Source organism: Oryctolagus cuniculus, chromosome 4 (genome assembly GCF_964237555.1).
Source record: "Oryctolagus cuniculus chromosome 4, mOryCun1.1, whole genome shotgun sequence".
Lineage (NCBI taxonomy): Eukaryota > Metazoa > Chordata > Mammalia > Lagomorpha > Leporidae > Oryctolagus > Oryctolagus cuniculus.
This window is the reverse complement of record NC_091435.1, coordinates 22,183,955-22,320,330: the sequence shown is the minus strand read 5'-3', so window position 1 is coordinate 22,320,330 and position 136,376 is coordinate 22,183,955. Positions and strand designations below refer to the sequence as shown.

The 136,376-nt window shown below is 37.6% G+C and overlaps 1 pseudogene; it reads right to left on the bottom strand.

Annotated features, from left to right (window-relative positions):
• Window positions 1-14,995: 14,995 nt before the first annotated feature.
• Window positions 14,996-67,853, bottom strand: LOC127482838 (small ribosomal subunit protein uS10-like; annotated as a pseudogene).
• Window positions 67,854-136,376: the final 68,523 nt, after the last annotated feature.

Genomic DNA, 136,376 nt, shown 5'->3' with positions numbered 1-136,376 from the left:
TATTAATTCTAACAGGATTGTGTGTGTGTCTGTTCGTGTGTGTGCTACTGTGTGTGTTAGGGTTTTCCACATTCAATATCGTGTCATCTGCCAAGAAAGACAATTTTACTTCTTTGTTTCCAATTTGGATTTCTTTTATTTCTTTTTCTTAATTAATTGCTCCGGCTAAGGCTTCTAGCACTGTGTTTATAGAAGTGGAGAAAGTGAGCTTTCTTGTCTTGCTCCTGATCTTAGAGTAAATCTTGTCACATTTTCACCGTTAAGTATTATGTTATCTATGGCCTTTTCATTTAGCCATCTCTATTCCTCCTTTTAAAACCCTCAGGCAATTTTCTTTAATATAAGCTAATTCAGTTTACAGTGGAATATCTGCACTGTAATTTGAAAGCATGTATACTCCCAAAATCTAAATATTGGTATCCTAACCCCCAAAGCCAAAGGGGATAGAACCTTTAGATAATGCTTAGGTCATGAAGTCTCTTCCCTAATGAATGGGATTAGTACCTTTATAAAAGAGAGCTGAGGGAATTCTGCCTCCCCTTTCATCATGTTATAGCAAGAGGCCAGAGTTATGAACCATAAATAGGCCCTCACCACACATCAAATTTGCCTTGACATTTTCAGCCTCCAAAGCTGTGAGAAGTAAGTTTTGGTTGTTTGTAAGCTATTTAGGTCATCCTATTTTGCTTTAGCAATGCAAACTAAGAAAGTTTCCTGGGGTGTACTTTCAGCCTATCATTTAAGATGCCCCTTGGAAATCCCCTACCGGTGTTCCTGGGTTTGAGTCCTGTTCCCTCTTCCAGTTTCAGCTTCCTGTTAATGTTAATGTGTATCCTGGGAAAGGCAGTAGGTGATAGCTCAAGTACTTTTGTACCTGCCAACATGTGGATTACCAGGATTCAATTCTGGGCTCCTCACTTAAGATTAGACTAGCCCTGACTGCAATGGCATTTGGGGAGTGCACTAGAAGATGAGAATTTCTCATTTCTGTCTCTCTCTCTTTCTCTCTGTCTCTCTCTCCTCTCTCTTTCTGTCTCTGTCTCTATATATCTATCTCCATACATAATTAATAAAATTTCAAAAATTAAGCAACTTCTGCAATAATCTTCATAAAACCTACTTTTGTCTCTAACGAGTGTGTGGTGCTGTTTTTCTCTGACAGTGGTATGATTTGGCTTACACTTGGAGTGAAATGCGAAGTTTTGGAAAGGTTTAGATCACAGAGGTAGCATAAGTAGTGTTTCCTGTCTCTGGGTACTGTGAGATAATGGTACAATCAGGAGAATGGAGGGACAATATGAGTGGCCCTGAATTTTCTGAATACCCCTAAGCTTAGTGAATTCTTCCTGGAAGATCTTCCTTGAGATTCATTACCGTGGTTGCAGTTGAATCAGGAACTAAATAGAGACCCAGGAGAAAAGAATGGTGAAATAGATCTATTAATAACTGGAAAACAAATGGCATGGACAAAATATCTGGGAAAAGGCATTAAATATGAAAGCGGTCAATCTCTAGGTAACTGATGATAAGTTTAGGACCTGATTTGCACACTTAAGGAGGACTAATCTTACTCAGAATTGGAATGTGTAATTACCTAATGTGTTCTCAGGGATACTACAAAGACCACATTCCTTAAAAATATTTGGATCTCAATTCCTAAAATTCCAGAGTTGAGTGTTTATGCCTTTGTGTAAAATGTTACTTTTTCTTCAGTCCACTGTTCTAACATCTGGACCCCTGTAGTAGTGCCACGTTTAGCTCACCATCTCTTTACTCTGAAAAAGTTTATAAATACATAGGGGAAGCACTTTCCCTGAAAGATGGGAGTAAAAATACGCTAAAACAGGTAGTAAACACTATTGAAAGATTGGAGAATAAATTAGGCAAGTTCAGTCCTGTTATAATTCACAATTTTTGGAGCTGGTCAGAGGACAGAATAACAAGCAACTACTTGTTAGGAAACTAGAAAATCTCTGTACAAGAAAATATTTAATAAAAATTTTAGGAATATTGCAATTGCTAATATTTACGAAGAATAAGAGTTATGAGCTAGTTATTATTTAAGGTATATATGAATACTTTGAATTGTCCAAGGAAAATGGAATTAAAGGACAACTTGTTGGTATAAAAATTCTAAGCATATGCATAATTATTTTATAATATTAATTTCCAAAAACTTCTTGTTTCGTTCTTTCCACAAACCCTCATGTTTATTGATTACAAACTTTTTTGCACCAATATAGGCTTATCTTTTAATTACGCTTCCATGGACTTTTTGAGGTACCCTCTTATAGTGTCTATATTTATGTATGTGCCTATGTATACATCTTTACACACATAAGTATATTCATTTACACTCTGTCTTTATAACAACCCAATAAGATAGATAAAATTTATAATTTAATAGATGTAAAAAATAAAGAATGGCAAAATTCAATGACTTACCCAAGACTACACAACTAATATATGGTTTAGCAGGATTTAAATACAATCTTATTTCAAAGTCTATGAACTTTAACACTGTTAAAGGTGTCTCACTGGAATGATGTAACATTTTGCTGCCTGAAAGCATTGAAAATTTTCATTTCCTAATGCATTTTTATGCAATCAACTGAACAAAATAATTGGTAAGAATCATGATCACAATAAAATATCTTTCTCTCTTTCTCTCTGTCTTTCTCTCTCTCTTTTTCTCATGTACACACAGACGTACACACAGAAAATCACCATCACCCCATCTATCTCTCAGGCATCAAGGAAAGGAAACATGCAAGATATGAGACAAGAAGCAAATGTATAAAATTGAAGGGTATGTAAAAATAATAACATAACTGCATTAATGGAAGTGGAAATGTGGAAAATATATTTGAAGTTTGACAGATCTAATTTTCAAATCTTTTTCAGGAACTTAATAGTTTTATAACAATAAATATGTCTCTTTATTATCTAGTCTCTTTATCTATAAAATCATAATTGTATGCATCTTAAAATATGATTTGTGATTGAAATAATAAATGTCAAGCAGCTGAACCTTAGTAGATAAGTAACAGTGAACATATGCACCAATGAGAAATAACTACTAAAATCTATTTTTGCCTTATTTAAAATGGAAATAATGCCATGGCATAAATGAGGATTTAAGTTCCCAGGATTAGGCTTTTGACAACAGAATAGAATATCTACTGTGAACTCTCCCCCAAGGAAGCATGTAAAATACATTGAAAGTTACACACTTTCTTATAATGGAGAAAGAGCAAACATCCTTAAATAGAAAATATGCCTGCATGCTCTCAGCACATTTTGAATTATAGTAGACCCCAAGGAAAACAACTCAGATCTGATGAAAGTGCTAAGTATAGGCTTTACAACCATTCTGGGTAAGGTTGTATTTGCCCCTTATACAATGTAAATATAATACTACCACTTATTCATATATTTTGGTTGTTAGAAAACAATCAAGATCTGTGTCTCTAAGAGAAATGGATTTCTTGGCAGTAAGAGTCTGTATTATAAACTCAAAATAAAATAGCCATTTCCCCATGAACCAATCACACATTAGGGAGAAAACTATCCTTCTAAATTATGTAACAAGAATAAAAAAGTGCTTCTAAGAAGCATCTAAAAGCATCACTCAGGATGAAAGCTTTAAAATGACTTGAATTATCTATAGCTTGTATAAACCTGCAGGATAACAAAATATTTGCAAAGTGCTGATCACAAACACATATTGCACACATATCCTCGGTAGGATTTGCGTTGGGATGTGGCAGAGCAAGGCGGAATGCTGCATGCATTTACATCTGCCATATTTCCTGTAGAAAAGAAAGAGCCATATGGCACTTACAGCAAAATACTGGTCCTTGCAGACCACCATTTGCATTTGTAACTCCTTTATAATTTAAGATAAGCAAAGATGGTCTATGTTTATGGTAAGTACCAATGTCTTCCTGAATAAATTTCTTCAGATTATGTTTCTTAAGAAAAGAAGCAGTAGACATTTTGTTATTTTACTGTTACTGTTTTTTTTTTTTTTTAAAGAAATAGAAGCAGGCTTTTGGTGCAGTGGTTAAGATGCTGCTTGGGCAGAGGGGATTTGCTTTGTGGAGCCATGGTTTAGGCTGCCTGCAAGGCCTGCATCCCACATGGGTTTGAGTTCAAGTACTGGTTCTTCCACTTCTTAGCCAGCTCCCTGCTAACGTACCTGGGAAAGCAGCAGTGGATGGCCCAGTTTGTGGGACCCTGCCACACACATGTGAGAACTCAATGAATCTCCTGGCTCCTGGCTTAACCTAGCCATGACCATTTGAGGAGTGCACAAGTGGATAGAAGATCCATTCTCTCTCTCTCTCTCTCTCTCTTTCCTCTGTAACTTTTTAAAAAAAATGAATACATAAATATTTTAAGAAAAGGAAAAGAAATCCTCCTTGGGAGCTGACATCCCATATTAGAATGCCTAAGCTGAGTCTCTGCCCTGCTCTGTGCTGATTAAAGTTGCCTGTTATTGCACACCTTGGGAGGCGGCACATGATGGCTAAAGTCCTTGGGTGCCTGCCACCTGATATTGCTGTCTAGACTTCTGGCCCAATTCTGGGGACTTTATTAGGGGGTTGGAAAATCCCTCCCCTACCTTTCTGATAAATTTCTAAAATTTGTTACATGCTTTTATTTAAAAAAAGATGAAAGATACAAGATATGAGACAAGAAACAAATGTATAAAATTGAAGGGTATATTACTTTAGAAAAACATTGATTTATAGAATGACATCATGGAGTGAAAAATCATTGACTAAACTGAAATTGTTGGCATTTAAAATTATTTACTATTTCTTACCTATTACACTGACAAAATTTCCAAAGTTTGATAACATACACGGTTGAGGAGGCTATAGGGGAAGTTTTTATCACACATTTGCTTGTGGAAATGAGAAATAATTCAGTTCCCACTGTCCAAATTTGGTGATACCAACGCAAATTGCGTGTGTTTTCCCTTTCTTCCTGCCATCTCACTTCTTCAAAATTACTTTCAAAAACAAGAGAATAAATGCAAAAAAATATTCCTTGAGACACTTGTTGTTCTTAGCAGAAAATCCTGAAACAACTCAAATACCGATAAACATGGAACTAGTTGCGAAATTACGGCACACAGTTTGAGCACTATATGGCTAAAAGCAGAATAGAAATAAGTTTCATTATGGAAAATTCATTTCACTGAACATTTATAATTTCTCAATTATTACTATGAATATTAGGATTTTCTCTCAATTTGTGCAAGGATGAAAGCTCATTTTTCATTGATTTAATGGACCAATGTTTTATTGATTTGGCAAATAAGACTATAAAACATAGTGATTCACGAATTTGTAAGTTAAACTCCATTAACACAGAAGGAATACATACATAATGTACGTTAGATACCATTTTGAAGAGATTAAATTTCAGTAAAATTGGCTTATTTTAATAATGATAAGGTAAATGCATGGAAGTAAGCATGAAATTACAAATATTTGAGTTCAAGATTTGTTCAAAATGTTCTTGATGTTAGTTTACCTCAGTAAGAAGATAAATGCAGCCAATAATGATATTTTTTGAAATTACATTTTTTCAATTTTTTATTTTTATTAATATAAAAAGAGCAGATTTAATGTATTTTGTAGAAACAGTTCTAATAAGATAGCCATATTTCCCTCCCTCAATCTCCCCTTTATTTCTTTTTTGCTTATTTTTGCAATAATATATTTTCAATTTACTTTATAATCACAAGTTTATTGCATCAATAACAATAATGTTCGGCAAATAAAATGTAGACAACTATTCCGATGGCTAGGAACAATAATAGGCAAGGGTTATAAACAACAATCAAATCTTAAGATGTCAGTTTCATTCTCAGATATTGTTTCTTTTTGTGTTTTATATTAACTACCACATATCTGAAAACATATGATATTATTCTTTATGGGACTGGCTTCTTTTATTAAGCATAATGGTCTCCAGTTGGCAGAGGCTTAACCTTCTAAACCACAAGAACCACCCCATAAATAATTATGGGACAGTAGGGTGGAAAGTATCACTATATACCTAAATCTGTATATATGACAATTGTATGACCTTAATATGATTTTTAAATGAAAAAGCAATGGCTCCAGTCAATTGATCATTATGCAGATATTCCGGCTTTGTTTGATCACTTTTGCAATGATCACCTAGGAAATCCAGGGCTTCAGTCAGATTGTGACAGCTGATTTGTACCCTGGGAATATGTTCTATCCACTACAATATGTGAGGCCTGTGAGTGAGCAGACAAGAAGGCAATTTTAGCAAACTTTTACTTAAAGAAGAAAGAGGTAGGAACTACTGTCTAGCACAAAGCATGCTAGCCAAGTTCAATGAAGAAAAACAATGAGAGAAGTACACCTGATGGACCAGGTAGGTATCTCAGCAGAGAGAGCACAGTCTGCATTCAGAATGCTGTTTTTGTGGACATCACTATAGGTTCCCCATTTCCTCTGCCCTCCTCCCTATTCTGGGGAAGTGTGGGTGGGAGATTTCTTAGTGTGGAATTGCCCAGAATTCTCCCAAGTCTTTATCAGCACGGTGTTACCAGACCTAATAGCCTTTTTGTGTGGGTCAGGGGGATTTTCTTGAGCTTCCCTCAGAGAGAGGACCAAAACCATTTTGACAGGCTTATAAAGCACAAGGAATTACTTTTTTTATTTTTTTTTTATTTTTTTTTTATTTTTTTTTTTATTTTTTTTTGACAGGCAGAGTGGACAGTGAGAGAGAGAGACAGAGAGAAAGGTCTTCCTTTGCCGTTGGTTCACCCTCCAATGGCCGCCGCGGCCGGCGCGCTGCGGCCGGCGCACCGCGCTGATCCGATGGCAGGAGCCAGGAGCCAGGTGCTTTTCCTGGTCTCCCATGGGGTGCAGGGCCCAAGCACCTGGGCCATCCTCCACTGCACTCCCGGGCCACAGCAGAGAGCTGGCCTGGAAGAGGGGCAACCGGGACAGAATCCGGCGCCCCGACCGGGACTAGAACCCGGTGTGCCGGCGCCGCTAGGCGGAGGATTAGCCTATTGAGCCGCGGCGCCGGCCCACAAGGAATTACTTTAGGAGTAATTGCTGGTCTGCTTTCAGGGCTTGTTTCCTTCCTCCATTGTCGCTCCCCCTCTTCGTGGAGGAACGACACAGGACCCTGCGCTGTTCTTTCGTCCGCTCGGCCCTCCCCGGGTTTGCTGCTGGTTCTTCCCGGGTTGGCTACTATCCCTTCCACCTCCGTGGAAGGGCGGTTCCCCCTGGCCGCTTTCCCCACTTCCGCAGGGGAGAGGCACACCGCCGGCCGGGTCTCTCGGGGGCTGCACGGGTGTTCCTTCAGCTAGATGTTCCCCTTAGATGTTCCTGGTGCACGCCGTCTCTCTCCTCCTTTATAGTCCTCCTCCGCCAATCCCAACTCGGCTGCCCACACGCCGAGTACGCTGCTCTCCTCCAATCAGGAGCAAGTCCTACAGTTTATTGGTTGAACTGGAGGCAGCTGTGCGGAAGCTGTTTACTTCTCTCCCAGCGCCATATTGTGGGAGAGCAGATGCATAGAATAAGTCTTAATTCCAGTAACTCAGTCCAGTCCGGGCTGCTCCCCACACTCCATTGCATATAAATTTATTTTTCTCCCAATTTTCTTTGCCTCCTCTTCCACACATAGGCTAATATCTTCCTACCTACCCTACTGATATAGGCTACTTGATAATGGATCTTACCATCATTTGAGTGGATACCTCTTTAATACATGGGTCTGTCATTCCAGGTCATCTCTTTCAGTAGATTCCTGAAAATATTATGGAAACATAATATTCAGCAGACTAGCTATATTACAGGTGAGGTAGTATTTAAATTCTTATTTTAGGTCCTTGCCTTTTACTTGGAGAAGCATTCCAGGTATAGGTACAAATGTGGTGTACAAAATGATAAAGTTTATTTAAAAGAAGAGGAAAACACACACACACACACACACACACACACACACGAATTATTCAGGAACAGAGTGGGCTGGGAAGGGAAAATAAAGGGGAAGGGAAATAGAGAGATAATGCCTCAGCCTCTTGCCATGTCCTCATATGCTGGAAGAGAGCAAGCCAAGCTCTCTCAGTTAACAGCTAATTCTGAGGATGTAAGGTAAGTAGATACATGGTACCTGCTCCAGGTCCCAGGTTAAGGGAGATGCATCATGGAAAAGGAGTTATGTGACTGACAGGTAGTTGGATAGGATTACACAGGGTGGAGAAGGTGTAGCTTCCAGATACTGGCCCTAATCTAGCCATTAATGTGAAGAATGCCAATCCATCTCATCTTCTATGTCTTTTCTGCTGATCAGAGGTGTAGACCTTGCTTATCCTAGGCTCAGAAAACTCTTACTATCTCATCTTATGGATCCATCTCACTAGCCAGAGAATTTTCATCAGTTACCATCAATAGCTGTGTCCCCTGCATGGTCATCAGTACTTTAAGAAGTTGTAGAATTCTGAAACACACAAGTTTATCAATCAGGATGAGAAAAATTGCAACAAAAATTGCAAGATGATCGCCCTTTAAAAAAGGAAGAGTATGTCTTATTGTTTCCCAAATAGTGGTTGTTGATAGATTGTCCCTGTGCAGATTATAAAACTTTCTAGCCTGACACTAAACATTTTTGATGTTTTTTTTTTTTTTTCATTGAGCATACTACTGTTGGAGTAGAGGTGACAAATTGCATCAATCTCTGCATGTGCTCCTCTTTGTTCTATCAGTATATATTCCAAGGCATGTTGGTTGTCCATACTATCTTAGATAGTATCCTCAGACTTGAATTCTTGTTGGATGAGTTGGCCTGAAGTGCATGCCAGGCTGCCCAAAGCAATGGTCAGATTTTTGAAATTAGTTTCATGTGAAATATCAGTATCTTCTAGTATTAAAATAGAACTAAGAAGTTGTGGGGCCAATAGAAATTTCCAGAAAGAATTGAGAGAAGAGGTAGGCAAAATATGTCTTACTTAAAGTGCAACAACTTTGATATGACAAAAGGAAAGGTTTTTATTTATAATTTTTGCATTCTGAAGAGGTATTTGAGATCTGCGACTGGTTCACAGGTCTAGGCAGACTTGTTTTCCATGTGCACTTGCAAATACTCAAGAGGTATAAGTTTAATCCTTTAAAATATACCCAGCTTGATATGCCCCATAATTTTACTGAGGTAGGAGAACTTAGCAGCACCTGTCAGGGTCACTACCTTTAGGCTACAGTTGATCAGAGGGAGTTCCTTCCTTCCAAGTCTTTAATAAAACTAAGTTTCCTGGGGAGATATGTTGTTCATGAATTTTGAGCTGTGACACTTGCAGAATTTTATTATCATAGTCCATCAGAACCTTTTGTGCCTGACCTAACATAATAATGTACTTTATCTGATCTTGAGTCTCTGAAAGAAAGGGGGTGTCAGAGATGAAGAAGGGCCTACCATATAGCAAATCAAATGGAATAATCATTACAGCAGGCCTAGGTGTCATCCTCACTCTAAGATCAATAAGAAAGAATTTAAGCTATGTTTCTGAGGTTTCTTGGCAAAGCATAGCTAGAATTTTCTTAAGATTATGATTAGCCTTTTTGACTTTAGCAATGACTGAGGTCTCCAAAAGTCATGATGATGATAAGAAATTCTGAGAGTCTTTTGCATTATTCTACACACAAATAAGTGTCTATGTCACGCTGTAGTGACCTTGGGAGTCCACAGAATGGAACTACATCCTTTAGTAGGGCTTTGGATAACTGTTGCTTTTTCTGTTTGAGTTGCAAAAGCTTCTATCCTATGAAAGTATCAATAAAACTAGTAGATATTTGTGATTATTTGTTGGGGGCTAGTTAGTAAATCATTCTGCAAACATTCACCTGGATATATCCCCTACTTCACGCAGGAGTTGGCAAAGGAGGGGGCCTAACTGACCACTAGTGCTACTTTGTAAATAGAGGGGACAAAAATGAGTTACTTCCCTTATGAAAGCATTTAGTCTTGTTCTTCCAAATACTCAAGAAACTATCTGAATTAAAGCTCCTCTTCCCAGTTGGGTAGAATCATATATTTCCTTAATAATCTTCCACTGAGACCGGTGCCGCGGCTCACTAGGCTAATCCTCCGCTTGCAGCACCGGCACCCCGGGTTCTAGTCCCGGTCAGGGCACTGGATTCTGTCCCAGTTGCTCCTCTTCCAGTCCATCTCTCTGCTGTGGCCCAGAAGGTCAGTGAAGGATGGCCCAAGTGCTTGGTCCCTGCACCCACATGGGAGACCAGGGGAAAGCGCCTGTCTCCTGGCTTTGGATCGGTGCAGCGCGCTGGCCGTAGCGGCCATTTTGGGGGTGAACCAACGGAAGGAAGACCTTTATCTCTGTCTCTCTCTCTCTCATTGTGTACCTCTGCCTGTCCAAAAAAATAATGATCTTCCATTGAGAGGTCATTGAAAGTGTAACTTTATGATCCAAAGTCCACCATCCACTAGCATCTATAGTATAACTTGTTGCTGGGCCCATTCGATGTCGGGCTCACTGTAGTAATGACTTTCAGTTATCACAACAGGCTGAGGTGTTAAAGCCATTTCTAGAGTTCCTGTATAGCAGTTCTTTTTGCTGACTTTTCTGCTAATGCATTTTCCTTGTTAACATGGTTATCTTCCATTAGGTGCCCTCACAAGTGAATGACAGCCAGTTCCAGTACTGCCTGAAGTAGAGCTAATATCTCTTCTCCATTTTTAATGGGGGAATTCTATTTAGTTCATATGATTCCTTCTCTCCAAATTGCTGTATGTGTAGGTAGCACAAAGAAAGCATATTTGAAATATGTATAAATATTAACTTATTGGCACTTTTTTAAATTGCAATTTCTAGTTAAAGCAGTCTTTTGAGATGAAGTATTATTTGGCAATACCTGAGTTCTATTACCTGGATAAGGTCCACTATGTCATAGCCTGACTTTCTAACCCCTTTCTTTGTATAACTACTACCAACAAAAAAAAACAATCAACATCTGATTTTTTAATAGGTTCATCTTGTAGGTCAAGTCTACTAGAACACTTGTTATATAGTTTCTGCACAAGAATGAGTTAATTCTTTAGCACTTTCTGGTGGCAATAAAGTTGCTGCATTGAGAACTTAACATATTTTAACAAATATTTCAGGTGAATCTAACAATATATCCTGGTATTTTTGAGATGCCCTCTTGTTAACCATATATATAGTTTTATTCTTAAACCCATTGCATCTGGTATAGAGTTTGAACCTGAAGTGGCTGACCTAAATTTAGGTTAGTGGCTTTCTTCACCAAAAGTGCTACAGCAGCAAAAGCCCTTAAGCATGCAGGCTACCCTGCAGGCCCTGAATGTAGCTATTTAAAAAGCGGATCCAATTTATCAATCGCTACTCCAAGATCTTCCCCATGTTTTTCTACTGCAGAGTAGAATTAGTATTCCCAATGCTAGAGTAGCTGTTAATAGCTCTTTAATTCTTTGGAAAGCTTTCTGTTGCTCTCCTGTCCAGTAAAGTGGGTCTGTTTTAGGACCCTTTAAAACCTCATATAAATGTTTGGTTATAACCCCAAATCCTAGAATCTGTATTCTACAAAGTCCTGCCATAACCCAAAGGTTAGGCGCTTTTCATCAGGGGAGGCTCTATATTTAAATAGCTTCTTTTCTCACCAATGAGAGAGCTTGCTTTCCTGGGTTCAAAACATATCATAGGTAGTTTACCACTTGTTTAGAAATCTGAATTTTTTGAGGGAAACTCTATTATTTTGCAAAAACATAAAGAATAGTATGATATTTTCATCTGAGTCTTCCCTAAAGGGGTTGCAGCTGAGTTAACATCTACATATTATAGTATTGCTCTGTTTTTTAAATTGTTTTGTGAAAGACAGGATTTCATTCTTTTTACAGATGAGTTGCATTCCATCCTGTATATATACACGATGTTTTCTTTATCTGGTCATCAATTAGAAAATGGCCTTATTATGATTACAACTTTTTTGACACTAAGGAGAATGAGAGAACATGTAAACTTAAAGTAAGCAGGAAGACTAAATCCTTCAAGAATGCAAAATCTTTATTCTTTATGATATTGATTAACTGCGTCAAATTAGATGAGAAATTTCCCAACTATTAATGATGCACTGTAAAAATGAATAATCTGTAATTATCTAGAGCACTTTTTCAAATGAATCATTAAATTCTCCAGATTATCAAATTATTTCAGTTAACTTAGCAATGTTCATTCTTCAACTGTATCATACATTGATTTATCCAATTAAGAATTTTTTTATGGTTAGAAGGAAATCTAATTAAGCCATGATGGTCACAGTTAACACCAACAACTGAAGTATTGTTTTAACTATATGGATTTTTTTGTTGTTGTTTACAAATCGTGTTTCTTCTAGGTATAACCACGCCATTCAGACATAAATTACAGCTTTGAATGACTGACATGACTAGCTCAAAGGAAAGGAAATAAGCATTATAATTCATGAAACACAAATAATTTCTTTCTAATTAGTCATTAGTTGTAACCATTTTCATTGAGCTGATACTCCGCTCTGCCAGCATTTGAACATGAAGTTTAGCTTGTTTTTGTTGAAGCAGTGCAAATTTAATTAACTCTGAAACAAATTTCTTAGAATCCAGCAACATGAGTGTTGGAATTTCTTGATCCTTATACAGGTGCATTTTATGTGACAGGATAGCACTAGAACCAAGGTCTCACCGTGTGAATGATTTTTGTTCTGATCCTGTAGCTTTCCACGAGCATGAATAGAAACCTGGTCAAGCTACAAAGAGATAAAAGGTATGATTCCTTAGCACATTCTTCCTTCCTGAAGTAGCCTATGAACTCAGTGTGTTTTCAGAGAGAAAGATCACTTTGCTTTTGTTGCCACTATAATATAGACATCATCAATCCTTTTGTAACTGAAATATCAATTCTCTAAATTTGTTCTGAAAAGGGAAACAAATAAATTAATTTTATGCTTTTACTTCCAGAGATCATGGAGGAGAGCTGGTCTCCCAAAGAATTTCTGAAAATGTTGTAATTTCAGGCTTTCTTCAGGTCTTTATAAAAGTAAGTATAGCCCTTAGAAAGTCTGTAGTTTGGTGAAACATTTTAAGAGGTCCGCATTTCTTACACATGATGAATCACCTTTGACATTGTTGAAAAATTAGAAAGAGGAAAACGTAATATTATATTTAAGGAATTATAGGGAATCATACAATATTTAACAAAATATTCCTCAGTATTAAATTTCTTATAGATTTATTTATTTTATTTGGAAGTCAGAGTTACACAGAGAGAGGAAAGACAGAGAGAGAAAGAGACAGAGAGAGAGAGAGAGGTCTTCCATCCTCTGGTTCACTCCCCAGTTGGCCACAATAACCAGAGCTGTGCCAAGCAAAGCCAGGAGGCAGGAGCTTCTTCTGGGTCTCCCATGTGTGCAGGGGCCCGAGGACTTGGGCCAACTTCTACTGCTTTCCCAGGCCACAGCAGAGAGCTGGATCAGAAGAGGAGCAGCAAGGACTCAAACCGATGTCCATATGGGATTCAGGCACTGCAGGCGACAGCTTTACCCGCTTACACCACAGCGCTGCCCCCCCCCCCGATTAAATTAGACAAATTCTGTTATCCTGATCCGTATTGATATATTTTTTCTTTAAAATCTATGTGTTTATGTGTAGAACATACATATATTGAAACCAAAAGTTATTCCAAGAAGAATAGAGAGTTGGCCAGTTATCTATAACCAACTGGAGTTCTGTCTGGTTTCATTGTTTACTGATAGTCTCATATCCATCACATTTTCACCACCATACAAAAAAACAACAGAAAAGCTACATAGAAATGAAGAATTTTTTTTTTTATTCATGGTTTTGAAGATTCAAAGATCAAGCCAGAGGATGGCTATGGCAAAATGCATGGAGATGGCGGATTACCTGATGAGTAAAGATCAGGGACTAAGAATAGAGTTTGACTCTCTGGCTTTCAAAACCAACCTTCAGAAAATACCCTCAAAGGAAAAATAATGATCTCCCTTTATGACCTGGGATAGGTCGGCAACTATATAGGTCTGCTGAGCTGGAAGTATCTGCAAACTGCACCCCTCCTCCACACCCCGTATATTTCTATCCTCTTATTTGGTGATCAAAATTTCCCCTCTCTAGGGATGCGTCGGTTTTGAACAGAATTTAAATGGTAAAGTTAATAAAATATGAGCATCAGACTCCACATGGAACTTGTGTATGTGCCATATAATTCCTGCGTGGCTTCATACCTGGAGAAACACTACCCTCTACCTCACACAGGGGGCTAACATCAGGGGACGAGCTCTCTCCCCATCTCTTCCCAGAATATTGCAGCTGAAATGGCTTCCAGTAGCCCTTTCTATCTCTCCTCACTCCCTGCTCTTTATTTTGGGTGATCTTCTGTTCCATTATTCACTCAAAAAGGATATCTCTCTGTGTGGGACAACCAAGGCTCATGTATGTATGCATGCTTACTTTCTCATCTTTTAAATTAAATTTGTTATCACTTTGTATGTCATACATGTGTCTGTACTTAGAATGTTTTTCTGGGTACTAGACAAGATCCTGGAGTGAAATTAATACATCTGTGCCCACATCCTCTAATCTTGCTTCATACACACTGTAGCTGGAACAAGTTTCTGATCAGAGACCAAAGATTTAACACAGGGTCCATGAGGGACATGAAAATTAATATATAGAGCATAACAAGTGTTTACATGGAAAATTTAATCATGTGAGATTTTTTAATGCCTGAATTGTTTGAGTAACAACCATGAATAAATCTTAAGTGTAGAACAATTCCTATACTACTGAGTAAGATTTCAAAAGGAGTTATGAAATATTATTTGGGAGGTTTGAAATTTGAGACTCAGAGATAGAAGGGAAAACCACAAATCAAGGAATTATTTTAGTCAGTATTATTATTATTTTAACAATGGGTAGTCAGCTTATGAAAACAGTTGGTTGCTTGGTCATCTGCAATGATGAATTCAGCTTCTACTTCTGGCTCAGTGCTGATGGAAGTAATCTGCTTAACAATCTCAGCACAATGAGCTGCTTATGGATTCTCAAATGGAACTGATCTCATGTCTTAGAACCTTCACCACAAGGGATTTTTCTTGTAGTGATTCTCAATGTCGTGGCAAGCATCCAAACTGGACTTTTCATGTTCAAATTCTTTTCATTTACTCCTCTGATCAAGTCAGCACACACCTTCTCCAGGGACTCAACACTGAGGTTGGTCACAGTGATCTAATTTGATGCATGGCCACCTCTGGTTCCACGGGCACCTTTCCAGTGCCTTTAAAGTGATGGCTGCACCCTGGTCTCCTGACCTATTCCTTCCTCCAGGACAGTGAACAGCAGTGAGTCAGGAGTGGATTTAATATTGAAAACAAATATTGACTGGTGGATTTAATATTGAAAACAAAACATTCAAAGAGGAAACAACTCCAATATTTTTCAAACTATTCAAAAATATTAAACAGGCAAAAAGAAGCTCCACAGTTAGCATTATTGCATCTTCCTCAGGAAGAAGCTTTATTATGTGTGTATTTATAGTTTTTCCTTTCACTACTGAAACACAATTTTATCACTGGATTTAACTTGTATTTATTTTACAATTTTCTTTACTAGTTTCTGGCTGTTCAGATTTTCATTTACAATCTTAAAGCTAACAGAATTCTGTGCAATTAACCAATAACTTGGAAAGTGACTATATTTCCTGGAATCACACAGAATCAAGTGCCCATGGGAAGAATATCATATCAGGTGGACAGGAGTCCCAGAGTAACAGACAGAGTCCAATAAAATGGAAAAAGAGGTCCATGGGAGAGCTGACAGTAGGAAGGAGATGGACATGGCAGAAATACGTGCAATATCAACAACTCTTGTAGAATTTTCGCAATAAAATAGCACAATAGAATGAAAAGCTTGCATAAAGAATTTATCACTGAAAATACAAGATAGCTGTTTTTTTCTTGTTCACAAATTGTATGTTTGGTGTTGAACTACCAGGTTTTATTATCTCCTCATGAGAAATCTCAAGTTTAGCAATCCAAGATGGTTGAATAGGGTATAGTCACACTAAATTACACTGCTCTGTAATATGAAAAGTGCAAAGGAAAGACTAGAATTCCATGATCTGACTGAGGAAAATTATTATTCAAGATGCAAAAAAAAAAAAAAAAAGACTTCCATCAAGGAAAAATCTGGGACTTGGGACTTGGTGGATTTAATATTGAAAACAAAACATTCAAAGAGGAAACAACTCCAATATTTTTCAAACTATTCAAAAATACTAAACAGTTTAGAACTCTACCAAACTTCTTTATGAGGCCAGCATTACTTTGATAGCAAAACCAAAGACACAACACAAAAACAAATCTATAGATATATATCCTTAATAGATTCAATGATACTCAACAAAATACTATCAAACCAAATCCAAAACCACATAAAAATCATACATTATGATCAAGTGGGATTTATCTCAAAACTGCAAGGATAATTCAATGTTCATAATCACATCAATAGAATGAAGACCAAAAAACATAGGGTCATTTCAATAGGTGCAGAGAAAATATTTGATAAGAATCAACACCCTTAATGATAAAAATCCACCATAACTCAGTTATAGAAGGAATATTTCTCAAAATGGTAAAGACTATATATGGCAAACCAATAGCCAATATCATACCGAATGGGGAAAAGCTGAAAGCATTTCCCCTCAAATCTGGAATAAGACGAGGATGTCCATTTTCACCACTCTTATTCAATATAGTACTAGAAGTCTTAGCAAGAGCAATTAGGTGGGAGAAGAAATGCAAAAAATAGTAGCTTTTTGTATGCCAATAATAAATTCAAAGAAAGAGAACTCAAGAAAGAAATCACATTCACTATAGCCACCAAAAATCAAATATTTAGAAATAAATCTAACAAAGAAGTGAAAGATCTCTACAGTGAAAATTGTTAAACTTTGGTGAAAGAAATCAACAAGGATACAAAATAATGAAAGATATTACTTACAGATAGATTGAAAGAATCAATATTTCTAAAATGTCTATGCTACTTTAAGCAATCTGAAAATTCAAGGTGATTCCTATCAAAACAACAATGACATTCTTATGAAACTATTAAAAGCAATCCTAAAATTCATATGGAACCTCTAGAGACCCAGAATAGCCAAAGCAATCCTGAACAAGAAAAATCAAGCTGGAGGCTCTGTAATATTTGACTTCAAAGCATATTACAAAGCTAAAGTATGGCCGGCACCTCGGCTCACTAGGCTAATCCTCTACCTGCGGTGTCGGCACACCAGGTTCTAGTCCTGGACGGAGTGCCGGATTCTGTCCCTGTTGCCCCTCTTACAGTCCAGCTCTCTGCTGTGGCCCGGGAAGGCAGTGGAGGATGACCCAAGTGCTTGGGCCCTGCACCCGCATGGGAGACCAGGAGGAAGCACCTGGCTTCTGGCTTCAGATTGGCTCAGCATGCCGGCCGTGGTGCCCATTTCGGGGGTGAACCAATGGAAGGAAGACCTTTCTCTCTGTCTCTCTCTCGCTCACTGTCTAACTCTGCCTGTCAAAAAAAAAAAAAAAAAAAGGCTAAAGTAATATAAACAGCATGATTGTGGCACAAAAACAGATACATAGATAGATGAAACAGAGCAGATAGCTCAGAAATTAATCCATATACATACATTAAACTGTTTTTTGACAAAAGTGCTCAGACCATACAGAATTTTAAGGATAGTCTCTTCAACAAATGGTGCTGATAAAACTGGATTTGTATATGTATTAGAATAAAATTAAATTGATATCTCTCACCACATACAAAAACTAACTTAAGATGGATGAAAGAGTTAAATTTAAGACATGTGACTATGAAAGTACTGGAAGAAAATGTAGAGGAAACACTCCAAGACATTGGTGTAGGGAATGACTTCTTAGAAAATACCTCCAAAGCACAGGTACCAAGAGCAAAATTAAGCAATGGAACTTTATCAAATTCCGAAGTTTTGCACAGTAAAAGGAATGATCAATAGAGTGAAGAGACATCCAACAGAATGCGTAAAAAAAGTATTTGCAAACAAATTATCTGACAAAAGATTGATATGTTGAATATATCATCAACCTACAGACACTGAACAACAAAAACTAATGCAGCTGAGAAATCAGGAAAGAACTTCAAAAGACAGTTCGCAGAAGAAAAATACAAATGGCCAACAAATGCATGAAAACAATGATCAACATCACTAGCCATCAGGTTAATGCAAATAAAAGCCACAATGAGATTCCACCTCGGCCCTGTTAGAATGGCTAAAATTCAAAACACAGAGAATGGGGCTGGTGCTGTGGCCCAGGAGGTTAATCCTCCACCTGGAGTGCTGGCATGCAGTATGGGCACTGATTCCATCCTGGGTGTTCCTCTTCCAATCCAGCTTTCTGCTATGATCTGGGAAAGCAGAAGATGGCTCAAGTCCTTGGGCCCTTGCACCCACATGAGGCAACCAGAAGAAGTTCTTGGCTCCTGGCTTTGGATCAGTTCAATTCCAGCTGTTGCAGCCACTTGGGGATTGAACCAGTGGATGGAAAACTTTTCTGTCTCGCCCTCTCTCTGTCTATAACTCCACCTCTCAAGTAAGTAAATAAAATCTGAAAAACAAAACAAAACAAAACAATACAAAAGCACCACAGAAAGTATCTAATGCCAGCAATAATGTGGACAAAGAGGGACACTTACAACTGTTGGTGGGAATATAAATTAGTGTAACCACTGTTGAAAACAGTGTGAAGATTTCTATAAGAAAAATTAGAATGAACATTGCCATATGACCCAGCAATCAAATCCAAACGATTTGAACAGAATGTATTAAAGAGACACCTGCACAACCATGTTCATAGTGTTACTGTTCACAGAAGCAAAATTCATCAGAAGAATGGATTAACCATGTTTTATATATACATAGTTGATGATTATTCAGCTGTAAAAAAGAATGACATTCTTCCATTTGCAGAAAAAAAAAAAAAAGCACAATGGGAGGACATCATGTTGAGTGAAATAAGCTGCACCCACAAAGACAAGTACTGCATGCTCTCCCTTAATTGTGCAAGGTAAAATTTTAAAAAACTAGCAAAAAACACAAGAAAAAAAAAAGAGAAATAAATGTCTGTGTGTATAAGTATTGCTGCAAATATAGTTTGTTAAACTTTGTTTTGTACCTTTGTGAAACTAACAGTTAATTAGGCTAGTACTGTGGCTCACTTGGCTAATCCTCCGCCTGCGGTGTCCGGGCACCCGGGGTTCTAGTCCCTGTTGGGGCTCCAGATTCTGTCCCGGTTGCTCCTCTTCCAGTCCAGCTCTCTGCTGTGGCCTGGGAAGGCCGTGCAGGATGGCCCAAGTGCTTGGGTCTTGTGCTCGCATAGGAGACCAGAAGGAGGCACCTGGCTCCTGGCTTCGGATTGGCGCAGCGCACTGGCTGTGGCAGCCATTTTGGTGGTGAACCAATGGAAGGAAGACCTTTCTCTCTGTCTCTTTCTCTCACTGTCTAACTCTGCCTGTCAAAAAAAAAAAAAAAAAAAAAAAAAAAAAAAAAAAAAAAGAAGGTTATACAACTATAATTTTAATGATCTACAATTACTTTAAAATTTACTGTACATGGGTGAAATAAGTCATTATTTTCCCATTCAATCATTTTTTGAGCTGCCTAGGCATTGGAAGCCTTTTGAGGCCACAAACTCTGTCAGTATTAAGACAATGCCATAAAGAATATGGAAGGGCTCACCTCCCTTTAGAGAAAAGTATGTCTTTCTTTGATGGCTACTTCTTTCCACTGGGTCTCTCTAACATAAATCCTTCATGCAGGATATTTTTTGCCACAATGTCTTGGCTTTCCATGCCTGAAACGTCTGCATGTGGTTTTCAACCAGACCAGAATGGCTTACGGGTTGATTCTGAGGACAGGGTGCTATTTAAAGCAATTATCATTTTATGAGTTTGCTGTATGGACTGCTTCACATGTTGGAACATTCTTTCCTTTTTATTTCTAGCTATTGTTATTACAAGACATTTGATCTTATTTATATGATTAAATGAGGGTAATTTTGCTTTGAACTTGTTTAAGTTCTTATTCAGTCATACATGAAGCCTTTTTACTTCATGTAAATTTAAAATATGTCATCTCAAAAACTAAAACAAAAATAAACAAAGGGGAAAAGAATGAATGTGGGAGGGAGAGTTGGGAGAGTTGAGGAAGGAAAGGAGGAAGAGAATATTATGTTCTTAGGATTGTGTCTACCATGCACATTGAATCTGTTTTAAAAACAAACTTAAAATTAAAATTAAAAAAGAAACTTAATGTTCAGGATGCAGCCAAAATAGATATGATATTAGTTGAGGAGCAAGTAAACCTACCTGCAGGTATCTATACATAACATTTTCTTTAGTCTCTCCTCTTTTATTACGGTGCTTACCAAAAGGTGCTGACCAAAAATTAATCTCTTCAATCACATATTATAGGAGAGTGTGCTGTTTTATTTGTGAAATTAAATTCCTTTCTCTTTCTAAACTCCTTTGGTTATTTTGGTTGCTATTAGATAATGTGTTAGCAAAATGCTGCGATATTGAAATGTCAATATCCATTTATAAAATTTACTGAGATGTTTTAAATGAAACCAAGCAGCACAAAATGATTTGAATGCAACATGCTCAGTACCTAATCATACTCATAAATTTGAGTGAACATTTAATCAATTAAATTTTATTTGATTCACTAGGAGATTAGAAGATTCTTTGATGTTCCAGAATGCAGAATAAACTATAATACACATATTAGGAATTTTTCAAATTAAACTCTGTGAGTTTGTTATTCAAAGAACATGCTATTAATGACAAACAAAGAAGTAGAGTGTATTCTATTTTGTAAAGCAATTTAAAAACTGATGAAGTACAAATTGTACAAAACAGTAAAGTGGGCTTTCTTCCTAAAATATTTCATTCCGTTATTTTTGCCCAATGGCAAAAAATGTCATTGATACACAATTTCTTAAATAATATACTTTAAATATACTAAATTAAAACATATTTGTAACTATAATATGAAATATTCATGTGATTTTACCCATTGTATTTGTAATAATTAAATGAAAGGTAATATTCCTGATGCTCAAGGGAAATGTTTAACAATCAATACTGTTAGGATTTCCTCTATACGTGGATGGCAACAACAATTTTATTTGATTGGAAGTAGCAATAATTTATTAGACCAGGAATCATTACTTGTCACTCAAGAAACTTCGGTACTGTGATTAAGTATCTACAATTACGTAAATATTGTTAGAAAACCCTATTGTTTTTAATGTCTGTTCCCAGAGATATTCAAAAAGAGGATTTTTAGTACAATAGCTGAATAAAGACATGATGAAAAAATTCTATCAGACATACTATTAGAGGAGCTTTGAAAAGGTAATTACATGTCACAAAGATGTTAGTCACCAGGCCAAACTCAGAGGTTGTTTCCACTCAATATTACACATATTAATTTGCCAAACATTAAGAACATTAATCAGCATCTATTTTTGGTAAAGATTTAGAAAAAATGGTTTATGCTTGAGTGAATGGAAATATAAGTGCAGAAGTACATGTGTTTGAAGTTCAACTTCTATTGTTTATTCTAGCTATTTAGCTCTTTAAAACAACTGGTGGATGGGAGATACAGAAGTCAAGCTGCCACATTAAATTAATGAAATATAATTTCTCTTTATTTTTTATTTATTTATTTGAAAGGTAGCGATGGAGATGGAGATGGAAATGAGAAAGAGAGAGATAGAGAGAGAAATCCTTTAAGCCCTAGTTCACTCTCCAAGTGGCCACAGTGAGCATTGCTGGGCCAGGTGTAAACCAGCAGCCTGGAACACCATCTGGATCTCCCACATGGGTGAACCATGCATGTGAGTCATCATACAATGTACTTGCAGGCATATTAGAAGGGAGTTGATTTAGAAGTGGAGCCAGTCCCAAAGGGACAAATATCATATGTTCTCCCTAATCGGCGACAACTAACTGAGCACCAAAGGGGAAACTTGTTGAAGTGAAATGGACACTATGAGAAACAGTGACTTGATCAGCACTTGTCCTGACGGTTGATGTACAATGTAATACTTTATCCATTTTAGTACTTTTTTGTTGTTCTAGTACCATTGGTTGAACTCTCTAATTAACACGCAATTATTCTTAGGTGTTTAAATTTAGCTGAAAAGTGATCCCTGTTAGGAACTTGGAAAACATTATGTTGAGTGAAATAAGCCAATCCCAAAGGGACAAATACCACATGTTCTCCCTGATAGATGACAACTAACTGAGCACCAAAAAGGAAACCTGTTAAAGTGAAATGAACACTATGAGAAATGGTGACTTGATCAGCCCATGCCCTGAATGTTGATGAGCAACTTAATATTTAATCCCTCTTAGTATTTTTTTTGTTTGTTCTACTTAATACTTTTGGTTGAATACCGTAATCAATACACAATTCTTCTTAAGTGCTGAAACTTAACTGAAAAGTGATCGCTGTTAAATATAAGAGTGGGAATAAGAGAGGGAAGAAATGTGCAATTCGGGACATGCTCAAGCTGACTTACCTCAAACGGTAGAGTTAGAAACATACCAGGGGATTCCAATTCAATCCCATCAAGGTGGCATGTACCAATGCCATCTCACTAGTCCCAGTGATCAATTTCTGTTCACAATTGATCATAATGATAGGACTAAGAGCCAGATGATCAAATAAACAAGACTAGTGTCTGCAAATACCAGCTGATAGAATGAAAAAGGGAGATAACGATCCAACATGGGAAGCGAGATACACAGCAGACCCATAGAATGGCAGATGCCCTAAATAGCACTCTGGCCTCAGAATCAGTCCTTAAGGCATGTGGATCTGGCTTTAAAGCCTATGAGAGTATTTCAGGCATGGAAAGCCAAGACACTCTGGGGGAAAAAAAAAAAAAAGCTAAATGAAAGATTTCTGCGAGTGAGATCCCATTGGAAAGAACGGGTCATCAAAGAAGGAGGTACCTTTCTCTGAAGGGAGGAGAGAACTTCCACTTTGACCATGGCCTTGTCTAAATATGATCAGAGTCGGTGAACTCAGGGGACTTCCATAGCCTTGGCAGCTCATGACAAGAGCCTAGGGTGATTACTCATGCCATAAACAAGAGTGTCAATTTGTTAAGTCAACAACAGGAGTCACTGTGCACTTACTCCTCATGTAGGATCTTTGTCCTTAGTGTGCTGTACATTGAGATTTAATGCTATAACTAGTACTCAAACAGTATTTTTCACTTTATGTTTCTGTGTGGGAGCAAACTGTTGAAATCTTTACTTAATGTATGCTAAACTGATCTTCTGTATATAAAGAGAATCAAAAATGAATCTTGATGTGAATGGAAGGGGAGAGGGAATGGGAAAGGGGAGGGTTGCGGGTGGGAGGGGCGTTATGTGGGGGAAGCCATTGTAATTCATAAGCTGTACTTTGGAAATTTATATTCATTAAATAAAAGTTAAAAAAAATAGTAAAAAAAAAAAAGTGGAGCAACTAGTACTTGAACTGGTGCTTATTTGAGGTGCCAGCCACACAGCATCATTTTAACCTATGACACCAAAACATAAGCCTTAGATTTTCAAAATTTGATTCATTCCACAACACAACATAAAAATCGCACACTTTCATTATTTCAGAAACTGTATATAACTGGAGAGTTGCTGTTGAGCTCTGAGTGATGGATAGCTTTTCCAAAATATGAGTTTTGCTTGAAATTTGACATATTCCATTAAAGAAAACACTGAAAGGATTTCTGTGAAGTAGCATATTAACTGTTAATTTTCAAGTACAAGGCCTTTTTTTTCAGATGATGTCAGTTGAAGTAGCTCAACTGGACTGGATGGCTTACTTCTTAATTAGATCATACTTTGTCAATTGTTTTAATAGAGTGTGATAATCATTTAAGATCCTGATGAGCCATTTTTCTCTGAAAGAAGAAAAAATGGGGGAGGGGTAATAATGACCATGGACCTTAGATAAATGTCAACATGCTATACTTTTGGTTTTACATACTCAGAACATTTCATTCAAAACGGACCCTTTATCCCTACTTCTAAACTGCTTTGGAAAGTAACAGGGAGTGAACAAAGAGCCTCTTTTTCAAGGAGACTACCACTCCTAGATACTGCAACTCGGAATTTTCTCTATTCAAATCATCTGAGTAAACCTTTTCACAAATGAGATTTTCTTAGACTTATTTTATGGAGCTCTACATTCCATTCAGTATCAGAAATTGCATGGGAAGATATACACATGCATTCTTTAAAGGATATGAGATTATTGAATATATCTTTGTCATAGGTAAGATGGCTGAGTTCATATGTCACTAATGTTTTGCTTCCATTATGCCCATATTTGTTTCTGCTCTCTTCTTTTCCTCTTCCAGTCAATATTCCTTTTCTATTCTTGGTCTTTGCTCACTTTCATCCTAATTCACTAGTTGCGCAGGCTTTACCTATTTCTATATTTATCAAAGTCTGTTTCCTCTAAATTCCACTTATGAACCCCTGGACTCATGAGATCTTCCCCATCTGCTCCAGAAAAACTGTTACAAAAAGTGTGTTCTTCAAGAAACTCCCTCACAGTACAAACTCAGATCTGTAATTCCACACTCCAAACTGCACCACCATTTTTTAACTTTTTATCCTTGGTCTTTGTTCTCATAGCTTGAACCTGGATTTTGCCTTTTTTATGCCTGTTTGTTAAGACCTCTAGATGACATTCATTTTTTTCTTCATTTAAATAACAGAAACAATGATTTCAGGTCACTGTAATTATATTTTCCCCCTAAAGTTAAAAAGAAGTAAAATTTTAATTAATTAATTAATGTCATTTGAGAAACAGGATGAGAGAGAGAGAAAAAGGAGCTCCCATCCACTGGTTTACTCCCCAATGCACACAACATCGGGGACTGGCCAGGAGCCAGAAAATCAGTGGAGAACACACACATGGGTGGCAGGAATCAAACCACTTGAACCAGTACCTGCTGCCTCCCTAGTTGTGGAGCTTGGAACTCAAACCTAGTTACTCTTTTTTGGGATGCTGCCATCCCAAAATGACATGCTAATTTTTACACCAAATGTTCACCCCATACAGCTTTTTAGCACTTCAACTAGTCTTGTTGTTTAATAATATGTGCATACATAGTTGAATCAACATAAATTTGAGTAGATGAGCTGGTTGATGATTTGTCTTTCAAACTAAAGTGTAAGTACTTGGTCACAGAGTATTAAATGTTGTTAGATTAAAAGCAAAGGGAGAGTGTATGTGTGCATATTTGTGTGTCTATGTAAGAGAGATTGATAAGGAGATTAAAAAAAGAATACCCTTGTAACTTAGTGAGGTAATTGCAATTGCTAAATTACCTACTTTCTCCTAGAAATATCATTAAAACTCAGTATAGTATGATTCAGCTTTTTATTTCCTGTTCCAAGACACTTGGATAAGAAAATGTTCATATGCAAAAGCTGTTTTATTTTTACCCTTTCATTATTACCATTTTAAATGTTAACTCTTGGTGAAATGTTGGCCATAATTTTCTGGTGACCTTTACGTCTAATTTATTAGAAATTCTTTCTTATTTCTCTTCATCTTTTTAAGATTTATGTCTCTGAATATGATAATTTGCTATCTCTGAAATTTGATCTTACTAAAATGAAGCCTGAAAATTAACCTTTAAGTGGCTAAACAACATTCAATATTTGCTTTAGATTCTAAAGATTAATGCTTGTCGTAACTTAGGCTTTCATTACAATATACCATAAACAAAGTGGCTTAAACAAGAGATTTATTTTTATAATTTTAGAGGCTATGTCCAAAATGCATTTGCTGGTAAAGCTGTGCCTGTGTTCTCACCTGCAGAGAAAATTGAGAGTTCAAGTTTTTTTTTTTTTTTTTTTTTTTTTTTTTTTTTAAATAATGACACTTTTGATTGAAATGGCTTTACCCTCATGACTTCTTCTACACCTCCAAAGACCCTACCTCAAAACAGTATCTCTTTGGGGGTCTGGGCTTTATTTATTAGAAGGAAGCTACCCATAGTACATAAATCATATGGAAATTAAAATCTAAAAAAGATAAGCAATGGGTTTAATTGTAACACCGTTAGCTCAGCCACCAATGAAATCTCCAAGATATATCAAATCTATAGATTTAGAAATGTGTCAAAGTGCCTGAACTCTGTTATGTAATGGAGGCAATGGTATCCATTCCTTTCTTCTTTGAAGTCTGACTATAAACAAGTCATCCTCTGGACATGCCTTTGCTGAACTGGTCTGGCATCCCATGTGATTCACCCCCCAGACAGTTTCTCTCCATGTCAACATGAATGTCCCATAGAAGAAAAGCTGAACCTTTTCTTTCCCACTTCCTCTTGGCATTAACATTGAGTTACAGAAGGTCAGATTTCCAACTCTCTGCATCTGCTGCTCATGGACTCCTTTGTGACCAGGAAACTCCCAACTCCAGGGTGTTGGTAATGTCATGTGATGAATGTGAAAGGAAGAAGACTGACAGAATAAGAGAATGTGAACACGGCACAGATGTTGTGGCACAGCTGCAGCATTAAGCCAGCATATGGGCTACCCACAGCCAATATTGAAGTGCCTGGTTCAAATACAGGCTATTATGCCTCCAATCTAGCTTCAGAGTAATTGCTTTCTGTGATGCAACTGATTGTAGCTCAAGTACTTATATCCCCACCACCACCACTGGAGACCAGAATGGAGTTCCTGGTCTCTAGTTTTGACCTGTCCTAGATTTGGCTGTTGCAGCAATTTGGAGAATGAATCAGCACGTGGAAAATATCCCATTCTCTCCCCTATCTCTCTCTCACTGTTTCTTTCTCTCTCTTTCTCTCACTCTCACTCTAACTCTCGCTGTCACACTTCCTTTCAAATAAATAATGATAAATAAATAAACATTAACAAGAGAAGGGGAACAGGAAGGAAGAGCAAATATAAGTACGTTAGAAGGTGAACATAAGAGATTTTATAAAGCTATATGTAGGGTTTAGTCACATCTGTGAGTACAGAGAAGGTACTTCATATGTTTTGAGTTATGAATGAATACTATTGCACAACAGGAAGGAAGAGCAAATAAAAGTAAGTTAGAAGGTGAACATAAGGCTATTTTAAAAATATATTTGTAGGTTTTAGTCACATCTGAGTACAGAGAAGGTACTTCATATTTTTTGTTATGTTTTAGTTGTTTTCAAAAACATGAATGAATACAATTGAACAAGGTACTATTTTGTGAAATAAAAACATAAACACACAAAAAGGTCATATGTATAGTGTTTGAATATGTATAGGATAATTCATCATTTAAGTACCATTTGGAATTTAGTACTGTCGGTTAGCTACTGACATTATTCTGACTCTCTACTGAACGATGTTATGAAAACACAAGTAGTTCTATTTTGTTCTAAATATTAATTTACTTTTAGTTGGGTTACTGAAATGTCCAAAATCCTTTTTATTAACATCATCTTGAACACACTGATTTTCTATATTTAATATTGTTAAGGATTTTCACTCTAGGGTTTACATTTGATTTTGCCACAAAATAGACAATTCCTAAGGCAACCTATAATTCCAATCCATTAAGCTAATGGATTATAGCTGCTGGGAACATGGCAGACATAATTTTTTTGGTAATGACATCTGCAAACACATATAATATAAAGATAAGTAAACTGAAAATGATTCTTTATATAGCTACATAAGTGGTTATTTTCACTTTTATAAAAAGTTTTTTTCTTTTTTTTGTAAAATTTTATAAATTATGCATATACCATAGAATTTTTAGAACATTAGCTTCTAATCCATATGAATGATGCATTATAAAATATTCAAGGAACTCCCTAGAATGATAACTTTGTTTTGTTAGACATATTTAATCAGTTTTTTTATTTCCCTCCTTTCAATTCATATTTTTATAACTCTATTATATTTACTTGCCTTCACTTTTTTATTACTCCATTTGTCATTATAGATTTTGCGCCCCTACAGGATGCCCTGCTATCAAATTGTTGATGCTTTCTAGAAAAGTAAACTGTCTCAAAATAAGAGAAAAACTTGCTGTCACAATAGGACTGCCAGTATTGAATGTTTTTAACTTCTCTGAATGGTTACTCATATATAGCTTGTTACTCAAGAAAAACTCTTTTATACTAAAATTCATTTTCTGGAGTTAAAAATTGCCAATTTATGCATTCATATTATACTTAAGTTTTCTAATGAAAAATGAAATTTCCCACCTTGGAATAAGAAAAAAGAAAGGAATTATGAAATAAATAATCTACCAGTTCTAGCATTTGGTGTACCATCCTGCTAAGAATCTTAGGTTTGCTAATCAAAAACTGCCCTCTGGGGACTGGCACTGTGGCTTAGTGGGTGAAGCTGCACCTGTAGTGCCAGCATCCCATATGGGCAATGGTTCGACTCCCGACTGCTCCGGATAGGCACAACTCTGGTTGTTATGGCAATCTGGTCACTAAACCAGTGGATGTAAGACTCTCTCTCTCTCTCTCTCTCTCTCTCTCTGCCTCTCTCTGCCTCTGCCTTTCAAATAAACAAATAAATCTTAAAAAAAAAAAACCTGCCTTGTGTAAAGTAAATACTTTCCCTATTTTTCTATTTTCTTTCATTTTAATCATACCTCAATGGTTCTAAAATTTATCATGTGATATTAAGTTGGTGAAAATATCTTTAAGTTCATATTTTCTGGATCTATTATTATTTTTATTGTTTATTCATAGAGGTTTCATTCTAAACAGATATTGTGTTTATTCTTCATCAGTATCAATTAATTTCACCATATTTTGGCATTGTTTATTGAAAAGAAAGGGACTACCCTGAATATTTATACACACAAACACACACATACACAAAATCCTTCAAAAGAGCTTCAAAAAGTTCATAGACAATGAACTTAAAAGTAAAATCATTTTGGAGCAATTTTTTTTGACAGGTAGAGTTATAGACAGTGAGAGAGACAGAGAGAAAAGTCTTCCTTCCGTTGGTTCACTCCCCAGATGGCTGCTACGGCCGGCACTGTGACAATCTGAAGCCAGGAGCCAGGTGCTCCTTCCTGGTCTCCCATGCAGGTTCAGGGTCCCAAGCACTTGGGCCATCCTCCACTGCCCTCCCGGGCCACAGCAGAGAGCTGGACTGGAAGAGGAGCAACCGGGACTACAACCCGGTGCCCATATGGAGGATTAACCAAGTGAGCCACAGTGCCGGCCCCCTTGGAGCAAAATATTTTGAAATGCAAGCATAACTTTTTCGAAACATGCATTTTAAACAGACTTTCAGTTTTTCTTTTTGAAGATTTACTTATTTGAAAGGCAGAGAGACAAATAGACGGAAAGCCAGAAAGAGAAAGAGGGAGGGGAAGAGAGAGAGAAAGAGAGAGATCTTCCATTTGCTGGTTCATTCTCCAAATGGCTTAAACAGCCAGGTCTGTTCCAGGTTGAAGATGGGAACCAGGAAATATATCCAGGTCTCTTCTTTGGGTGGCAGGGACCCACGTGTTTGGGTCATCTGCTTCATTCCAAGGGACATTAGTAGGAAGCTGAATCAGAAGCTGCTGAGATTTGAACCAACACTCTGATATTGGATACTGGTTTCACAAGGTAGGTGGAATCTGTGCCTCACTGCAGCTTTATACTTGCATTTTCTATGCATAAATTTTATGTATTTATTTTATTTATTTGGTGACAACATAAGCTTATCTTTTAATTTGACCTTTTCAGAATGTCTCAAGGTATTCTTTTACACACACACACACACACACACACACAATTCCTGGAAGAGGAAAGATGTGAGAAAATACAGTTAATAAAGCCTAAAGGGGAATACAGCATTAGCTAAATTTACTTCCATTAAAGAAATGACAGTGGGAAGTAAACATGGGATATTTTGGAAACATATGAGACATTTTTTATCCTGTGGCAGTGCTCACATGATATTATATTTGATTTTCAATAAACTCACTCAACCAGCATCTATGGTGATGTTGTGGCCATGACATACTCCTGAAAAGAGGGCATTGAAGTCTAACACAATTAAAATCAGTGACCTGTGTCCTCCCTGTAATAGGGCTCTTCTGATTCTCAGTTGCTGATAGACATTGAGGGATGATCTTCCATCTCATGGTCACCAAGTGGCCAGCATGTTTGTTGTAGCTCTTTCTAGATCCTAGAGAGGAAAGGTATATAACTTTGGGTGAAAAGAGCTACATACTGGCCAGCAGCAGGGATGGCAGGGCAGAGAGCTCAGGTACAGGCAACTTGGTCAGTCATGTGTCTAGAGAATTCAAGTGATCTATGTAGTTGAGTTTCATGAGCAGTTCTTGGGTGTGAAGGAGGCTGACCTGCTTCCTCAGAAAGAAATCAGAAATGAATTATTTTGAAACACAATTTCTAAAAATAGACCAAAGAGAACGACCCTTATCTGAATTTCTTTCTGGATCAGCCCTTGGTACTACATATTAAAGAAAGATTCTCAGAAGGCTGGGATGGGTGGACTGATGGAGAACCTCTAACATCTTTCAAGTGCAAATGACAGGTGATAATCATAAGAAATGAACTTGAGAACAGATTTTGGCTTAGTAGATGCCTGGCTCTTCCCACTATGAAGTGTGTGTATACTTCTGAGCAAGTGCAAGACAAGTGGGAAAATTATGATGAAACAACAAAGTTATACTGAAGTCCTAAGAAATGCTTTCTTGGGCCCGTGCTTGTATAGTATAGGAAGGGAAGAGTATGTTTTTCATTTGGAAACTCTAGCAAAGTTGTTCCCAAGCATACAGTAAACCCAGAGATAATATAGCTTATTAGATAAATCTCCTTTTGAGTAGGAATGACACAAATGTATTAGCAATTTCATATTCATCCAGTGTTCACAGCAAGTAAAATGCAAAATTATCTACCTTCTAAAAACTAATATGGGAGAAGATCTAGCACAGTTATGTGTTTTTACATACAAATTCCAAAAAAAAAAATTATGAAATAAAGACTGACACATCGGATGTTGTTAAAACCAAACACTTTTTTAGTCCACAAAGTTTTTTGTTTATTTTTTATTATTTTTTGACAGGCAGAGTGGACAGTGAGAGAGAGAGAGAGAAAGAGAGAAAGGTCTTCCTTTACTGCTGGTTCATCCTCCAATGGCCGCTGTGGCCATGCACCTCGCTGATCCAAAGCCAGGAGCCAGGTGCTTCTCCTGGTCTCCCATGGGGTGCAGGGCCCAAGCACTTGGGCCATCCTCCACTGCACTCCCTGGCCACAGCAGAGAGCTGGCCTGGAAGAGGGGCAACCGGGACAGAATCCAGCACCCCAACTGAGACTAGAACCCAGGGTACCAGCGCCACAGGCAGAGGATTAGCCTATTGAGCCATGACGCCAGCCCAATAAAGTTATTTTAAACAAGTAAATAAAAATGCAGTTTGAAGAAACTATGTGCACTTCTTTGATATAGGAATTGTGTCCCAAAGTTACCAACAAGATCTTTGTAAAAAACAATTATTTTCTTTATTTTAAAATCAGAATTATAGAGGCAGAAGGAGAGATGTGACAGAAAGGGAGAGAGAGAGAGAGAAAGAGAGATCAATCTTTTATCAGAAGATGGAGGAATAGGGAGGGAGCTCACTGATAGTCCAGGAAAAGATAGTTCAATAAAATTAGAGATAGTGTAGTCTCAGGGAAGAGTTAGGGGAAACCCTGCAAAGGAAACCCTTCCAGAATTAGAGGGACACGGTAGATCTGCATGGAGGATACGGGTGCCCACGGCTTGGGAGCCCAGCTGCTGAGACTCTCCTCTGCACCAGCACTGAAAAGAGAAGTGAGGTGAAACCACAGTAGCATGAGACACTGGCAGAAAAGCAGCAGGAAGAGCCTAGAGGGAACGAGGCTTGAAGCCCCGGGGGAAAAGTACACCAGCCTAACTAGAGGAGAGAAAAAATAAAAGGGATGGTACGGACACAATTCTCTCTCTCCACACACCTTAAAAAGGCATGTGAGACAATAGAGCAGGCACCACTTTGGACATATGTAACTGCTGGGCCAGCTTGGGGCTGCGCCTGCCCTCAGACAAGCAGAAAAACCTGACTCTGGTGGGGAGAAATAACAGAAGACTAAGACCTAGTTAAGGTATGGAGCTTATGAACTGGACTGTGGAGAAAAAAAAAAAAAAAAACAAAAAAAAACTGAGGGTATGTGGGATAACTCACAGTGTAAATGAGATGTTGAGTAGTCTCGGTGGGAGACGCCACAAAGGGGCAGCCTTTACTTCCTGGTGAGAGACGTTTCAGAGGAATCTGAGCTTACACTGAGGACTGAACAGATCCTTTGTGTGGTCCTTGGGACAGAGCAGATGAATATTATACCCACTGGGGCTAGTGCTCAGGCACTTAATACCATCGAGGAGAAGAGCTCAGCTGAGCAGAATTACTTCCCTTCTGAAAAAAAAAAAAAAAAAAAAAAAAAGAGAGAGAGAGAGAGAGTGAGAGAGAGAGATGATTTACCACACCAAACCTGGGTGTGTCACCTTTGGTACACCCTTAACCCTGAAGAACTGAACAGAGATCTCTGGCCACACCCACCAAAGCATCTACAGACTCACCAAAAGCAAACAGTCCACTTAATCTAGAGCCATAGTATAATGAGAAAAGCCACAACAACAACAACAAAAACCTCAGGAAAGAGTTAGGGAAAAAAACTGCAGAGCAAACTCTCATCAGAAACCCTACAGCCTAGGAAGGAATGGCGATAAATATCCCAAGTACTAAGAGAAAAAAACTGCATCCGAGAATATTATATCCTGCAAAGCTCTCATTTGTGAATGAAGGTGAAATAGAGAACTTTCATAGCAAACAGAAATTGAAAGAATTTTTCACCACTAACCCAGCCTTGCAAAAGATGTTTAAAGATGTGTTACACACAGAAACACAGAAACATGGCCATCAAAAGAAAAGAAGGTAAAGGAAGAAAATCTCACATTGAATGTAAATGGACTCAACTTTCCAATTAAAAGGCACAGACTGGCTGAATGAATTAATAAACAAAACTCACCTATATGCTGCTTACAAGAAACACATCTTTCCTATAAAGATGCAGGCAGACTGAAAGTGAAAGGTTGGAAAAAGATATACCATGCCAACAGAAACCAAAAAACAGCTGGCGTAGCCATCTTAATATCAGACAAAATAAACTGTAACACTGAAACTGTTAAGAGAGATAAAGAGGGGCACTATGTAATGATTAAGGGATCAATTCAACAGGAAGATGTAACTATTAAAAACATATAATTACCCGGTGCCCTAATTACAGGGCACTGGGTTGTTTAAAAGATACCTTAAGGAACTTAAAGGGAGACTTAGACTCCAATACAATAGTATTGGGGGACATCAATATTCCACTTTCAGCAATAGACAGATCAACTAGACAGAAGATCAACAAGGAAACAGCAGATTTAATCCATACTATAGACAAAATGGACCTAACAGATATCTACAGAACTTTTCATCTTACACTTAAAGAATGCACATTCTTCTCAGCAGCACATGGAACCTGATCTAGGATTGACCACATATTAGGCCAAAAAGTAAGTCTCAACAAATTCAAAAAAATCGAAATCATAGCATTCATCTTCTCAGACTACAATGGAATGATGTTGGAAATTAGCAACTCAGGAATCCCTAGAGCGTATGCAAACACATGGAGACTGAACAACATACTCCTGAATGAACACTGGGTCATAGAAGAAATCAAAAGAGAAATCAAAAACTTACTGGAAGTAAATGAAGATAACAACATAATATATCAAAACTTATGGGATACAACAAAAGCAGTGTTAAGAGGAAAGTTTATAGCAATAGGTGGCTACATCAAGAAATTGGAAAAGCACCGAACAAATGAACAATCAATACATTTCAAGGATCTAGAAAAACTGCAGACACCAGACCCAAAACTAGTAGCAGAAGAGAAATAATTATACAGGCAATGCCATGGCTGAGAAAGAACTGCTAAGATCAATCCCATACACCATAGCTACAAAAACAATCAAATATCTTGGAATAAATTTAACCAAGGACGTCAAAGATCTCTACGATGAAAATTACAAAACCTTAAAGAAAGAAATAGAACAACATACCAAAAAATGGAAAAATCTTCCATGCTCATTGATTGGAAGAATCAGCCTTATCAAAATGTCCATTCTCCCCAAATAAATGTATAGATTCAATGCAATATGATCAAAATACCAAAGAAATTCTTCTCAGATCTGGAAAAAAGGATGCTGAAATTCATATGGAGACATAGGCAACCTCAAATATCTAAAGCAATCTTAGACAACAAAAACAAAGCCAATAGCAATACAATACCAGATTTCAAGACATACTACAGGGCAGTTATAATCAAAATAGCATGGTACTGGTACAGAAACAGAAGGATAGTCAATGAAACAGAATATAAACACCAGGAATCAATCCAGACATATACAGCAAATATATTTGATCAAGGATCTAAAACCAATCCCTGGAGTAAGGACAGTCTCTTCAACAAACGGTGCTGGGAAAACTGGATTTCCACATGCAGAAGTATGAAACAAGACCCCTACCTGACACCTCTCACAAAAATCCACTCAATATGGATTAAAGATATAAATCTATGACACAACACCATCAAATTATTAGAGGACATCAGAGAAACCCTGCAAGATATAGGCACAGGAAAAGACTTCTTGGAAAAGACTGCAGGGGCACAGTCAATCAAAGCCAAAATTAACTATTGGGATTACATCAAATTGAGAAGTTTCTGTACTGCAAAAGAAATAGTCAGGAAAATGAAGAGGCAACCAACAGAATGGTAAAAATTTTTGCAAATTATGCAACCAATAAAGGATTAGTAACCAGAATCTACAAAGAGATCAAGAAACTCCACAAAAACAAAACCAACAACCCACTTAAGAGATGGGCCAAGGACCTCAACAGACATTTTTCAAAGGAAGAAATCCAAATGGCCTACAGACACATGAAAAAATGTTCAAGATCACTAGCAATCAGGGAAATGCAAATCAAAACCACAATGAGGTTTCCCCTTACCCCAGTTAGAATGGCTCACATACAGAAATCTACCAACAACAGATGCAAGCGAGGGTGTGGGGAAGAAGGGACACTAATCCATTGTTGTTGGGAATGCACACTGGTAAAGTCACTATGGAAGTCAGTCTGGAAATTCCTCAGAAACCTGAATATAACCCTACCATACAATCCAGCCATCCCACTCCTTGGAATTTACCCAAAGGAAATTAAATTGGCAAATCAAAGAGCTGTCTGCACCTCAATGTTTATTGCAGCTCAATTCACAAGTGCTATGACATAGAATCAACCTAAATGCCCATTATTGGAAGACTGGATAAAGAATATATATAGAATATATAGAATACTATACAGCAGTAAAAAAAAATCCAGTCATTTGCAACAAAATGGAGGAATTTGGAAAATATCACGCTGAGTGAAATAAGCCAGTTCCAAACTGACAAATATCTTATGTTCTCTCTGAATGGTGACAACTAACTGAACACCTAAAAGGAAACCTGTTAAAGTGAAATGGACACGAAGAGAAATGACATCTTGATCAGCCCTTAATCTGACTGTGGAGGAACAACTTACTATTTTATTCCTTTTAGTATTTTTGTACTACTGAACACCATTGGTTAAACACTTTAATTAATGCATAATTATTCTTAGGTGTTTAAATTAACTAAAAAGTGATCCCTGTTAAATATAAGAGTGGGAATAAGAGAAGGATCAGAAGTGGAGCTACTGGAGCATGAATAGTTGCCCATATGGAATGCAGGCATTGCAGGTGGCAGCTTTACCCATTATGCTACAATAGCAGCCTCCAACAAAATTCTTAATATTAACCAATAACAAAATAAAAAATTAAAATGAGCAAAGGATATACAAATATCATTAAATAATATGTACTGATGTCAAATAAATTTATGATAAGAATTACAATACGAAATTGGCAATAAGAAATTGAAAAATGGAATAACAACAATATAAATCTCTATTATAATGAGTAAATTTTAAAAAACTTTTAAAAATAGATAAGTTTAAAAAATGAAAATTAAAATATCTCACATTACTAAAAGCTGGTGGAGATATGAATCAAAAGGAACATTTATCCAGTGTATGCACAATTTTACATAGAAAGTTTAAGGCAATGTAGAAGTTTCTTACATAACTAGAAAGATCTTACATGATTCAGAGATAATGTAGCTAGGTATTTATTCACTTCATTCTTATGATCATTTAAATATTTGCATGTAAACTTTTCTAATAACTGTATTTACAACTAGAATCTTCTGACACGTCCTTGTCTAGATGAACAGATTAAAAAAAAAACTCTATCACATATAATACAAAACATTTTTGACAATAAAAATAAACAATCATAATGCTGAATAGTTAAATTCACTTTTTTTAAAATTTATTTAAGTTATACAAGTCTCATGTATTTCATATATACAGCCTTGGGAACATGGTGATAATTCCCACCATTCCCTCCCTCCCTCCCATACAACAACCCTTCTTCCTCCTCCCTCTCCCATTCCACTCTTTATTTTATCAAAGATCTATTTTCAGTTTATTTAATGAACACAAAGTTAACCTTACACTGAGAAAAAAGTACACTGAGTAATATGAAGAAAAGAAAAAAAAAAAAGTCTTAGTTGATGTGCTTTAGATTGCTTCCACATCTTTCTCTTATGTTATTTCATTGGACCTCCAAAACTATACAGTGTAAAACAACAGCATTTTTATATCCAGTATATACTTGGAAAATAAGAAATCATTGTTAAGTGAACACGAGGTTTTCTCACCACACATTAGTAATATACTAACCTAGGATTAAACCCAAAGATCTATCAAGCTTGTGGCTGAAGCAGTCCGTCAATAACACACAACAATCACAGAATTTGAGTTGCTGTTATAGCAGCAGAATTGACATTAACATGTCTTAGATGTGAATATAAGTAAATATTGCTATTTCTCTCTTTTAGAATGCTGCCATCTCTTCTGTGTCACTCAGAAACAATACAGTGGAGAGGAACCAACCTCCCATGGTGTTTTGTTGGCATATTTTCTTCAATCATTTTCAGGAGCTAGGGGATATATTTTCACCGAGAAAGCAGGTGATTTATTATTTTGAAGCTACAGAATGGGAGAGCTGAAGAAAGGTTTTGAAATGGAAATTATGACATTTGATGTGGGAGCAATGATCTTACACAGAAGCCAGGTGGTGACTGTTTAACATTCAAACAGATGGTTGTCCTGCAGTGGAGTTATTTGTGCGTATGTGTGTGTGTGCACATGCACATACACACAACGCATGCACACATATTTTTTTTCTGTTAGTAAAATTAGCTTAATAATTCAAGTTCATTTTTTGTATCCTTGATAGATGAGCTTTTTATGCAAAAATTAAGTATTAAAGGACTTTTTCAACTGGGTAAAATGTAGTTCTGTGTGTATTGATTTCCTTTCAAGTCATTGCCATGGCTTTAGCCATTTCAAGTTTTTATAACACCGTGGCATGCATTTAACGTGACCAAATGATAATGAGGATCCCATGCAACTATAATTACAAAGATTTACACCAATAATATAATAAACATTTGTTTCAGGAGAGTTCCCTAAAATTGACTTTCTGTATATCGTTAAGGCAGCATGGACATTACAGCAGTAATATTAATTTCCCCTAGACATTCAACCCATTTGCCTAGAACTTTATTGCAAGCTCTATTGCTAAATATTTAATTGAAGGTATTCTGGCATATTATCTCCAAACTTAGACTTTGAAATGATGCAATAGCATTGTTTTTTTTTTTTTTATTTTTTACTTTTGTCTATATACACTGCAGTTTTAGTCTGAGAAAAGATAGGCGAGTAGAAGTATAGTTCACTTGTCCACATATAAGGTCAGGGCTTGAAGAGCATTTTGATTAATCTAATCTATGCATTGAGGATAACTGAACCTCAAGATGATTTCAACAGTATACCTTCACAGAGTCCATAAATGGCTGGGTTCTGAAACCTGATAGCTTGCACCTGTCCCTAATTTATCAGCCAAGTCAGAGTAAAAGTGAAGGCGGAATATGTTCTGTCGAGAGTGTATTGTGGATTAAAACTGCTTTTGAGTTTATTCTCGTCAAGGCTCATCTGACAAAGAGGATACCTGCAATTTGACCAAAAATTAACTTAAGGGAGCATTACGTTCCTAGAATTTAGAGAGCATTCCATGTTAACAAGGAGGAAACTTAGTTTCCAAGTGCATTAAAACATTGCTGATTGTTTACACACATTGTGGCATGATCTCACTTCTCCCCTTCCAGTTTACACTTTCACAGTATTCGTTGGGAGTTTATGATAGCTAACCATTTCTATTTTCACTCTGTCCTCAAGGCATTGTAAGAAATATTTTTGTTATATGTGGTCGTCATATAACTCTGCTTCATTTACACATAAAATACATAACATGGTTGAATTTCTTATTATTAAAGCTACTTCCCTCATGCTGTTTCCTTATCACTCTGTCTTTCTTTTAAGATTTATTTATTAACTGAGAGGCAGAGTTACAGAGACATAATTAGAGACAGAGAGAGAGGTCTTCCATCCACTGGTTTATTCCCCAGAAGGACAAAACAACCAGGGTTGGGCCAAACTGAAGCTAGCAGCCAGGAGCTTCTTCCAGGTCTCCCAAGTAGGGTTAAGGGGTCCAAGCACTTGAGCCATCTTCCACTGTTTTCCCATGCACATTAGCAGGGAGTTGGATCAGAAGTGCAGTGGTTAGGACTCAAACTAGTGCCCATATGGAATGCATTCTTTGTTATTTATTTATTTTTTTATTTGACAGGTAGAGTTATAGACAGAGAGAGAGACAGAGAGAAAGGTCTTCCTTCCATTGGTTCACTCCCCAAATGGCCACCATGGCTGGTGCTGCACCGATCTGAACCTGGGAGCCAGATGCTTCCTCCTGGTCTCCCATGCAGGTGCAGGGACCAAGCACTTGGGCCATCCTCCACTGCACTCCCGGGCCACAGCAGAGAGCTGGACCGGAAGAGGAGCAACTGGGACTAGAACCCAGCGCCCATATGGGATGCCAGTGCTTCAGGCAGAGGATTAACCAAGTGAGCCACGGTGCCAGCCACAGTTGCTTCACTTCTGACATGGCTCCCTGCTAATATGCTTGGGAAGACAGTAGAAGATGATCCAAGTACTTGGGCCCCTGCTACCAAAGTGAGAGGCCTGGAAGAAGTTCCTGCCTTTATGCCTGGCCCAGCAACAGCGGTGGCAGTCATTTAGAGAATGAACAAGCAGATTAAAGATTCTCTCCCTCTCTCTCTCTCTCTCTCTCTCTCTCTCTCTCTCTCTTTCTCTCTCATTGTGACTCTGTCTTTCAAATAAATAAAGAAATCTTTAAAAAAAAAAACTACATTCTGTGCCAATATATAGAACACAAGGCATCCTGAGAAATAACAACATTTTACCCTAATTACATTTCAGAAAATGTAACTAAGAAGCTTAACCAGTTCAGAGAGAAAAATCACACCAGTTACTGGTCTAATGCAGAAGGAAAACAATTTATTTACAATATACAGAAAGTAATTCCAACATTGTATATTATATGTACAAATGTATATACAGATTTTAAAATAACTAGAAATCTGATTGCATACTAAAACTATGTACACACACACAAACATTTACTGGAAGTTCTACCATTTTTCCTTTTCTTATCTAAACATTACCTCAATAAACTTTATAAATTATCTAAATAATAAAAAAATCAATTTCTAAAAGAGTTAGTCCATTATGGCTGCTTATCAAAATGTGAGGCAGGATCATTTATAAATAGCAGCAATGGCTCATGGTTGTGGAGCCTGGGAAGTTCATAATCCAAACCATGTTGGAGTCTCAAGCCCGAGGCTGGCCCCTGACCAGCAGAGGCCAGTACAGACACTCCCCAACAAGGCAAATGGGAGAGGTAATGCCCAACAAAAGCACAGCAGATTCTGTATGTTATAAGGACTCATCATCACACTGTATTTCAAAGATGGAGGAGTAAATATAAAGGACATAGGAGATATTAGGAGCTGTTAGATTTCTGTGTATTGCACTGGCATTGCAGTAAAATGAATTAAAGTGCTCCTGTAATGCCTGCACCGCATATCAGAATTCCAGTTCCAAGCCTGGCTGCTCCACTTCTAATCTAGTTTCCTGCTAATGTGCCTGGGAAGAAAGTAGAACATGATCCAGTAAATGGATTCTCCTTTCCTGGGTCTTTTTCTGCTACCCCACCATTCAAATAAGTAAGACAAATATATTTAAAAAAACACTCTGTATGACCTAGATGAGAGATACATGTCATTATATGTTTGTCCAAATCCATAAAATGTGCAGTATCAAGATTCCTTTAATGTGTAACATCTGCACTTGAAATGCATGGACTACTCTGATGTGCAATGTTGATAACAGGGACGGCTATGACTGCGTTTCATGGGAACAGATGGTCTATGGAAGGAATTATTTGGGCCTTTTGCTCAATTTTACTGTGAATCTGAAACTTCTCTATTTTTTTTAAATTAGCCAGATACTAAATTTTTGTAGATTATCTAAGTATGAATATATTAGTAGCAGATATGGTTTCTCTGCTAAAATTTGTGTTCAAATCCATCATGGGAAGCGGGATACACAGTAAACTCATAGAATGGCAGATGACCTAAATAGCACTCTGGCCTCAGAATCAGCCCTTAAGGCATTTGGATATGGCTGAAGAGCCCATGAGAGTATTTTAGGCATGGAAAGCAAAGACACTCTGGAAAAAAAAAAAAAAAGGAAGACCTAAATGGAAGATCTCTGCGAGTGAGATCCCAGTGGAAAGAATGGGGCATTCAAAGAAGGAGGTACCTTTCTCTGAAGGGAGAAGAGAACTTCCACTTTGACTATGACCCTGTCAGAATAAGATCGAAGTCTGCGAACTCAAAAGGCTTCCATAGCCTTGGCAACTCATGAATAGAGCCTAGGGAGATTACTGGCACCTTAAACAAGAGTGTCAATTTGTTAAGTCAATAACAGGAGTCACTGTGTACTTACTTCTCATGTGGGATTTGTCCTTAGTGTGTTGTCCAATGTGAAGTACTGCTATAACTAGTACTGAAACAGTATTTTACACTTTGTGTTTCTGTGTGGGTGCAAACTGATGAAATCTTTACTTAATATATACTGAACTGATCTTCTGCATATAAAGATAATTGAAAATGAATCTTGATGTGAATGGAATGGGAGAGGGAGCGGGAGATGGGAGGGAAATTATGGGGAGGGGGGGAAGCCATTGTAATCCATTAACTGTACTTTGAAAATTTGTATTCACTAAATAAAAATTTAAAAAAATAAAATTTGTGTTCAAAGTAACTTCTAAAGAATACATATCCCATAATTTCTTTATCCAGTCTACCGTTGATGGGCATTTAGGTTGGTTCCAGGTCTTGACTATTGTGAATTGTGCTGCAATAAACATTAGGGTGCAAACCGCTTTTTTGTTTGCCAATTTAAACTCCTTTGGGTAAATTCCAAGGAGTGGGATAGCTGGGTCGAACGGTAGGGTCATATTCAGGTTTCTGAGGCATCTCCAGACTGACTTCCATAATGGCTTGACCAGTTTGCATTCCCACCAACAGTGGATTAGTGTCCCTTTTTCCTCACATCCTCACCAGCATCTGTTGTTGGTAGATTTCTGTATGTGAGCCATTCTAACCAGGGTGAGGTGAGACCTCATTGTGGTTTTGATTTGCATTTCCCTGGTTGCTAGCGACCTTGAACATTTTTTCATGTGCCTGTTGGCCATTTGGATTTCCTCTTTTGAAAAATGTCTGTTGAGGTCCTTGGCCCATCTCTTAAGTGGGTTGTTGGTTTTGTTTTTGTGGAGTTTCTTGATCTCTTTGTAGATTCTGGTTATTAACCCTTTATCTGTTGCATAGTTTGCAAATATTTTTTCCCATTCTGTCGGTTGTCTCTTCACTCTGCTGACTGTTTCTTTTGCAGTACAGAAACTTCTCAATTTGATGCAATCCCAATAGTTGATTTTGGCTTTGACTGCCTGTGCCTCCCGGGTCTTTTCCAGAAATTCTTTGCCTGTGCCAATATCTTGAAGGGTTTCTCAATGTTCTCTAATAACTTAATGATGTCAGGACGTAGATTTAAGTCTTTAATCCACGTTGAGTAGATTTTTGTGTAAGGTGTAAGGTAGGGGTCTTGCTTCATGCTTCTGCACGTGGAAATCCAGTTTTCCCAGCACCATTTATTGAATAGAATGTCCTTACTCCAGGGATTGGTTTTAGATCCTTGGTCAAATATAAGTTGGCTATAGATGTTTGGGTTGATTTCTGGTGTTTCAATTCTGTTCCATTGGTCTATCCATCTGTTTCTGTACCAGTACCATGCTGTTTTGATTACAACTGCCCTGTAGTATGTCTTGAAATCTGGTATTGTGATGCCTCCGGCTTTGTTTTTGTTGTACAAGATTGCTTTAGCTATTCAAGGTCTCTTGTGCCTCCATATGAATTTCAGCATCCTTTTTTCCAGATCTGAGAAGAATTTCTTTGGTATTTTGATCATATTGCATTGAATCTATACATTTATTTGGGGAGAATGGACATTTTGATAAGGCTGATTCTTCCAATCAATGAGCATGGAAGATTTTTCCATTTTTTGGTATCCCCTTCTATTTCGTTCTTTAAGATTTTGTAATTCTCATTGTAGAAATCTTTAAAGTCCTTGGTTAAGTTTATTCCAAGGTATTTGATTGTTTTTGTTGCTATTGTGAATGGGATTGATCTTAGCAGTTCTTTCTCAGTCATGGCATTGCTTGTGTATACAAAGGCTGTTGATTTTTGTGCATTGATTTTATATCCTACCACTTTGCCAAACTCCTCTATGAGTTCCAATAGTGTCTTAGTAGAGTTCTTTGGATCCTCTAAGTACAGAATCATATCGTCTGCAAAGAGGGATAGTTTGACTTCTTCCTTCTTGATTTGTATTCCTTTGATTTCTTTTTCTTGTCTGATGGCTCTGGCTAAAACTTCCAGAACTATGTTAAATAGCAGTGGTGAGAGTGGGCATCCCTGCCTGGTGCCAGATCTCAGTGGAAATGCTTCCAACTTTTCCCCATTCAATAGGATGCTGGCTGTGGTTTTTTATAAATTGCTTTGATTATATTGAGGAATGTTCCTTCTATACCCAATTTGCTTAGAGTTTTCATCATGAAAGGCTGTTGAATTTTATCAAATGCTTTCTCTGCATCTGTTGAGATAATCATATGGTTTTTCTTCTGCAGTCTGTTAATGTGGTGAATCACATTGATTGATTTGCGCATGTTGAACCATCCCTTCATACCAGGGATAAATCCCACTTGGTCTGGGTGGATGATTTTCCTGATGTGTTGTTGTACTCTATTGGCCAGAATTTTATTGAGGATTTTTGCGTCTATGTTCATCAGGGATATTGGTCTGTAATTTTCTTTCAGTGCTGCATCTTTTCTGGCTTAGGGATTAAGGTGATGCTGGCTTCATCGAAAGAATTTGGTAGGATTCCCTCTTTTTCGATTGTTCTGAATAGTTTGAGAAGAATTGGAGTGAGTTCTTCTTTAAATGTCTGGTCGAATTCAGCAGTGAATCCATCTGGTCCTGGGCTTTTCTTTGTTGGGAGGGCCTTAATTACTGTTTCAATTTCTGCTTCAGTTATGGGTTTGTTTAGGTTTTCTGTGTCTTCATGGTTCAATTTTGGTAGATTGCATGTGTCCAGGAATATATCCATTTCTGATAGGTTTCCCTGTTTGCTGGCATACAGGTCCTTGTAGTAATTTCTGATGATTCTTTTTATTTCTGTGGTGTCTGTTGTTACATTTCCATTTTCATCTCTGATTTTATTGATTTGGGTCTTTTCTCTTCTTTTTTTAGTTAGTTGGGCCAATGGGGTGTCAATTTTGTTTATTTTTTCAAAAAACCAGCTTCTCGCTTGACTGAATTTTTGTAGTGTTTTTTTTGGATTCAATCCTGTTAATTTCTTCTCTGGTTTTAATTATTTCTCTTCTCCTACTAGATTTGGGTTTGGTTTGCTGCAGTTTTTCTAGGTCCTTGAGATGTGCTGAAAGCTCATTTATTTGGTACCTTTCCAATTTCTTGATATAGGCACCTATTGCTATAAATTTGCCTCTCAATACTGCTTTTGCCATATCCCATAAGTTTTGATATGTTGTGTTGTTGTCTTCATTTACTTCCAGAAAGTTTTTGATTTCTCTTTTGATTTCTTGAATGACCCAGTGTTCATTCAGGAGCATGTTGTTCAGTCTCCATGTGTTTGCATACTTTCTGGGGTTTCCTGAGTTGCTAATTTCCAGCTTCATTCCGCTGTGGTCTGAGAAGCTGCATGGTATGATTCTAATTCTTTTAAATTTGCTGAGACTTGCTTTATGGCCTAGTATGTGGTCAATCCTAGAGAAGGTTCCATGCACTGCTGAGAAGAATGTGAAGTCTGTAGATGTAGGGTTGAAAGTTCTGTAGATATCTGTTAGATCCATTTGGGCAATAGTGTCAATTAAATCTGCTGTTTCCTTGTTGATCTTCTGTCCGGATGATCTGTCTATTTCTGAGAGTGGAGTATTGAAGTCCCCCAGTACTATTGTATTGGAATCTAAATCTCCCTTTAAGTCCCTTAACATATCTTTTAAATAGACCGGTGCCCTGTAATTAGGTGCATATACATTTATAATAGTTACATCTTCCTGTTGAATTGAACCCTTAATCATTATATAGTGTCCCTCTTTGTCTCTCTTAACAGTTTTTGTATTAAAGTTTATTTTGTCTGATATTAATATGGCTACACCTGCTTTTTTTTGGTTTCTGTTGGCATGGAATATCTTTTTCCAACCTTTCACTTTCAGTCTTCATGCCTCTTTGTTAGAGAGATGTGTTTCTTGTAGGCAACAAATAGTTGGGTTGTGTTCTTTGAGCCAGTCAGCCAAACGGTGTGTTTTAACTGAAGAATTCAGACCATTAATGTTCAATGTGACTATTGATACGTAGTGACTTTGTCCTGCCATTTTCCCGGAAATATTTTCTAGTATATGCTTTGAGCTTCCCATGCTCTTTTACTGGTAGGTGTTCTTCCTTTCCCTTCTTTCATATTGATGGCCTTGTTTCTGTGTTTCTGAGTGTAGCACATCTTTAAGTATCTTTTGCAGGGCCGGACGAGTGGCCACAAAGTCTTTCAATTTCTGTTTGCTATGAAAGGTCTTTATTTCACCTTCATTCACAAATGAGAGCTTGGCAGGATATAATATTCTGTGCTGGCAGTTTTTCTCTCTTAGCACCTGTGCTATGTCTCGCCATTCCCTCCTAGCCTGTAGTGTTTCTGATGAGAAGTCTGCTGTGAGTCTGATTGGAGATCCTCTGAGAGTAATCTGACGTTTCTCTCTTGCACATTTTAGGATCTTTTCTTTATGTTTCACTGTGGTAAGTTTAATTACCACGTGTCGTGGTGAGGATCTCTTTTGGTCATGTTTATTCGGGGTTCTATGAGCTTCCTGTACTAGGATGTCTCTGTTCTTCTCCAAACCTGGAAAGTTCTCTGCTAGTATCTCACTAAAAAGGTCTTCTAATCCTTTCTCTCTCTCCATGCCTTCAGGAACTCCTAGAACTCGAATGTTGGTTTTTTTAATAGTATCCTGTAGATTCCCAACAATATTTTTTAGATTTCTAATTTCCTCTTCTTTTCTTTGGTTTGACTGTATGTTTTCCTGTGCTCTATCTTCTAAGTCCGATATTCTCTCTTCTGCTTCACCCATTCTGTTTTTAAGGCTTTCTAATGTGTTTGTCATTTGATCTATTGAGCTCTTCATTTCATTTTGATTTCTCTTCACTATCACACTTTCCTGTTCTACTAGTTTCTGAGTTTCATTTTGATTCTTCCTTAAAATTTCATTTTCACGAGAGAGATTTTCAATCTTGTCCAATAAGGATTTCTGTAGTTCAAGGATTTGCTTTTGAAAACTTCTAAATGTTCTTATCATAAATTTTTTGAAATCCGTATCTTGCATTTCTTCTATCTCATCATCTTCATAATCTTGGTTTGGGGTGTTTTGTTTATTTGGAGGCATCATAGTGTCATCGTTGATCTTGTTCCCTCGATTTCTGTGTTTGTTACTTGGCATAGTTAATTCTTCTTGCATCACTGTGCGTTTTTTTTTTTTATTTTATACTGTGTCCGTGTTAAGTGGACTGCCTGCTGTTGGAGGAGCCTTGGAAGCTTGAGATGGGTGCGGCCTGAGAGCTCTGCTTGGTTCTTCCTCCCCTTTCAGCGCCGATGTGTGGACTCGGAGCCCTGGACATCCCACATCTCCCCGCTGTTGTCTGTGTGGCATGCACTCCCCTTCAAGCACTGGCGCGCAGACCCTGCGGCTTCCGCGGCTCGGTCCCGTGGCTCGGCTTCTGCGCGGTGGGTGACCTTGTTCTCCCAGTGGGTCCTCCGATTCACAGCCACTCGATCCAGAAGAGTTTCCTCTGCAATATTTTCCTGGTTCTTTTTTCTGAGGCTACCGTAACTCCCCTTTTATTAAACTAAATTTTCCCAGACTATCGGTGCGCGCCCTCACTATTCCGCCCTCATTTAGTCTTATAAACTGCCACAAGGTTTATTTATAAGTAACAATGATGTTTTATATCGTTCATAGTAATGATTATGTTGATACTGTAAATAATAAGATTGAATATCACAAATTGTTATAAAATATTATAAGAACATTATTGACCAGAATTTCAGAAAAATATTTCTCATAACAAAGTTAACAAGAAGAAATAGATACCATATCCCAGAAGATAGGTACTGTGAATGGGTCATTATAGGAATCTAGACTAAAGAAGGAAGTGTTCGTGCACATAGTTGCAATGCTTGAAGATGAAGAAATAAATAAGAAAATGAATAACTGGCAAGAGTTTGGAGGATATCTAGAGTCTAGTTAGGGTTATGGGGAAATACAGAAAAGAAATTCTGAACTACATATACAATGCATCTTTAAAATAATGAGGATCGGGGCCGGTGCTATGGCATAGCTGGTAAGGTCAGCGCCTGCAGTGCTGGCATCCCATGTGGGTGCTGGTTCGAGACTTGGCTGCCTTACTTCTGATACAGCTCTCTGCTATAGCCAAGGAAATCAGTGGAAGTTGGCCCAAATCCTTGGGCCCTTGAACCCATTTGAGAGGCCTGGAAGAAGCTTCTGGCTTCTGGCTTCAGATCGGCACAACTCCAGCCATTGCGGCCAACTAGGGTGTGAATCAGTGGATGGACATCCTCTCTCTCTACCTCTCTTTTTTGTGTAACTCTGACTTTCAAATAAATCAGCAAATCTTAAAAAAAAAATAATGAGGATTACCAATGAATGTAATAATATAATATTATCTTATATTTATTTTTCCAGTTTTTTTTTATTTAGTAAATATAAATTTGCAAAGTACAGTTTATGGATTACCTTGGCTTCCACCCCCATAATTTCCCTCCCACTCGCACCCCTCCCATCTCCCTCTCCCTCTCCTATTCCATTCACATCAAGATTCATTTTCAATTATCTTTATACGGAAGATTGATTCAGTATATATTAAGTAAAGATTTCATCAGTTTGCACCCACACTATTTTTCCAGTTTTAAGTTTATATAAGGTAGGAGCATGGTGAGTCTTCTCACCCTAACCTCCCTCCCACAAATTCTCCCACCCTCTCTTCTCCTTCCTTTTTTATTTTTTCTTTTAATTTTTACAATGATATACTTTCAGGTTATTTTATAATCATAAGCTTAATACTCCAGTAAGTAAAGAACTGAACAAATAATAAGAACGACAAACACTTTTCCTCAACAGTATAGACAAGGACTGTAAATAGTAATCAATTCTCATAGGGAGATTACTGATGCCATAGACAGGAGTGTCAATTGGTAAAGTCAACAACAGGAGTCACTGTGCACTTACTCCTCATGTAGGATCTCTATCCTTAATGTGCTGTACATTGAGATTTAATGCTATAACGAGTACTCAAACAATATATTTCACTTTGTGTTTCTATGGGGGTACAAACTGTTGAAATCCTTACTTAATGCATACTAAACTGATCCTCTGTAAAAAAAAAAAAAAGAAATTATCAATTCCCAACTTGACTCTCACTGGGATTAAACATGACAATAGGTCTGCTCTGATTTCATCATCATTTAAAAAAAAATCATCTATTATTTTTCACTTTATGTTTCTGTGTGGGAGCAAACTGTTGAAATCCATACTTGATGTATACTAAGCTGATCTTCTGTATATTAAGATAATCAAAAATGAATCTTGATGTGAATGGAAGGGGAGAGGGAGTGGGAAAGGGGAGGGCTGTGGGTGGGAGGGACGGTATGGGGGGGAAGCCATTGTAATCCATAAGTCGTACTTTGGAAATTTATATGCATTAAATAAAAGTTTTAAAAAAAATGTCAATTTCACTCTTATACATTGCATTTTTGTACTCTATTACTTATCACTCATCAGGGAAAACATATGATATTTGACTATTTGGGGCTTACTTATTTCACTAATTATAATGGTTTCCAGTTGCATCCATTTTGTTGCAAAAGAGAGGATTTCTTTTTTTTTTTATTGTTCACTTTTTATTTGAGTATTGGATTCATACAAATGTATACAGCTCTGCACGTGTTATAAACATACAGCTCAACAAATTTTCAGATTGAACATACCCAGTTCCTAGATGAAGACATTGAACGTAACCAGCACCCAGAAGTCCTACAAAAAAGAGGATTTCATTCTTTTTTATGGCTGAGAAGGACTCTATTGTGTATAAATACCACATTTTCTTTAACCAGTCATTGGTTAGACATCTGGGTTGACTCTGTATTTTAGCAATTGTGGATTGAGCTCCATTAAACATGGGAGGGGGGCAGATCACTCTTTCATATGCTGATTTTATTTCATTTGAGTAAATACCCAGGAGTGAGATGACTGGCTCATACAGTATAACTATGTTCAGATTTCTGAGGAATTTCCATATACTTTTTCCACAATGGATGAAGTAGTTTACATTCCCAACAATAGTTTATTAGTGTATCATTTTTTCCACATCCTCAACAGCATTTATTGCTTGTTGATATCTGTATGAGAGCCATTCTAACCGGGGTGATGTGAAACATTGTGCTTTTGATTTGCATTTCTCTGATGCCTAGTGATCTTGAATATTTTTTCATATGTCTGTTGGTCAATTGAATTTCATCTTTTGAAAAGTACCTTTAGCCCATTTCTTTTTTTTGAAGATTTATTTATTTGAAAGTTAGAGTTACACAGAGAGAAAAGGAGAGGTAGAGAGAGAGAGAGGGAGAGAGAGAGAGAGAGCCAGGAGCAAGGAGCTTCTTCCAGGTCTCCCACATGGGTGCAGGTGCCCAAGGACTTGGGCCATCTTCTACTGGTTTCCCAGGCCAGAGCAGAGAGCTGGATCAGAAGTGGAGCAGCCAGATCTCAAACCAGTGCCTATATGGGATGCCGACACTGCAGGCGGTGACTTTACCAGCTAAGCCACAGTGCTGGCCCCTAGCCTATTTCTTAACTGAATTTTGTTTTGTTGTTGAGGTTGTTTTTTTTTTTTTTTAACTTTTCATAGATTCTGGATATTAATCCCTTATCAATTGCATAGTTGCAAACATTTTCTCCCATTCTGTCTGTTGCCTCTTCACTTTATTGAGTTTTTAATTTTCAGTGCTTCTTAGCTTGATTAATCCCATTTGTGTATTTTTGCTTTGATTGTCTGTGCTTACCTATTCCAATGTCTTGCAGAATTTCCCCAATGTACTCTAGTAATTTGTTGATATCCAGTCATAGATTTCATTCTTTGTTCCATTTTGAGTTGATTTTTCTCTTAGGTTTAAGGTAGGAGTCTTATTGCATACTTCTGCATGCCAAGATTCTATTTTCCTAGCACCATTGTTTGAAGAGACTACCTGTGCTCCAGGGATTGGTTTTACCTCCTCTGTCAAAGATTAGTTGGTTGAGGGCTAGTGTTATGGCATAGTAGGCTAGGCCTCCACCTGTAGCGCAGGCATCCCATATGAGCACCTGTTCTTGGGCACCTGTTTCTGTCTGGTTGCTCGTGTTCTGATCCAGCTCCTTGCCTTTGGACAAGGAAAACAGTGGAAGATGGCCCATTTCTTGGGCCCCTGCACTTTTATGGAAGACCTGGAAGAAGCCCCCAGCTCCTGGCTTCAGATGGGCCCAGCTCCAGCAATTGAGACCATTTGGGGAGTGAACCAGCATATGGAAACTTTTTTTCTCTCTGTCTTTCTCTCTCTCTGTCCATAGTCCTACCTCTTAAATCAATAAAAATCTTTAAGAAAGGAATATTAACTGCTTGTAGATGCATAGATTAATTTTTGGAGTTTCTATTCTGCTTTATTGGTCTATGTGTCTATTTTTGTGCCAGTACCAGGTTTTTTGTTTATAACTTCACTGTGTTATATATTGAAAACTGGTTTTGTGATGCCTCTAGCTTTGTTTTTGTTGTTAGTGAATTCTTCAGCTATTCGGGGTCCCTTGTGTTTTCATATGAATTTTATCATCATTTTTTCTAGATCTGAGAAGAATGTTACTGGTATTTTGATTTGGATTGCATTGAATTTATAAATTGCTTTTAATAGTATGGACATGTTTCTTATTTTTATTCTTCTAATACATGAACATGTAAGATTTTTCCATTTTTGTGTTTTTTTTTTCTATTTCTTTCTTTAATGCTTTGTAATTTACATTGTAGAGTTATTTTACCTCATTGGTTAAATGTATAAAAATTTACCTGTATAAATATACATCTAGATACATATGAATAAATATGTGTGCTTACATGTTTACATTCTAAATATGGAAAATATTTGAAATGTATTTAACAATGTAAATAAACACTAGATACTGAAATGGTGCAAATTCCTAATAGTGTGGGTCTATATTGGTAAAATTAGTTTTAGATTCTTAAGTCATAGGTTTATAAGATTATTGGAAATATTCTTATTGAAACATAGTATTTGTATATAAATAAACAAAATGTTAACATTTAAAAGCACAGAAATATTCTCTGTGTGTGCATATGTGTATATATTTATTCTTATATGTATGGTTTTGTATATTTTATCTCATACAGGATACATAACATTGGAGACACTGTATGTCAAACAGCTATAAAAGTCAATAATTTTATGAAGAATTATAGTGATAGGGTGATAAAAACCATGTGTTGTCTATTCAAGTAATTTTCCCTCTAAATTCTTTGCAGAATATTTATACACCAGCAATAATGATAAGAAAAGTGAAAATATTTAATATCATATCTCTTACCTGAATTCCAATGTTGCTACTTGTGGTACATTAAGTTAAACTATCACACATTTTTCTGATTTTCAAGTAGTTAATACTATTGCAGGCAGTGTGGTGTAGTAGGTTAAGCTTCTGTATGTGGAGCTAGCATCCCGTATGGCTGCTGATTTATGTCCTGGCTGCTCAATTTCTGATTCAGATCCCTGCTAATATGCTGAGGAACCAATGGAAGATGGCCCAAGTGCTTGGACCCTTGGACACCTGACTTCAGATTGGCCCAGCTCTGGCCGTTGTGCTCATTTGGAGAGTGAACCAGCAGATAGAAGACCCCTCTCTATCTCTGTCTCTCCTCTCTGTCTGTAATTTTGACTCTCAAAAAATAAATAAATATTTACATATTGTAGTCTCATATTTAACTACAATAGGAAAATAATCTATCCAATATATCCACAATACCAAGGGAAGAGAGTTGATAACTCTACCATCACTTGCTTGTCATTGATGCCAACAAAAGACAAAATGGATTCTCATTAATCATATTTGTTTCATTTTTTTGCAGGAATATGACAACACTACATGTGAAAATCAATAAGGATGAACAAAGAGTCAACCTTTTTTTAATATTCAGTAGCAATCTAGTAGGTTTTTATAATAACTTACGATAATAAATAAAACATAAAATTATATGAATCAATAACTATTATTTTCACCTTTTTTGCAAATATAAGAGCCTATGAAAATTTTTACCTTCAAAAACAAATATTAATTTTTAATATTGTATGTGAAATAAATCTAATAGTGAATGGCATAAACAAAATGTTAATTAATCATCTGTTTTCAGATTTCACAAGTTAGTCTTTCATAAATAAAATTTATCCCTATGCAACGTTAATGGTCATGTTATATGTGCATATTTTTAAGATATAATTTGAACAGAGTTTCAATCACAGAGATAGTGTTCGTCTTATATATCAATAAGAGGTAGAGAAAAATTTAAAACATGATATAGCAGCAGGAATAATTTTGATAATAATGTTAAGAATAATACAACTGTGACATTTTCATAAAGAAAATGTCCATGGTCTAGCTAGATGCCATACATTTATTTAGAAACAAAATGGACGGTATCACATAGTCTTTCATCTTCCTCTAGCATGTGATTCACTCAAGCCTTGTTTAGTTTCCTTACAATAAATTTTTCGTGGAGTTTTCTGGTAGAAGTGTAGTCAAACATAAATGAAAAATAGACATAAGAAACCCTTATTTTTAAAAGTTTCTTGATTCTGTATTGTAAAATAAATAATCATAAGATGAAATCTTACTACACATTATTCAATAAAAATCTTACTTGTAGTATTTCTTATTCTGGAAAAGGCTGCAAAGAGTGAAAGCTGTGCTTTGTTAAGTGAGCAACATTGAATAAGTGCTTCTTACTTAACAAACCTCCTGTTTAGATTCTAATACTGAGTAAAGACTTATTGACTTTCAAATCTATCTCATTAGTCTGTGAGCTCCTAGATTATAGAAATTACATTTGTTTTATATTTTGATCACTAAGATTTACATATTTCAGTTGATAGTAAATGTTTAATGAATACTTTAAATCAATGATTGAATAAGCATTGAATCTTTACATACTTTTGAGTTTATCCTTTTTAGTGCTTTTAAAATTTAATTTATTGATGTACCAAAAATAAGTGTTCATAATGTTCAACATTGATGGCATCATGATGACGATTAGACAGCATTTCATACCTTTGAGGAAAAGAATTTCAGGTAAAAAAAAAATAGAGTAAGAAAAGAACTATGTAGGGAAAATTCTGATATATGAAAGGACTGTGACTGTTCAGCCATCAAAAAGTAGGACGTGGTAAATATATTTTAGAAATGTGGGAAATCAAAGAGGTCCTTTTGCTTTTATTTGTTGTTTAAAACAATCACCAGATGTGTACTTCAATAAATTTAATATGTCATTGAAACATGAAAGGATGCATATAAACAGAAAATGGAGACAGGGAGACAAATGTAAGAGTTCTTTCTCTATCAGATATTGAGATCTTAACAAGAATAGTGGAAATGTAAATGGAGAGAAGAGAAGAAATGGGTGATACATGTGAGGAGGGAGAATCCATCATGCTGTTCTCCCTGTAACTATGCAGATTCCATTTTGGATTTCATAAATATCTTTATTATCACAATGAGGTTGTAAAGCATCACGTTTTTCTTGAAGGCCACAATACTGACAATTAGACGAGTAGAAAAGGAACAAAATGACTGAAAAAGAGGAAGCTTACATATATATTTCCTTAGCTTTCTTTTTCTGGTGTTAGCAGCAAGCAATTACTCCATAAGCAATAATAATAGCCAAATAATTATTTCAAAACAGTTACCTGGCTAAGATATCTACTAGGCACCCAGCCCTACATGGGTTCTACATCGGAAATTTTTCCATATATATCACCAATTATGGCTCTCCTTAAGAACTTACATTCTATGTCTTTGCACATATTCTGTATCTTATATGATAAAAAATATGGGACTGAAATTAGAGATGAGGTAATATGAATATTTCATATCCTATAATTTAGCCTTTCATTATCCACTAAATAATTTAGATTTAAAAAAAATCATGAAGAAGAACTCCATATGCTAGCTGTACTATGAATTAGTTTTATCATACTTTTTATTTTGACCTTTTAGTTATTTTTTACAGATAACCCGCTTTTTGTTTCTGGTAAGTTATAGTAGCAAATTTATTAACCAACTAAACTATTTAAGTAGGATTCAGCTGTGGGTGTTCTCTTTATTTGTTTGACATGCATTTACAGAAACCATTGCAGTCTTTTGGAGAAATATCATGGCTTACTTTTTAGCCATTCTGAATGCAGAAGTTTTCTTTTTAAATCTTGTCGTTCAAAATATAAGAAAATAAAATGTTTTTAACTCTTAAAATACAAACTGAAAGACGATAAAATTTTTTGTAATGACATACTTTCAGATTATTTTATGGTCATAAGGTTACCACTCCACTAAGTGAAGAATTAAACAAATAGTAAGAAAAAAAAAAAAAAAAAACAGTACCTCAATATTAGAGACACAATAAATCTTAAAGTGTTCATTTGATCAGTGATCCCTGAGTCCTGTAGCCCCAAACCCAGAGTTGCAGGAGTGCAAGGGGAAAGTTTTTGTATCACAATGCATAAGAGAAGGGAAGAGATTTGATGGCTTGCAGTTACTTATGTGGGTGACTCCACTGAAAAATCCCTAGTTACGTAACTACAAATTTGTAGCTTCATATTCATTATGCTTGTTTCACTTTTTTTTTTTTAATATAAGCATCTAAATGAAAGACTCCAAATTAAATTCCACTTATGTTTGCAAATCAAACAAGGTTAAGGTCATTTTCAAGACCTAACTGGGTTTGTCTGCTCGGGATTTTTTTCAGGCAGTCTTCATTTAATTTTACTTTAGCTTACTAGATATTGAGGAATTGTAACTCAGCGGGATATGAAAAATAGATTCTATTTTATGAGACAAACGGGCGCTAACTGCATTTCATCTCAGCTCTGAATAACCACCAGGTACATTTGCCTAACTCTTAAAGAAAATGCCTGAACACCTCTAGAAACACCCAATAAACTGAGAAGGAAGAGGGATGGTACGAAACAAGTGAGAAAAAGGCTGATAAAGTAGAGACAAAAAAGAATCCCAGCTCTTCAATTTCTACTTTGTATGGGAATCTCCAGCTTTCTACTATGTGATAAAGTCTGATTTTGGTCATCTATTAGGAAACAACATATTAGGATATAGTAACCCTGACATTTATGCATGACATTCAGAAAATAAGAATGTCATCATTTCCATTCCAAGACATATAAAAAGAAATAAGGGATTGGAATTTAGTATTAATTTTCTAAATTCAAAAGATTAACACATGACTCCATGCCTACCTCCAAAAGTTTAATAAAGTTCAAGTAAGCATCAGGTCTGCTTATGAATATTAAGCTGATTGTGTACAAAGGAAAAAAGAGACAGGGTAACTGAATTGTCTGATGGAACAGACCACAAAGGATTGATAACAGTTTTTTTTATAGGACTATGCTGAAGGAGAGGTGAGTTTTCCAGGGTGATGAAGGAGATATGGGCCCTGTCTACAGGCAGGTGGGATGATTAAGGAAAGGCTATAAACTCTTACCATGACCTTGAGAAAAGAGCCAGAGTCCCTGGTGGAACATCTAGGGTAATAGAAAGCTGCTTGCTGGTAGCATAGCCTGTGTCTAAGGGTTCCATGATCCATGGCCTGAAAGTGCACGAGGGGCCTGCAGAGTAAATCTTTGTGGTGGCAAAATAAATAAATAAATTAATTAATTAAAAAGCCACAGTAATGACACTCTCAAAAATAGTTAAATTACTCTCCTTGTCCTGTTTGCATCTTTTCCCCAGTCAAAAGGGAAAAAGGAAAATGTGGTCACAAACCTTTCAAAGTGATTAGTAACCTCCTACTGCGTGACTGACATACCATGTTAGGAGCATAATGAGCGGGCCGCAGCAGAAATTCAAGTCTAAGTCATTCAAGTGGTCAATTCACTACTCCTTGTGCTTGAAACTACCAGACCAGTTGAACCTGCTCTTTGACCTGTAAATTCTAGTAGAATCAAGATGTTTCTCAAAGTACTCTGCTTTGGCATCAGAGCTTCAGGAAATACTAAGATTACCTCCCTGTCTCCTCACCCCTTCTGGACAAACTCCAGAAACTGGAGGCAAATGGAGCTCAAAACCTGTTTGATAATTTCTGAATCTTGAGACCAACACAGTAAATAAGAGATTATAATCAGTATTGGGATGATGATACTTAACAATAAGAGCAAGTCCTAAATGTGTATGTGTGTGCTTAACAGAAAGGCAAGACAGAGAAACGACTATGAATGAAGGGATGTTATTAAGGTTTATTATTCCTTCTTCCTCCAACTGCATATTTCAAATTGACTGTATAACTATGGTTCATAAATTTCATTATTCTGAAAACAAGAGGAAAAAGGATGGAAGCAAGAACAAAGTAAAAAAAATAGTTAAAGTCAACACAGGCCTGTCACTGGACCCCAATGTTTTGAGGTCTGAAAACAAAACTGGTTCAATCACTAAGATTCTACTATGCTGCAAATTCATTACATTTTATGACTAGTGATAAAATACTTTTTCATGATCATTGAGGTCGCTTCAGTATTTCAATATTTCAGTATTTTCCATTAAAAGTGATCTATTTATTTTTTAAACGTTAGAGTTGTAAGAGAGAGAGAGAGAGAGCTTCCATCTGCTGATTCACTACCCAGATGGCCACAGTGGCATGGCAGGAAGCGAGGAATTTCCTCCAGGGCTCTTACGTGGGTGGCAGGAGCCCAAACACTTGGCGTCGTCTGTTGCTGCTTTTCTAAGGCCATTAGCAGGGAGCTGGATTGGAAGCGGAGCAGTCGGGACACAAACCAGCATGCACATCGGATGCTGGCAACACAGGTAGCTATTTTACCTGCTACCACAATACCAGCCCTTTGGTATTTCCTTTTTGCTAAATGGTAGACACAGAATTCTTGACATACGGATAAACATATTAAAAACTCATTAATTTTATGAGATATGTTTTTATTTATTTATTTATTTATTTATTATTTATTTGACAGGTAGAGGTATAGACAATGCGAGAGAGACAGAGAGAGAGGTCTTCCTTCCATTGGTTCACTCCCCAAATGGCCACTACAGCCGGCGCTGAGCCAATCCAAAGCCAGGAACCAGGTGCTTCCTCCTGGTCTCCCATGCGGGTGCAGGGATCCAAGCACTTGGGCCATCCTCCATTGCCTTCCCGGGACACAGCACAGAGCTGGACTGGAAGAGGAGCAACCGGGACTAGAACCCGGTGCCCATATTTTTATTTTTTATACAATTTCAAAATATTTTCTTATATATTTTGGAAAATTAAAAATATTTTGCTGTTAGAAATTAAGACTAGAGAGAAGAAAAATATAGAGCTATCACTACTAAATAAATGTAGTTAACAGAATGAATGCTCTACTTTACTGTTCAGAAGAATTAAAGTGTATTTTGTATAGACTCTTGGGTGGCAATGGATGCGGATCTTTAGGGGCCACTAGTTCAGTTTTCCCTAACAACTTTCCCGAAATATGCTGGTCTTGGCTGTGCCTGAACACTTGCAGTGATGCAGAAAATATAACAGCCTGAGGTTTTGCCTCTCCAGAGTCAGTCTGAGATATCTTTGGACTTCTGTGAGTAGCAGAAAATTCCTCTTTATATTTAGCTAAAGTCATGCTCCCTGGAGTTTCCACTTTTTCATTCCAGTTTGAAACTGCACTGCCTTAAGGAACAAATCAACAAATCATGTGCCTCTCGCACACGAAAGCTCTTGGTCTATTTAAGAAGAGCTCTCAATTTCCCCTTGAGTCTTCTCTTCTACAGATTCAATATCCACAGTTCCTTTAAGGAGGCTTCATCTGTCCTGCTGTCAATTCCCTTCACGATGATGATGTCCTCAGCCTTGAGTGTCTTCCACTTTGTCAATATCTCTAAAATTCTGGTGCTTTGGACTGAACATACTGAAATTCAACCAAATGGCCGGCAGCATACTAGCACTTTGCTGTTCTGTGTTTCTATCCCTTTTCTCAATGTATATGTCTATCAGTGTTAGCAAGCCCAAAATAGCTTTTCTTGGCAGCGTGACTTGTGATGACTCATTATTAATTTAACCTGTCTGTTGATCTGTGGGAAGTTTTTTATACTATGCTACTTATCTCCCCCTATATTTGTTTAGTTACTCTATTAAATCTTTGTTTATTTTTTATTTGAAAACCTCACATTAAAGCTAGTCAATTTCTATCATGTGAGCTTAGGCTTATTTCTCTGGCTTTTCAAGATAGTTTCATATGCTAACATTGTCACTTACCACTTCTTCTGAAGTTTATAAATGCATAATACCCTGATTTATTAATTTCTAGAATACAGTATTATTGATTCTCAGGTTTCAACTTCTTAATTAAGCCACAACCCAAATAACAGCTTATTCTAAAGATTTTTTAAATTAACTCAAGAAAATTAAATTATCTGGAGTGTGTACAGTTAAGCAGCAGATGGTGATTCCTACTTTGTGTGCTAACTACTCTGCTTCTGATTTTGCTTATTGCTGAGGGTCCTAGGAGGCAGCAGGGGAGGGTCAAATACATGCAGACTTCAAGCCACTCACATGAAGACTCAGATGGAGTTCCTGGTTTTTGTGGTCATTTGGAGAGTCAACCATGGATGGCAGATCTCTCTCTCTCTCTCTCTCTCTCTCTCTCTCTCTCCCCCCTTCCATTGTCACCTTGGCTTTCCACATTTCTATTACTAAGCCTAGGCAATAAAAGTAACTGTTGACCTTGAAGTTTCATGTTGTGTGTATAGATTTCTTCTGTGTATAAAGCATCCAACAAAGTGGGCACTGTTTTGGATATAGTTAACAAATGAACCAAAATATTACTTAATGTATATATATATATTGCTCTGTGTACATGCATATGAAAGAGCTACACACAATTTCTTGTATATAGATTCTCTTAATGAAATTTCAGACAAATGTCTTAATTAGTAAGACAATAAATTTCACAGAAAATACACGAATAAATTGAAGTACAAAAACATTAAAAACTCTACAAGCATCTGAAACATAGTCTGGATACAGCTCTATTGTTGGGAAAATGTTTTGTATCATCTCTAAATAGCCCATAATCAATTATGACATTAGTTCTTATAAAACCAGAAAAGTAAAGAGAAACTTTAAGTCACTTAAGTCTGCATCCCTTGCAGCCATTTTGGGAAAGGTAGTTGGCATTAAAATGATTACTGGTATGCAGAAAAGCTTTCTCCTTTCATTTTTGTCTCCTTGAAAGAGTCAACATATAAGGATTTGCATATTTTCATGTGATCAATCTAAGACATAAAACTTATTGAAAGTATTTTCTGCATGCTATTCAGAACTCTACTTTATGAGCCAGAAATTCATGGAAAGTGGTGCTTATTTTGATCCTTTGTTACCTTCTTCAGGGACGTTTGAAAAACAGAAAACAATGAGGTTTGAGAGAGAATTCCATGACTGAATCAAGAGCTGTACAGAATGTAGCTTTAAAAAAATTAATGATTTGTTGAGGCAGGTGCTGTGGCGTAGCGGGTAATGCTGCCACCTGTAGTGTTAGCATCCCATATGGATACCTCTTCAGACCCAGCTCTCTGCTATGGCCTGGGAAAGCAGTAGAAGATGGCCCAAGTCCTTGGGCTCCTGCACCTACCTGGGAGACCCAGAAGAAGCTCCTGGCTCCTGGCTTCAGATCAGCACAGCTCCAGCTGTGGAAGCCAATTGGGGAGTGAACCAGCAAAAGGAAGACCTTTCTTTCTCTGTCTTTCCTTCTTTCTCTGTGTAACTGTGACTTTCAAGTAAAATAATTAAATCTTTTAAAGGAAATGACTTACATAAAGTATCAACTTTAATACTAACTATATTTCTTCATTACTTTCTACATGTACATATGAAGAGATTTCAAGGAAATGTGTATTAAAATTTTGTTAAGATTCTTTGTCCTCTTAATAATTATAGATTTTAAATTATCATTAAGAATAAGCTTGCAAACAGATGACATCTTGTATATTATCACAGTCTTCACAGTACTTGGAATTGGTCAATATAATTGTTTGAAAATCAAGAAGTCAGATTAACTGTCATACTGTTACATAGACTATGTCTTTTACTTAAATCACAGAGAGTCCGCATTTTGGGTTAGATTATTTACTTTATATTGATGAGAATAGTAGTGCTTATAAAGAATACCTTTGATTCAAATTTATTGTTGGCCAATGCTGAAATAGAAGCTTTATCAAAAGTGCACATTGCAGACTACAGGGAAATACTTACATCACACTCATACTCTGGTAAATGTTTGTTATAATCACACACTGTTATTAGTAGTGTCAGTTCTAGCATTAAGAAGCTATAATCTGATAGAGTGTTATTACTTCCATACATTGAATATTAAAAATTATCTTAAAGTGGTGATACATCCTAGTTTCCTCACTTTGTAAAGAACTTGTTCAGTAAGATTTGTTAGATTGTCATATAATTCAAACGGTATGTAGCTTTATTCTTGCATAATTATAATGTTCATGTTAATTCCTCTACAAAGTATGAAATATTGAATTGCATTCAGATTTGAATTAATAAAGAAAGTAACATTTATTAAAACTTGTATGATGTCTTCAAATTAGTCCTTTTACCTGTTTTGGTTCTCTGCATGATCAATTCCATCATCTGCTTATTCAAATTTTTCTTTACTGTCTGCTCCAGGAATACAGCTGGGCCCACTATGTATTTTTTCCTTAGCCTATTGGCACAGGATTAAATTGTATCAGTACAAGATGCTAAAAATTTTTCTTCCTGGCCATAGATGCTCCTCTTGATAAGATCCTATACACAGGACGTCCCCAGGGTTCACCTGTTGTGTGGATGACTCCTCTAGTGCTGATTATCACAGAACACATATTATCTTAGTGTGTGTTTGGCAGTGAACAGAATTCAGAAGCCCAGAACCAACAGCTAAGTTAGTAGCATTCGTAGATTGTTTTGTAGAGGAGTTCTTCTTATGGGATAATTGCTATTCAAAAGCATTCCTTGACACCCTAGAGGACAGATCTTGTGATATCACAGCTGTTTCTCTGTCATGCAACATAAACTGTGCATTCTCTAACTTAATGTCACCCTTAGCTCTAGGAGATAGGTAGGAATCTAATTTGGGTGCCCCATCTATGTCCTACAGGAAGTGGTTGCCCATGATTCCTTCTTTCCTTATATTTTCAGTTCTTTTTACTACTGACTAGTCACTCTTTCATTAATCCACTCTTTGTTTACAGTTAATTATTCTTTGTATTAACTTACATTCAAACTGCTTTGCAGTTTCTGTCTTTTCTTTGGAAACTGATTATAGGGGCCAGCGCTGTGGAGCAGTGAGTTAAAGCCCTGACCTGAAGCGCTGGTATCCCATATGGGTGCCGGTTCTAGTCCCGGCTGTTCCTCTTCCAATCCAGCTCTCTGCTATGGCCTGGGAAAGCAGTAGAAGATGGCCCAAGTGCTTGGGCCCCTGCACCCAAGTGGGAGACCCGGAAGAAACTTCTGGCTCCTGGATGCAGATCAGCACAGCTCCAACCATTGCGGCCATGTAAGGAATGAACCAGCAGATGGAAGACCTCTCTTTCTGTCTCTATCACTCTGTGTGACTCTGTCTTTCAAATAAATTAAATAAATCTTTAAAAGAAAATAAACTGATTATAAAGTTACTTTTTTTTTTTCCTGAAGCTTTCCTCTACTCACATTTTGCTGTATGAATGATAGGTGTCTTCAACAATTCAGGTCAAATATCACATTCTGAACAAACCTTTCAGACACTCCAACAGCCAACATGCATTCATGTTTTCCTCTTAATTGGCTGTAATGTACTCTATATATATATATATATACACACACACACACACACATATATATTTTCATTTCACTCACCACAGCCATACTTTCCTGTTTCATTGACTATTTTATTAGTGTTAAGTCTCTGCTAGTCATCTCAAAGTTTGGTCAGGGGCAGAAGCTCTGTTTTCATGATTATATTTCTAAACACCAGCAGCAGATCTGGCATACAAGGCATCAGTAAATATTATTGAAAGAAGGAATCAGCTCCTTCAATGTAGTTCCAGGCTGAATGCCAAAATCTGGAAGACAATTAGCAGCACAGGCTAGGTTTTGAACCCCTTTTGGAAAATCAGTGTAGGCTTAATGATAAAGAACTCTAAACAGAATTAAACAAATGCCATTTATGGTAATGAAAAATAAATTTGTCTCCACAGACTGCTCAGTGAGTGTGCATCAGCCTCTGTGACCTACTCAGGTCTTGCTACAACGTCCACATCCTCCCTGGATTCCAAACACTCCCCTGATCTGTTACTTTCTCATTTATACACCATTTTTGTTTGTTTCACTGCCAACTATTGAAATAACATGAAAGCCCCTCAGTATTCCAAAACAGACTTCAGCCTGCAAGCATATCTAATGATGATTTTTATTTGATTAATGTGAGTATAATGAATAATAACATAATCTGCTTTTAATTTTTTTTAAATCCAACAGTGATTGGTGTAGTCTGTTCTTTTTTGCTTTAATTTGATCTATCTCACATTAATATTGGTTCACATTTGTTCCATGTATTCACTAAAGTCCCAGGTATTCTATCAAAGTCTCCTTTACTCCCCAGATATTTATTTTAAAAAATTCTACAAGCTTCCAAGAAACGTGTTTAGTGTACTATAACTTTGTGGATAGTACATTTGTAATTTGCACTTAAAAATCTGTTTATTTATTTTCACATACTTGAAAGATGCCTGCAGCAGACAGGAACGAGCCAGGTCAAAGCCAGGAGCCAGAACTCCATCCAGGTCTCTGATGTAGGTGGCAGAAGCCCAAGCATTTCATCTGTCATCTGTTGTCTCCCAGGATGCATTGTGAGGAACCTAGAATAGAAGAACTACTTGCATTAGATCCAGAATTCTGGTATGGGATGCAGACATCCAAGCAGCCGCATAATCAGCTGTGCCACAATGCCTGTCCAGTCAGTACATTTATAATGATGAAGTTCTAAAGATTTCATGCTTTTTGTTTTAACATATATATTTTCTTATTTCCTCTGGAAATCTGTCATGAGGTAAACATTTTATTTAAATCAACAGAGTCCTATTTTTTAGTAAAATTATAATGATTGAATTCAGAGAGTGTTCCTAGAGTTACACTATGAATAACCACATGTTCTATAAGTACCTAAAGTCTGATTCTATTTAATAAGGCCTTTTTGATATATGCAAATGTCCATGGTAAGATGGAAACCACCTGCTGTTTTACCACCATTTGGTGAATCTGTTCATTACTCCATATTTAGTTAAAGTAAGGTGTAAAAGCATATATTTATTTTTCTGTGTCACAAGTGAGGATTATTTAAGTTAAGCTTTCATTGTTGAATAGGCAAGTTTTCCCCATACGTCCTCTTGCTTTATTATTCTTCACATGATATATTTTGCTTTTCTTGTAACACAAAGACTATTTCCCAGTAACTACCAAACCAAGATCTGAATTTGTTTTGTTTTTCTACTAATTTAAAAAATTTTTCTGACTAATCTCTTTCAATTATTTTATCAATTAATCCCTGCTATTTTCTTCATGAAATAACTATAGGTCAGGGCTTTATCTTTTATTTTTAGTGTTTCAATTTAATGAATCAATTTACTAATATTTATTTTTTGAAATTATATTAGTGATCAGATCATTTCTAAAAAAATTGATTTTATTTTTCTACTCTAGCTTTTCTCCTTCAATTTAAAATTTCTGGTGATGGACACATTTTTTTACAAAGTTGTTTATTTGAAAGTTGGAATGATGGGGCCAGTGCTGTGGAATAAATCTCTGCCAGAGGTGCCAGCATCCCAGAAGGCTATTGGTTCCTATCCAGGCTGTTCCTCTTCTTCTCCAGCTCTCTGCTTTGGCCTAGGATAGCAGTAGAAGACGGCCCTAGTGTGTGGGCCCCTGCACCCACATGGGTGACCCGGAAGAAGCTCCTGCTCCTGGCTTTAGATCAGCACAGCTCTGGCTGTTGATTTGGGGAGTGAACCAATCCCTCTCTCTGTAACTCTAACTCTCAAGTAAATACATACTTTTTTTAAAAAAAAAAGTCAGAATTACAGAGAAAGAGGGAGAGATAGAGTTGTGATGCAAATTTTAAAACTATAATTTCTACTCCATAATAAGAAATCCCTTAGCTGTAATTCTACACTCTAAGATACATGCTGCTACAAATAATAACTCTAAATTTTAATGACATAATGCATAATCTCTCATTTAACTGCTATAACATGATACTCTAAAATATACATATTAAAAAGAACAGTTTTCCCACTCTTAGAGGTTTAGAAGTTCAAGGTGCTAGCAGATGTGGTGTCTAGTAAAGGCCTACTTCTTGGATAGCAGACAAACTGTCTTCTTGTTGTATCCTCACAAGACCAAAAGAGAGAGAGAGAGAGAGAGAGCGCGCCAGAGCACTAGCTGTGTTCTTTTTATAAGGCCTCTAAGAGTGGTGTCCACTCCAATGATTTATTTTCTCTTTTTTTAATTTTTTTTTTATTTTTTATTTTTTGACAGGCAGAGTGGACAGTGAGAGAGAGAGACAGAGAGAAAGGTCTTCCTTTGCCGTTGGTTCACCCTCCAATGGCCGACACGGCCAGCGCCGCACCAATCTGAAGGCAGGAGCCAGGTGCTTCTCCTGGTCTCCCATGCGGGTGCAGGGCCCAAGCACTTGGGCCATCCTCCACTGCACTCCCTGGCAACAGCAGAGAGCTGGTCTGGAAGAGGGGCAACCGGGACAGAATCCGGTGCCCCAACCGGGACTAGAACCCTGTGTGCTGGCGCCGGAAGGTGGAGGATTAGCCTAGTGAGCTGCGGCACTGGCGATTTATTTTGTCTTTAAGACCCTTTGTCTCAATATCATTTCTTTGGCAATTAGGATTTTAATTTGTGAACTTGAGGAAGACAAAAATTATTCAGTTGATAGCACATAAGAATCCTGGTGACCTATTGGATTTGCTAGTCAGTTACTATCACTCATGAAATGTGCTAGAAAGTAAATGTAAATACGACATTCTTGAACAAATAAATGGGTTTTATGGTTAATATCTATACTTTTCACTTAAATTATATCCCCCAAGTTGTAACACCTCTAAATTATTATAGGAGTCCTTTTGTGTAGTGGTATAGCAAGGCTATGATGAGAGACAGAAATGTGTTAATGATTAAGTTGCACTTTGTATAAATATGCATCAAGCTCTAACAATGACTAAAGCAAAAAGTGAAAGGCTTTCATCAGGACATATATTTTTCAAGGACATACAGATTAAAAATTCAAGATCTAAACAATATGCTTTCTTTATTACTTTTTTATAAGCCCTAGAAAATTGAAAGTAAATTTCTCATTAAAAGTTGGTATCCTTGTTTTCTTAAAGGAGGCATAGTCATTGTTCTCACAAGTATCTCATACGAAAAGCAAAATATACAAGCAAATAAATAGTATCCATGATACGTTACAGAGATATAGGAAATTTGGGATTTCTTTTTGGCCTGAACATGCTTACATGTACTCTCATGGTGTATCAAATACGGTAAATAAATTAAATAACATAGTAGCAGAGTTGCCGCAGGGAAAATCAAAAGTGTTAGTAATTCCTACATTCTCTTGATAAAATTATTCTGTCCTCACACTTTCCTTGACAAGAAGAGTGGTGTGGGAGTTATATTTGGAGGAGGATGAGGATGGGAAATATGGTGTATTATGGCAACCAGATGACATAGGATATTTCTGAAAACCAGTTTTTGAAGCAGACTTGGACAGGACTTTATTCCCATGATATGGGGAAGCAGCTTGTGAGCGAAAAGTTGCTATGGGATTCCATATTGAAAACCTGCAGGAAACTATATTTATTTCTTGTGGAGAGAGGAAATGTTCCTACACAATATAATTTGTGACATTTTAAAATTCAACATTTTTGTGTGAAAGATAATTATGCCTGGGACACTATCACAACTGGGGAATGAGTATTGATAACCTCTGTTGCCTTATCAGATTCACCAGTTTCACAAGTACCCTTTTGTGTGTGGATGTGTGTGTGTGTGTGTGTGTGTTTCTGCAATTTTACTGTAACTGTAGATTCATTTAATGACCAAAATACTGAAAATGCATAATAGAGCCATCCTCACAGGCTCCCACATGCTATCCTTTTATAGCCACACCCTCCATACACAATTTTATCCCTAACCATAGAAACCTTTAATCTCTTTCTGTTCTGTGTACATTTGTCACTTAAAGAATGTTGCATATGAACTGTTGGCATTTTATTCCTCAGCATAATTCTCTTGCAATAAATTCTGGTTGCTATGTGAATCAGCAGTTTATTCCCTGTAGGTTGTTTTGTGTTTATTTTCTTTGGGTTGATTCTGTGGCAGAAGAGTTCTGTAATTTACTTCACCAGCCACCTGTTGGAGGACATTAGGGTGAAACTGCTAAGGACATTTTGTGTTCCACGGCTAAATTTCATTTCTCTGCTGTACAATTGCAAGAGTGGACTTGCAAGATCACTGGGTAATTGTATGCTAAGATTTCCATGCAGTAGATTATTTTCCAGAAAGCTGCATGTTTTACATCCCTACAGACCAGTGAATGAGTCTGTTTTTCTGCACTCTCACAAGATTTTAGCATCTTCATTGCTTTTTTATTTTAACAAAGATTATTTATTTATTTATTTAAAAGGGAGAAAGGGCAGGTGGGTGGCAGGGGGAGAAAAAGGGAGAGAATCTTCTACCCTCTGGTTCACTCTCCAAGTGCCTGCAATAGCCAGGGCTAGACCAGAACAAAGACAGAAGCCAGGAACCTCATCCAGGTCTCCAACCTGTGTAGTAGGAATCCAACTACTTGGGCCATCAGCTGCTGCCTTGCCAGGCTCATTACCATGAAGGAAACAGGAGCGTGGAATAGCCAACATTCAAAGCAGACACTGGAATATGGGATTGGCTCTTCCCAAACAGCACCTTAAATAGCTGCATTACCAGGCTTGCCCTCTTTTTATTTTCTTCTTAATTGTAACTAGTATGATAAATGTAGCAATATCTTCTTGTGGTTTTAATTGCATTTTCTAGTGTCTAATGATGTTGACCACTTTTTTGTGAACTTATTGGTTGTATATTATCTTCAGTAGAACTCATGTTCATGAATTTTGTGCATTTTAAATTGGATTTATATTGCTTTATAGTTTATATACTTCTTTATACATTGTAGGTAGTGTTTTTTTTTGTTGTTGAAAATATGACTGGAAAGTATATTTTCTCCCAGTCTGTGCCTTGTCTTTCATTCTTTTCCTTGGGTCACTCAAAAAGAAACTTTTTCTATTATTTATAAAGTTCACTTAATCAGTGACTTGCAATCATTATTTCTTCAAAGACTTAGAACATTTATAATTTTTAGACTTTGATTTATACTGTTTTCTCCTCTCAATTTTGAACTCTGATAATAAGTGTACTGGAACAATTCGATCAATCATTGATCTATCCTCAAATTCTTGAATTACATTCCCTTTCATCGTCGTTCCAAACTGATCTCATCAAGTAAGATAGTCTTTTTGCTCCCTCTTGTTATTGTGTTTTAGCTCTATAATGTTCACTGCATTCTTTTTCATTATCTCTGTTTGCTTTAAGATTATATATTTTTTTATTGAAGAAAAAATTTAATTGCTATTGAAGCACTTTTTTGATTGCTTTAAAGTTCTTGCCAGATAATTGCAACATCTGATTCTTCCCCGAGTTGGCATTGCTTGATTATATTTTCTCATTAAATTCTGACTTTCCCGGTTATTGATTTGATATTTTGTCCATTATGTTAAGAAATTGCAGGCTTCGTATAATGGCAAAGTACTTTTCTCAGTTCCAGTTCCTCCAGACACTTTATGTATCCCCATGTGTGTGTGTGTGTGTGTGTGTGTGTGTCTTTAAAGGAGGAGTGAGCAATCTCAGTTCTAGCAAAGGAGGTATTACTTCTTCCTGGTTGCTTTTGTCTTCAGATTGGATTACAGTCAGTTTACCCAGCTGGTATGGCTGGGCTCACTTTGTGTTATTATTGCAGGCACTCCTGGCAATTCTGGCAGAGGATTGAGGAATGCAGCCCTACAAGGGCTCCATATTTCAAAGTTGGTGATGGGGGAAGACAGGACCTGGGTTGCTTTGTTCTGCTGCTGTGCTGTGGCTCCTACCCTAGAATTCTTAACTTTGTTTTTCAAAGTTCTTTTTCTTAACTTTCTCATTACTTCTGGTGTTTATAGTTGTACCTAGTATGGAGGATCAGGGAGAAAGAGGCCTATGATACTTTACTTTCTTTTTAAACTGCAGCAGGATTTTCAAAGGGCCACAGTGTTAGTAGTATTCATTATTTGGGCTTTGAGTTAACTTCATTTGACTCTCAAGGTATGCATTATTCCCATTACACAATACTACCAGCTATAATGGAATAGATGCATGCTTACTGGACCATTAACAGTTCACTACAAGTCTGTTTAGAACAGTCAAGAAAGTCATCATAGGTAATATTTCAGCTGAAGCTAAAATTGAAAAATGATGGAGAATACATCAGGTGGACAAGAAAAAAGAAAAGAGCACGTCAAAAATTAGAAATTACCTGACAAAACTTACAGGCATGATGGGAATGGTATATGAAAACAACTTGTCTTTGGCATGGTTTCAATATAAGAGATAGACGGATAAGAACAGGATTTTGGAGTTCAGGGTAATAAGAATTAAACAATTGAATTCCATGTTATGCCTAATACAAATAAACTTTTTATAAATAAGAAATATGAAACTTTAGAAACTTTTAATGAAGCAAGAAATTCGATCTTGAGGAATAAGGTTTGAAGGTCACCCTTATTTGGTGTGTAAGATGACAATGATGACATTATCAGTGAAGTTGCAAGGGCTGAATTTAGGTATAAATGTACAATGAGAAAGTAATGACCTGGCCATTCCATTTCCTGAGGAGCTTCTCTGTAGGTAGAAAAGATATTTTTACTGCAAATAGATATAGGACAAAAGAAAAAAAAAAGTTGTGACTTATTTGTTTTTTGCTCTGTGATTGCAAGAGTTATTTGAAATTAGGAAATGGGTAGAGAGAGAAGGGAATGGAAGCAAGAAAAAAGAAAGAAGGTAAGGAAAGGAAGGGAAGAAGAGAGAGGAATGGAAGGCAAGGGAAAGTAGGGGTATTGAGAGAAGGGAAGAGGAGAGAAGAGGAGAGGAGGGAAAAGAGGAAGGGAGAAGGAAGGGAGTGGGGGAGGGAGGTCAGGTTGGAGGTATAGAGATCAAGGAGATACTTAGTGCAGTGTGGTGGGACGAGCCTTTTGCTTAGCAGTTGCCATCTGTCAAGGGAAACAGGATCATTTCCAAGTTTGGAAGCTCTTGTGATTTGATTGTGTCACCACTATTAAAAGGTATTGAATGCTTTAAGATGTGGGGCTTGGTGGAAATTCATGAGCTCACTGGGAAGAAATTGATACAGGTTTTGTGAGACTCTGGTTAGTTCTTACAAAAGGGTTCTTATAAAAGGAAACACATTGCCACTATCTCTGTTCTAGATTCCTGCCTCACTATGAAGTCACTCTTGCTCACATATGCTCTTACTACTGTGATGTTTGCAATATGCTCTTGGACCTCCAAAACGCTGAGCTAAAGAAATCTTTCTTTTATAAGTACTCAGCTTCAGGGATTTTGTTATAGCAACAGAAAATGGAATTATATAATATGTATATATGTATATAATATGATTTATATAGTATGTACTTTTGAGTACATACTGGCACCAACGTTTCTGATTCTTGATCATAACCATTGAGAACACTCTAAGAGGGACATGTGTGTGAGAAAGTGAATCTTTTCAGCAAAGCACCGAGTTTTCTTTGAAGGATGATATACTTGGGATAGATACAAAGGTGAGAGAGATTAGTAAAGGGTCTGGAGCTCTTCAGAGATGTGTTGGCAGGGATAAAGGTAAGTGTGAGTTTGAATTAGACAATAATTTTTCTCAAGTTCCAGGGTAATTTTCTTCCTGAAAAACTAGGAAAAATATAGAATACATGTAGATGTGAACCAAAGGGAATATACGATTAAATAATTTTTGAAATCTATACCACTTAATGTAGCAGGCAAGACACTTGAAATTATGCAGAGCTAAGGGAAATCTTTCCTCCTCTGCAATATCAGCTTTGTTTTGCAGGATATTTAGTAGCCCCCAAGCACTGTGCTTAGCAGTACTGTTAGTCCAATGCTTGAATTTTATGATGAATAGCTTTATTTCCAACAATTAAAGGGATACTCATTAGGGAGCTATTCAACACTAATTTAGAAATGAATAGAGAAATATATCTTCCAATGAGAGTTCTAAAATGTAGGCTTTACTATTGTTCAGGTATGGTGAGACTAATAGATCAGTAGATAATTATCAATAAAAAGACAATCTGTTACTCACAGTTCCTAAGGGGAGGGGGCACATCACCCTGTGCATGACCGCGAGGGGAACACCAGGTTTGGTCAGGTAGAAAGAAGTTATGGGCAAGAAAGTGACAGGGAGGGTAAACAAGTTTTGGCTTGTCTAGTTTGAATAATTTCACTTGGATCCAATTTTAGGGCCTCTCTCATTTTGTCTGGTTTGACAATTTGTCTAGGTAATTAGGGCAGAGGAATGGTGCTCTGAAGTATAACAATACAATGGTAGAAGTGAACATAGGCATGTGTTCTGGGACAGTTTGCTTATAAATGCTGTATTTCTCAGTGAGCCCTATACTAGCAAGAATTGGGCAGCCTTTGGAGGGGTGATTTCCTTTGTGTCAGCAAAATGTCCCAGATATCAAAGCACAAGAATTCAAACAATATTTAGGACAAAATTCTGAAAATAGCAAGAAGGATGTGAGTAAATCTAGAAAATGTGGACTTATAAAAGTCACAGAGGATGTTTTTTGGAAGCCACAGAAAAGGGAGACCAACAGGATTAGATGCTATTTAGAGTCAGATATGTTAAAGATTGAAAAGACTGTCACTGGTGTAGTGAGCATGTGCTCTTCCAACATGCTAGTCCAGCTGTTTCTGGGGAGAAGGAAATGTTAGCCAGAGGGAAATGTGATGTTCAGGAAAGTATTTTTATTTTGTTTAATTCATTTCTTATTTACTTTCTGAGAATAGAAATTTTCTGTCTGTACTTCCAGAGGAAAATGGTATTTCTGAAAGGAAATTAGAAAGAAAGATGAAGGGAAGGATCATCTACACTTATAACTATGGTGACAGGAGGCTAAGGGAGTTCTCTTCTGATAATTCCTATTTTATTTCTTTTCTGTTCCATAAGAATCAAGTCAACACACCTGATAAGAATAGGGTAGAATTTTTAAAATGTCTTCAATTTAAGAATTTAGAAAGTAGGAAATAGATGAGTAGAGACTAGGAGAGAGCCAATTAGCAAAATAATTCCAATAAAGTGTGTGGAGATTATCTAAAACATGAAATGGATATATTTAGAATTATATTTCTAGCTCATTCTTTTGCCTCTTAAGTGATAAAAATAAGTGTACTGAGAACATATGTTTCCAAATGGAGTTACATGTGAGAACTCCTCATGAAAACTTGAAGAAAAGATGATGTATGGGCATGGATAGTGAAGAATATAGGAGAGAGCTGAAAAGCATTTCCTCATAATATCTCTTAAAAACTGACAAAATATGGAACTGTATCAAACACAGAAGTCAGAAACTGGTGTGGTTAAAGTGCAGTGGTTAAAGATGTTACTGGAGTCGTCTGTGTCCCGTAACTAAGTAAGTGCCCGATTTAAGTCCTGACTCTTCTGCTTCTAACTCTGGCTTCTAGAAAATGTGCACCCTGGGAGGCTCCCTGTCACCCACACGGGAGACCCAGTTTGAGTTCTGGGCTCTTTACTGGCCCATCCCTGGCTGTTGTTGGCATCTGGGGAGTAAACCACTAGATGGAAAATGTCTCTCTGTTTATCTCTCTTTCTTTGTGTTTATTTATCTTTATTTCTCTTTCTTTGCTTCTCAAATAATTCAGATAAAAATGAAAATAAATTATTATCTTTATGAAAGAAGGTAGAAGCTGCTTTGAAAATTGCATATCATGTGTTTAGACTTGATTCTTTAATTGTGTGGCATGATTTTTGACTCAGTTTTACCAATCATAAATTATTTTCATGACACATTTAAAAAGGGAAGAAATATGAATATCCAATCCAAATTTGCAGTCTTCATGTTGAAACAAGTTTGATGGATTCTGTATAAAATTGACCAAAAGGGGCCTGCACTGTGGCGTAGCCAGTAAAGCTACTGCCTGCAGTAACAGCATCCCATATGGGCGCCGGTTCCCATCCCAGTTACTCCACTTCTTATCCAGTTCTGTGCTATGGCCCTGGAAAGCAGTAGAAGATGGCCCAAGTCTTTGTCCCCTGCACCCGCGTGGGAGACTGGGAAGAAGCTTCTGGCTCCTGGCTTCAGATCAATGCAGCTCTAGCTGTTACAGCCAACTGGGGAGTGAACCAGTGGATGGAATGGCTCTCTCTTTCTGCCTCTCCTTCTCTGTGTAACTCTGATTTTCAAATAAATAAATAAATCTTTAAAAAATTACCAAAAAATTCATTATTGTATTAGTGAGTTTTTCATTACTACAAGGAAATACTTAAAACAATTATCATTGTAAAGAGAAAAGGCTTATTTAGCTCAGTTTTTTGGGTTCAAAGTCCAAAATGTATGATTCAGACCTTGGAAAGTTTCCCATGGTAGATGGTGGAAGAAGGCTCAGATGGCAAGCCAGGAGCAGAAAGAGATGGAAAGAACCCATTCTCAATCTTTTATAAGAACCCTCTTAAGAGATTTGCTTAGGCCAGTGCCACAGCTCAATAGTCTAATCCTCCATTTGCGGTACCAGCACACAGGGTTCTAGTCCTGGTTGGGGCGCCAGATTCTGTCCCGGTTGCCCCTCTTCCAGGCCAGCTCTCTGCTGTGGCCCGGGAGTGCAGTGGAGGATGGCCCAAGTGCTTGGGCCCTGCACCCCATGGGAGACCAGGAGAAGCACCTGGCTCCTGGCTTCAGATCAGCGCGGTTCACAGGCTGCAGCGCGCCGGCCGCGGCAGCCATTGGAGGGTGAACCAATAGCAAAGGAAGACCTTTCTCTCTGTCTCTCTCTCACTGTTCACTCTGCCTGTCGAAAAAAAAAAAAAAAAAAAGAAGAGAGAGAGAGATTTGCTTTTTGGGAAATGTCCCCAGAGTCCTAGGAACGTCTCATTAGGCCCATCTTCTACAGCTTCCACTTTCTCTTAGCAACACCTTCCTGGGGACAAGCCTTTAATGCACAGGCCTTTGGTTGCCACTCAACATTCAACTTATAGTAACACCATAGCAGTTATGTTTCCTCCACCCTTAACCCCAATTTGACAAGAACACAAAGTTCCTATCCTTCCATTCTTAGTTGCACTTTTATTTGATGTTCAAGTTGAGAAAGGTAATTAGTGCCCCAAAATGATGATTGCAGGTTTACCCTTTATTACAGGGTTCATGAAATATCAGCTGGCTTTTTCAATGACTTTTTTTTTTTTTTTATAGAAGTCAGAAACTAAAATGTCAACCCTCATTCTGTCCTAATCAGAGCTTAGGGATTTTCTATTGTAAATGGAATTTGACAAATATTTAGACATCTGCTCTGTGCTGTGGAACCAGAAAGTTGAGAAACCACAAAGAAGCAGGCAATGATTGAGGCTAGTTCTGTGGTGTGGTGGCTTAAGCTGCTGCCTGCAGTGCAGGCACCAGTTTGAGTTCTGGATGCTCCACTGCCTATCCAGCTCTCTTCCAAGGCACCTGGGAAAGCAGCAGAGGATGACCCAAGTGCTTGAGTCCCTGCACCCTTGTGGGAGACCCAGAGGAAGCTCCGGGAAGCTTCAGATTGGCCCAACTTGGGTCATCACAGCCATTTGAGGAGTTAACCAGCAGATGAAAGATTTTTGTTTCTTCCTCTCTCTGTAACTCTGCCTCTCAAATAAATAAATCTTTTTTTTAAGATGGCATATAGTTTTATTATGCTTATTTAAATGTATTCTGCCAATTTATACCTTTTATTGGAGAGTTTAACCCCTTTACATTTAAACAAATTATTTCAGGGAAGGACTCACACTGTCATTTTGCTGTCTGTTTTTGTACATAAGAATTTCCTCCCTACTTTTCTTCCATTCATGCTTTCCTTGTTGCTTAATTTATTTTTTTATTTCATTCTCTCTTCCTTTTATATATACTTTACAGATATTTTCTTTGGAGCTACCATGGAGATTACATATAATATTCTGCAGCAACAGCAATATATTTTAAATTGCTAAATTGCTTAAATAAACATACTGCTTAATAGGCATACAAAAACTCTACTTATATTCAGCTTTATCCATTCCCTTTTATGTCACTGAAGTCACAGGTAGTATACTTATATATTTATCTTCTCATTAACATGGATTTACAATTGTTTTACAAGCTAGTCATTTTATTTAAAATATTTCAAGTAAAGCACAAAAATATAAAGAAGAGATCAACTGACACACATTGATATTAAAACTATTTTTAACATTTTGACAAATTTTCATTGTATGTTAATATTATCTACAGACCAATGCAATTTTTTGAAAGCAAGGTTGGGGGGACTGGCACTGTGGAGCAGCAAATTAAGCCCCAGTCTGCAGCGCCCCCTACCCATATGGACACAGGTTCAAGTCCCAACTCTTCCACTTCTCATCCAGCTCCCTGCTATGGCCTGGGAAAGTAGCAGAGGATAGCCTAAGTGCTTGGGCCCCTACACCCATATGGAAGAACCAGAGGAAGCTCCTGGCTCCTGGCTTCAGTTTGGCATAGCCCTGGCCATTGTGTCCACCTGGGCAGTGAACCAGAGGATGGAAGATCTCTGTCTCTATGCCTCTCCTCTGTCTCTTCTGTAATTATAACTTTAAAATAAATAAATAAATCTTTTATAAAGAAAAAAGGAAAAACGGAAGCAGGGTTGGATACATCACCAAGCAAGTTATTAATTTATGGAGCTGGTAACATATATAAAATACACAATCATTATGCTAATTAGCCCTTAAAAGTTAGTGCTTAAAACCACTGACTTCAGGAGTGAGCAGCATTTAGTCTAGCAGTTAAAATGCGGATTAAGATGTCCATGTGCGGCCCGCGCCGCTGCTCACTAGGCTAATCCTCCACCTTGCGGCGCCGGCACACCAGGTTCTAGTCCCGGTCGGGGCGCCGGATTCTGTCCAGGTTGCCCCTCTTCCACGCCAGCTCTCTGCTGTGGCCAGGGAGTGCAGTGGAGGATGGCCCAAGTACTTGGGCCCTGCACCCATGGGAGACCAGGATAAGTACCTGGCTCCTGCCATTGGATCAGCGCGGTGCGCTGGCCACAGCATGCCAGCCGTGGTGGCCATTGGAGGGTGAACCAACGGCAAAGGAAGACCTTTCTCTCTGTCTCTCTGTCTCACTGTCCACTCTGCCTGTCAAAAAAAAAAAAAAAGAAAGAAAAGAAAAAAGAAAGAAAAGAAAAGATGTCCATGTGCAACATCAGAGTGTCTAGGTTCCATCTGCTCCTGATTCCAACTCACTGCTATTGTGGATCCTGGCAGGCAACCGGGATGGCCCCTGTAGTTGGGATTCTGCCTCCAGTGCAGAAGAACTGGATTGAATTCTAGCTCCTGACTTTGGGTTCCACTCAGCCCTGGTCATTCTGGGCATTTGGGGTTTAAAAGAAGATACGATCTCTCTTTCTTTCCCTCTTTCCCTGTCTTTGTGCTTTTCAAATAAATATAAAAACAAAAATTTAATAAAATTAGAAGCATGAGCTATATAGTTAGATATAGATAGTTGGACTTGCCCTCTATGAACCGCATGACTTGAGGTAATTTACTTATTCTACCCAAGACTCAGATTCTCTTCTATAACATGAGCAGATGAATGATAATTTGGATAGGATAGAGTATCAGTGAATGAAGTATTAATGTGCCTACTATGGTTCCATTTACATATTAACCATTAACAAATAGAAAATGAAGCAATGCATGAGTGTTGAAGCCAATTTCATATAAAGGCAGTGAAGTACAGAAATAAAAGGTGCTTTCGTCCCTTAAGACTTACTCTTAGCTAAGGCTAAGTACAAAATCTAAGTCATCTCCAATCAAAAAAAAATAATAATAAGTTTTAAAGTCGGTGTCAACATCCCCACACTGAAAAATAAATTCCTCGAAACAGGTCATCCTCTTGAAAGAGGCTTTCCATTTTGGGAGCTACATATATGAGATTTTGCTATCAGAAAATCCCCCACCTCCAAACATCTAAATTACATCAGCTATAATCTGATTTCTCTGAATTTACTTTAACAGCAACAAAAACTGTGTTTCCATCATCAGTGCTTATAGAAATGCCATGAAAATATAAATAGAAAAAAATGGTCTCTTGGATTTAGTCTCAAACTTATAACACATCATTTTGGGTTCATGACCTAATATGAAACTCATGAATATAAATTTACCCACAAATACATCCATCCACTAAACAAAGTATCCCTTCCAAATGAACCTGCAGAGGAAAAATAAGAAAATATATATTTAACATCAACTATTCCATTTCTGCCCTGTACTGTATATTTGTGTTCCCTTAAAATCCATATGTTGTAACCCTAATTGCCAATATAATTATATATAGATAGGGGGCCATTGGGAGGAAATTAGGTTGTGAAGATGGAGTCCTTGTGATGGGATTAATGCTCTCATGAGAAGAGACACCCAGATGTGATGAAATAATAAGAAGATGGCCATTTACAAACCAGCAAGATCTCCACATATATGTCTGTGGGCTCGTTGGTCTTGGACTTCCCCGATGCTAGAACTGGAAGAAATAAATGCTGATTATTTAAGCCATCTAGTCTATAATAATTTGTTATAATAGCCTATACTGACAAATATACTTTCTAAATCTCTCAAATGTATCCTTAATAATGTGCATATGATCACGTTAAGCCAAGAATGACTCATTCATACTGACCTATTGTCTCAGTTTTAAAGAAACATCCAAGAAGTCTGTGACTAATGGATCAAAGCGAAATATATGTATGGCTAATAAATATCTCTAAAATTGTACTCAAAAGCGGTTTCTCCAGGTTAACATTATTACTCAAATTTTCATTTTGAAGAATTTCATCCAAGGCTAAATTAGTAATCCATGTCAGAGCTGGCTTTGAAACTTAGATTTTCACTTCTCTGTGACACTTTGTAATATTAGAGAAATGAGTAAACATCTGTCTCAAAATTTCTATGCCAGGTTTTTAAAAAATATGCTTGAATTTCTTATAAGGAACAAGAAGCCTCAGAAAGACATGTAACTCACTCCCCTTTCAGAGTATGCCCTCATCCAAAGTCTTGTCATCTAGCAGAATCAAAGAATTATTATCAGAAAGAGAGAGAACTGGGATGATCTTAGAACTAATGATTCAACAGCAGCTATATTTATGTGAGGTTATGTGTGTGTGTATATTATTAAATTAAATTAGTAAGTTGTCATAATATGTGATAATAAGTTTTCAGTATTGTGTAAAGTGTTAGCTTTAACATTCAAAGGATTCTACGAACTGTATGATACTAGTTACATTTTCTAAATGATAAAATAAAGACTCAAAGATTAAATAATTTCACTAAATTCACGCAACTATGAAGCAGCAGAGCTCTAAGATTTTTATTTTCATCAAAACTTTAGCTCTTTTCTACTGTTTTTTATTAATCCAACAGTGATAAAAATGTCCTTATCATTTCATATTTTGTTTAATATTGGTAGTTATACTTTTGATTTTAGAAAAAGGAATGATTGATGCCTCTCAAGCAAATCTTATCTTAGCATATGTTATATAGCTCTGAAATGATTCCGAACACATGGTTTACTACACGAGTGACATGTTTTCTGTGACAGGAGCTTGGCATGTGCTCGCCACTCCTCTTGAGAATCTGATTTTATCCTAACTCATCTCTGAAAACTGGAAGTTAACTCCCCCTCCCCTGAGAATATAATACCACATCTTATCAGACCTCATACATGAATTGCTAATCTCTACTCCCGGGCTTCAAAATACATATGAACATATGAGATTGTGAGACCCTTTGAGAGCTTTGCCTCTGACAGGCTACATTCTGATAGCTGCTTCTCTGAAGACCAATAACTCAGATAGTTACAAGCCCACACGTTTTGCCTTAGTGTTTATCTTTAAAGTGTGCTGGTCAGCACAACACTGCAATCTAGCATCAAGGGACATTGTGGGTCATCATGGATGTCTACTGTTTTGAATGCCGTCTTCAAAGGCTGGCCGTGTATGACACAGACTCCAACTTTTAAATAGGCTTAACTTCCCACAAAGTCCTGCTTTTACTCTCATTGAACAACTAGACTTTAAATTTTGAAATTCATTCACTATGTGATTAATGCACCATGTCTATCCAGTGCATTCCCTCTGAGATTTGTTCCTATTATTTTCCTAATCTTTAACCACTAGGAACCTAAGGACAAAATGTCTTTGTATAGCAATAAACCATACGATTTGTGAGATTAAATTTTGGTCACCTCCTTATTTTACCCATATGGAAGATTATATAATTAACATGTGAAATTGTTTTAATTGAGTAGGTAGGCAGGTAACAAATAAAAATATTAAATGCAATTCTTAAATTAAAACTTCCAGAGGGAAGGGGAACAAGATTATTATATGCAAATGAAAGTTTAAATGGATATTTTTGTCTTTTGTACATGAATTTTGATGGTTAAAAGGAAAGACATTTTGACATGCACAATTACTTTAAAAGATGGAACCACAGAAAAAGGAACATAGACCACTGAGGACAACAATAATCTAGTCATTTCAAAGAGACCAAGAAAGGAAGAGTTAACTATTCAGCTGATGGTTTTGGAACAACTGGAAGCCACTGGGGAAAGGAAAAAAATATATCTTAATTTTTGCATAAATAGTTTCAAGTTGACAAATTATGTCATACTAAACTATCTTTAAACTACAAGAAAGTGTATCAGAGAATGTTTATTTAAATAAAAGCATAAGGAACATTTTTAAGATAAAGCAAAACAAAAACCTCGAAAAATAAAAAAGACTACCTTGAAACAACAACAAAAAAAATCCCTGACAAAAAGTATCACAAAAGTAAAAGACCAACAAGCAATTGGGACAAATATTTGCAATCAAAATAAGAAAAAAAGAGTTATAATTTATTTTATATATAAAGAGAATTTTTATATCAGTAAGAATACATACTTTAAAAATGATTTATTTATTTATTTATTTGAAAGATAGAGTGAGACAAGGAGGGAAAAGGAGGGAGAGGCATGGAGAGGGAGGGAGAAGGAAAGACAGAGAGAGATCTTCCACTGGTTTACTGCCCAAATGGCTGCAACTCCCGGAGGTTGCAAATCAGAAGCCAGTGCCAGGAGCTTCTTCTGGATCTCTCACATGGGTATAGGGGCCCAAACGCTTTGACCATCCTCAGCTGCTTTCTTAGGCACATTAATGGGTAGCTGGTTTGGAAGTGGAGCTGCCAAGACTGGAACCAGCACCCATATGGGATGCTGGAACCACAGGTTGTGGCTTTAATCACTAGGCTACAGAGCCAGCATCATTCTTAACATAATATTGACAAATATGTGAATAGATAATTTGTAGAATAGAAAATGAAAGTATCTTTTAACCATGCATGAAATGTATCAAATAATTTCAAATAAAGCCTTTTGTTCCTTCTTACATGGAAAGCATGAGAAATACTTTGATAAAAGTATATTATGCTTTTTATGGGGTGGGGGGGACAAAGGGAAGTAACACAGAGAAACGGCCATTTTCCTACATTGCTAATGATAGCATAAGTGTACTCGAGTACTGTGAGGTGTAGTTTAGCAATATTTGCCTGGGAATTTAATACAATGTTGTATCCTCGTATGTATTATGAGAAATGATGGCTTATCATTTTGAGTGGTAACTCCTATGGCTGTTTCACATGGAGATGAGATACCCAGGAGACCATTTACCTACATGTCTCATTCCATCATTTATGTCTACTCAAAAAATATTGCAAAAACTGCTGTATTCAGAGTCAGGAAATGTGTTTCATTCTTGGAACATGTCAATACTACTCTCTTCACTTTATTTTATTATTTTAGTTTTCAATCTTAAAGTTGAAAATGTGCTTCCGTATTACTGTTGTATTAAACTAAAGTTCATGAAATCATTTGACATATTATGTACTTATATATTCATATGTTCATTCGTTTTAGCATTCATTCACTCATCAAAATATTTCCAACCTGGAAATCAGGCTAATACTCTCATTTTTCACAAAAGACAGTAATATCTATACTTGAAAGTATTGGGCAGATAATCTTACAAATTTCTCCTAAATTTAATATGCATAATTTATGATTGTCAAACACTTCACAAATCTTGACATTTAAGATCTTTAACAATGACAGCAAGGTGGTATTGTGATTATTATTATAATCCCTGAGGCACTATTAGCATTGGTCGGCAAGAGCCAGAAACACTAATTTTTGTACAATGTGTGGGGTCAGAAATAACCAGCGAAGACTTTTCCCACTTAAAATGTGCATTCACATGTAGAGACACATCTATAGACTGACAATCCCAAGTGAAAGATGGAAAAGCTGATATTTAGAAATGATATGTCATTTGTTCAAGGTCAAAACCAGAGCCAGAGACTCCAGCCTGGCTCACTGGTGTTTCTACCACCTCTTCAGTAATTATTTTCCCTCCCTCGTAGACTCCATCCTAGCCTTCTTCCTCCCCCACAACCCCCTTGTTAATTTTCTAATTTCCTATCTTCCCACTGATTTAATTCCTCCTTTTCTTCCATTCTTAGCTTTTTAAAAATTTTTCTTGCCTTTCTTTTGAATTTCAAAAATATACATATTTATTGACAGCATTTCTTCATTTAACAAAGATAAGAAACATTTGTCATTGACTGAGAAAGAAGCTCATCTTTTACTACCAAAGACAGGAATTGGCTTGTCTGACACTACATCGCACTACAGTAAGTGAAATGGAGGAAGTGTTGCAGCCCTGCATTCCACCTCTCCACTTATCTGCTTCCCCTTCCAGGTTCCTCTCTCTACACTCTGCCAAGTTCAGTTACTTATTCCCCAGGATACATGATACAACATCTGCGGTGGAGTCCATTGAGATTTATTTAGCCTGATTTTCATTAAAATAACGACTGAATGACTCAATAAAATGTTGCTTATCTTAATAAAGCTCTTTAGAGCCTTGCAAATTTGCATTTAATACTCTTTAGTGTCATTGCAGCATTAATAATCTGTGCCTAAAGAGCAATAAAAAAAAACCCTTTATACTTTCTATTTAATAGAGTTTCTTCATAGTCTTCCATTTTCTTGTAACTTGGGATTTTAAAATAGCAGACCAAAAAGGGGAAATATTCATGTGCAAATTCTAGTCAAGTTTTAATGGAAATACTTACTTATGCTGAATGCATCTGAGATATATCTTAAGATATCAACCTCTCCACATTATTTGATCCAAGACTATAACATGTATTCATTGCCTCTATCATGTAACAAGTACATTAATATCTGCTTAAAGAGAAATCACTTTTGATTTCCTTGAAAATGTCAAAGACAAAATTATAAGTTTAGATGTAGATCTAATTGACTTTTATTTGAAAAACATGAATTGGGAGAGCTTCTATGATACAAAATAGAATGGAAGTTTGCATTGAGTAATAACATAATAGTGGGTTTCATAAGGTGAGAATAATGACAAAACACTAAGAAAAAAATCTGGTTAACATCAGATTACCTTGGGTTACTTTTGTAGTGATTACACAGGGGGAACTTTCTTGTTATGCTGACGCACATGTCACAGTACTTCAAAAAGTTTATGGAAAATGTAATTAATAATATTAGCTTTTTTGGGTGCATGAAAATTTGAAACCCATGCATTTTTTTGTTCAATACTCCTTTACGATGAACATTTTGAACACCTCTGTAGGTTGAAATCTTCCTTCATTCAGGAAAAATTCTCTTTGGAGGTCTATCTGCTTCTTTAACATTTCAGTGGCATTTAACATGAGTGACACCATTTTTGTTTGGTCTCATCTGTTGGCACTCTGCACAGACTCAGTGCAAAAACAATGGCCTCACACATTTCCTTTAACAGAATCTCATTACCAATAAAGAAAGACAGAGACATATAGGGATACCGCACAGAGAGGTTGGGACAGAAGCATAAGTAAATTGGATGATGCATTGAGTACTGATTTTAGAGAACTGTTTCACACCTAAGGTATTATATATGTCATTTTCTTTCTTTCTTTCTTTCTTTTTTTTTTTTTTTTTTTTTTTTTTTGACAGGCAGAGTGAACAATGAGAGAGAGACAGAGAGAAAGGTCTTCCTTTTTGCCGTTGGTTCACCCTCCAATGGCCACCGCGGCCGGCACATCGTGCTGATCCGAAGCCAGAAGCCAGGTGCTTCTCCTGGTCTCCCATGGGGTGCAGGGCCCAAGCACTTGGGCCATCCTCCACTGCCTTCCTGGGCCACAGCAGAGAGCTGGCCTGGAAGAGGGGCAACCGGGACAGAATCCGGCACCCCGACTGGGACTAGAACCCGGTGTGCCGGCACCGCTAGGTGGAGGATTAGCCTATTGAGCCGCAGCGCCGGCCTATATATGTCATTTTCAAAAAATAATAAAAAAAATCTGAGTGTGATGGCGTCTTGCTTTCATCTCTTTACATTTTGTTCCTCCTGGCAGATTCCATTTCCGTTTATAGCACAAGGCAAAACAAAACATATTGGCAAATATCTCAGATCTAAATGTTATAGCCAAAGTAGCTACCCTATTTCCAAGAGCAACTGTGTCAAAGGAATTATGTAATTTGTAAAAGATTTATTTATTTTCTTTGAAGGACATTTTCAGAGGGGCGGGGAAAAAGAAAGAGAGAAGGAGAGAGAGAGATTGATGAAGAGAAAGGGGGGGGGGGAGAGAGAAAGAGAAAATCTTCAATTTGATGATTCACTGCCCTATTGACAGGATACCAGATGAAGCCAGGAGCCATGATACTGATTTTTTTCTTCCATGTACTTTCCCAGGTGCATTAACATGGAGTTGGGCTTTAAGTGCAGTAGCTGGGACTCAAAGCAGTGCTCACATGGCAGCTGCTTAACCTGCTGTTTTGCAACACTGACCCCTGGAATTATGTAATTAATTAGCTGTATTGAGTTGGCCAATTTGTGGCCAAGAGGCCTGATGCACAAAACTTTATTAATAAATAGACTTTTTATTCTTTTTTTAAATTGTATTATTATAAAGAGAACAGATTTCATTTATTTCATGAGTACAATTCTAAAAAGTTAATAATAATGTTCTCTTTTCCTCTCTCCATCCTTCAATCCCCCTTGTTCTTTCCTTACATTTTTCTTTAATTTTTGAAAAAATTATAATTTCAATCCACTCTATAATCACAGGCTTAAAGCATCACTAATCATAATATTCAACAAGTAAAATGTAGAAAGATGACTATTTCACAGGAGTATAAATAAGAACTAAATCAACAATCAAATTGCAAGATGTCCATTTCATTTTAAGATGATTTACTGGGGTCGGCGCCTGGGCTCACTAGGCTAATCCTCCACCTGCAGCGCCGGCACATCGGGTTCTAGTCCTGATCAGGGCGCCGGATTCTGTCCCAGTTGCTCCTCTTCCAGGCCAGCTCTCTGCTGTGGCCCGGGGAGTACAGTGAAGGATGGCCCAAGTCCTTGGGCCCTGCACCCACATAGGAGATCAGGAGAGGCACCTGGCTCCTGCCTTCGGATCGGCGTGGTTTGCCAGCCGCAGCGACCATTGAGGGGTGAACCAACGTAAAAGGAAGACCTTTCTCTCTGTCTCTCTCTCACTTTCCACTCTGCCTGTCAAAAAAAAAAAAAAAAAAAAAAAAAAAAAAAGATGATTTAGTGGGCAGCCAAAAAAAAAAAATTCTAGGAAATATTTGTGACTCTCTGGTTTGAAAAAAACAATATAGTAGCAGAGTCATTTACATTTTTATATTTTAAGACCCATTTAGATGAAAATCAAGATGTGTGGGTAGAAGAGAAAGGGAACCTTAGAAAGCACCAAAAAATGAGGTATGATCAGACCTCTACATACTTAAAAAGCTTATGTATGTGGCAATGGTTGTGCTTTGAAGTCTGCCCTGGGCTGTGCATTAAACAGACATCGTTTTAGAGTCCCCATGAAATCAAGGTTGATTTATCAAATTAAAGATGCCTAATGAAAAATAGAGACAAGTCTTTCCAGCTGCATTTTCTTGTATCCAAACAATATCATTTCCAGCAAATCAATCAAAAACATGTCAGTAAAACAACCAGAGATATTAGGAAAGAAAAAAATTAGAAAACGAAATTCATGATGAATACCTTACAGTTGTACATGTATAATTAGAAAGGTGTGTTTTAAAAAAAGGCCTGTGTAGATATGTGTAGAAAAAGTGTGCAAGAATGTAAGTGAACACCACATCTAAAGATGTATGACCAAAGGGCAAAGAATAACAGCTTCAAAGTTCTACTTTGTAGAGTGGTCTAAGAGAAAGGCAGTGTCTTACATTCCTTGAAAGAAGAAAATGAAACAGCTAGATAGGCAAAGAATAGCAGAAACAGTGATTGAAAATTAAATTGCTAGTAGCAAGGGTTTTAAGTAAGTGGTCTTAAAAAGTAACTTCCCTGAAAAGCATAATTAAAGTCCCAGAAGATTTATTATCTTTGACATTACATTTATGAAACTTAGCAATTCAGGATAATAATGTTGCTTTGACTAACTTGTGACACAGATTTTGCAGATTCATCTTTGCATTATTAAAATATTTACTTATGTCATGATGTTTACTTAATGACATAATTTTGCTCTTTGATCAAATTTTAGTCTGAACCCTGTAATTCCTCTTTTCAATGAGGTCTCAACATTTGGCCCTGTCCTTGCCTGGACTGCATCATCCAGTCTTAGCAAGTACGCTGTCAAGTCAGTTCAGAGAGGATCTCTACATGTTACCTTATCTTCTTCAATATGAATATGGATATGTGAATATTTTCTCAAATACTTGTACCACTAATATTCCTAGTGATATGTTAAAGAAGGACCCAAAGACCCATCAAACATAATTTCAGAAATGTCATGAGCCAATGAATATTAGGTAAATACCAGATTCCCTTGTTTGTAAGGAGAGTGTTTATCGCAGTTATGAAGACCCCCTTTTATTCATGTATGCTGGATGTGTGAGTGTGAGAGGTGGTGAGGAGGACTTAGTTAGGAAGCAAATAATTTGACAGCTTTATATGCTGGTGTTCAGAACAGAGAAGCTGTGGAAATGGTTTCGAGATCCTATGTTACAAACCCAGTGCTGGAGTCGAATTCTGCTGGGGAGTGAGAAAAGTAGGCAGTAAAGAATGTAGTTATCATGTTCAAGGAGAGTGAGGTGCCAGCATCCTATATGGGTGCCGGTTTGAGTTCTGGATGTTCCACTTCTGATCCAGCTCTCTGCTAATGTGTCTGGGAAAACAAAGGAAGATGGGCCACATGCTTGGACTCCTACACCCATGTCAGAAACCCAGAAGAAGCTCCTAGATCAAGGCTTCCATTTGGCCCAGACCTGGCTGTTGCAGCCATTTGTGGAGTAAACCAGTGAATGGAAGACCTCTCTTTCTCTCTCTCTCTCCCTCTCTCTCTGTAACTCTGCCTTTCAAATAAATAAATAAATATTTAAAGAAAAAAAGAAGTGTGTGTTATAAAAGAAATAATTAATTTTGTTTTGTAAAACAATGAAATTGTGGGGTTATACATAATGCAGCAAAATGTCTTACAATTTATTTAATACAGAAAGAAAATACAGACATTTTTAGCATCAAGTTGGAGTGTGTTAGAGGTTGAGGAAAGGATAAATGAGAGAAAAAAAGAAATTAAATCTGTAATATATACATATATATGATTCATTAGTCCTTTTGTTCAATATTTAAATTTTTCCTCAAGCTTTTGGTATATTTAAAATTTCAAAAAAAACCTCACATTATCTCATGATCATGATACACTAGTATAAAATAGTCTTGGCCTTGAGAGTGAAAATAATAATGGAACTTTAAAAAAATCCGATGTTTTGTCAGTGAATTAGCAATTAAAGCTCTGAATCAGACAATGTGGAAAAAAATACAATTGATGCCATCAAAGTTGGAATGAAATGATAAATAAATGAAAAAATATTATTATTCAAATGAAGTAGGACAAATAATAGGTAATGATATATTTAAAAACAGAAATCTAAAGTGCCAATTAAAGGTGTTCAGGATCAATGGTTTTACAAATATTTGTGATCAAGGCACCAGGGAGACATTGTTGAAGACTGGACAATTATTAGTCCTCAGTTGAAGATCTTTCAAACTGAGAGAATGGCTGTTATTAGATTGCAATCTCCCAACATTCAGTACATTTAGATTACCTGTCTTTGAGCCAAATTCCTATGCCAAAGACAGGGCAGGCTAATCCTTACCATTTGTGTAATAAAAGTTGTGTCCCAGTGTGTTAGGTCATGCAAAAGTTGGGTCTCAGAAAAAATACGTTTGAATTCCAGACTAAAAATTGTCAGCAAGTATGCTTAGTTTTTTAGAAAAAAAATCATTTAAGATTCCTTTGAAAATTAAGCAATGTTGTATGGTTATTTATAACTATAGAAGCATGCTTATGAATATTTTAGATTCTTTGTTTTTCATAAAATTAAATGAAAATTAAAATAAACATTAAAAATTAGCATAGATGGCATGTGGCCTTGCTGGAGCAATACATGTAGTGTTACATTTAATTCCAAAGTAGCTATGGAACATCCTAGGATTCTAAATGTCAAGTTATTAGTTCTACTATATTTTATTTACTCTATTTCAGAAAACTATGAAGCAGTGCCTTTTAAAAATGCTTTCAGGTTTAATATGCAATTATCTTTTAATTAAATAACATCTTATTTTGGAAGCAAAGGAGCAATATCCATTTATGGAGATAAATGGTTGCATCTATTTAATTTGTTTCCTCCTAGTGAAGTCTGCGAGCGTGTCATGATATGGAAAATGATTTTTATATAGAAATAAATTATTTTCTCTGATTAATATAGATTTGTGCAGAACCAACTAGCTTTTGTTCTCTAATTAGTTATAGAAAATGGGTTTGAAAGACAGGATAGTGGACTGGCTTTATAATTTTAAATACTGGATTAACTAAATATCCAGAAATGTTGAAAGCTATTTATACCTACATATTAAAAAAAATAGGAATCATACTCTCCCCACTTCCTCAGAGACTGGAGTGAAAATATTAACACAAATCACTTATAAATTTATATGTTGTGTGGACACTTGTAACATATATTAAAAAGCTGAAATGTACAAACAAATCCTCTGCAGATTATTTTCACTGAAGAATAAGCTAAAACAAAGGCAAAATTTTGACATAAAAATCTATCCAAACAGGTTTTTTTTCTGAAAGTTTAAATTCTACTCACTGAAGTACTTTATCCATTTGTACATTTACCAAACTATTAAATCTTTTTTCCAAGGTACAACAGGAAAACCTATGGATCAAAATAGGATACAGAGTATTATCAAAAAAGGATCAGGGAATAAATTTCATTCCCTATCATTTCAGCTCAGAATAGTGTGAACAAAACAACTGTAGAATTAGCAACCATAGCAATATAAATAATCTGTTTGGAACACTCAATAATATCTGAAGCAACAGCAAGACTGTTTTTTACATCTGTAGAAGATATTATGGGCTGAACTGTGTCTCTCCAGAACTCTTATGTTGACATCCAAACTTCAAGAACCTTAGAATGTGACTATTTGGACATACTGACTTTGGAGAGTAATTAAGTGGGTCTAGCACTGTGGTGTAGCAGTTAAAGCTGCTGCCTACAGTGCCAGCATCCCATATGGGTGCTGGTTTGAGTCCTGGCTACTCCACATCCAACTGAGCTCTCTGCTGTGGCTCAGAAAGTAGTAGAAGATGGCCCAAGTCCCTGGGCCCCTGTACCCGCACTGGAGACCCAGAAAAACCTCCTGGCTTCAGATTGGCCCACCCCTGGACCTTATGGCCATTTGGTGAGTGAATCAGTGGAAAGAAGACTTCCCACTCTCTGATTCTACCTCTTTGTAACTCTACCTTTCAAATAAATAAGTAAATCTTTAAAAAAAAATAAGTAATTAAGCTTAAATGAAGTCCTATTGGTGGGCCTTAATCTGATAACACTTCTGTCCTTATATGAAAAGGAGAGTAGGACATTGACAATATACATATTTAGTGGTTACTGTGAGGTCACGATAAATAGATAGTCCTACACAAGGCAAAGATATAGGCCTCAAAAAGAAATGAATCTCACAGATATGTGAATCTCATATTTTTTGCCTCCAGAACTGTCAGAAAATAAATGTTGGTTATTTAATTCTTTCAGTCCATGGTACTTTTTCATGGGAACCCTAACAAGCTCATACAAAATGTATTTCTTATCTTTGTTCAAATAAATAATATCGCCAGATCTATAATTTCTGAGAATAGTTCGATATCCATTTTTCAAACAAGAGAAAATATTTGCATTGAATTTGGTTCATTTTTTTACTAAACCCAATAAATGCATGCCATTTTAGAAAACATTTCATAACATTAAAGACTTCAATAAAGAAGACATTTCATTACAGCTTATTTAAGTGTTATACTAATGTGGAATATGACTGTCTAATAGCTATCATAGACTGCAAAGTTAATCATGAGCCTTCACGTCTTCTTGTACTCACACCAGGTTATATACAGAAATTGAATGTAAAATAGAAGCTGGTATTATTTAATAATCGGGAGAAGATATATAAAGAGATGCCAAGACACAGAAGAGTTGAGTCAGTTTTATGATGCAGGTATATTAACTCCACCCACTAGGACAATGGCTTAATTTTCCTGTCCTTGTATCATATTCTTTTGCATATAACATTTGGAATTCCATGTCAATTCAGTGTGATGCTATTCCAGGGTTACTCTTTTCCATCTTTACATATATAACCCGAACAATGTTCTGTTATTTGAATGATAATTAACTTTGAAACCAAAACCATGAAATACTTACACAAATGTTTCATATCATCAGATTTTCATGCTTCAAATATTTGCCACAGTTCAAGAGAGATACAATTGCTATGTGAAGAAATTATTGGAATTTCATTCTGACTCATGTGTGCGAAGCTGGAAGGTACTATGGTTGCTAGTCAGAATTCCAAAAACTGTTAGTTACAAGCAAAATGCTGTTTATTTTCAGTAATTTAACTTAATATGAGTTACTCTATGGACTTGCTAAACTTTTCTGAGAGACAGTTTACAAATGCTACTTTTCTCATTCTTCAGGTATTTTTAGCTGAATTTTCGTGTTTCATTAAACTATGATGTCTGCATTTTTAACAACACCTTATTAAAATATTCTATATTATTTTTTCTCATAGTCCTGGTTATATTGAGTAGGGAACCGGTGAATAATTCTTTTTTTTTTTTTTTTTTTTTTTTTTTTGACAGGCAGAGTGGACAGTGAGAGAGAGAGACAGAGAGAGAAAGGTCTTCCTTTGCCGTTGGTTCACCCTCCAATGGCCGCCGCTGCAGCCGGCGCACCGTGCTGATCCGATGGCAGGAGCCAGGATCCAGGTGCTTTTCCTGGTCTCCCATGGGGTGCAGGGCCCAAGCACCTGAGCCATCCTCCACTGCACTCCCTGGCCATAGCAGAGAGCTGGCCTGGAAGAGGGCCAACCGGGACAGAATCCGGCGCCCCGACCAGGACTAGAACCCGGTGTGCCGGCGCCGCAAGGTGGAGGATTAGCCTATTGAGCCACGGCGCCGGCCCCCGGTGAATAATTCTTAAGTATTAGCTAACTATTGGATATCATCCTGTTTCCATGGTTCAAGTTTTATAAATTAGTATATAACAGAACGTACTAGAAATGTCAATTACATTTATGTTAAAGTAATGTCTCATTAATTTTAATAACACACTTATATGAATCGACAGCATTGGTAGGCTTCAGGAAGGTAACTTTTTTTTTTAAGTTTCATTTTTTAACTTGGAAATCAGAGTTCCAGAGATGGAAAAGACAGAGATCTTCCATCTGTAGGTTCATGATCTGCAATGGGCTGAAGCTAGGAGTCCGGATCTGCATTCAGAATTCCCACATGGGTGGTGGGGTCCCAAACGCTTGGCCTATATTCTGCTGCTTTTTCCAGGATCTGAGTCAGAAGTGGAGCAGCCAGGATATGAACTGATGCCCATATGGGATGCTGGCATTGCAAGTGGCAGCTTTACCTGCTATGGCAAAATGCCGGCCCCTAGGGAGGCAGCATTGTAAAAGTGATATTGTTCACAAGCTTTAAATATGATGTATTCAAGTCTAACCCATTACTTTAACTCTTACTATGAGACCTTGCATAGGATCCTTAATTTACATGTACTCATATATACAGGATTCTTCAGAGAAACAGAACCAATAGCAGAGATGATGGATAAATGATAGATGAGAGATCAGAAGTAACATATTATGAGAATCAGCTTATGTGATTATGAAGCCTAAGAAGTTCCACAGTAAACTGTCCGCAAGCTAGAACACCAGGAAAGCCAATGATATCATTCAGTCTAAGTCTGAAGGCTTAAAACCAGGGGAGCCAATGTTGTAACTTCCAGACCAAGATTAATGGATAAGAACATGGCTGGATGCTACTGGTGTAAACCCTAGAGTCAAAGGTCCAGGAATTAAGGGCTCTTATGTCCAAGGAAGAGGGAGACAGGTGTCCTAGCACCAGAAGAGAGGGCATTTGTCTGTATCCACCATTTTATTCTTTTTTTTAAGATTTATTTATTTATTTTACTTGAAAGTCACAGTTACACACACAGAGAAAGAGAGGCAGACACACACACACACAGACACACACACACAGAGGTCTTTCATCTATTGGTTCACTCCCCAGATGGCCACAATGGCTGGAGCTGTGCCTAACTGAAGCCAGGAGCCAGGAGCTTCTTCCAGGTCTCCCACGCGGGAGCATGGGCCAACTTCTAATGTTTTCTCAGGCCATAGCAGAGAGCTGGATCGGAAGTGGAGCAGCTAGGTCTCGAACCTGAGCCCATATGGGATGCCGGCACTGCAGATGGTAGCTTTACCCTCTATGCCACAGTGCCAGCCCCCATCATTTTATTCTAATTCACACTCAATGAATTGATGACATGACCACTCATAGTTGGAGGGCAAATAATCTATTGATTCAAATGCTAGTCTTTGTGTCTCTATTGTGGTTCAGTGCATTAAGTCACCACCTATGAGGCAGATATCCTATATCACAACATTGGCTCTAGTCCCAGCTGCTCTACTTCTGATCCAGCTTCCTGCCAATGCACTTGGGAAAGCTGAAGAAGATGGTCTAAGTGCTTGTGCCACTTTCACCCACCAGGGCCATCCAGATGAAGCTCCTGGCTCTTAAATTCATCCTGGTCCAAACTTGGCGATAATGACCACTTGAAAGAGACATTTTTCTCTCTCTGTAACTCTGCCTTTCAAATAAATACAATAATTTTTTAAAGATGCCTATGTCTTCTAGAAACTCTTTCACAGACTCATTCAGAACCAAAATCTTTTACCTGCAATCTGACATCTTTCAACCCAATCAAATTGATGTCCAAATTTTGGAATCACATCAGGAATCGTATTTTCCATCTGGAAAATAAAGAGAACAATTATTCTTATATCACAAGGCTATTGTGATAATAAATGGGATAATATACAGAAAATATGTATGTGGTTTCAGACATTAACACCAGGGTGGAATTTTAAGTTTCTTATTTCTAGTATATTTATTCTCAATAACTTCCTATTCTTTGGGGACAAAAAGAATAATGATATAAATTTTGAATCTATGAAGGATAGGAAAATGAATGGCAAAAAGAACACAGACACATGAAATATGACAAAAATAAAAGGCAAAAAAACTCTGAGATGTCTGTTATATAGAGTGATATGAAGTGAATTGAAGAGGCTTCCACAGGAAGACAAGATGAATGTTGCAAATCTAAGCAGGATAAATGATCAAAATTTGTAGACTCTGGAATTAAATCAAAATATCCATCTGCTTCTTTTGCTTATTTTTTTGTTTCTGCTTTGATTATCATTTTTTCCTTTATAGTTTGGTGGGAGTAGAAGATAGCCAATAAAGTCAGATATGAAGTCATGGGGTCAACATATTTTCAGAATATTAGATAAAAATAGGCCGGTGCTGCGGCTCAATAGGCTAATCCTCCGCCTGCGGCGCGGGCACAGCGGGTTCTTGTCCCGGTCAGGGCTCCTGATTCTGTCCCGGTTGCTCCTCTTCAAGGCCAGCTCTCTGCTGTGGCCCGGGAGGGCAGTGGAGGATGGCCCAAGTGCTTGGGCCCTGCACCCCATGGGAGACCAGGAGAAGCCCCTGGCTCCGGGCTTCAGATCAGCGTGGTGTGCTGGCCACAGCACGCAGGTCGCAGTGGCCATTGGAGGGTGAACCAACAGTAAAGGAAGACCTTTCTCTCTTTCTCTCTCTCTCACTGTCCACTCTGCCTGTCCTATATATATATATATATATATATAAGAATATTAGATAAAAATAACATGATAGGATAATAAATGAAGTGATTGTCTTAACATTGTAAAGACTGAACTTCTGAGTTTTATTCCTCCTTTAAAATATGCGTCTTAGATACCAGGAAAAACATAAGGAGGCACAGCTGGTGTTGTGGTGCAGTGGGTTAACTCATTGCCTGCAATGCCAGCATCCCATATAGGCAGTGGTTCCAGTCCTAGCAGATCTATTTATCATCCAGCTTCCTGCAAATCCTCCTGGGAAAGCAGCCTTAGATGTTCCAAGTGCTTGGGCAGCTGGCAATGACATGGGAGACCTACACGGAGACCTAGGCACCTACATTCAGCCTAACCAAGCCCTGGTCTTTGCAGTCATTTGTGGAGTGAACCATCCAGTGAAAAATTATTTTTTCTCAGTCTTTCCCTCTCTCTCTCTATGACTCTGCATTTCTAATAAATAAACTAATTTTAAAAAGACAGGCAAAATGTGAAAACAAAATAAATTTAAGATTATAAATTATTGCCATCTGTAGAAAGTGAGAGATATGAAAATTAAACTTGTTTGTCAGTCACTTGTTACTATTTTCAGTACCATCCTTAGTTCACTTTATTTTGCACTAGCACAAATCTCTTTCTCAGTGGGAGTGCTAGCATGCTCACTCCAAATGTAGGAGGCATTAGTACAAAAGATAAAGCAGAAGTAGGATAACCTAAAGATGAGCACCAAAAGAGGTTACGCTCATATATCAAAATTAAGTTAGGGCTGGCACCATGGCTCACTAGGTTAATCCTCCATCTGTGGCGCCAGCATCCCATATGGGCACCAGGTTCGAGTCCCGGTTGCTCCTCTTCCAGTCTAGCTCTCTGCTGTGGCCCAGGAAGACAGTGGAGGATGGCCCAAGTGCTTGGGCCCCTGCACCCGCATGGGAGACCAGCAAAAGCACCTGGCTCCTGGCTTCGGATCTGCATAGTGCCGGCCGTAGTGGCCATTTGGGCAGTGAACCAATGGAAGGAAGAACTTTCTCTCTGTCTCTCTCTCTCGCTATCTATAACTCTACCTGTCAAATAAATAAATAAATAAAAATAAATAAATAAGTTATTCCATATTATCATGCATTTTGATTTAGATTAGCACAACATACTGCAGTCATGAATATCCTTATCATTCCTGAAAAGAGCATTTGTAAAAAGAATGAAGAGGCACAAAATGGAAAATATGAATTCCGAGAACAGATTTCCAATGTAAAATTCAAATTCAAACCAAATGATGTCAAATTCATCATTTAAATTTTTTACTTTAAGTCTAGCTATTAGCAGTTTATGGGAGGCTTATCATAAATCCACAAGTTAGAGATCCTGGTACTCATATTAAAATCATTTTGACACTTTTTCTTTTAAATAAAACAGAGTAAAAAAGTTGAAAATTTTAAACTTTTTAATATGGATCTGTGGGTATAGTGAGTTTTTTCCATATCAGGTAATTATTACATTATCAGTTATATTGGTTGTCATCTTATACTTTACTGACACACTATTCTGTTACCCTCCAAAAACTTTAGTTAGGATTCTCTATTTCGCAATCTCTATAGATTCCAGATATCCACTTATGAGTTTACAAATATGAATTATATACAATTAATATGAAACTCCATTTCCTCTCAAACTACTCAGAACAATCGAAAAAGATGGAATCCTCCCAAATTCTTTCTATGAAGCCAGCATCACCTTAATCCCTAAGCCAGAGAGAGATGCAGCATTGAAAGAAAATTACAGACCAATATCCCTGATGAACATAGATGCAAAAAATTGGGTATGGAAGGAACATTCCTCAATACAATCAAAGCAATTTATGAAAAACCCACAGCCAGCATGCTATTGAATGGGAAAAAGTTGGAAGCATTTCCACTGAGATCTGGTACGAGACAAGAATGTCCACTCTCACCACTGCTATTCAATATAGTTCTGGAAGTTTTAGCCAGAGCTATTAGGCAAGAAAAAGAAATTAAAGGGATACAAATTGGGAAGGAAGAACTCAAACTATCCCTCTTTACAGATGATATGATTCTTTACTTACGGGATCCGAAGAACTCTACTAAGAGACTATTGGAACTCATAGAAGAGTTTGGCAAAGTAGCAGGATATAAAAACAATGCACAAAAATCTATAAACTTTGTATACACAGGCAATGCCACAGCTGAGAAAGAACTGCGAAGATCAATCCCATTCACAATAGCTACAAAAACAATCAAATACCTTGGAATCAACTGTCGGGGAACGGGACAGCCTAGCCAGCTGTGCCCCTCCGGACAAGAAGTTTAGTGCTGGACTTTTTCCACCCTGCCCGTTGCTAATTGCAAGATCCTGTTTTGACTTTAAGCATCCTGTTATTGCATGTTTCCCACACTTAGTTGGTAACATGTTTTCCGTGAATCATATATAAATAGGTGGACGGTGGGCGGGAGTGGAGGAATGAACGCTGGTAAAAGGCAGAGTTATGAATGAACGCCGGTAACAGGCGGGAGTTGTGAATGAACGCCGGTAACAGGCGGAGTTGTGAATGAACGCCAGTAGTAAGCGGGAGTGGTGAATGAAGGAGTTGTGAATGAATGCCGGTAACAGGGCGGGCGTTCGCGACATGTAACGCGAGTCTGCTGAAAAATAAAGTGGAAGCTGAAAAGCCGATAAACGCGTCTGGTGTCTCCGAGGTCTCGCCGGCGTTAACCTATCCGGAAGGTGTACGCCTGCAATCAACTTAACCAAGAACGTTAAAGATCTCTATGATGAAAATTACAAAACCTTAAAGAAAGAAATAGAAGAGGATACCAAGAAATGGAAAAAAAATCTTCCATGCTCATGGATTGGAAGAATCAACATCATCAAAATGTCCATTCTCCCAAAAGCAATTTATAGATTCAATGCAATACCAATCAAAATACCAAAGACATTCTTTTCAGATCTGGAAAAAATGATGCTGAAATCCATATGGAGACACAGGAGACCTCGAATAGCTAAAGCAAACTTGTACAACAAAAACAAAGCCGGAGGCATCACAATACCAGATTTCAGGACATACTACAGGGCAGTTGTAATCAAAACATCATGGTACTGGTACTGAAAAAGATGGATAGACCAATGGAAGAGAATAGAAACATCAGAAATCAATCCAAACATCTACAGCCAAATTACGTTTGATCAAGGATCCAAAACCAATCCCTGGAGTAAGGACAGTCTATTCAATAAATGGTGCTGGGAAAATTGGATTTCCATGTGCAGAATCATGAAGCAAGACCCCTACCTTTCACTTACACAAAAATACACTCAACATGGATTAAAGATTTAAATCTATGACCGACACCATCAAATTATTAGAGAACATTGGAGAAACCCTGCAAAATATAGGTACCAGCAAAGACTTCTTGGAAAACACCCCAGAAGCACAGGCAGTCAAAGCCAAAATTAATATTTGGGATTGCATCAAATTGAGAAGTTTCTGCAGTGCAAAAGAAACAGTCAGGAAAGTGAAGAGGCAACTAACAGAATGGGAAATAATATTTGCAAACTATGCAACTGATAATGAGTTGATAACCAGAATCTACAATGAGATCAAGAGACTCCAGAATATCAAAACAAACAACCCACTTAAGAGATGGGCCAAGGACTTCAATAGACATTTTTCAAAAGAGGAAATCCAAAAGGCCAACAGACATATGAAAAAATGTTCAGGATCACTAGCAATCAGGCAAATGCAAATCAGAACCACAATGAGGTTTCACCTCACCCCGGTTAGAATGGCTCACATTCAGAAATCTACCAACAACAGATGCTGGCGAGCATGTGGGGAAAAATGGACACTAACCCATTGTTGGTGGGAATACACACTGGTAAAGCCACTATGGAAGTCAGTCTGGAGATTCCTCAGAAACCTGAATATAACCCTACCATACAACCCAGCCATCCCACTCCTTGGAATTTACCCAAAGGAAATGAAATTGGCAAACAACAAACTGTCTGCACCTTAATGTTTATTGTAGCTCAATTCACAATATCTAAGACCACGAACCAACTCAAATGCCCATCAACAGTGGACTGGATAAAGAAATTATGGGACATGCACTCTATAGAATACTATACAGAAGTCAAAAACAATGAAATCTGGTCATTTGCAACAAAATGGAGGATCTGGAAAACATTATCCTGGGAGAATTAAGTCAGTCCCAAAGGGACAAATATCATATGTTCTCCCTGATTGGTGACAACTAACTGAGCACAAAAAAGGAAACCTCTTAAAGTGAAAGGGACATTATGAGAAACAGTGACTTGATCAGCACTTGTCCTGACTGTTGAGGTACAATTTAATACTTTATCCCTTTTAGTATTTTTTGTTCTATTTAATACTATTGGTTGAATTCTGTAATTAACACACAATTATTCTTAGGTGTTTAAATTTTAACTGAAAAGTGATCCCTGTTAAATATAAGAGTGGGAATTAGAGAGGGAGGAGATGTACAATTTGGGACATGCTCTATCAGACTTGCCCCAAATGGTGGAGTTAAAAATATGCCAGGGGATTCCAATACAATCCTATCAAGATTGCATGCCGTTTCACTACTCCAGGTGATCAATTTCAGTTCACAATTGATCATAATGATAGGTCGAAGAGTCAAAGGGATCACACAAACAAGACTAGTGTCTGCTAATACTAACTGATAGAATAAAAAAGGGAGAGAACGATCCATCATGGGAAGCAGGATACACAGCAGACTCATAGAATGGCAGATGTCCTAAACAGCACTCTGGCCTATGAATCAGCCCTCAAGGCATTTGAATCTGACTGAAGAGCCCATGAGAGTATTTTAGGCATGGAAAGCCAAGACACTCAGGAAAAAAATAAAAACAAAACAAAAACAAAAACAAAAAAAAAACACCTAAATTAAAGATCTCTGCGTTGGAGATCCCAGTAGAAAGAACGGACCATCAAAGAAGGAGGTACCTTTCTCTGAAGGGAGGAGAGAACTTCCTCTTTGACTATGAACTTGTCTAGATTAGATCGCAGTTGGTGAGCTCAAAAGGCTTCCATAGCCTTGGCAACTCATGACTAGAGCCTAGGGAGATTACTGACGCCATAAACAAGAGTGTCAAATTGTTAAGTCAACAACAGGAGTCACTGTGAACTTACTCCTCATGTGAAATCTGTCCTTAATGTGTTGTCCAATGTGAAGTAAGGCTATAACTAGTACTGAAACAGTATTTTACACTTTATGTTCAGTGTGGGTGCAACGGATGAAATCTTTACTTAATATATACTAAATTGATCTTCTGTATATAAAGATAATTGAAAATGAATCTTGATGTGAATGGAATGGGAGATGGAGTGGGAGATGGGAGGGCTGCGGGTGGGAGGGAAGTTATGGGTGGGAAAACCCATTGTAATCCATAAACTGTACTTTGGAAATTTATATTTACTAAATAAAAGTTTAAAAAATATATGAATTATGTACAATTAATATGAAACTCACAATAGAATTCCTTATTTAAAGATTTAACAACTATGAATTATTATCGTAAGTAGGAGAAGGAGAGGAAAATTTTCAATTTTGTCATTATGTGGTATTCTTAGTACAGATTCTTAGGTAGAAAATAGTCTAGACCATTCTCTCTATGTAGTAACCATAAAAATGAACCATGCACAACTTTCACTATGGGGAGCAGCTTTGGACTGGTTGCTCCCAGTTGATGACTGGAAAGTGCACTTCATTCCTGTAAACAGGGTTTGCTCAAATGAGAAAATATAGCATGTGTATCCTTACTGTCCTGATCACACTCATTTTAGAACTGTGCAACAGTTCAAGACATTTTCTATTCATCTTCACTGTTGTTAGAACTGTGACTCAGTATGATTGTTCTGTCCCTCTACATGTCGAAGAATTTCCCCAAATAAATCTCTTATATATCTAATTCCACTTTGGATTCTTCTTCAAAAATCTATTAAATTGCTTCATCACTTTCAATATATCATTCTTCATAACTGATATCAAATAGGTGAACAATTATACCCTAATATGACTCTAAGTGAACTAAAGAAATCCATGCATTGTATTTAATGTATTTAATTATTGATTTACTCAATAATTACTGAGATCTTGTTATGAGTGTCAGACAAGGTCAGAACTTTATTTATCAAACAATACCTATGTAAAAACACAGTCACAGTTGGAATAACTGCTTTGACATGCATTTTCAAATTAGATATTTATGATGAAGTATATCTAAACATGAAAAACTGCCAGTCATTTAAGTTCCCATTTTTAAAGTTATATTTCTACATGTGGGTATGACAATGCCATGAGCTGTGCTATATTTAGCTTCTTTTTACCTGGCTTACCTAACTGGAGTATCAGAGTCTTATTTATCAATATCTCTTTTGTTCCAATAGAAAGTTCTGTAAAAAAGTACCATACATATTTTGTTACACTAAGGTTGCTTAACTTAAGCACTCTTGATATTTTGGAATAAATGAAGCATTGTTGTAAGTGACTGCCTAATGCATTACCAAATGTTTAACAGCATCTTTGGCATCTACCCATTAGATGACAAGGGTAATCATCCATTGGGACAATCAGAAATGTCTCAATACATTGTCAAATAACTCTGGGGAGAAAAATTGCTCCTGTTTGAAAAAATGTTTATAAGAAATTCTTGAAGACTAATGAAGAGTTCAGAAAGATTAAAGATTTAAAGATTTTTAAAACTTTTTACTTAGTAGTTAAATATAGTAAGAAAGAGAGAAATGAAATAAAAACAGAAAAAAATGTAAATTTAGATACATTATGATAGGTAATATTTAGATGATAGATTAGATAGAAACCAATGGTTAGGAAAATTATGAACCTTCTCTGAATCAACTGTTTATTATTTTACACTTAATTCAAAGTTATTCTGTTTTGAATTAATTTTTGAGCTGAAAACATAATTGCTATAGTTCTATTCCCACATGTGTATTGGAATTCTTTGTGTTACTACTTCACGAGTTTTGTTTTTTAAACTTAAAACTATTCTAAAGTATTAAAGATAAAAAGAAAAGTTCAACAATTGATAATTGTACTATTCTATTTGCATTTTCTCAGGATTTTAAAATCCACTGCAGCACCTTCATTTTTTAAATTTTTTTGATTTTTTATTTCAATTTTCTTCATGGTAAATTTCATGTATTTCATTTAAACAGATTTAGGAATATAATGATAGTTCACAACCTGCCCTCCCAATAGCCCATGCTCCCACCTTTCCTCCTCTTACTTTCATTCCATCTCTTAATTTTTACAATGATCTACTTTCAATTTACTTTACACTCATAAGATTAACACTACACTAAGAAAACGGTTCAAAAAAATGGTAAGAAGAAAAAAAAATGTTCCCAAACAATCATGACAAGGGCTGTAAATAATCATGAAATCTCAAAATGTCAATTTCACTCCTAAGCATTTAGGTGCTGTATTAGTTACCACAGTTCAGGGAAAACCTGATATTTGTTTTTTTTTTTTTTGAGACTGGCATATTTCACTAAGTATAATGATTTCCAATTGCTTCTAATGTATTACAAATGACAGGATTTCATTCTTTTTTTTTTTTTTCATTTTCTCTCTCTCTCTTTCTTATAGCTGAGTAGCATTCCTTGGTATACAAATCACATAACTTCTTTATCCACTCATCAGATGATGGACATCTGGATTGATTCCATATCTAAGCTTTTGTGAATAGGACTACTATAAACATGGGAGTACAGATCACCTTTCTGTATATTGATCTCATTTTCCTTGGATAAATTCCCAGAAATGGGATTGCTGGGTCATATGGGAGATCTATTTTCAGCTTTCTGAGGTATCATCATACTGTATTCCAAAATGGCTGTACTAGTTTACATTCCTACCAACAGCAGATTAGGGTACTTTTTTCCCCTTTTTCTCACAAGCATTTATTGTTTGTTAATTTTTGTATGAGAGCCATTCTAACTTGGATGAAGTGAAACCTCAATGTGTGTTTTTTTTAAAGATTTTATTTATTTATTTCAGAGGTGAGTTACAGACAGTGAGAGGGAGAGTCAGAAAGGTCTTCCTTTCATTGGTTCACTCCCCAAATGGCCGCAATGGCCAGAGCTACACTGATCTGAAGCCAGAAGCCAGGTGCCTCTTCCCGGTCTCCCATATAGGTGCAGGGGCCCAAGCATTTGGGCCATCCTCTATTGCTTTCCCAGGCCATAGCAGAGAGCTGGATTGGAAAAGGGGCAGCTAGGACTAGAGCCAATGCCCCCATGGGATGCTGGCACCACAGGTGAAGGATTAACCTACCATGCCACGGCACCGGCCCCTCAATGTGGCTTTTACTTCTATTCTCCTGATGACTAATGACCCTGAGCATTTTTTAATCTGTCTGTTTGTCATTGGAATTTCCTCTTTTCAAAGATGCCTGTTCAAGACCATTGCCCATTTCTTATCTGGATTGTTCATTTTGTTGTTCTTGAGTTTCTTTAGCTCTTTAGAGTTTCTGGATATTAATTCTGTATCAGTTTCATAGTTTGCACATATTTTCTCCCATTCTGTCTTTTGCCTCTTCACTTTGCTGAATGTTTTCTTTGCAATGCATAAGATTCTCAGTATGATATAATCCAATTTCTCTATTTTTACTTTGATTACTGTGCTTCTGGGGTATTTTCCATGAAGTTTTTCCTTATGCCAATGTCTTGTAGAATTTCTCCTATGCTCTTCTCTAGTAATTTTATGGTTTCAGGTCATAGATTTAGATTCTTGATCCATATTGAGTTGAGTTTTGAATAAAGTGTAAGGTAGCAGTCTTGTTTCATATTTCTGTATATGGACATTCAATTTTCCCAGCATCGCTTGTTGAAGATACTGCCCTTTCTCCAGGGATTGATTTAACTCATTTGTCAAAGGTTAATAAGTTTTAAATGTGTGGATTCATTTCTGGAGTTTCTATTCTGTTTCAATGGTCCATATGTCTATTTTAGGCGGTTTTGATAACTGTCCTGTCGTATGTTTTATTATCTGGTACTGTGATGCTTCTGGCTTTGTTTTTGTTGTATAAGATTATTTTATTTATTCAGGGTCTATTATGCTTCCTTATGAATTTTAGAATCTGTTTCTCTAGATCTGAGAATAATATCATTGGTGATTTTGAATGATATTCACATTGAATTTAAAAATTGCTTTTGGTAGTATGATCATTTTGATAATATTCTTTCAATCCATGAACTAGGAAATTTTTTCCATTTTTGTGACTTCTATTTATTTTTTTATTTTTTTTTATCTTTTATTTAATGAATATAAATTTCCAAAGTACGACTCATGTGTTACAATGGCTTCCCCCCCATATCGTCCCTCCCACCCACAACCCTCCCCTTTCCCACTCCCTCTCCCCTTCCATTCACATCAAGATATCAAGATTCATTTTCGATTATCTTAATATACAGAAGATCAGCTTAGTATACCTTAAGTAAGTATTTCAACAGTTTGCTCCCACACGGAAACATAAAGTGAAAAATAATAGATGATTTTTTTTAAATGATGATGAAATCAGATCTGACCTATTGTCATGTTTAATCCCAGTGAGAGTCAAGTTGGGAATTGATAATTTCTTTCTTTTTTTTTTTTTTTTTTTTTTTTTTTTTTTTTTTTTTTACAGAAGATCAGTTTAGTGTACATTAAGTAAAGATTTCAGTCGTTTGCACCCCCATAGAAACACAAAGTGAAATATACTGTTTGAGTACTCGTTATAGCATTAAGCCTCAGTGTACAGCACGTTAAGGACAGAGATCCTACATGAGGAGTAAGTGCACAGTGACCCCTGTTGTTGACTTTACCAATTGACACTCCTGTTTATGGCATCAGTAATCTCCCTATGCAGCAGTTATGAGTTTCCAAGGCTATGGAAGCCCCTTGAGTTCTCCGACTCTTATCTTGTTTAGACACGGTCATAGTCAAAGTGGAGGTTCTCTCCTCCCTTCAGAGAAAGGCACCTCCCTCTTTGAAGACCTGTTCTTTCCACTGGGATCTCACTCACAGAGATCTTTTTGCCAGAGTGTCTTGGCTTTCCATGCCTGAAATACTCTCATGGGCTTTTCAGCCAGATCCGAGTGCCTTTAGGGCTGATTCTGAGGCCAGAGTGCTATTTAGGACATCCGCCATTCTATGAGTCTGCTGAGTATCTCACTTCCCATGTTGGATCACTCTCCCCTTTATTTATTCTATCGGTTGGTGTTAGCAGATACTAGACTTGTTTATGTGCTCCCTTTGACTCTTAGTCCTTTCATTATGATCAATTGTGAACTGAAATTGATCACTTGGAGTAGTGAGATGACATTGGCACATGCCACCTTGATGGGATTGAATTGGAATCCCCTGGTATGTTTCCAACTCTACCAATTGGGGCAAGTCAGCCCGAGCATGTCCCAAATTATACATCTCTTCCCTCTCTTATTCCCACTCTTATGTTTAACAGGGATCACATTTCGGTTAATTTTCAACACTTAAGAATAACTGTGTGATAATTACAGAATTAAACCAGTCATATTAAGTAGAACAGACAAAAAAAAATACTATGAGGGATAATGTATTAAGTTGTCCATTAGCAGTCAGAGCTATGCTGATCAAGTCACCATTTCTCATAGTGTCCATTTCACTTCAGGAGGTTTCCTTTTTGGTGTTGAGTCAGTTGTCACCGATCAGGGAGAACATATGGTATTTGTCCCTTTGGAACTGGCTTACTTCACTCAGCATGATGTGTTCCAGATTCCTCCATTTTGTTGCAAATGACTGGATTTCGTTGTTTCTTACTGCGGTATAGTACTCTAAAGAATACATATCCCATAATTTCTTTATCCAGTCTACCGTTGATGGGCATTTAGGTTGGTTCCAGGTCTTGGCTATTGTGAATTGTGCTGCAATAAACATTAGGGTGCAGACCGCTTTTTTGTTTATCAATTTAAACTCCTTTGGGTAAATTCCAAGGAGTGGGATGGCTGGGTCGAACGGTAGGGTTATATTCAGGTTTCTGAGGAATCTCCAGACTGATTTCCATAGTGGCTTGACCAGTTTGCATTCCCACCAACAGTGGGTTAGTGTCCCTTTTTCCCCACATCCTCTCCAGCATCTGTTGTTGGTAGATTTCTGTATGTGAGCCATTCTAACCGGGGTGAGGTGAAACCTCATTGTGCTTTTGATTTGCATTTCCCTGATTGCTAGTGACCTTGAACATTTTTTCATGTGCCTGTTGGCCATTTGGATTTCCTCTTTTGAAAAATGTCTATTGAAGTCCTTGGCCCATCTCTTAAGTGGGTTGTTGGTTTTGTTTTTGTGGAGTTTCTTGATCTCTTTGTAGATTCTGGTTATTAACCCTTTATCTGTTGCATAGTTTGCAAATATTTTTTCCCATTCTGTCGGTTGTCTCTTCACTCTCCTGACTGTTTCTTTTGCAGTACAGAAACTTCTCAATTTGATGCAATCCCAATAGTTGATTTTGGCTTTGACTGTCTGTGCCTCCCGGGTCTTTTCCAGAAATTCTTTGCCTGTGCCAATATCTTGAAGGGTTTCTCCAATGTTCTCTAATAACTTAATGGTGTCAGGACGAAGATTTAGGTCTTTAATCCACGTTGAGTGGATTTTTGTGTAAGGTGTAAGGTAGGGGTCTTGCTTCATGATTCTGCACGTGGAAATCCAGTTTTCCCAGCACCATTTATTGAATAGACTGTCCTTGCTCCAGGAATTAGCTTTAGATCCTTGATCAAATATAAGTTGGCTGTAGATGTTTGGGTTGATTTCTGCTGTTTCAATTCTGTTCCATTGGTCTATCCATCTGTTTCTGTACCAGTACCATGCTGTTTTGATTACAACTGCCCAGTAGTAAGTCCTGAAGTCTGGTATTGTGATGCCTCCGGCTTTGTTTTTGTTGTACAAGATTGCTTTAGCTATTCAAGGTCTCTTGTGCCTCCATATGAATTTCAGCATCATTTTTTCTAGATCTGCGAAGAATGTCTTTGGTATCTTGATTGGGATTGCATTGAATCTATAAATTGCTTTTGGGAGAATGGACATTTTGATGATGTTGATTCTTCCAATCCATGAGCATGGAAGATTTTTCCATTTTTTGGTATCCTCTTCTATTTCTTTCTTTAAGGTTTTGTAATTTTCATCGTAGAGATCTTTAACGTCCTTGGTTAAGTTTATTCCAAGGTATTTGATTGTTTTTGTAGCTATTGTGAATGGGATTGATCTTAGCAGCTCTTTCTCAGTCATGGCATTGCTTGTGTATACAAAGGCTGTTGATTTTTGTGCATTGATTTTATATCCTGCCACTTTGCCAAACTCCTCTATGAGTTCCAATAGTCTCTTAGTAGAGTTGTTTGGATCCTCTAAGTACAGAATCATATCGTCTGCAAAGAGGGATAGTTTGACTTCTTCCTTCTTGATTTGTATTCCTTTGATTTCTTTTTCTTGTCTGATGGCTCTGGCTAAAACTTCCAGAACTATGTTAAATAGCAGTGGTGAGAGTGGGCATCCCTGCCTGGTGCCAGATTTCAGTGGAAATGCTTCCAACTTTTCCCCATTCAATAGGATGCTGGCTGTGGGTTTTTTATAAATTGCTTTGATTATATTGAGGAATGTTCCTTCTATACCCAATTTTCTTAGAGTTTTCATCATGAAAGGGTGTTCAATTTTATCAAATGCTTTCTCTGCATCAATTGAGATAATCATATGGTTTTTCTTCTGCAGTCTGTTAATGTGGTGAATCACATTGATTGATTTGCGAATGTTGAACCATCCCTGCATACCAGGGATGAATCCCACTTGGTCTGGGTGGATGATTTTCCTGATGTGTTGTTGTATTCTATTGGCCAGAATTTTATTGAGGATTTTTGCGTCTATGTTCATCAGGGATATTGGTCTGTAATTTTCTTTCAGTGCTGCATCTTTCTCTGGCTTAGGAATTAAGGTGATGCTGGCTTCATAGAAAGAATTTGGGAGGATTCCCTCTTTTTCGATTGTTCTGAATAGTTTGAGAAGAAATGGTATTAGTTCTTCTTTAAATGTCTGGTAGAATTCAGCAGTGAATCCATCTGGTCCTGGGCTTTTCTTTGTTGGGAGGGCCTTTATTACTGTTTCAATTTCTGTTTCAGTTATGGGTCTATTTAGGTTATCGATGTCTTCATGGTTCAATTTTGGTAGATTGCATGTGTCCAGGAATCTATCCATTTCTGATAGGTTTCCCTGTTTGCTGGCATACAGGTCCTTGTAGTAATTTCTGATGATTCTTTTTATTTCTGTGGTGTCTGTTGTTACGTTTCCTTTTTCATCTCTGATTTTATTGATTTGGGTCTTTTCTTTTTTTAGTTAGTTGGGCCAATGGGGTGTCAATTTTGTTTATTTTTTCAAAAAACCAGCTTCTCGCTTGGCTGATTTTTTGTAATGTTTTTTTGGATTCAATCCTGTTAATTTCTTCTCTGGTTTTAATTATTTCTCTTCTCCTACTAGATTTGGGTTTGGTTTGCTGCAGTTTTTCTAGGTCCTTGAGGTGCGCTGAAAGCTCATTTATTTGGTACCTTTCCAATTTCTTGGTATAGGCACCTATTGCTATAAATTTGCCTCTCAATACTGCTTTTGCTGTATCCCATAAGTTTTGATATGTTGTGTTGTTGTCTTCATTTACTTCCAGAAAGTTTTTGATTTCTCTTTTGATTTCTTGAATGACCCAGTGTTCATTCAGGAGCATGTTGTTCAGTCTCCATGTGTTTGCATACTTTCTGGGGTTTCCTGAGTTGCTAATTTCCAGCTTCATCCCGCTGTGGTCTGAGAAGCTGCATGGTATGATTCTAATTCTTTTAAATTTGCTGAGACTTGCTTTATGGCCTAGTATGTGGTCAATCCTAGAGAAGGTTCCATGCGCTGCTGAGAAGAATGTGAAGTCTGTAGATGTAGGGTTGAAAGTTCTGTAGATATCTGTTAGATCCATTTGGGCAATAGTGTCGATTAAATCTGCTGTTTCCTTGTTGATCTTCTGTCCGGATGATCTGTCTATTTCTGAGAGTGGAGTATTGAAGTCCCCCAGTACTATTGTATTGGAATCTAAATCTCCCTTTAAGTCCCTTAACATATCTTTTAAATAGACCAGTGCCCTGTAATTAGGTGCATATACATTTATAATAGTTACATCTTCCTGTTGAATTGAACCCTTAATCATTATATAGTGTCCCTCTTTGTCTCTCTTAACAGTTTTTGTATTAAAGTTTATTTTGTCTGATATTAATATGGCTACACCTGCTTTTTTTTGGTTTCTGTTGGCATGGAATATCTTTTTCCAACCTTTCACTTTCAGTCTGCATGCCTCTTTGTTAGAGAGATGTGTTTCTTGTAGGCAACAAATAGTTGGGTTGTGTTCTGTGAGCCAGTCAGCTAAACGGTGTCTTTTAACTGAAGAATTCAGACCATTAATGTTCAATGTGACTATTGATACGTAGTGACTTTGCCCTGCCATTTTCCCGGAAATATTTTCTAGTATATGCTTTGAGCTTCCCATGCTCTTTTACTGGTAGGTGTTCTTCCTTTCCCTTCTTTCATATTGATGGCCGTGTTTCTGTGTTTCTGAGTGTAGCACATCTTTAAGTATCTTTTGCAGGGCCGGACGAGTGGCCACAAAGTCTTTCAATTTCTGTTTGCTATGAAAGGTCTTTATTTCACCTTCATTCACAAATGAGAGCTTGGCAGGATATAATATTCTGGGCTGGCAATTTTTCTCTCTTAGCACCTGTGCTATGTCTCGCCATTCCCTCCTAGCTTGTAGGGTTTCTGATGAGAAGTCAGCTGTGAGTCTGATTGGAGATCCTCTGAGAGTAATCTGACGTTTCTCTCTTGCACATTTTAGGATCTTTTCTTTATGTTTCACTGTGGTAAGTTTAATTACCACGTGTCGTGGTGAGGATCTCTTTTGGTCATGTTTATTGGGGGTTCTATGAGCTTCCTGTACTAGGATATCTCTGTCCTTCTCCAAACCTGGAAAGTTCTCTGCTAGTATCTCACTAAAAAGGCCTTCTAATCCTTTCTCTCTCTCCATGCCTTCAGGAACTCCTAGAACTCGAATGTTGGTTTTTTTAATAGTATCCTGTAGATTCCCAACAATATTTTTTAGGTTTCTAATTTCCTCTTCTTTTCTTTGGTTTGACTGTATGTTTTCCTGTGCTCTATCTTCTAAGTCCGATATTCTCTCTTCTGCTTCACCCATTCTGTTTTTAAGGCTTTCTAATGTGTTTGTCATTTGATCTATTGAGCTCTTCATTTCATTTTGATTTCACTATAACACTTTCCTGTTCTACTAGTTTCTGAGTTTCATTTTGACTCTTCCTTAAAATTTCGTTTTCACGAGAGAGATTTTCAATCTTGCCCATTAAGGATTTCTGTAGTTCAAGGATTTGCTTTTGAAAACTTCTAAATGTTCTTATCATAAATTTTTTGAAATCCGTATCTTGCATTTCTTCTATCTCATCATCTTCATACTCTTGGCTTGGGGTGTTTTGCTTATTTGGAGGCATCATAGTGTCATCGTTGATCTTGCTCCCTCTATTTCTGTGTTTGTTACTCGGCATAGTTAATTCTTCTTGTGTCACTGTGCGTTTTTTTTTCTTTTTTTTTTTTTTTTTTTATACTGTGTCCGTGTTAAGTGGACTGCCTGCTGTTGGAGGAGCCTTGGAGGCTTGAGATGGGTGCGGCCTGAGAGCTCTGCCTGGTTCTTCCAGGTTAAGGGTGTGCAAAGGTGACACCCTCAGGTTATGCGTGGTAAATCTCTCTCTTTTTATTTATTTATTTATTTTATTTATTCAGGGGCTAAGTAACACCGCAGGGCACGGCTGTGCAGAATTGATGGTATTTAGCTTCCAGTCTTTGGCTCCTCTTGACTCCCACTGGGTTGCCTAGGCTACTGAATTGTAGTGACTCAGTTCCTTAGCTCTCCCCCATTGATATGTAAATCCAGAGAGCAGGCCTGCTCTTTGTCTCTTGGGATTTCTTCTAGCCTTGCAGCCTTGTAACCTTTGCAAGGTTAGGGGGAAGAGAAACCCCCGAAGCTTTCTTTTTTCCCTTCTTTTGTAGTGAGTTTGCTGCACTTTCCGGCCCCCCTCTAGATTCTGACCCCCGTTTCCCCACCAATGTCTCGGGTTATTGAGCTCACCTCCCCTTCCAGCGCCTATGTGTGGACTCGGAGCCCTGAGCGTCCCAAGTCTCCCCGCTGTTGTCTGTGTGGCATGCACTCCCCTTGGAGCACTGGGGCTTCTGGGGACTTCTATTTATTTTTTAATGACTTGTAGTATTCATATTAGAGATCTTTCACCTCCTTGGTTACATTATTCCAATGTATTTAATGTTTTGCAACTATTGTGAATAGAATTGGTCTTACATGTTCTTTCTCAGCCATGGCATTGTCTGGGCATACAAAAGGTATTGAGTTATGTTAATTTCATATCCTGCCACTTTACCAAACTCTTTTAGGTGTTCCAATAGTCTCTTAATTGAGTCTGATTGTCCCCATATATGTAGAATCATGTCATCTGCAAACAGGGATAACTTGACATCCTCCTTTCTAAATTGTATTGTTTTGATTTCTTCTATGACCAACTATTCATTCAGGAGCATGTTGTTGAGACTCTATGTGTTTTTATATTTTCTAGAGGTTACTGAGTTGTTAACTGCCAGTTTCATTCAATTTTTGTCAGGAAGGATACATGGTATGATTTCAAATTTCTGAATTGACTGAGAGTATCTTATGGCTTAGCATATGGTGTATCCTAGAGAAAGTTACATGCACTGATGAAAAGAATGTGCATTCTGTAACTGTGGGATGAAAGATTCTGTAGGTATCAGTCAGGTCCATTTGGTCCATAGTGTATATTAGCTCTGTTGTTTATTTTCTGTTTAGCTGATCATCAACTGATGAAAGAGCAGTGTTGAAGTCCCCCATACTATGGCATTGGAGTCTATGTCTCTCTTTAGATTCACTAACATTTGTTTTAAATAGTCGGACACTTTGGCACTGGATGCATATATATTTACTATAGTCATATCTTCCTGTTGAATTGATCCCTTAAACATTATACAGTGCCCCTCTTTGTCTCTTTTAACAGTTTTTGTGTTAAAAGCTGTTTTGTCTGGTATTAGGTGACTTCCTCTTTTTGCTTTCCATTAGCATGCAATAACTTTTTCCATCCTTTCACTTTCAATCTGCATGTAGTTTTGTTAGTGAGGTGTGTTTCTTGTAGACAGCAAATAGATGTGTCTTGCTTTGTAATCCATTCAGCAAATCTGTATCTTTAATTGGAGAGTTTATGTATTTACATTCAAGGTTATTATTGATAAGTAACTACTTGGTTGTGAAATTTTTCCATATATATTCCTATGGTTTGCTTTGGATTTCCTCTGTACTTTTACTGGGAGATTTCTGCCTTCATATTGTTTCATATTGATGATTATCCTTCTGTGTTTTCTGTGTATCATATTCTTAGGCATCATTTGTATTGTTCGACAATGATGAGAAATTCTTTCAGTCTGTTCTTATGGAATGTGTTTTTTTCGCCTTCATTCAAAAATGAGAGCTTTGCAGGGTACACTATTCTTGGTTGACAGCTTTTCTAAGATTTAGACTATGTTTCTCCATTATCTCCTATCCAATATCCAATATGGTTTCTTATGAGAAATCAGGTGTGAATCTAATTGAATATCATCACCTGAAAGTAATCTGACCTTTCTTTCACACACATTTTAAAATCTTTTCAATGTGTTGCACCATTGAAAATTTGACAATAATGTGTCATGATGAACTTCTTTTCTGGTCATGTCTACAAGGAGTTCTATGTGCCTCTTGTACTTGGATGTCCCTTTCTCCAAATTAGCAATGTTTTCTGTAATTATTTCACTGCATAGGACTTTTAATCCTTTGTATCTTTCCATACCTCCCCAAACTCCTAAGACCTGTGTGTTGTATCACTTGATAGTATCCAATAAATCTCCAATAACTTTTTTTAATTTTCCTAATTTATTCTTATTTTTTCCTTTTAGTCTAAGATATTTCCAAAAATTTGTCTCCTAGCTCTGAAATTTTTTCTTCTGCCTCAACAACTATGTTGCTAAGGCTTTCCACTGTATTTTTGACATACTTAATTCTTTATTTCTAATATTTCAGTTTGATTCATCTTCAAAATCTGAGTTTCATGAAAATTTTTTCTTTCATGTCCTATATGGATATTTTTAACTTATGAGTTTGCTTCTCTTTGCTTCTTAGTAATCCTATGATTAATCTTTTTAATTCCATTTCTGGCATTTCATCAATATATCAATTTTCACATTATAATATTGAAGTGTTGCTGTGCTCCTTTGTGGGGTCATATTGTCTTCTTTATTCTTCATTCTTGAATTTCTGCATTTATTTTTAGGCATTTGTGGAAATAGTTGTTGGTTTTTCCTCTGACAGCTTTTATCTTTGAACTATGTCTCTGGGACTTAGTGTTGTGTTTGCTCTTTTAGTGAATATCCAGAGCATGTAATGGTTGCGGCCAGGAGCTCTGGTCAGTGCACCAGTGTAGGGCAAATATTTGGGGTGCCACCAAAGTTGGACATTGTATATCTTTCCTATTGTTAGCAGGGGGAGGATATGATTACCTTTTTTGGCATAATCACACCCTCCCCTCCTCTCTTCCAATGTTATCAGTGCTCAGGGATAGCCAACAGTGGGTACAACACTCACCTGCACTGCTGCCTGAACCACACAAGTATCTGGGCAGTCAGTGTGAACATGGATCCCACTGCCATGACATACACAGGCAATCAGTGTGCTCTATTCCTTTGGTGCTGCACACACTGATTGGCCAGAGACCCAGCTACACCCTGTGGCCTATTGTGCAGTCACAGAGTTCCCACAGTGTTGGCACACAAGGCTCCCATAGTCACAAAATGCAGAGCATCTAATCCACTCCAGTAGCCTGTCTCATCCATGGAGAGGGCAGAGACATTCTCAGATCTAGCTGTCTGTGGGTGATCCACCTTGGCGGTTTGAGCCCCAGAACCTTTGATATGCTGAGAGACTGGGGGCACCTCACAGTTGTATGCGGGTGCCGAGCACCCTGTAAACCTTCCCAGCCAGGCTCAAAGTTGTGGGGAACATAACTTTTTCCCTTTGGTAATATCCCTGGATCAAACTCATGCACAGGAGCCACCACATCAGCATCAACAAAATGATGCCTTCTTCCCTCCAGATGCTGATGGCCCTTGTAGAGGGATTGGAAAAGCAAAACATGCCCTTTTCTCATTGGGTAACATGAGTACCCTGTCCCCCATTAGGGCTCCAGGCTGGATTCAAAGACTGTGTGCTCCACTGGGCTCTCCTATATCTATTTTTTTTTTTTTTACAGGCAGAGTGGACAGTGAGAGAGAGACAGAGAGAGAAAGGTCTTCCTTTTGCCGTTGGTTCACCCTCCAATGGCCGCCGCTGCAGCCGGCGCACCACACTGATCCGATGGCAGGAGCCAGGATCCAGGTGCTTTTCCTGGTCTCCCATGGGGTGCAGGGCCCAAGCACCTGGGCCATCCTCCACTGCACTCCCTGGCCATAGCAGAGAGCTGGCCTGGAAGAGGGGCAACCGGGACAGAATCCGGCGCCCCGACCGGGACTAGAACCCGGTGTGCCGGCGCCGCAAGGTGGAGGATTAGCCTATTGAGCCACGGCGCCGGCCCTCTCCTATATCTATTTTTAAAGCTACTTATTTAATTTATGGATATGAATTGAGTATGTCTTATGTTCCCCTTTGTATAACGTACTTGGGACAGATGAGGGAACTAATAAAACATCTAATCATTCTGGAATTTGTATTCTAATGTACTTGATATGTATGAGGCTGTACATTGTCCTCAAGGACAATGTTACACAAGTTGTGTTTAATGACCATAACTGAACACACTAAACATTACTAAACACACAATTGGATGTCTTTCACTTTGAATGCTATTTCAAAAATGCTATTTCTTATATTTGTCTCTGTATTTTATTTAACATGTGTATTTTTACATAGGTTATGCATCTTACATTCTTAAGACACAAGACCTATTTCTTACTTGAAAAGTCTGTCTGATTTTCTCTGTTGACTTGATTTATTTAATTTCTGGCTTCAATATACACTAGTGTTCCTATTAAACCATCTTTTAAAACATTGATTTATTTATTTGAAAGACAGAATTACAGAGAGAGAGGGAGAAACAGAGACCAAAATCTTCCATTTGCTGGTTCACTCCCCCAAATCTGTGTAGGTCTGCCACGGGGATGACAAGAGCCCAAGCACGTGAGCCATCATCAGTTGCTTTCCCAGGTGCATTCGCAGGCATTTCAGGTGGTGGCTTAACTTCTGAGCTACAAACCTAGCCCTCCCCCCACAAGCCATTTTTAAGATACTTATTTATTTGAGAGACAAAGAGTGAGAGGTAGTGAAAAACATACATGGATGGAGACAGCTCCCATCCGCTGGTTCACTCCCCATATGCCACAACAGCCAGAGCCAAGAAAAGAGAATGCAATTCATATCTCTCACGTGGGAAGCAGTAACCTTACTACTTCATCCTTCTCTGCTGCCTCCAAGGGCCTCATTGGTGGGAAGTTGGACTCAGAAGATAGAGCCTGGATCTGATTCCAGGGACTCCAATGCAGGATGTGACTGTCTTAAATCAGATAAATGCCCTCTCCCTAAACCATTTCTCATATTATTCATAGTGGAAGCACATATTTTCAGAAGCCTCTACACACCTGGAAAAAGAAACAGAAAAAAAGACACAGGCAGAAATCCCCCTGAGTGTCATAATTACAGCTCCTTTGCTGAAAATCTAGTTTACAATCAACATATGTAAAGCCAAGCTGTCTGAAAAAAGGCAGTGAGCATGGCTCCAAGAACATAAACCATTTTGTTAGTGACTACAGGAAAATGGCTAGAATGCTCCAGTTTTCCCTTTAATGCTTGGTAAATCACAGGTTTTACACTAGAATTTTATGATGCCTTTCAGCTTTAACATTCAGTAACTGCATTAAAATTAGAAGTAAACAAAAAAGAAATCACTGGCAGAATAAATTCCTAATTATAAATATAATTTTATATTTTATTTAACATGTGTATTTTTACATAGGTTATGAATCTTACATTCTTAAGACACAAAACCTAGACACCCTGTTTGGAACTGCCCTCAGAATACTGTGAACACAGAACACAAAAATTAGTAATTATGATATAAATGCTACATTTTAAGGAGACTTGCCCAATTTAACTTCTTACATTCAAATTTGTCAGTGAGCAACCTGAAGCATTTCTTCAAGTGACATATTCTATATTAATTTTAAAATTTTTGCTTTCTTTTAAAAAATAAATATTGATTTCATATAAGAATTGCTGATAAAATGTAAGTATCAATTAACTAAAATTGCAAATCATATTGGATGGGAGTGCTTTTCATCCTTTTAACTAGATTTAAAAAAAAACACCTTAATAGTCCAGAAATATAAGATGTATAATATATTATATATAATACCCTAATAAAATAATATCCTAATAAAATATAATATCCTAATATAATATAATATCCTAATAATTAAACAATTCCGCTCCATGACATTATAACATAAAATTTAAGTATGTAAAAGTCTTTCTACATAAATATTAATATTCAAGTCCATGAAAATTGAAAGGAAAAAGGAAAATAAAGTGTCTTTTTGGAAGACTTGAACTCTCAGAATTAAGAGGATACACTGTAAAAATTAATTACAATAAAATCAATAGTTGACATATGATTAAAACTGAACCCTTCATCTTGAAAGTTGTCATAACCAAGTTACATTTCTCAAAGTTCAACTAAAAATTATTTTGGAAAATAACATTTAAAAGGCCCTGGTGATGTACCATAGAACAGTCTACTAGTTCTCACCATTTCTACAGAATCATGAATATCTTTATTATCCGATTCCCATGACCTCTTAAAAAATATTTTCAAAACATGATGTGAGACCTCAAAGGAACCATTTAGGGAAAGTTCTATTCGATGCCATAGTTGTGTGGATATGCATCCTGTTACACTGCTACCAAGTGGCTCTTTGCTACTTTAAAAAGAAAGATTTACCTGAGCAATGATCAGTACTGGTGCTGCACATTATTTTCAATCAGCAATTTTTCTTGAATAACTCTCTCCAGACAGGCCGTAATACGCAGCCACTTTGATAGATTCTGTTATGAAGATAGAGACGAGTTATTCCTCCAGGCACAACATGCCGAAGGAGATATGAAACTGTAGCAAATACAGAGGAGAAAAAATTACAGCAACTCGAGTTTGAGGAAAATGGTTGGGTTATATCTGATTAGAATATGAAATAAATAAGTGGGTATGATTTTATAGTCTACTAAAATACCATAAAGACATGAGTATTCTGCTACAATGAACCTAGTATAATTAAATAAATAAGATTAATTTGACATAGAAAGCCTTTAACCTATTTTAACAAACACATGACATATTTATACTTTCTGCTGCAGAAGGCAAATAAAATAGCACTAACTTACTGAGAAATTGCCACAGGTTATGTATCATTTCAGAAGGGATTTTAAAAAAAGGTCTGCTTCTTTTTCAATACTTAATGCTTTCAGGATTTTTAGAAAGGAATATCCAAGTTTGTGAAGAATGTGGCATCCCCAGGTACCAGAAATTTCTCTTAAATTTTAGCTTTTTACCTATGCTACCCATTCTGGGAAAAGGCGTGGGATGTAAATATTTTCACTAATACTTGGCAGTTAATTATTTACTTGATGTGTCTAAGAATACCGTCAAGTTTTCATCTTAATCTTCAAATTTAAAAAAAGTATATATTCTCCCTGTCAATTTTATCCACTCTGAATTATATTATATATAATATATATATATCATAAAATTAGCTTCCATATATAATCCAAAATTGCCAGAAAAGCACATTAAAATGAAAACCCAACAAGAAAATGCAAAAGCAAAATTATCTTTGACTTTGGACTACTTTCTGACTGATGTAACTGTTTAAAGTAGAACTCTAACAAGGCAGATTATTTGTTGATTGAACAGCAACAAAACCCCGGCAAAACATATTAGTGTGCAACTCATTTCTGTGGCAGGACAACTGTAGTGTTAATGTTATTAGTAGTTTATTTCTTTTTGAGAGTAAATTCTTGAAGTTTCATTTTACATCCTTAAAATGTGTATGATAACAATAATAATTATCATTATTTGTTTCTAAGCAACTTCTACCTTCCTGGATGGAAGCTGAAGTTTGTCTCTGGAAAGATTCCTCTGTCAACTGGAGGATGAACCACTTTTGGTGCACTTATTTGGAAACCAGGTAGCATAACGCTTAAGGAAACCTCACCCAGTGTCTGAGGAAGATACATCACATATACTCACATCCTGGCTGCCTACCCCGGCTTTAGTCACCAGAGCATGTCTGCGAGTCACAGAAGTGAAACCCCACAAAAGAAGTGGTAGCTTTGTGGTTAGTCATTAACAGACACATCAAGACACTGGGCTTTCATGTGGCCCTATGAAGGATTCATTTCTCTCTGTGGTTGCAGAATGGAGCCTGACACCCTAGAGAGGTAGAAGTGAATTTCTGAAAAGTGAAAACACACCATTGAGTGATGAGTGGCTGGAGACAGTGGGAAGAGCAAAAACAGTGTGAATCCTGGTGGAGCAGGAGCAGTGAAACCCGGTAATCAGGTTTTGTGTATGTGTGTGTATGTGTGTGAGCTTTTATTTACTTTTTTGCATTATAATTCCATTTTAATATCACCAATTATTCAGTAGGTTATTTTTTAATTTTTGCTTTTTTTTCTTTTAAATGAATATATTTAATTTCATTTTATTCATTTGAGAGATGGGGGCTTGGAGATGATCAGAGAGAGAAGGAGAGAGAGAGAGAGAGAAGGAGGAAGAGAGAGAAAGCTTATCCACTGGTTCATTCAACAAATGCCTACAAATGGCTGTGACTGGGCCAGGACAGAAGCAGGAAAACAGGAGCTCAGCCCAGGTCTTCTGCAAGAGTGGCAAGGCCAGAATTACTTAAATTGTCATGACTGCCTCCCGTAATCTGCATGAGCAGAAGCTGGAATCTTGAATAGGCACAGCTATCAAACCCAGGCTCCATCTTTGATTTGCATCTTGGTTGGCTTCTAAACTGGTTCCTAAAGTGCTAGATCAAACACTTGCCCAGTTATTTTTTTTTTTTTTATCCCATAGCTCTATCTTGACTTTGCCTTGGAAATTTGCATGTATGTGTGTGTGTTCTCATGTGTGTATGTACCTCTGTATGCATAAGCACACAGAAGTGTTAAGGGAGGAGGGATGAAATATGACTTTGTGGGTGATATAATGGTGCATAAACAGGTTGAAGTCTAGAGAATTTTAAAAGAATAAAAGTGTGGACTGGCTTTGTGGTGCAGCAGATTTATCTGCCACTTGTCAAATTGGCATCCATTTCAGAGTGCCTTTTCCAGTCTTGGTACCTCCACTTTCAATTCAACTTCCTGCTAATGCTTCTGGGAATATAGTTAATAATATTCCAAGTACTAGGCCCCATCACTTCTGTGGGACTTTGGTTTCAGCTGGCCCACCCCTGGCTTTTGCAGCCATTTGGGGAGTGAACAGGAACATGGAAGATGGCTCTCTGTGTCTCTCAATCTCTCCGCCACTCTGCCTTTTAAATAATAATAAATAAATAAATAAATAAATCTTTAAAATAAAATAAAATAATTGAAGTGATTTTTCAGAGTTGCTCAGAGTAGGCTTATCAAGCTAAAGGTGACAGATAACTATTTAGGATGAATTTGTTGGAGGTATAATTATAGCATATTAAGAACAGTATGCTATAAAAGTTAGGGTCTTACATCCATTACACAGGGAGAGCACCTACATTTACATTACCTGGTTTATAAAGACCAAGGTGACACCTGAAGGTGTCAAAGTCAGATTCAGGAAAGTATAGCCCAGAGAGCTGTTTGGCCCCATGAACCTTTTTTATGTTTGTCAATATTTCCCAAAAACATACACAACACAGTGCCCTTGTTCTTGCTGTGATCCTTCTGTTTGCTCATATGGACGTCTGTCCTTGTCTCGTCCATAGAGGTCTTTGTCTTATTTTATCACTAGCACAATAATTAAAATTGCATGTTCACATGGATTAGTATCATAATGGTAGAGAGAGAACCTTAAAACCCATAAAAAGGGAATCTGAAGCTTTAGCTTATCATATCATGTGCAGTACATGTGCAGTACTGTGTTTTCTTCTGCTTTTTCCTTATTTTCTTGGGTGTGAGGTATGCAGTCAGTGAATAAAGCTGTTAACCTGGATTCACTTTGAAAAGGCTGCCAGGTCATCAAATATCATCAACTACAGGTACTGTCCTTAGGCAAGCAGTCTAACTTCACCATCTGATTTTCTTTTGCATGTCATTTCCATTGGATTCTCTATGGTTTCTTGCCTTTGGTAAGGGACTCTGCTATAAAACACCAGAAATAATATAAAATTGCATATATGTTGGCTGACTTCAACTCACCTTCCAAGGCAAAAAAATTTACATATCACCACAATAATAAATAGCTATATATTTGGTGTCAGGTTGTTTTGAATTACTCAAAAGATGCCATAGACAGGAGTGTCAATTGGTAAAGTCAACAACAGGAGTCACTGTGCACTTACTCCTCATGTAGGATCTCTGTCCTTAATGTGCTGTGCATTGAGATTTAATGCTATAACGAGTACTCAAACAATATATTTCACTTTGTGTTTCTATGGGGGTGCAAACTGTTGAAATCTTTACTTAATGCATACTAAACTGATCCTCTGTAAAAAAAAAAAAAAAAAAAAAAAAAAGAAATTATCAAGTCCCAACTTGACTCTCACTTGGATTAAACATGACAATAGGTCTGATCTGATTTCATCATCATTTAAAAAAATCATCTATTTGTCGCTCCCCCTCTTCGTGGAGGAGCAACACTGAACCCTGCGCTGTTCTTTCGTCTGCTCGGCCCTCCCCGGGTTTGCTGCTGGTTCTTCCCGGGTTGGCTACTATCCCTTCCACCTCCGTGGAAGGGCAGTTCCCCCTGGCCACATTCCCCACTTCCGCAGGGGAGCGGCACACCGCCGGCCGGCTCTTCTCGGGGGCTGCACAGGTGTTCCCCTTAGATGTTCCCCATAGATGTTCCTCGTGCATGCCGTCTCTCTCCTCCTTTATAGTCCTCCTCCGCCAATCCCAACTCGGCTGCCCACACGCCGAGTACGCTGCTCTCCTCCAATCAGGAGCAAGTCCTACAGTTTATTAGTTGAACTGGAGGCAGCTGTGCGGAAGCTGTTTACTTCTCTCCCAGCGCCATATTGTGGGAGAGCAGATGCATAGAATAAGTCTTAATTCCAGTAACTCAGTCTAGTCCGGTTTGCTCCCCACATCTATTATTTTTCACTTTATGTTTCTGTGTGGGAGCAAACTGTTGAAATCCTTACTTAATGTATACTAAGCTGATCTTCTGTATATTAAGATAATCGAAAATGAATCTTGATGTGAATGGAAGGGGAGAGGGAGTGGGAAAGGGGAGGGTTGTGGGTGGGAGGGACTGTATGGGGGGGAGCCATTGTAATCCATAAATTGTACTTTGGAAATTTATATTCATTAAATAAAAGTTAAAAAAAAAAACAAAAACAAAAACAAAAAAGAGTAAATTATCAACTATTTGTAGGTTTAAAAAAATAAAGCATACCTGAGAATTAGAACTATGTGGGCTTGTCCTGCGAGGTCCACACTGTCAGGATGGTGGGGCAATGGCATTTTTCAACAAAAAACACCAGAGACAGTTTCGTTGAACATTTCTATTTATTAGCAATCAGGTACAAGCTTTTATAGGGTGGGCAAAAGGGAGAAATAGCATGGAGTAGTAACAGCAATTCTATTGGGCAGAGAGAGTGATGGTGCCAAAGCCCTTTACCTATAGTCTAATAGGTCACGTAGCTCCTAGAGTTGTCTTACATGACTTGCCCACATCTGGGAGTTGTTTATATAACCGATGGGTAGATAGCAGGAAACAGGTGAGGGAAATGTGCCTGGGGCACCTGCCACCTGCCAGCAGGCAGGTCATGTGTGTGCCTCAGTGTGCTGAGTCCTCAGCAAGGGTTTTTCTCAGGGGGGCATGGTGTGCCATGTCCTCTTGACCCCCTGCACAGGCTAGTTAGGCAGTCTTCCAGACAGGCACAGGATCACCCACAGAACTATGTGAAAATGCTTTTCCAGAGCAGTAATACATGAGCCAATAAGATACAATGAAATTTTATTACTTTATTAAGTACTTTCAATAATTGCTTAGAATAATCATCATTCTGAGAAAATATTTTATGTGTTATATTAGATTGTCTCTTTAAAATGATTTTTTTGGGGCCGGCGCTGTGGCTCAATAGGCTAATCCTCCACCTTGCGGCGCCGGCACACCGGGTTCTAGTCCCGGTTGGGGCGCCGGATTCTGTCCCGGTTGCCCCTCTTCCAGGCCAGCTCTCTGCTATGGCCAGGGAGTGCAGTGGAGGATGGCCCAGGTGCTTGGGCCCTGCACCCCATGGGAGACCAGGAAAAAAAAAAAGCACCTGGCTCCTGGCTCCTGCCATCGGATCAGTGTGGTGCGCCGGCTGCAGCGGCGGCCATTGGAGGGTGAACCAACGGCAAAGGAAGACCTTTCTCTCTGTCTCTCTCTCTCACTGTCCACTCTGCCTGTCAAAAATAAAAAAAAAAGAAACTTAAAATGATTTTTTTGATAACCGGGTGTTGCTCAACACTGGAAACCATTACATCATGACTTAAGAAATTGAAATGTTTCATTTTAAATGAAAAAGAATTATAGATACACATGATGTTTCAAAATTAATGCACAGAGGGTTGTGTAGTTTTCCTGAAGTTTGTCTAAATGGATATGAAAACATAGTATACAATCAAAACCAAGAAATTGACCTTGGCTTAACGTTTTGTGGAAACTGATGCCATTTTGACATGTTTAGTTTTGTGTAATAATAATAGCATAGCCCTATTCTATCAGAACAAAGTTTTCCCTTTTGTTCCTCATTATAATCGCATTCATGCCATCCATTTTAGTGACTATTTTTTTTTTTTTTTGTAAACTTGGCTGGATCATAGTGTGCCAAGATACTTAGTATAATGTTATGATGTGTGTGTGTGTTTCTGAATAATAGTAACATTTGAGTTGGTTGACTGAATAGAACCTGTAGTCTTCCCTGTTGTGAGTGGACTTCATCCAACCAATTGAAGGGATAATAGAAAGAGAACATCCACATTATTTTATCCACATTGTTTTGGGATCAGACTCTAGCTAATTTTACATGCCAAAATACTTTCAGTATAATTGCCTTTTGCCTCTGAGCTATGATATTGATCTTTTTATGCCATTAGACTCAGAGTAAGACTTGAACTTAAAGCACCATCTGCTCTTTTGTTTTTCAGGCCACAAGCCTCAGATCGAAATGTCATCATCATCTCTCTGAAATCCTCACTTTGGACTCCTCAGCCTCTATAAGTACCTGACTCAATTCTTTATATTATCTACCTACCTACTTACCTACTTATTTGTTCTGCTTCTACAAAAAAATTCCAAATTCTAAAATCCCTAACCCCTAGAAATCATCAACTATTTTTCCATTTTTAAAATTTATCATTTCAATGATATTATATAAATGGAATAATCTATTATGTGACATTTTAAGGTCAATTTTTAAATCAGCATAGTGTCTTTGAAATTCATTGAAGTTGAGTTTATCAGTAGTCCATCACTTTATACTGCTGAGTAGTATGCTTTAAGTTATATTTTTAAAAGATTGAGACCGGCGCCGCGGCTCAACAGGCTAATCCTCCGCCTTGCAGTGCCGGCACACCGGGTTCTAGTCCCGGTCGGGGCGCTGGATTCTGTCCCGGTTGCCCCTCTTCCAGGCCAGCTCTCTGCTGTGGCCAGGGAGTGCAGTGGAGGATGGCCCAAGTGCTTGAGCCCTGCACCCCATGGGAGACCAGGAGAAGCACCTGGCTCCTGCCTTCGGATAGGCGCGTTCCGCCGGCCATGGCGGCCATTGGAGGGTGAACCAGCGGCAAAGGAAGACCTTTCTCTCTGTCTCTCTCTCTCTCTCACTGTCCACTCTGCCTGTAGAATAAAAAAAGATTAATACTTCTGTCTCTTCTTTATAATAGAAGTAAATACAATCTTCTTTTAGACTACAATAAAACAATCAGAATTAGCACATATGCATATGAACCTACAATTACACCTGTGTCACGTACACACAAAAGTAATTACATGTACACATTTGTTTATATTTGTATAAATGTATATATAATGGAGAATTTGATGTAATCTCTTTTTTACATACAAAACGTTTTAAACTTTAATTATATTTGGAATACCTTTTCTTTACATTGAAGTCAGATTTAAGGTCTGGCATTGTGGTGTAGAGGGTAAAGCACGGCCTGAGATTCCAGTATCCCATATGGATGCCAGTTCCTTTCCTGGCTACTCCACTTCCAATCCAGCTTCCTTTACTTGCCTGGGAAAATCAGCAGAAGATGGCCTAAATACTTGGGTCCCTGCCACACACACAAGAGACTTAGAAGACACTGTTTGCTCATGGCTTCAACCTGACTCAGCTTTGGACATCAGTGAATGGAAGTTTCTCTCTCTTTCTCTCTCTCTCTCTCTCTCTCACCCTTTTTCTCTCCCTGTCTTCGGAGATTTTGCCTTTCAAATTAATAAATAAATCTTAAAAAAATCCTATTGATTCCTGACATGGTTTCATATCTTATAAGGAAATTATACAATCTACTCTCAAAACTTCTGACTAATTAAATGACAAGTAACCGACTGGGAATATGTCAGACCCTTTAAAGAAGTATAAGAATTATTCCTTGGAGCAACTTCAGGATGTGCCTAATATATGTCTTCAAGCAATAGGAGACTATCCATGGTATTGGACTCTGGTTCCACATAAAAAGCCTTGCAATGTTCAATAGTAATTGGTTTTCAACAACAAAACATATTCCCTTGACCCAGCATTTAACGTATTAGCAAACACTTTGGGGAGCAGTACTAAAATGTTCCTAAAATGGCTCTTAAAATGTGAAAAAAATAATTGTTTAGGCTTACCAAAGTAAAAAAGCTAAAACTATCACAACATAGGAATTGTACAAAAATCCCAAGAACTGAGATAAAAACTCTATTTCCTGTATCTCATAGAAGGGTCAAAAGGATATCCTATTTATCAAGCGATAAGATTGCATGATTGAGGAGGGCTACAAAATCATTAACAACTTCTACAGTGACTATTATTCATATAACTAATAATAGAAAATGTTATTACTTAACTGGGCTCCCTGATAGTAACATAAATAATAGAATCACCAAATGACAGAAGCCAATTAATGGTATTCACCTACAGAAACAAGGTGAGTAGGAATATTAGACTGATAGAGAAGAATGGAATGACACTCAGGGAATTCCTGTTCATTCACAGCTATAGAGACATGTAATAAAAATGTGCTTCCCAAAATAAGATAGATGGATAACAAAAAAAGATAAAATAAAGATAAAAACCTGATGGTTCTGTAGACTGAATAATGACTTCCAAGCATATTAAAATATGGTAGAGGGAGAGGGAGACATTATCACAGTAAAGAAAGTTAGTACGTCTTCAGCCAAGAGAGAAAAAATTGAAGATGCTGTGATGAGAATTTTGAAAAGGGAAAAAGTAGACTTCAGTCTTTAATTGAGAAGGATAGAACTCCAGAAGCCAGAAAAAATGAAAACTGATTCTCTAACAAAGCCTCCAAAGGAACCAGGCTCTGAAGACACCTTGATTTTAACTTACTTTGGAGGATTTGGGTAAAAATTGATATCCATATTCAGGGATGAAAAGTACCAACACAGTTTGAGGCTTCCTTATCATTTAGTTATTTAGTTATTTAATTATTATTTAAAAGGCAGAATTATGGGGAGGGGAGAGCAAGAGAGAGAGAGAGAGAGAGAGAGAGATCTTCCAACTAATATTTCACTTCCCAAATGGCTGCAATGGCCAGAGTTGGGCCAGTCTGAAGCCGGGAACCAGGAGCCTCTTCCAGGTCTCACACATGGATGCAGGGGCACAAACACTTGGGTTATCCTCTGTTGCTTTACCATGCACATTAGGAGGGAGCTGGACTGGAAGTAGAGCAGCTGGGTCACAAACTAGTCCCATATTGGATACTAGTATCACAGGTGGTAGCTTTGCCCACTGTACAACACCAGCATGTAAACTTCCCTGTTATAGTGCGCACAATGAGAATGACAGGACGCCAGATCCACATTGCAGGGAGCCTATCAAACTACCAACACTATGTCTATCAAGCAACAATACTCAGTGCTTCATTCACTGAATTATAGAAGAGATGGATGTAATTGGAATATGGAAAAATATTCCTGTCAATCTCTTGATTTGTAGGATAGCTAATTACATGGAAAGACAAGAAGTTTCTTAAGCTGCACAGATTTCAAGAAGATAAATAAAAGCAGTAACACACACCAGGGAAAAGAGGCAATGAAAGATTTATAATGTCTACTTTGAAGTCTTCAACAAAGTAGGATGGTGCTGCCCTGTCAACTTTGATTTATTTAATGTATCAGTCTGATAGGATGGAAGTAGATAGAACATAGTGGTTGAAATGGACTATTTCAAACAATGAAGTAGTTACCTCTGTTGCAATTGCTGTGTCAAAGGTGGCAGGGGAGAATAACATAGCTTTGAGAACCTATTAAGTGTTCAATGATCTTATGAATGCACACACTGGCATCTTCTTGGAAAGGAGAACCAGGAAAATCCTCATAAATTTGAAATGGACAAGAGGATCTATTGATCTTATTGTTTCAGTGTGATATTAACTTTGTTAATATAATTATAATACTTTGTTATAATTTAATCCCAAAATACTTAGCTCACAGAACACCACAAGTGCCACTATTTGTGTGGAGAGACAAAGTGTTAATCCAACTGGATAAGCCAGCATCAGAAAGTTGTTGGAGAAATCAGTAAGGATAATTTATTTTTGAATATAGCTATAGGTATTGCACCTAGTGGAGTCATGTTTTGGAATAATCATATCCCTTTCAATGTGGACAGGATCTGTGATTTTCTGCTAGCTAATAGAAAATGTCAAAGTGATAGGCTGTAAACAATTACAGATATAAGACTATATGTCACATAAATTGTAGCTTCTGTCTGGCAGGATGTTTTTCACTCCCCCTTTCTGATTTGAGAAAGAAGTTGTCACGGTGTGAGCTGTTTATGGAGAAAGATGCCTTCAGGTAATAGAGGAGGCATCTGGAGAATCACATCTGGAGAAACACCAGAGGGAAAGTCAGACCTTTACAATGACTACATTTAAAATTGGATGTTTCTAACAACCACCAGAACTTGGGAAAAGACCTCAAGCTTAAATAGATGAGACTATACTCTCAACTAACAGCTTGGTTATAGCATTTAGAGCACTCAGCTATGCTATACACAAACTACTAACTCCCAGTAGTTATGAGATAATGAATGTGCATTACTTTATGCTATTAAATTTAAAGGAATATCATCATAAAGGAATAGATAATGTGGTAGGAAACAAACCCTGTAAAAATTCTGAGACTCAACATTGGAGAAGATTTTTTATTTATTTATTCAACAGGTAGAGTTACAGACAGTGAGAGAGAAAGAGACAGAGAAAGGTCTTCCTTCGTTGGTTCACCCACCAAATGGCCACAACGGCCGGAGCTGCACCCATCCGAAGCCAGGATCCAGGTGCCTCCTCCTGGTCTCCCATGTGGGTGCAGGGGTCCTAGCACTTGGGCCATCCTCCTCTGCCTTCGCAGGCCACAGCAGAGCTGAACCAGAAGAGGAGCAACTGGGACTAGAACCCCATATGGGAACTAGAACTAGATAATAGACATATATAGAACTAGAACTGGACTAGAACTGGGACTAGAACCCCATGTGGGATGCCGGCATCGCAGGTGGAGGATTAACCTAGTGCTCCATGGCCCAGGCCCCATGGTGAAGATTTTAAGAATCCAAGAAACATAAGAGGGGAAAGAGCTTGACGAACTGTTTCATGCTAAGCTATATAGTAATATTATAGGCTTCTGAAGTCCATAAATTTTCTACTGTAAATACTCAACCCAGCCTAGGAAAGTGTTTTAGATGTGAGTTAGTCTATGTTAGCAAAATAAGTCAGATTTGCTAGGTAAAACTGAATGTGTGACTCCTTTGAAATGCTAATTCTAGAGGACAAATATACTTATAAATGTAACCCAGGCCAAGCAGCACATTACTGTGTCCGTGCCAGAGATTTCATATGTATCAGACACTTGATTTGGCTAAAGAGTGTTGCCTCTCTAAAAAATAGCAGAGTGGGATGCCCACATCTAGCACCAGAATGCCTGTGTTTGAGTCTAAGCTCCATTTCCAATTCCAGCTTCCTGCAGATGCTCAAGATGGGTGGCGGCAGTTGCTGGCTTGAGAACTTATTGGGCCCCTGCCACTGATGTGGGAGAACCCGATTGAGTTCCAGGCCTGAGACAACCCTAACAGTTGCAGCCATTTGGTGAGTGAAGCAGCAGATGGAAAATCTCTGTTCACCTCTCTCTCTCTTTCAAATAAAATGAAAATAAAAAATTAAAAATAATTCTAGCAGAGTGGACTGCTTGGTATAAAGAAATATGCAAATACTAATAAATCTAATATGACTTGAAGAAACTCCTTTCTGGGAATAGGGTTTGACTTAGCAGTTAAGCCACCTGTTAGAATACATGGGCAGAGCATTGGAGTGCCATAGTTTGACATCCAACTCCAGGTCCAGATTGAAGTTTTTTGTAAATTGCAGACCCTAGAAAGCAGCGGGTGATGGCTTATATAGTTGGGTCTCTTCCATCCACGTGAGAGACATCAGTGAGGTCTCCAGCTCCTGGTTTCTGCCTGCATTATAAGAAGTTGGGAAACTGATTAGCAGATAGAAGCTCTCTCAATTTCTCTCTCTCTCTCTCTTTCTCAAAACATTTATTTTAATGGGACTATTTATTTCTAGCATTTTTATTTAATCATTTTGAACTTATTTGAAAAGTGTGGAGTTGGGGGAACAAAGATAAAGAGATTGTCCATCTGCTTGTTTACTGGACAAAAGTCTGCAATAGCTGGGGCTTAGCCAGGCACAGAGAGGAGTCTGTAGTTCAGTCTGGGTCTCACACATGCAAGACATGAACCGAACTAACTTGAGCCATCAGGACTGTTGCTTCTCAGGGCACACACTAGTAAAAAACTGGAAATGGAAGCAGAGTCAGTACCTCCCACCCAGCCAAGCAGTGTCTTAACCAGTGCACCAAATTCCCAATCCTCAAATAAGTAAATGCCCACCACTTCAATAGGTTTCCATCTGACTTCAAAATTATAAGAATTTTACCAAAAATGCACACTTACTTCAAATTAGTGTTTTTTATTAACTTTGAAATAAGTGTTTTTTTAGAAAGGTGAAAGATAATTCTATCAGGCAAAAGACACATACAACAAATAAATCACGCTTATTATTTTGATCCTTCACTTTAATAAATTGTTAGTGGTTTGTCCACCAAAGTCATTTAATGTAAACTTAATCTCTAAATTCACATATTGCAGATATATGGAGGGGAGGCCTCTGGAAGTTAATAAGAAAGTCTGATTAACATAGGGTTTCTGTGATGGGTTTAGTGGCTAAATAAGAAGAGGAAGAGATTGCATGCTACTGCTTTCTTGCCAAGGATGCCTAGCATCACTGGAAGGCTCTCTCTAGGCTCTAACACCTTGACAGTGGCCTTTCCAGCCTCCAGCGCTGCGAGAAATAAATTTCTTCATAAATTATCTACTCAGTGATATTTTATCATTGAAGGAGCAAGTTAACTAAAGCAGGACTGATACTGATTGGGCATTTTATGATCTTCATAGAACTACTACCTTGATTATTATCTGATACTTTGCTTCATCAGCATCATCCGGGAGCTTATGAGAAATGCCAACTCTCCCAGGCACTGAGACACATTGAAACAAGTTCACGGGTTGCAGTGCCAGCCAGTGTCCCTGCAGGTGACAGAGATAAAAGCTACTTTGAGGCTCAATGGACTAATTGATTTTCCACTTCAGGAAGGAGTTTATATTCTAGAGGCAAAGATGTAAATAAGTGAAGACCTAATCAAAGGAAGTGCAAACATTACTTTTTTTTAAGATGTACTTATTTATTTGAAAGTCAGAGTTTCACAGAGAGAGAAGGAGAAGCAGAGAGAGGTCTTCCATCCACTGGTTCACTCCCCAATTGGCCACAGTGGCCATAGCTGTGCCAATCCGAAGCCAGGAGTCAAGAGCTTCTTCCTGGTCTCCCTTGCAGGTGCAGAGGCCAATGACTTGGGCCATCTTCCACTGCTTTCCCAGAGCTGGATCAGAGGTGCAGCAGTCAGGACTGGAACTGGTGCCCATATGGGATGCCAGCACTGCAGGCAGTGGCTGTACCTGCTATGCCACAGTGCCCGCCCCAATCATTACTTCTAAAAGAAGATAATGTGGAAGAGAACTGAAAACATACCAATTTTACTGTGGGTAGGTAGCATTTGTCTGCACATTATTTTTAGTGAATTCAATAATAACCATTTATCAGAGACTATTATCACTAGTCCTCAAAATAGATTTCAATTTATAGATGTGTAGTTTCAAAGGAAATTTAAAAACATATGAACTGTCAATGTCACACATTAAGAAATTCACATCAGTTTTTAAAACCTAACACCTCTGTTGCCACTTGCCTCTCTCAAACCTACATAATGTAAGATTTCAGTGCCTCCTATTCATTAAAATAATCAATGCATTTTCTTATAGTATAGTCATAAGTCTTCTAACCTGGTAAGATACATATTTTAAATATTAACTAGAAACTGTGATTCCAAATGAGGGAATTGGAACATTGCCTTGAAGTCCCAAAGACAAAGTGTTCTGTAATCTGCCATAAACCACACAGAAAGGATTTGCAGCTGACTGCATTCACAAACTACCCAACAGGGTGGTTCTATTGCACTGAGACTCTCACAATCAATTCAGCCCAATGAAAAAAGGCTTATCAATCAATCAGCCAGACATTTAATCAAAATACACAATGAAAAATCTATCAAAACAAGGATCTGAAAGAAATTGAACTTTGATTACTAGAACACCAAAAGTGTGTGAAGTTTGAGGGCTGACTTGCCTCTTTATCAAATAAAAGATAGGGCTACCTTTCTTCTATGCACTGGATTGCCCCAGGTTATTCAGAATGGAGTTTGTATCAACCAATCAATGTTCTAAGGAGCAATTATTTTTTCCCCAAAGTTTACAAATAATCAACTGTGAAAGGAAAACACAATGTAATTTGTTTTTGTTTAAAAAATTTCTGCAAAAACCTGTTATAAATAGAAAACATGAGACCAAATTACTCAATGTCAAATATACTTCAAATCAGAAACCAGATGAAATAAAATTGCACAGGCAAAATTGGTTTAGGCATGTTCACTTAGCCAAAATTCGGGTAACAAAGTGTGTGCTTCCTCATCTGAGATTTGAAAACATTGTCACAAGATTTGTTAAAAGTTACATAGCCGCAGAAAATCAGTAATTTCTTCACCTCTTTCAAGCTCATTAAAAGTAATAAAAAGTTTTTTTTTTTTTTCAGTTAAGAACTGCTTTGTTTTCAATTAGTCAATAAGCGCCACAAACATTTTTAAACATCTGACTATCGCTGGTTATCTGAACTTCATAGTGAATTATTTAATAAGGGATAATTTTGTTACCTAAAATCAACTGAATAACTATACTTCATTAAGGAAGAGCCAGAAAGAAGGGGTGCATTGGACTTGAATTTTAAAGTGTAGCGTGATAAACAAGCACTGACTTTGGTCTCTTCAGCCTCTAGCACCAGCTTCCCTTGCAAAGCACTCTGTCATAGTTTTTTTTTTTTTTAATTTATTTATTTTATTTTTTTTAAAGATTTATTTTATTTATTTTAAAGACAGAGTTACAGAGAGAGTTAGAGACACAGAGAGAGGTCTTTCATCCGCTGATTCACTCCCCATTTGGCTGCAATGGCTGGAGCTGCGCCGATTCAAAGCCAGGAGCCAGGTGCTTCTCCAGGTCTCCAATGCGGGTACAGGGGCCAAAGGACTAGGGCCATCCTCCACTGCTTTCCCAGGCCACAGCAGAGAGCTGGATTGGAAGTGGAGCAGCTGGGTCTTGAACTGGCACCCATATGGGATGCTGGCACTGCAGGCGGCAGCTTTACCCATTATGCTACAGTGTTGGCCTCCAAAATAACCAAATCTGGATGAATTGTTTTCAGTGAGGCCAAGTGGACACTCCTCATTTGACGTAGCAAACTCTAACACTTACAGTAGGAGATGTGTGACTTTCTTTTCTCTACAGTGGGACACATACATTTTGCTCATTTACAATGGACAGATCTTCAAGAGACACTTTAAATATAAGGGGGGTCCTTCCAGTTCAAACAGTTCAGTAAGTTGCAGCTGCAGGATTTGAAATACCAGCCTAGGCCTTTGCATCTATACTGGCAAGAGTAAGAGCTGGAAGAGATCTGAGGGTTTAAATTTGGGACAGTTTTCATTTTAGTGAATTATTTCCCACTAGGCTCTGAAAACGAATCCAGGAACCAAAACTGGTGCTTTGAACTCTGCCCTGGAATACCAGCCTTAACAAAACCCATACATGTTCTCTTGACAAACATACAATCAGATTATACCAAACACCATCTCAGCAAAAATAATCTCCTATACCATGATATACCCCCTTTCCCTGGAGATTGTGAGGTCTTGGGACAGGGAAGTTTCCTGTCTACCAAACATGTTTCTTTTTTGTTGTTGTTGTTAAAAACACAAATCATTGTTTTCTGTATTAACTTTGTTCTCCTGCAATGGGGTGCACTATTACCTTGTAAATGAATGTTTTCAAATCTAGTCCCAAGAATGGAAGAACGAAATGCAAATGAATGTCAGATAGAACTTCTAGGAGGAATATGAGGATCAACTGCATTTCTGAACTTGAGTCACTATTTAAATCACATCTACCCTTATCACATAATCCCTCTGGAGAGATTCCACAGAATTTCCTCAAAAGGACACATTTTCCTCACAGTAGAGTTATATGAAAAGCATGTTTGTCGGCCGGCACCGTGGCTCACTAGGCTAATCCTCCACCTAGCGGCGCCGGCACACCGGGTTCTAGTCCCGGTTGGGGCGCCGGATTCTGTCCTGGTTGCCCCTCTTCCAGGCCAGCTCTCTGCTGTGGCCAGGGAGTGCAGTGGAGGATGGCCCAAGTGCTTGGGCCCTGCACCCCATGGGAGACCAGGAGAAGCACCTGGCTCCTGCCATCGGATCAGCACGGTGCGCAGGCCGCGGCGGCCATTGGAGGGTGAACCAACGGCAAAAGGAAGACCTTTCTCTCTGTCTCTCTCTTTCACTGTCCACTCTGCCTGCCAAAAAAAAAAAAAAAAAAAACCGAAAAAAACATTTCAGAGAATAGAGCTTATGTGTCTCTACCACATACACATACACACACATATAAAGGCTAATTGTGTGGTGATGGCTAAGGTGATTAATTTGTGTACACGCATACACACATGTATATACACACACATATATAAAATATATATACACTGACCAAGTCACCATTTTTCATAGTGTTCATTTCACTTTAACAGGTTTCCTTTTTGGTGCTCAGTTAGTTGTCACCTATCAAGGAGAACAAGTGGTATTTGTCCTTTGTTTTCCAAATTCCTAACAGGGATCACTTTTCAGTTAAAATTTTTTTTTTCTTTTTTTTTTTTTTTTTTTTTTTTGACAGGCAGAGTGGACAGTGAGAGAGAGAGACAGAGAGAAAGGTCTTCCTTTGCCATTGGTTCACCCTCCAATGGCCGCCACGGCCGGCGCGCTGCGGCCGGCGCACCGCGCTGATCCGATGGCAGGAGCCAGGAGCCAGGTGCTTTTCCTGGTCTCCCATGGGGTGCAGGGCCCAAGCACCTGGGCCATCCTCCACTGCACTCCCTGGCCACAGCAGAGAGCTGGCCTGGAAGAGGGGCAACCGGGACAGAATCCGGCGCCCCGACCGGGACTAGAACCCTGTGTGCCGGCGCCGCTAGGCGGAGGATTAGCCTAGTGAGCCGCGGCGCCGGCCACTTTTCAGTTAAAATTTAAACACCTAAGAATAATTGTGTGTTAATTACAGAGTTCAGTGACTTGATCAGCCCTCTCTGACTGTTGATGAGCAACTTTATATGTTATCACTCTTAGTATTTTTTTTTGTTTGTTCTACTTAGTACTTTTGGTTGAATACTGTAATCAATACACAATTCTTCTTAAGTGCTGAAACTGAACTGAAAAGTGATCACTGTTAAATATAAGAGTGGGAATGAGAGAGGGAAGAGATGTGCAATTTGGGACATGCTCAAGCTGACTTACCTCAAACGGTAGAGTTAGAAACATACCAGGGGATTCCAATTTAATCCCATCAAGGTGGCATGTACCAATGCCATCTCACTAGTCCCAGTGATCACTTACTGTTCACAATTGATCATAATGATAGGACTAAGAACCAAAGGGATCAGATAAACAAGAATAGTGTCTGCAAACACTAGCTGATAGAATCAAAAAGGGAGAGAATGATCCAACATGGGAAGTGTGATACACAGCAGACCCATAGAATGGCAGATGTGCTAAACAGCACTCTGGCCTCAGGATCAGCCCTTAAGGCATGCAGATCCAGCTGAAATGCCCATGAGAGTATTTCAGGCATGGAAAGCCAAGATACTCTGGGGAAAAAATAAAAATAAATAAATAAAACCTAAGTGAAAGATCTCTGCGAGTGAGATCCCAGTGGAAAGAATGGGTCATCAAAGAAGGAGGTACCTTTCTCTGAAGGGAGGAGAGAACTTCCACTTTGACCATGGCCTTGTCTAAATATGATCAGAGTCGGTGAACTCAGGGGGCTTCCATAGCCTTGGCAGCTCATGACAAGAGCCTAGAGTGATTACTGAGGCCATAAACAAGAGTGTCAATTTGTTAAGTCAACAACAGGAGTCACTGTGCACTTACTCCTCATGTAGGATCTTTGTCCTTAGTGTGCTGTACATTGAGATTTAATGCTATAAGTTTTACTCAAACAGTATTTTTCACTTTATGTTTCTGTGTGGCAGCAAACTGTTGAAATCTCTATTTAATGTATGCTAAACTGATCTGTATATAAAGAGAATGGAAAATGAATCTTGATGTGAATGGAAGGGGAGAGGGAGTGGGAAAGGGGAGGGTTGCGGGTGGGAGGGACGTTATGGGCGCGAAGCCATTGTAATCCATGAGCTGTAGTTTGGAAATTTATATCCATTAAATAAAAGTTAAAAAAAATTAAAAAATTATATATATATATACACTTAAAACAAACACATTATACACTGTGAATATATATAGTCAGTTTTTATTTAATTGTACCTCAAGAAAGCTGGAAAAAGGAAACAGTTTAAAAAAGAAATTGTCAGGAACAATAGCTCTCTTAAAAATAATCCAGCGTGGCAGGAATCCAGAAATGTAGCTAAAGACATCATTCTAAGCTATGACCTGCCTCTGTTTATTTTGGTAGAAACTTGCCCACACATACTCTCTAGTGGAGAAGACTCTTCTTATCTACCTCAACCCACAGTAATAGTCTGAAAAATTGATATGCTACATCCTACTACATCTTCCAGACGACAATTCTTCTATTACTTCTCTGAAAACATACAGATGAACCCAGCATATTGGAGAAAAAATTGAGTAGACCTCCAATGAAGAAGTGGGGCCCCCTAAGCTAAGCCTATTCTTAGACATTGTAATGGCTTTCTTTTATCAGTCTCCCCTCTCAGAACTAGTGAGAAGCTGATGTCATCTGTATTTTTTTTTTTGGAACTCTAGATATGGGAAATTAACACTCATATTGTTTTTCCTTATTCTTCTCTATTGATTTCATCTTGGCCATGTGATCCTGGGGAAGTCTAGGTTTAGAGATTTGAATTTATAGCTCTCTTTCATAAAGATAATATAGGAAATTCAAAACAGTATTTTTCTGCAGTTTTGCCAAACCACCTCTGGTGTTGAAAGTACACACTCTTGAGATGATTTCATCTTCGTTTTTACCATCAGCTTTTATATTTCCTTTTGCTTAAGTGGTGTTTTTTTATTTGAAAGGTAGATTTACAGAGAGAGAGAGAGAGCGAGTGAGAGAGAGAGAGAAAGGGAGAGTTCTTGTATCTGCTGGTTCACTCCTCAAATGGCCTCAATGGCCAGGGATGTGCTAGACCAAAGCCAGGACCCAGGAAATTCTCCCAGGTCTCCAATGTGGGTTCAGGAGCCAAAGCACTTGGGGAATCTTCCCCTGCTCTCCCAGGAGCATTAGCAAGAAGCTGGATGGAAAGTAGAGCAGCCAGGACTCAAACTGGTTGTCATATGTGATGCTGGTGTTGCAGGTGATGGCTTAACCCGTACACCACAACATTCCCCACCACTAGGTTGTCTTATATAAGTAATTTTATGGATAGGGTTGTTGGCTTTCCTCAGAGATCTAGGAACCACCTGAACCTGCACTGAGAGCACTCATATAATTCAACACTTAGGCAATGCCTCTTCAGCGCCAGGTAAGTGATAATAAGCTTTGGAAATTTGGGCTTTATCTGAGGTTATATTTGTGTTATCTTTAGTATTTTTTAGAATAAAAAATAGAATAAAAGAAACAGTATGACTTATTCAACGAAACTAAACAAGATCATCAACAACCAAGATAGAGTCCTTGAATGAAACCAAAGTACACTAAAAGGCCCTTGCCAAGAACCCTGAAGGAGGAACCTTCATTTCAACCTTGGGGAGAAGTCCTACTGCCTCTCACTATGCAGCCTTTTAGTATATAAACATGTTTTCTTACCTGCCCTTCAGCATCAATCATGACTTAAATTCCAGGTTTTCAACCTTTGTAGAGAGAGAGTTTCAGATCTATGTCTTGATCTAGTGGTATGTGCTGTTCTACCCAGTGGTGTGTGCAAGGCCTTGCTGTTTGCAGAACCCATCTAGAAGCTCAGTTGATTCTCAGAGCTACCATGAATGGTTTGTGTTTTGTGGATAAAGAAGGTAAAGGTACTGTGGTGGGATCATCAGCTGAGCTTCAAGTCCAACACCAGGCTCAACATGGATTCCAGGAACCCTTCTGTTGGATTGCTCATTGGCTGAGTGTGTGTGTGCTGACAACACCCTCTGCAACTATCATAGAAACATCTGTGTCAATGAGTGAGTGGATGTGTTCACATCACTTGATTCCCCATAAAACAGGGAGATCTTTCTGCCTCATCTGCCTTCATTTTTCCTGTGTATAACTTAGTCTTGAGTTTTTCCAGTGTATAACCCTGGCTTGGAATGAACTCTTCCTATGACATGTACTGGATAACTTAAAAGATAATTATGCCACTTGATCATTCAAACCTATTCAGGAGTTTTGAACTCCTATCTGGGTGCCAGTTTTGCTTGTTTTATTACAAAAGAGTGTGTATCTCTTCTAGAAAAAGGTAAACCACATGTGTTGTCACTGAGAAGTCACTAATTAAATGAAATTATACATACAAAAAGAAAATCTGATTTACTGACTTTTGATTTAGCTTGGTCAATGTTTGGTGTAGAATGTAAAACTCTTCTTGTATTAGGAATATAAAAGAATTTTTCTGCACAAGAAAAATTATTCTTTCAGATAGAAAAAGAGTGATGATCAACCAGAAGACATAGGGGATAGAGTCAGTTGGATAGCAAGAGGCTTCCTGTGACAGCATCAGGTCATTTCCCTTTGCATAGTGTCCTGTGAGACCTATAAACTCATCAAATTTGGGGGAATGATTGAAACACAAATTTCTCATCAAAAGTAACATGGTGCAGAAGAGTTGAATATGGGATCATGGATGCTGAAAGGAGCAAGAGTCACTAACTCGCAGAAGTCTTCTCTTAATTGTTAAAAGTTGCAGTGTTAAGGTACAATTCATTCTCCAAGAAAACAAAAACCCTTCTCAGGGAGAGAAGAAATTTTTCTAGCTGTCTCCAAAATGCTACAGTTCTCTCTTTGTGGAAAACTACTTAT